The sequence below is a fragment of the Dendropsophus ebraccatus genome, chromosome 7 (genome assembly GCF_027789765.1).
Source record: "Dendropsophus ebraccatus isolate aDenEbr1 chromosome 7, aDenEbr1.pat, whole genome shotgun sequence".
In the NCBI taxonomy this organism is placed as follows: domain Eukaryota; kingdom Metazoa; phylum Chordata; class Amphibia; order Anura; family Hylidae; genus Dendropsophus; species Dendropsophus ebraccatus.
This window is the reverse complement of record NC_091460.1, coordinates 16,556,554-16,678,449: the sequence shown is the minus strand read 5'-3', so window position 1 is coordinate 16,678,449 and position 121,896 is coordinate 16,556,554. Positions and strand designations below refer to the sequence as shown.

At 43.4% G+C, this 121,896-nt stretch overlaps 1 protein-coding gene and 1 long non-coding RNA gene across 3 annotated transcripts; both read right to left on the bottom strand.

Moving 5' to 3' along the window:
* Positions 1–2,370: 2,370 nt before the first annotated feature.
* On the bottom strand, positions 2,371–47,673 carry LOC138797258 (uncharacterized). 2 transcript variants are annotated; one of them, XR_011363910.1, is made up of 4 exons: positions 47,489–47,673; positions 46,192–46,352; positions 2,767–2,838; positions 2,371–2,607 (listed from the first exon to the last, which is right to left on the bottom strand). It is a non-coding gene; the product is annotated as an uncharacterized lncRNA (long non-coding RNA). The 2 variants fall into 2 exon arrangements; XR_011363909.1 differs by having other exon boundaries at positions 2,371–2,838; positions 47,489–47,669.
* On the bottom strand, positions 28,691–45,918 carry LOC138797109 (vomeronasal type-2 receptor 26-like). Its single transcript, XM_069976911.1, has 8 exons — positions 45,835–45,918; positions 45,700–45,779; positions 44,545–44,821; positions 36,326–37,123; positions 35,468–35,701; positions 34,441–34,564; positions 30,435–31,238; positions 28,691–28,836 (listed from the first exon to the last, which is right to left on the bottom strand). Exons 1-8 carry the CDS (start codon positions 45,916–45,918, stop codon positions 28,691–28,693), a joined length of 2,547 nt encoding a protein of 848 aa, XP_069833012.1.
* Positions 47,674–121,896: the final 74,223 nt, after the last annotated feature.

Below are 121,896 nucleotides of genomic sequence, written 5' to 3'. Positions count from 1 at the left end.
ATAACCCCTTTAACCCTTAGGTGACCCTGGACGTACCCGTACGTCCAGGGCCGCCTCCCCGCGTTCAGAGCAGGGCTGCGCGGCAGCCACACTCTGAACCGCCGCGGTCCCAGGTGCCGCTCGTAGCCCGAGACCGTGGGTATTAGCGGGCATGGTCTGATCGCCGTGACCGCTAATACAGGAATTGGATGCAGCTTTCAAAGTTGACAGCTGCATCCGATTACCGAATGCCCCTCCCCCAATAAAAGCTTAAATCACCCCCCTTTCCCATTAAATAAAACATATAAAAAGAAATAAATAAACATATATATACCGTTGTGTGCATTATTATCCGATCTATTAAAATATAACAAGCGTCATCACTAACGGCGAACGGCATAAATGAAAAGAGGGAAAAAAGTGCACAGATTACCGATTTCTTGTAATATTATAAATAAAAAAATAAAAAGTGATTGAAAAGTCCGATCTTCACAAATATGGTATTAATAAAAACTAGAGATCATGGCGGAAAAAATGACACCCCATACAGCCCCGTAGGTGAAAAAATAAAACCGTTATAAGCGTCACAATAGGCCCATTTTATTAATAATTAATTGCAAAAAAAAAAAGGATTTCATAAAAATAAAAAAAAACCTATAACATTAGAAAATCTGTGTAACCTGCATATGGTTGTGTCCGGACTGACCTATAGAGTAATAGTATCATGTCGCTTTTACCGTATAGTGCATTATGTAGACACAGGAACCCCCCAAAAGTTACCATATTGCATTCTTTTTTACGAGTTCACCTATTTATATCTTCATAAATGATATTTTGGGATTCCGTCATACATGTTATGGTAAAATGAAAGACGCCATTACACAGTACAACTATTCCTGTAACAAACAAGCCCCCACATGGCCTGTAGATAGAAAACTGAAAGTGCTAGAGCTCTTAGAAGGGGAGGAGGGAAAAACGAAAACGCAAAAATGAACGGTCCAGTGGGTCATTTTGGGCCTGGTCCTCAAAGGGTTAATGTACATTAGGAATTTGTATAACTTTCCATAAGTAATAATATATTAAAAACTACTTTTGGCCTGACGTCTCCTTTAAGTAGTGGATGAAGTATTGTTTCTCCACTAGGTGCCAGTGTATCCTTCTATGTATAAAACAGCTGAAGTAAATCATGGGTTAATGTTTTATATTGTACCATGTGTTCTGTGCTGACCAATAGGAGGTGCTCTTTCTCTCTCAACCTATCCTCTTTAGTCTTTCTCCTGCGTACACTCATCCCCACCACTCACAGGCAGGCATACAGCAGGCCTCTGTAGGAGGAGTTTTACTGGTGGAGGAAGTACAGTCAGTCTTATCCAGATTCTCTGTGAGAGAGGACACAAAAGACAACCGTTCCTGCAGAAGTTAGGCCAGGGCCTGACTGATGCCAGGACCCCTGTCAGGGACACAGTTCAGTTAAGTCTAGCCACGAGTGTGAACAGATGCAGCTAGAGACCAAAAGCTCTTTCAGTCAAACCACTATATCTACTATACAGTGCTAAGCACAAAACAGGAAGAGTCGTCACCAAGGAACACCCTGACCCATGCCAGGAACATGTCTAAACAGAGCAGGGCAGTATCCTGAACAAGATAGGAACTAGCCGCAGTAGGACAAAGCAAGCAGTATACAAGGTCTACGTATCATACTGCGCACTGCAGGTAATTGGGAAAGCTTGGACACCTAGCTACACCCAGATAACCATGGTTGGGGCTCGTACTACCCTACTGGGGCGGGTTCTAAGCTGCCAGAGGGCAAAAGGCAGTCAGACAGTGTCTAAACGTGAGTATGAGTATCACGTCACTCAAGATATCTATTAAAAGTTACGGCAGAGTACAAAGTTACACTGGGTTAGGGCTCCTCTGGCAAACTCCTCTGCTCTACTCTTCACTCTACAAGCACCACTACAACTATCTCTCTTACATCTCTCAAGCACTAAGGTCAAGCACTAAAGTCTGTGTCAAGATTTATTACTGTGTACTGTAGCCTACAAAGTTTTACAGTAAAGCTGTTATATTTTTATAGGACTCTGGGACTCTCTGGGACCGTAGACCTTAGGTTATTTTTCCCCTTTCTGTGGGTGGTGGTACTGACAGTCCGGGTGGGTCAGTTGCCACTCAGGATTGCGGTGACAAGAGCCCAAGGGACCTACAACAACCCGCAGGTTACCAACCATTTAGGGAACACAGCCAGCCATACAAACAAGCAGGTATCAACATGATACTTGTGTGCTGGACAAGCACAACACTAACATCACTGGCTGAGCTCACAACCAGGATAACCACCACCATCTTCCACCTGGTAGCAACCACCAGAAGTAGTGATAACTTTGTTAGACATTGCAATTTCGTTTTTTCTTTATTCAATATAAATAAATCGTACAAGTAAATGTTAAGTTCTCTCAATAACCATCCTTATAATAAATGGAGAGCCATACGGCTTAGAATCCCCGAATGATGAGACTTTGCTTCATCTGAGATGTAAATTTACTCTGAGTTCATAGATATAAACCCTGGATCCTGAGCCCCGGATCATTGCCGGCTGCGAGGACAGAGGAGGACGCAGGATCTGTGCATCTGGAAATGACATGGACAATTCGCATTTCTCAATTCTCAATACATCTCATTTCTATCCATATATTCATGGTGGTCTGTGCCACATCCCCCGCACTACAGAAATCATCATCCCAGTGTAGCCAGGACTATCTGATCACCGGACCGGAATATATGTTTTACCAGAGAGGAGACTTCATCATAGGAGGACTGTTCTCTGTCAACAGCGGCGTTCCAGTTAAGGCTTTTACTTTTCTGGAAAGTATCGTAAGGATTTTATGCTTATTGTAAGTTTCCTGCTATCTATCCCGTATGTATTACAGCTCATATATTACATTACAATATATACATTACACATCATTTATCTGCTATATAGTGGAATCAGGTTCTGTTTGGTTATTTATTTACAATAAAAAGATACAGAGATACATATAGGGTTACCTTAGTCCCCCCCCCAAAAAAGGTAACAGGTCATAAAAGAAAGACCGAGATTTCTCCTCTTCTCAAATCCATTCCTGGCTTTGGCTTAAATAATCTGTCAGATAAATCCCTCTGTGTAAACGCACTGTTAGGGTCCCATCGATGCCTTATTTTAAGCTATCCTGTAAATCCTTCACTATGCCTTATTTTCGGAAGATGTCTTATTTTCGGGGAAACAGGGTATTGGACAAAGTGTTTTTTTTTGTTTCCACTGATTAATGATAACCGATTGCAAACGACCTGAAATCATTCACCATAATACACAGAACGATAGTTGTTAGTTACGATGGTTTGTACACTTTAGTATATGAACAATCAGAATTACGACCAAACAAGACATACCGACGAGTTTTTCTTAGTTGTTTGATCGTTACCTGCGGAAAGATGGTCACTTAAATTCAAACAATATAACAACTTTTCGCAAACAATATATTAACTTTCCTTGTAATTGGAACTGACATGGGAAGACCATCGGCCGAAAAATCGTTCGAAGTGATAATCTTTTTGTGTGTATGCAGGCAACGGATATTCATTTGTATGTCGTTGGTCGCATCTTTTGAGCTGACCATAAAATGATTGTTAATCGCTCGCAAATCTATCAGTGTATGTATACATCGCTCGTTCATTATTACGATTGTTCCTATACTATAGAATAAGAACTATTGCAATCACAATAGTAACTAACGGCTATTGTTCCGTGTATTATGGTGAACAATATGGTGAAAAGCACAAAAACAAAAAATTGCAATAAAAAAAAAAAAAGAAAAATCACTTTGCCTAATAGGACACTAAGGCTTTGTTCACAAACCTGCAGTTTTATTGATACTGTTGTGATACTGTAGAATTTTCACTGAAATAACATACAGCAGTACTGCAAGGAAATTGCATTGTGTGTTCACTAGAGATGAGCGAACCGGGTTCGAGTCGATCCAAACCTGAACTTTCGGCATTTGATTAGTGGCGGCTGCTGAACTTGGATAAAGCCCTAAGGCTATGTGGAAAACATGGATATAGTCATTGGCTGTATCCATGTTTTCCAGACAACCTTAGAGCTTTATCCAAGTTCAGCAGCCCCAGCTAATCAAATGCCCGAACCCGGTTCGCTCATCCCTAGTGTTCACCATTGACCGTTTTGCTATTGAGTGGTACAGTAAAGCTAGTTTGTTCCAGAGAGGTAAAAATGTAACATTGTTGGGGCCAGTAGGTCCGGCCATATAATATAAATTCTATTTTATGGAAGTTTTACACGCAATAACATAAAAAATAAGGTACAAAAAAATGTGGTGGCATATGCTACTATTACTGGTTATTAACAGGTGTAGAAACAGATATAAAATGCTGACTATATCTGTACTGTGCAAACTTGGCCAATCACAGACTATATAGGTGTAAGGTTAGACAGTTTTTGTGCCTTATTCTAATTTTGCTCAAATACTTGTGACTTTTCTGTGATTAAGACCCTTATCCAACTCCTCCAGCTTATGGCCTGGCTTCAGTATAAAAGGGGGATGGTTTTCAGATAGTAAGTTTTATTATATATTTTATACGTTACTACTGCCAATGTCCGATAACACTGGTCAACAGCCGAAAATGTTCCGACATGAAAACAGTTGAACTTAACTAATTTTGGGGTGCTGAGTTCGAAAATGATGTTCAAATTTTGAAATTGGCTCTAATCTTCCAGATATAGACGTACTTTCTATATTTTTCACAGCCTGTGATACAATATCGGGAAAAGTTTGCATCATCAGTATTGCATCATCATCTTAGAATGACCAATATGGAAAAAAGGTATCAGGGTAAGGCTAGGTTCACACTGCATTTTTGCAATCCGTTTTTCTCATTGTTTTTTTGCAAAAAACGGATGCCTTTGTGTGCATCCGTTTTAATCCATTTTTCAAATGACTTCCATTATTAAAAAAAAAAACGGATAAAAACGGATCCATTTTTTTTTACGGACACAAAAATGAGGTTGACCACGTTTTTGTATCCGTAAAAAAAAACGGATCAGTTTTGATGCATTTTTTTATAATGGAAGTGAATGGAAAAACGGATGCACACATTTGCATCCGTTTTTTTCAGCCGTTTTTCATCTGTTTTTTTTTTTTTGCAAAAAAACGGATTGCAAAAACACAGTTTGACAGTTATCAGAGACAATCCCATGTATGAATACAAAAGACATGTAAATGCACCGAGAAGCCATTGAATAAGGACCTACATTCCAGAGTTCAATAAACATAATTAATTTGTAAAAATTCTTGGATCTGCCTGTAAATTGTAGTTGATTTCAGATAGAACTAAGTTTCCTATGAATATATTTCAAAAGTTTATGAACAGTAAACCTGCTTCCTTATGATTGCAGAAGTGAAAATTATTATGTTAATTTGTTTTCCCTAAGACCCATTGGCATCACAACATATGGGGTATTATCGCCCCTGCGAGCCCCTGGGACGAAGGAATATTTAATGAAGTAATCAAATATACAAATATTTTATTCCCCTCCTCCAGGAAGTATAAATAGGCCCTGCCTCCCTGGATCATCAGTCAATTATAAAGAGTATCAACAATAGGGAGGGAGTCTTGTGATGCCAATGGGTCTTAGGGAAAACAAATTAACATAATAATTTTCACTTCCCTTGCGTCCCATTGGCATCACAACATATGGGGAACTAGCAAGTACTGTCCCCATCGGGTGGGTTACTGATCACAGCAACATTAAGCACCGACTTGGCAAACCTTGTTCTTGTAGAACAAATGGACTCCACTCTATAATGTTTAACGAATGTAGAGAGAGAGGACCAGGTGGCAGCCTGACAAATATCTTCAAGAGGTACAGACGATCTTTCAGCCCAGCTGGAAGCCACGGCCCTGGTAGAATGTGCTTTGGTGAATTCTGGTGGAGTTAGATTAGCGGTAGAGTAACATAGGGAGATGGCATCGCAGATCCATCTGGATAGAGAAGGCTTAGACGCCTTCTTCCCTTTATTGTTCCCGGCAAACAGGACAAAAAAATTCTCTTCTTTCCGGAATGCAACTACCCTATCTAGATATATCCTGATAGATCTTACAACATCAAGCAGCGAGAGGTCCAACTGTTCTTCAGAAGATGCTGCGGGAGAAAATACCGGTAAGACTACTGACTGGTTTATATTAGCATAGGAAGCCACTTTAGGTAGGAACCCTGGAAGGAATCTCAATATGACCCTATCCTGAGAAAACGTCACATATGGTGGAGAAGATCCAAGGGCTTGGAGTTCTCCTACTCTTTTGGCGGAAGTAACAGCCAACAGAAAGGCAACCTTAAGAGTAAGACTCTTGAGATCCGTATCTTCCAGCGGTTCGAAAGGCGGAAGACATAATTGTCTTAACACAAGGGATAAATCCCAAGTGTCCACAGTCCTCACCAGGTTAGGTCTTAACCTGGTTACAGCCTTGACAAAGGTTTTAATTTCCATAAATTGAAACAGACGCAAGTTTAAGTTAGCAGAAAGGGCAGATATCTGTACTTTAATGGAATTAGGTTTTAACCCCTTGTCAAAACCCTCCTGAAGAAATTCCAAAATTTGTGGAGTGGACGGTTTAGCCGGGTTAATATTTTTAGATAAACACCAATTCTGAAAAATCTTCCATATACGAGTATATGATCTATTAGTGGCCTCACTACGGGCATGAGAAAGAGTATGTAAAACCTTCTCAGAATACTCCGTATTTAGAATGGGCCCTTCAGCCTCCAAGCCGTTAGGCTGAGACTGGCTAGATCCCTGCACAAATGATGTCCCTGGGATATCAGATCCGGATCTAGAGGAAGTTTCCAGAAGTCTCCCCTGCTCATGTTCATGAGCAGGGAAAACCAAGACCTCTTCGGCCAGAAAGGTGTCACCATGATCACTGATGCTTGATCCAGTCTGATCTTTACCAACACTCTGGGGATCATAGCTATCGGTGGAAAGATGTATGCCAGATGGAATGTCCAAGGAATGGTCATTGCATCTACTATCATCGGATTGTCTGAGGTGTAAAGGGAACAAAACTGGCTCAGTTTGGCATTGCTTGCTGATGCCATTAGATCTATTTGGGGCATTCCCCACCTGCGGGTTAGTTGAATGAAGACTCTCCTGGAAAGAGACCATTCCCCCGGCACTGTGAGACCCCGGCTCAAGCGATCCGCCAGAGTATTGTGGATACCTCTGATGTGAATGGCAGATAACCTGGATACCCTGGTCTCTGCCCATGTAAAAATCTTCTCTACTTCCTTGAGAAGTAGAGGGGATCTGGTACCTCCCTGTTTGTTTAGATATGCTACGCAGGCTATGTTGTCTGTTCTGATCTTCACTGCTTTGTGTAGAATGACTGGAGAGAAATGAAGTAGAGCAAGATATATTGCTCTGAGTTCTCTTACGTTCGAAGGTAGGCTGGATTCTAATGGACTCCATTTCCCCGAGACTGTGAGATCTAGATGGTGAGCTCCCCATCCTGACCCTGAAGCATCCGTCGTGATTATTGACCAATGTGGTTCTGAAATCGAAACTCCATGATTCAGTTGTCTCCACCAGATTAGGGACTGCCTTGACTGTGTGGACAGGGCGTGCATCGCATCCAAATCCTCGAATTTCCGGTTCCAAACGGATAGGATCTCTGTCTGGAGATACCTCATGTGCCATAGCGCCCAAGGTACAGCATCCGCTGCTGATGCGAGGAGCCCCAGAAATCTCATCAGAGTTCTTATTGAAACCTGTCGGGGAGGAATAAGGAATTGCGCACCTGTCTGAATCCGATCCACTCTGGGTGCTGAAAGAAACAACTTCATCTGGAGGGAGTCTACCAGAAATCCTAAGAATATCTTTGTCTTGGATGGTACCAGATCTGATTTTTCGTGGTTGATTAGCCAACCTAGTTGCTGAAGAATGTCCTGGACATAATTCAACTGTAGGCTCAGAAGATTCTGAGTCTGAGCCATAATCAACCAATCGTCTAGGTATGGTATGATCCTTATTCCCTGTAACCGGAATAGGACCATCATGGAAGACACTACCTTCGTGAATACGAAGGGGGCGGAGGTTATCCCGAATGGAAGAACCTTGAACTGCAAATGCCTTATGTTCCCTTGTACCTGAACAGCAATCCTCAGGTACTTCCTGTGGGCCGTCATTATTGGAATGTGGAGATAGGCATCCTGTAGATCTATTGTTATCATAAAGTCTCCCTCCTGGAGAAGAGGCTTTACAGATTTTATGTTTTCCATGCGGAACCTTCTTTTCAATATGAATTTGTTTAGATACCTTAGATCTATAATAGTTCTCCACCTTCCTGACGGCTTCGGCACGAGAAATATCGGAGAGTACACGCCTTGACCAACTTCCGACTGAGGAACGTCTTCTAGAGCTTCTATGGATAGGAGGTGAAGAACTTCGTTCTCTAGAGCTATCTGTTTCTCTGGCCTTAGTCTGCGGGATACAAGAAACCTTGGAGGAGGAGGAAGAGAAAAATGAAGGACATATCCATTCCGAATAATGTTTATCACCCAGGTATCTTTTATTAGAGTTTCCCAGGCTGGGAGAAATAGACAGAGACGCCCCCCCACCGGGACACTTCTGGCGTCAAAAATCTGGTTTTTTTGTGGAATCCTTATTCTGTTTTCCGGCGTTTCTCTTGGAATTATATCTTCCTCTTCCTCTGAGTTGATATCTTCCTCTCCCACGCTGAGGCGATCTTTGTCTACGAAAGGAATCACGTGACTTATATGACAATGGAAGAGATTTCCCTTTCTTATCAGACATCTCCTCCATTAGTTTATCCAGTTCAGTGCCGAATAATCTACCAGGTTGGAATTCCATGTTGCAAAGCTGGAATTTCGAATTTGCATCTCCAAACCATGGTTTTAACCATAACGCTCTCCTCCCTGCGGTGGAGAGTGCCATAGATTTAGAAGCCAACCTCGTTCCTTGTGATGCTGCATCACATAGGAAATCTATGGCCATATTAACTTTCTTGAAGGAGCGAAGGACCTTGTCCCTGCTCACTCCAGACTCCAGGTTTTCTTGGACCTTGGCTAGCCATCTTCTAAGGCTCCTAGAGACCTCGAAGGAAGATATCGACACCGCCCCTTGGGCAGCAGCTGTCGTATAGGATCTTTTGAGGGCTACCTCTACCCTTCGATCCATAGGGTCCTTCATATTGGACCCATCCTCTGCTGGTAACACAGTGCGTTTGGATAATTTTGCTATAGCCGTATCCACTTTAGGAGGTTCCATCCATTCTTTGCAATGTTCCTCCTTGAGGACATACAAAGTTTTAAACCTCTTACTCAATACTGGAGCCTTCTCAGGTTTTTTCCATTCGGTTTCTAACATGGACCTTGACGTCTCACCCACATGAAAAGCCCTCGGCTTTTTTGCGGAGGACGAACCTTCTCCTACTTCTTCTGGATGTATCTCAGCTTGAACAGCCTTACGTAATTTGAAAATTCTATCCGTGGTAAAATATCCTTTAAATAATTCTTTTTCATCCTCAGAGGTGGAAGAAGAAGAATCAGAGTCGGATGATGATCGTATTTCATCAACAGTTTTCCGTTCAGACCCCTAGGGTAGAAACAATATAACTATGTGTGTGACTAATCTTAATCCTCTATTTCAGCCGGAAGAAATATACTCACAGGCTGAGAAGTGGAAGGAGAGATACTCCTCTTACTCTTTTTCTTAGGACAGGAATGACGACAATCCTTAGATACAGCTAATGTTTTTTGCACATAATCCTTCACCCAGACCACCACATCTTGCACATCTGGTTCCTCATTATTAGGCGGAAGAGCTTTTGGTCTGCAGGATTCACAACGCACTAGAAACATATAGGTACTATAAGTTTCTTATGAAAAAACATAATAAAAATCTTATCTGATCAGATGTTCTTCATACGGTATTCATAGCCGTCTGGTAGAGGAGTCTCACAATCCGCACAATGAAAGTGCTTTCTTTTCCCAGGCCTTTTGTTAGATGGGCTGGTATCCATTTCAGACATCTATAAACATAAATGCATATTAACACCCTGTATTAGACCTAGTCTTATCAGGGAGATGCACTACCAAATTACGCCACTAGATGGCACAGAGTACAGAACAGCATACCTGTAGTGGATGTAATAATCCCACAATGATAAGGTAAAAACGGACTTCAGCAAGGAAGTTTAGCCACAACACAGCTTCCCTCTCTTGCTCCTGGTAAGTCAGACAAGTCAGACAGACCTCAGATCAGCAAAGGAAGTTACCTTATAAGAGCTCCGGACTGGAGGAGGTGATCCACGCTCCCCGCCGCACCGGAAATGACGTCAGACGCCGCGCCGCAGTGTGGAACGCATGTGTGCCTATGCGTTCCATAGACCGGAAGTGACGTACCGGAAGTACGTCATTTGGAACGCATTTTGCGTTCCACTTCGGCCTGAACGCTGTAACCAGCAGCTACTGCCTAAGCAGAAGCTTCAGAAAGGAGAAAAAGTCCTTATACACAGCCTGCCCCAGGATCCTGCGCAGGCTGTCCAACTGCAAACCTACAGGTACCTACAAAGAGCAAAACACAAGGTTTAAGGAGGAGGGACAAAGTCCCCTAGGGCTAACAGACAGACGAAGAAAAAAAGACTGATGATCCAGGGAGGCGGGGCCTATTTATACTTCCTGGAGGAGGGGAATAAAATATTTGTATATTTGATTACTTCATTAAATATTCCTTCGTCCCAGGGGCTCGCAGGGGCGATAATACCCCATATGTTGTGATGCCAATGGGACGCAAGGGAAGTAATAAATATGTCGGCTATTATACTGTATTCTATACAACTCACAAAACAGTAACATGAGAACTCTTCCATATCATGGAAACTAGAGACAATTCACATTTTTCCTTGTGATATTTGAATTTAGCACATAAAAATCATTAAGAAATGGCTAATTTTATTTCTGAACCAAACAACGTTTGAAAATTTGTTGGCCAGTGTTTTACAAAAAAAAAATTGTAAAAAATCTAACAAACATATTTGGCATCGTAGCATGTGGAATTGTCCGATCTAGTAAAATATAATATTGTTCCTGCACAGTGGAGTATAGGTAATGGGAAGAAATACAACGTGTTTTAGGAACTGTATCATTCCCTTCCTCAGGAACTACAGTTCCCCAAACGTGTTGCATCTGTTTCCAACAATAGAATCCTTGTGACGATCGTGCTAAGTGTCTTTTCCTAATCCTTTGAGGTTCATGCATGGGTATGGTCTGGCCTGGTTTTGAGGGAATTTTGCCCGAAACAGCCACTATTCTTCCCATATCCTACATGTGTAATGATTAGAGATGAGCGAACCTGGAGCATGCTCGAGTCGATCCGAACCCGAACTTTCGGCATTTGATTAGCGGTGGCTGCTGAAGTTGGATAAAGCCCTAAGGCTATGTGGAAAACATGGCTAGAGTCATTGGCTGCATCCATGTTTTCCAGATTTTTCCAAGTTCAACAGCCACCACTAATCAAATGCCGAACGTTCGGGTTTGGATCGACTCGAACCCGAATCCGGTTCGCTCATCTCTAGTAATGATGTAAGTCTCTATAGGTTACATGGCAATTTGCAACTTTGAACTGATAACTGAAATTGCAGGAGGCCATTAAAACCCAGAGATGGGGCATGCTCACCGGAAGTGTCCGCCTTCTGCAAGACAATGCCCAGTTCTCACTCATATAACCCAAGTGGGAGAAGACTTCTTTGGCTTCTGAGCAGAATTCTACTGCATCCCTCTTATTCACCCTAACCCCTCACCATTGGACTTCCACCTCTTTCCAGCAAGGAAGTCGGGGACCATTCACATGTCCACAATATATGGTCCGTACTGCGGACTGGACCTCGGAGCTCCCAACATTCATTATTATTCTCTGAGCTCCACAACTATTGAAATCTTTCTGCTACTGTTCTGATACAGCATGTCAGTACAGTAGCGAGAATGATATTTCAAGGTGACCATCTATATGTTAAAAAATTGTAGACAGTCTATAAGCAATAGTAACATGAAAAATGGGTTCAGAAAGAAGACTAACAAATTAATATGTTCTTTGATATAATAACATTCCCACAGCCCAAATGGGAAACTCTACACAGAACTGCTGACTTTTATTTTTGCTATTGATGAGGTGAACAAGGACCCGGAGCTCCTCCCTAATATCACTCTGGGTTATCACATATATGATACTTGTGAAGACAAGATCACCTATATCCACAAAATGTTTAATATTTTATCAAGGAGAAGAAAGGGCGTCCCCAACTACTCCTGCAGCCACCGTGGCGAAGTCATCGGTTTTGTCAGTGAAAAGTTTGAAGCAGCAAATATTTGGAATTTATATAATCATCCAAAAGTAAGAGTCCTATACAAGTTCTAGAATATATACTACTCACAAAAAGTTAGGGATATTTGGCTTGCAGGTAATATTTAGGCATCACTTGACTTCTCAGCCCTTATTGGTTGACCAAGCTGGAAGTCAGATAGCTACTAAATATAAATTAAAAAGTTATATAATTTTATAATTTGTGTTAATTAAGGGGGAAAAAAACAACGGAGTTGTCTTTTAAAACAGTAACACCAAAACTAAAGTAGAATATCAAAACTTGAAATAGACCACAGCTAAGAAGGAATGTGAATTCATATGGAAGAATTCCTTAATGGTCATGTCTATAGAGTTGACCGTATCTACAGGTTGCAGCCAGAATGGGTGCAATGGCTTTGCACCCATTCTGGCTGCAACCTGTAGATATGGTCAACTCTATAGACATGACCATTAAGCAATTCTTCCATATGAATTCAGGCTCCGCCACAATACTTTGAGTATGGGAAACTATGAAGGCATATATAAGGGGTATATACATTCAGAAAGTGCCTACAAACCCAAATCAAGGGAATTTACTATTGTTCTCCAGAATATAGTCAGAGACACTGAGAATTCCATGATAACAGACCCTTCACCTACTGCCAGGGCTAACTGGGAGGAAGCGCATAAATCTTATAGTGACCATTTATTAAAAATTGCGGAAGATAAGAGGTTCTTTCAAAAACAAAGCTATTTTCAGGAGGGGGAGAGTGCTGGACACCTTCTAGCCCCAATAGTGAAATCTCAGTCCGGTCCACCTCATATTATGGAATTGGTTAATTAAGATGGGCGCTTGGTCCGTACTGATGAGGAAATTCTGGGGACGTTATATGATTACTATTCAGAAATATACAGTATCAGTCAACCTTAACAGTTTCAAAAGAAAGCATAGAACACTATTTGCAGTCTCTCTCTCTCCCTAGATTGACTAATGCCCAGAAAGAACTGCTTGATGGGCCTTTGCAGTTGGAGGAGTTGGAGGAAGCCCTCCAGTCTCTCTCTAATAAGAAAGCCCCTGGTTGCGATGGCTGTCCGGACGAATTCTATAAAAAAACACCAAGAATTACTTCTCCCACAACTGCTAAAGGTTTACTGTGCGGCACTGGAAGTTGGGCTTTTGCCGGCATCCATGCGAGAAGCCACCATTGTCGTCTTACCCAAGCCAGGCAAAGATTTAACAGACCCAGGGTCCTTTTGGCCCATCTCTCTTCTGAACATTGATGTTAAGCTTCTTGCACAGGCGCTAGCAAACCATCTGACACGAGTCATTACATCCCTCATTCATCCAGACCAGTTTGGCTTTATGCCAGACAATCTACGCAAGCTATATATGAACATCCAATTAGGGGCGGGGGAGGGTGGGTGCCTGGCGGTGGTCTCACTCGATGCTGCCAAAGCGTTTGACAGCGTCGAGTGGGCCTACCTATGGGCGGTTATGCGACGGATAGCGTTTGGCCATGGATTCATTAGTTAAGTACAGCACCTTTATACCCAGCCGCAGGCGAACGGAGGGATATCCAGGGGATTTGCACTGAGGAGGGGCACCAGGCAGGGCTGTCCCCTGTTGCCTCTCCTCTTTGCTCTCACCATTGAACTGCTGGCCTGCTTATTGCGGACATTCACGTCATTTAGGGGTTTTCAGAGAGATACTTGGAAACAGAGCGTATCTTTATATGCCGATGATTTATTACTCTATGTTTATGATATTACTGCCTCTCTGCCGTCAATCATCTCACTCATTGAGGGATTTGGTCACAGATTGGGCCTCTCGATAAACTGGTCCAAGTCAGTGGTCATGATGTAAACTCCCACTCTCAGTGGTAGGCCGTGGTAACTTACTGAAAATGATACTGATGCCGCATTTACTGTATATAATATACAACTCCCCAATATGGAAACCGCAATGGATCTTTCATAAAACCCAGTGCCTCTTTAGAGAATTAGTCTGGTGCAAAAGGGCTGATAGAATTAAACTAGAAAACACTACAAAGGGGTAAGGATGCAGGAGGACTGGCTCTACCCAACCCCTATATTTTTTTTTGTAGCTGCCCAACTACAACAGATAAGGGGATGGGGGCTTACATTGCACATGGGACAAACAGGGTGCCTAGTGACTTGGGCTGGTGGCCATAGTTTACCTTTTAATTCACTTATCAGCAGACAGTGGCAGCAGGAGTTGCTGATCAGCGACGCACTTATGGGTGATGCTGATCAGCACTCAGTGGTGGTAAGACGCGTTAAAAAAAAAAAATGGAGAAAAAAACCCTCACTCTTTTTACCCCAAGGCTACTATATACACTGATCAGCCGCTAGGGGGTAGTAGAGTGAAGCTGCCGAAGATAGACGACGGGGGAACCCCAAGATCTTCACTCCTGACACCTGGATCAGGTGAGTATGGTGCAGAACCAGGTAAAACTTTATTTTAACACATTTATTGCCGTGATCGGCCGGCCGGTACTGGCACGCCTATCATGGCGATCGTGGGGGTGGCACCGTCACCGATGACCCAGAAAGCTGTTTTTAGCTGCTATTGGCTAATCAGTACGACATGGAGAGAAAGGAGCTGTTGCACATCACACCTATGGCTGAAACTAATGCCTCTCGGCTATATTTAAAAACCAATGCCAGGATGTTGGTATATAATTTGATCAAACCATATTGCCCCATGTACCATGTGCCGGTCTCCTGGGTCCCTACACTATCTCCACACTGTGTTCGGTCAGCGACCGCCAACCCCGCAAAGCAAGCACAAGCAGGGAAGGGAGGCCATAGAATGGCTCTGCAACCCCAATGTCACAGGACCAAACCCAAAGGGCCCCCTCAGGCACCACCGGCGGAGAAAGCTGCCGCCAAACAACACAAGTGTGAATATGACCTTGTACTCACCATAGCTCCTGCAGGTAGAATGGGAAAGATAGGAGGTACCCGACGTGTGCATAGGTGCCTCCTGATAATTTGGGTCATGTGGGTCTGGGTCTTACAAACAGGAGTGCCAACTGCTCAGAAAAGGGAGAAAAGTAAAACACGACATGGAGAGAAAGGAGCTGTGGCACATCACACCTATGGCTGACACTAATGCCTCTCGGCTAGCGGACCGCTGACACTAATGCCCCAACTGGCGGACCGCGGTCCGAACCCGGACCGCGGAGGCCAGCTGTCCGGACCCCTGGTCAGACCTCCTAACCGCCCCGGATCCGGTCCGTCCCGGGGCGGTTAGGAGGTCCCGCTCCCCACCGCACTGCCTCCCGCCCCATAGGCGTACTGTCCTTAGATGTCAGTACCCCTGTGGGGCTGGGGGCGGTGTCGGTCCGGCCCCCGGCTGATACGCGCTCTGTAGGGATGTCCTGGGGATTCCCCAGCAGAGCGCGCACCACAGACCTCAGTGTACGCTGCCGGCCTCTCCTTCCCGGAAGTGCAGGCCGGCGGCATACGCTGAGATCACTGATGCGCGCTCTGCTGGGGAATCCCCGGGACATCCCTACAGAGCGCGTATCAGCCGGGGGCCGGACCGACGGGAAGAGACGAAGACAGCCGCAGCGGGGAACGAGGTGCTAGGTGAGTTGTTTTTGTTATTTTTTTTTTCTGTCTGGGGGGCATCTACAAGGGGAGAGCGCACAGGTGGACTATATACTACAGGGGGGACCTCACAGGGGGCTATATACTACTGAGGGGGCTATATACTACTGGGGGGAGCGCACAGGGGGCTATATACTACAGGGGGGACCTCACAGGGGGCTATATACTACTGAGGGGGCTATATACTACTGGGGGGAGCGCACAGGGGGTTATATACTACAGGGGGGACCTCACACGGGCTATATACAACAGGGGGAAAGCACAAGGGGGGCTATATACTACTGGGGGGGACCTCACAGGGGGCTATATACTACTGGGGGGAGAGCACAGGGGCGCTATATACTACTGGGGGGAGCTCACAGGGGGCTATATACTACAGGGGACAGCGCACGGGGGGCTATATACTACAGGGGGAGCTCACAGGGGGCTATATACTACAGGGGGGAGCTCACAGGGGGGCTATATACTACTTGGGGGGAGCTCACGGGGGCTATATACTACTGGGGGGAGCTCACAGGGGGCTATATACTACAGGGGGACAGCACAGGGGGGGCTATATACTACTGGGGGGAGCTCACAGGGGGCTAAATACTACTGGGGGACAGCGCACAGGGGGCTATATACTACAGGGGGGGAGCGCATAGGGGGGCTATATACTACTGGGGGAGCGCACAGGGGGGCTATATACTACTGGGGGGAGCTCACAGGGGGCTATATACTACAGGGGGAGAGCGCACAGGGGGGCTATATACTACTGGGGGAGCAACAGGGGGCTTTATACTACTGAGGGAGAGCGCACAGGGGGGGCTATACACTATTGGGGGAGCAACAGGGGGGCTATATACTACCAGGGCAGTCACCCCCTTTGTACCTAATATCAAAGGCCTGGTGAGAGAGAAAAAAATGCCAGTTTTCCCGCTAATAAGCAGCAATTCTGTATATAAATAGTTGAACGTTTGTGACAAAGTAACAAAACACGTTTCCTACTGATGTTCAGCTCGGACCCTCACCTGACAATAGACCCCGGTAAGTGGACCTTCACTAAAAGTTGTTGAGTACCCCTGCTCTATACTGATCAGCCAATAGCAGCGCTCGTTTGCACGTAAATCACCCCCCGTGCAGATGAGCAGGGCATCGATCGATCGGGTAAACCGCGGGCGTAACTGAACGCCCGTTTGCGTTAAGGCACGAGCTGCGGGGGCGTACATTTAGGCCGCAGTCGTTAAGGGGTTAAAAGTTGTTTTTTAGGACAATAACTGCATCACCTGCCGGACCGACCCCAGGACAGATCTTAAGTTAAGAATCAGCTATCTGACAGTACAAGTGTTTTTTTTTTTTTGGGGGGGGGGGGGGGGGCAGATTTGCGAGTACAGAGTTGCTTTCATTTTCTGTATTTTTTCTTAAAGGAAGTGCTGCCATTATATACTACTTCATAGAATTCCCTCTAATTCTCTAGATCAGCTATGGAACAACCGAGTCAATGAAAAAGGACGATAATTTTTTGGAAACTTATTTTAAAATTGATCAGAATGAGAAGTTTTGGTGTATGGCGGCTGTATCTCTCCTCAAACACTTTGGATGGAACTTGGTCGGTATCATTTTATCGGATGAAGGTGACGGAGAATCAGAATTGTTGTATCTAACTAAGGAATTGGCCATATGCGGAATCTGCATTGAATTTGTCATTAGATTTTACAAACGTATCTTCACCAAACAGGAGAATATCATCAGACAGTCAAAATCTAAAGTCATCATAATTTGTGGTCAATTTTTTACTGTTTTTCTCACGTTGTTGGATATAGACGTCATCCACCGGGATAGAACTCTGGTCCTCAGTGACTCTTGGTTCACCCACTTTCAAATGATTTGTTTATATCCCCAATTGCTGAACTGTAGTTTGATTTTTGTACTGTATGACAAACCTGTCCCGGGTCTGAGGACGTTTCTGAGGAATATAACTCTGATTAATCGTCCGAATGATCTCATCCTAGAAGATCTCTATTACTATCATTGTGGATGTTGTTTTCCAAATGTTTCAAGGCTTCACATATTACAGCATTTTTTAAAAAATACTCTTAAAAACTGCACCGATGAAGATTATATTGACCTTAAATTTTTTTATTCAGGTCATAGATCGTACTACTCTGTGTATACTGCGGTATATATCCTGGCTCACGCTATTCATGACATGAACGACTATCTGACAATGAACTATAAAGGATCTACAGACCAGATGGTAATGTATACCGTGCAGACTGTTGTTGTAACCATATTAATCATGTAGGCAAGAGATCATCATTAGTGTTGATCGAACTGTTTGAATGGAGCATGCGCCTTACATATTCAGCGCTCGCACTCCACTCCTACTGTGTTATACAAGGTTTCATTAGATTGGATGAATGACTGGCCGATTGAATCTTTCTTAAAATTTTGATTTTCAAATTTTTGACACTTTTACAAAAAAATTTGTTAAGAAATTTGTCCTTCTGTAATAGTCCCAGTACTGTAGCAACTATAGTTTGGCTGTTTTATTGAAAGTTAAGGTTTGATTCCCAAATATTAATGAGTCTGACCCAAAATTTGCGGAGCTCACAAAACGTATTTCCAACTCTCTAATTATTATTGTAGATTATAGATGTGTAGACATGTGTAGGACTGCTAGTAGTGGCAGCAGTGAAGTATAGGACATGAGATATATATGCGGCTGAGTAGTAATTGCTACTATTTTGGGAGATTCATCTGGAATCTGTGAATTCCATTCATTCTCTCTCTTTTACAGATAAAGCATTTTGTTAAAAGAATCAATTACTTGGATTTCAACACGGAAAAGATTTCCTTCACTGAGGAAAGACACCTGAACTCTCACCTAACATTTCAGATAGATAACTTAGTGTTTGAAGGTGAATATTTTCGATTTTTGAATACAGGAGGCTATTTCACTACAGGAGACCGACACTTCTCTATACCCACCGAAAACATTCTTTGGAAAAATGGCAAAGTGAGTGTTTTCTGTGTAATCCAAGATTATGAGTCTCTGAGCATTTATAACACTACTTATAATCTACAGTATTTGTGATGTGAGGTGCTAGAAGGATGAAAATGCGTTAAATACCTATATATTGGATATTGATTAAAGGGGCCACATAATATGGTGGTGTTGGTGATCTCCATACAGCAGCCACCCCTTTGCTAGGTCCTTCCCTGGAGGGATATCTGCCTAGTCCCATCTTTTGAGACTCGTAACTGAGGTTCCACTGACCTTTTTGCGTATTGATGTTTCCCAAGAAGCAATGCACCTAGGATTTCACTATATTGAGTGCTTTAACCAGCAGCCAACAGTGTCTTTGGCTGGTCTCCCTGAGATCAGTGATCAGTTTCCTGTATTGGTCTATTAGGCATTGCTCCCACCTAACCAGAATCTTACTCCACACTGATGAGAGGAAACACACTGAAACAGCTGTCTGCGGATGGATACCTGACTTTGGTCTCCCAGAGATCAGTGATCTGTTTGCCAAATACCTATATGTGTCAATGATTACCCACATAATTCAGGGGTTAGGACAATGGCCTCATACACCATAATTTCAACTCTTACTAGAGCCTGCAGGAGAAATTATTATTAATTAAAAGGAGAAGTCCAGGAAAAAAAAAATAACTACAGTGCTGGCAGGGGGTGCGGGGAACATAATAAAGAATGTATACTTACCCATCCCAGTGCCCCCAGCAGCACAGCGTCACCAGCTGTCTAAGTGCCCAGTGAGTGAATAATATGGACTGTGTCTTCTCTGGTCCCAGTGAATTCCTATAGGCACCCAGTTACTTAATAAACTGTATAATCACCCAGAATCAGCCCTCCTTTCCTCTCCTCTTCTCCCTGTCCCTATACCGCTCTGTTAGTCTCTCCCTGCTCTGCTGTAACTTACTGCTGCCATCCTGCTCTCCCCTCCACACACAGCCGACTGGCCGACTGAACCCCCTTATATAGAGGGGGAGGCGCTGACATCACAGAGGGGCCTGCAACTGATTGGATGGACACAAGGGATTATGGTCAATACCTTTCCTCCACCCATTGAAGCTCCAGACAGCTAACATTTGCGGCTGCCATGTTTTGCCATGTTCCCTTAACGAATCCGCGTAAATTTGCTTCGCAGAAAGAAGTTAATTGCTTCGCTCATCCCTATTTGTTACACCAACTTTACTAAACTTGTTCCACTGATTATATTTTACATAATATTCCAGATGCCACAGGCTCGGTGTAATGATCAATGTTCTCCAGGATCCAGAAAAGCTCCTAATGGAGGATATCACGTCTGCTGCTATAACTGTGTGCCATGTTCTGAGGGGGAAGTGTCCAGTATAACAGGTGAGTAGATATTATAGGACAGATAATCGTGCACATGTTCAGAGATGATAAAAAACTTATTGACAATGTATATTTTTCTTCTAAGAAAACGATTTCCACTGTTTGTAGAGCCACAATAAGCTGTGGATGTCATCATCTCTCTATAAAATACAATATCTCTTCACATACGAAAAGGTTAAACTTAGTAATTACCAAAACAATTGAAACATAAGATCAGCTCTGTCTCTAGCCTCCATGTTGTTACTGAATAAGTAGGTGCGGGGTTCAGCCAGAAAGAAGTGACCACTGTGTATGGCTCTTGAGTCCCACAATGGAACAAAAACTTGGGATCCCTGTCCTCTATTCTCAGGGCAGTAACCACAACTAGGTACTGACCCCCAGTAGGACAAATAGCTGAAGCTGACATATCCTACTGACTAACACAGCTCTTCTGGGAAACCTCGGAAAATCTGCCTCACCCAGTTGTAAAGGCCTGGGTCTCGTACTACCCAGCTTGGCACTTGCTGAACTAGTTGGGCATTCAGTCAGATAGTACATTATCTAAACGTGAGTATGGGTATTCTTCTCTTCTATACTACTACAAGCTCATCTCGGCAGATTACAGTACTACTTTGATAAGACTGTCCCCATACTTATTCCTCAAGCTACCTTAAACTCTACTCTATCCTTTCTCGGTCACCTGCACCTGCTCCTCAAGTTGTTTTCAATATTATATAGTACTGCACTAAGGATCTACAGTAAACTGTTATCCTGGTTAAGCCTTGAACTCGTAGGGACGTCGCATCCACACCTTTCACTTGGTTTAACTGCTCTACCTCAAGTGCAGTTCCCGTTTGCCCTGGGATGCGTTCCAACACCACCCCTAGCCAACAAGTGCCCAAGTGAGCCACCACCCACCTTACATGGGTACCCCTGCATATGGCAGGCGTTCTTGGCGTCAAACAGTAGGAAGATGTTGTGCAGGACTTGCATCGGCTGGAGAAGTAAAAGGTGGAATTTTGTGGCGCACGCTTATAACAGGAGTTGGAGCGCGTAACAGGGCGATTTAGTGATAAAATAAAGGACAACACATTTCAAGGGTGAATTCCGTCTTCTTCAGGTCCAAATACATTATACAGATGTAGCCTGTGTTAACTTGATCACAATGACACATTTAGCTTGACATTCTAATTGACCTAACACATTGAAGCTTCCTGACACAATTGTTGTGTCAGGGGTCATGGTAACCCTGGCTACATCTGTGTATACAGTAGTATAGAGATCTGGGAAAGAGGGGGTTCACCCTTGTAACACGGTTTTCTTTATTTTACCAATAAATTGCCGTCCAACTCCCATACTCCCGCCTTTTTCTTCTCCAGCAAAAGCAAGTCCTGCATGGTGTCTTCATACATTATACAATGTTTATGACAATAAGAAAAACTACTAAAACAAAGGGAAGGACAACCAAATAACATTGACGGGAGATTTATCTGGCCACCAGTTTCCTGTTTTGCTTTGACTTCTCTTCATGATAAAAGTGTAATGGCATTTGGCCCAGGGCTTTATCATAAACAAGTATTTATTAAACAATTATTAATTTTGGTAACTCTTCCTTGTTACTGCTTGTGCTCTCCAGAATATATATGGATGTTTCTAATCTGACTATTGTCCTATGTCCCACAGACAGTGAGATCTGCCATAGATGTCCTGATGATGGATGGCCGGATGAGAGGAAAGTAACTTGTGTCGATAAAACATATACGTTTCTATCCTATGAGGAGGACATTGTCATCATTTTTATATTCACCTCTTTATTCTTATCTTCTGTAACCATTACTATACTGGGAATCTTCATCTATCACTGGGACTCTCCCATTGTGAGGGCCAATAACCGCACTGTGAGCTTCATCCTCCTGGTCTCCATCTTGCTGAGCTTCCTCTGTATCTTCTTGTTCCTCGGCCGTCCTGTGGATATAACCTGCATGCTGAGACAGACTATATTTGGGATATTCTTCTCTATCTCTGTATCTTCTGTTCTGGCAAAGACGCTCACAGTCTGCATTGCCTTCAAAGCCACCAAACCTGGAAGCACCTGGAGGAAGCTGATAGGTGTGAAGACATCTACTTATATGCTGGGGATTTGCTCCTCACTCCAAGTTCTCATCTGTGTTTCTTGGATGTCCGTTTCTCCTCCATATCAGGAGTTTGACATGACGTCCTATATGGATCAGATCCTCATTCAGTGTAATGAAGGGTCAGATATCTGGTTCTACTCCATGTTGGGGTATCTGGGGTTCCTGGCAGCGGTGAGCTTTGTTCTGGCTTTCATGGTGAGGACATTACCGGACAGTTATAATGAGGCCAAGTACATCACCTTCAGCATGCTGGTGTTCTGCAGTGTCTGGATCGCCATGATCCCGGCCTATCTGAGCACCAGGGGAAAATATATGGTGGCTATGGAGATATTTGCTATACTAGGTTCTACTGCTGGGTTATTAGGCTGTATATTTCTACCTAAAGCTTTCATAATAATGATGAAGCCTGATAGAAATATTAGAAAAATGTTTTAAATATAAAAAATAGGAAAAATGTAAATTTCATTTATAAATTTTAATATATTGAAACTGTACATTAATGGTGTGGAAAAATTTTGATATTGAATGACAACTTGTAATCGAGTGCTTGATTAGAGTAATAAACCCCACTGAAATCAATGGGAGACTTGAGCATTTAACCAAGTGCCTGGTTCACCTGAAAATTAGAGTCTGAACCCCAGGGCGTGCTATGCATCTTCACTTAACTCCCTGGCAGCAAGACTTTGCTCTGTTTAAGGGGTTAATACTTACCATCCTGTGCTCTTGTGTTGCGTCTGCTAACTTCACCAGGTCTGCTCCTTTATCTGCAATCAGTGGCTGAGAAAGACACCAATGCAGCTGCTTAATGGCTGAATGGAAACTGCTTCTCTACTCAGCCAGCCAATCAGAAGCTGCAGCGGTGTCCTTCATCAGTCGCTGAGTGCATATAAAAGTAGCCCATGTCAGGGCATGTAACCTATTTCTGCCCCCTCCCCAACATAGCATAGTCTGGCCCCCAAGGGGTTAAATAGGGGCACTTAAAGGAGTTTTCCTATATAGCTGGAGGTCATAGAGAAAATAATAAACATCTTATACTTACCTGCAATCAGTGGAAGACACCGCTAGCAGGACAAGGGGGAGCACAGACAGGTAGCTAAAGACAGAAGATCTGAGCCCTCTTACGATTCTTGGTTTAGGTCTTGTGTGCAGTACATATACAAAAGGCTGTAAAAATGCTTTATGCCACAACCATAAAACTTGTTGAAAGGCACCATCAAAAATCAATAATGCACCACATTATATAGTTCTATAGATACTAGACTCAAAGAGAGACCCATGTCGCAAGTTCACATGTTGTGTGATACCATTTTCTGTACTCCATACTTTTTGCTTGTCTTAAGAAAGGTCCCCTATCGTCCCATTGGCATCACAACGTATGGGGTATATTTGCCCCTGCGAGCCCCTGGGACGAAGGAATATTTTAATGAATAATAAAGTAACTCTTTCATTCCCCTCCCCCAGGAAGTATAAGTAAGTCCCACCGCCCCACACACCTCATTCTTTTTTTTCTTCGTTTTTGTAGCCCTATGGGACCTAGTCCCTCCCCTCTTATTTCAGGTAACCTGTGAGACTGCCGATGCAGGAGCGTGCAGGCAGGTATTTCCTTCACCCAAGTGGCGCTGTGCTGTTGCTGCACCCTTCCAGATGCTCACATGAAGTTGTATCTCTTAACCCCCAGGGTGGAACGTATTCAAGCAGGAGCTCAATTTCTCAATCCTCCACGACAGGTGTCCATAAGAACGTTGATGAAATTCCTAGGACTTCTTACCTCAGCAGCAGAAGCCGTCCCTTGGGCACTCTGGCACATGAGACTCCTCCAGTCAGAAGTTTTAGCAGTCTGGAATCGAAGACTGGAGGATCTAGATGCTCTACACGTCCTGTCTACACAAACAAGACAGTCCCTAATATGGAGGAGACAGGTAAAAAACATGGAGCCTTGATTTCAGAGCCAGTATGGATAACCATTACGACGGATGCTTCAGGCACGGGCTGGGGAGCCCACCTTTTTCAGAACATGGTCTCGGGAATTTGGAACCCACAGGAGTCTATCCTTCCCTCCAATGTACGGGAACTCAGAGCAATCTACCTTGCTCTTCTTCACTTCACTCCTGTTATTGTACACAGAGCGGTGAGAATCAGGACAGACAACATAGCATGTGTAGCTTATCTGAACAAACAGGGAGGTACCAGATCTCCTTTACTTCTCAGAGAAGTAGAGAAGATATTCAAATGAGCAGAAACCAGGGTGTCCAGGTTATCCGCAATTCATATCAGAGGCATATATGCCAAGCAGCGACCTGGTCTTCATTAACAACCTTTGTTAAACACTACAGGTTGGATTCGATTGTCTCAAGAACAACCTTTGCAAAATCAGTTTTGTCTGCAGCGATAATTAATAACCCACCTGATGAGGAACATTCTTGCTAATTCCCCATACGTTGTGATGCCAATGGGACGATAGGGAAGCGAAAATTATTATGTTAATTTGTTTTCCCTGAGACCCATTGGCATCACAAGACACCCTCCCTTCTATATATATTCGTTATAATTAACTGAGGTGTGTGGGGAGGTGGGACTTACTTATACTTCCTGGGGGAGGGGAATAAAAGATTTACTTTATTATTCATTAAAATATTCCTTCGTCCCAGGGGCTCGCAGGGGCGAATATACTCCATACGTTGTGATGCCAATGGGTCTCAGGGAAAACAAATTAACATAATAATTTTCGCTTATCCAGCGCTACAAAAACATGGCCACTTTTGCACCACTCTTGTCTCCAATTCAGGTGTGGTTTGCAGTTAAGCTCTATTTACTTCAATGGAACTGAATTTCAAACCCCACCCAGTCTGGAGACAAGAGCGGTGCAAAAGTCGCCATGTTTTTGTAGCACTGGATAAACCTTTTAAGCTTTTGTATGTTAACACTTTATGGGGAAAAAAATAAGTTAATAAAAATAAATAAATAAAAAGAAACCCATATCAATCAAGTTCAACCAAGGGAGGGTGTGGATTAGGGGAAGGGGAGTGGAAGGATGGATAAATTCTATGTTTCTACATATGCATTAATGTCATTTTGTTGTAAAATCTTTTCTCAGGCTGTTGTGAAGCCTCCACTATTTTTGCTCTTCTAAAATTTCACAGTCCTCATGGTAGAGAAATCTTGGTGCTGTGGCACTGATATGTCCCTATGGCGCTCGGGGCTCTGAGTATGAGGGTCATTTTCTTACCTTGATCCTCAGCGCCGTTTTGGTGATATAAGTAGTTCATTCCATATGCTAGTTAAGCATGTTGGTGCACTAAGGCCAGTCCCTCAGCAAAAGAGAATTATTAACTACTGTTAGCCCTAGTATGCATGATGTAAGAAATCAATACATTTACATAATGAGGCCCGTATGCAAATCCTATGCAAAAACTTAAAAAGGGAGAAGTTTATTTTCCAATTGCCAAGCCAGATAAGAAAAACACAAAATTGTAATTATAATTTTTGGCAGAAAACACCAAAAAAGTAATTACAAAGGCCCGATAGGCTGGTGTTATGGTCCTCATATCTATTGGCTATGTTCAAACATTGTCAAAAATAAAGAAAAGGCGGACGATTTTCATATTTTAAAAAAAACCAGTTTTTTGCCGAGATTTAAATGACTGCAATGGCAATGCATTAAAGTCAATGGGAAGACGGACGTCCAATGTACACCATGTATTGAATAACGGACGTTTTTACCGTGGACGTCAAAATAATGATCATTATTTTCGTCTTTTGCAAACAGCGGACTTTTTTTTTATTAGTAATTCACACAGTTTTTCTCACCGATCTTTCTCCGTTTCTATTAAAATCAATGGACTTTTCAATTAAGCCACAGCCAAAGTCCAATTAATAATCCCAAACTAGAAGAATGTACAAACACCAGTCATTGCACTAATGGGAGGCCAGACAGCTAAACGACGTCCGTTATTTTAGACTCAAAATAATAGACGTTATGTTAAACGGAACTGAAAAAACGTTGTGTGAACATAGCCTTTCACTGACATTGTGGCTTTGGAATAGGGATCAGAATGTGGGTCCAGAAATAATGATTTCTGCCCAGTATAAGCAGAAGGTTGCTCTTATGAGATATTTCTCCATGTTTTGTTCTTCCCTAAGCAATGCGTCGGCCTTATAAGCTTGGCCATACAAGCCCCCTCTGCAATATCATTAGGGAAAAAAAATACAGAAACCATCTTTAGTGGACAAACATTGGGGACTTCCTACAGATGTAATGGGGTACATCCAGGTACTGAAGGAGCACTTTCCCACAATACATTAGTTTTGTACATTCTCTTTATCAATTCTACTGGATGTCAGTAACTAAAAGGAAAAAATAATGATTACAGCAAGTGTTGTCCACTCTTTCCTGGTGTGTGTCTGCCCCTCCCCCTCCTTCTCTCACCCTCAGCAGCACTCACCTTTTAGACTTTCTTATGGCTGTGTTCACACAATGGGGAAGATTTATTAAACCCGTCTAAAGTAGAATTGTCTTAGTTGCCCCTAGCAACCAATCAGATTCCACTTTTCATTCCTCACAGATTCTTTGAAAAATGAAAGGTGGAATCTGATTGGTTGCTAGGGGTAACTGGGCCAATTTTACTTAACATCAGTTTCATAAATCTCCCCCAGGACCATTGGTTTGAAAGTAATGGCCGTTGTTTTACAATCACGGCAGTGAATAATGTTCACAATCACGGCTGTCATTTTGCATATAGGAGACTTTGGGGGAGATTTATCAAACATGGTGTAAAGTGAAACTGGCTCAGTCGCCCCTAGCAACCAATCAGATTCCACCTTTCATTCCTCACAGACTTTTTGGAAAATGAAAGGTGGAATCTGATTGGTTGCTAGGGGCCACTGAGATTGTTTTATTTTATGCAATGCTTGATAAATCTGCCCCATTGTGTGAACATAGCCTCTATGTAATGTACAATACTCTGCAGTTTTGCACACATTGGGGGAGATTTATCAACATGGTGTAAAGTAAAACTGGCCCAGTTGCCCCTAGCAACCAATCAGATTCCACCTTTCATTTTCCAACTAGTCTGTGAGGAATGAAAGGTGGAATCTGATTGGTTGCTAGGGGCAACTAAGCCAGTTTCACTCTACACTGACAGGTCATAATAGAAAAATTTGCAGTTTTGTTCAACCCACTCCTGGTTTTAGTTGAAAAAAAGACTGACAGAAATACCACATAGCCAAACACTGCGATATTCTTCTAGATAAAAAGCATGATCCACCCATCTCTCCAGTTACCCTGTTTACATAACACTATAATCAATTGTAATTGATTATCAATATATTGCACGTGCACTTTACTTACACAGGGTGGTTGATACACCTAGACTGGGGTGTCATTGTGGGTGGTACTATACCGGGTACCCCCTTGTGTGCTATACATTTTAATTGTTTTTAAGTTTGTGGGATTATTGATATCTGATATTGTACCTGTTATAATAAAGTACTTTTATTTATTACATTACTTGGTGTGCTATGGTTTATGAATTTGGCATAGCTGTTTCTTTGGTATAGTTATATTGGTTTATATGCTTACCATTTAGCACCCACCATTTACATTGAGTTGTGCATGTCCAACTCTTTTGTTTGTTTCCTGTTTACATAACACAATAAATTTGTGACACAAACTGATATATAGTATATGAGAAACATAATACAGGCCTGAAAGGCTCGCGATATGTAAATATGGGGGACTTCCCAAAAAAAGCATTGTTTTACCAAAATGCCTATCGCATAAAATTATATAAACAACTGCAAATTACTAACCACTACATACTTGAGGAATCCCTGGAGCTCAAAAATTCTAACTAAAGTAATCTTAGAGAAAATGACAAAATTAAGCACCCGGGCCTAAAAGGCCCGCGTTATGCATTCTAGGGTTAACAAGGGTCCAGGGAAAATAAATAAATAACTATAAGTAGCCCGGGATCGAGGCAGTTAGCTGGCGTGGTCCGTTCGCCGCACCTGCTAATGAGCCATTTAAATGCAGCTGTCAAAAGCTGACTAGACTACCCTCTGTGGTAGTCTAGTACATGGATGCAGACCAGAGTAATAGAGCACTGATCTAATGGATCAGTGCTCTATTATATATACAGCATTGGTCTCAATGAGAGATCAGTGCTGTGTCTAAGTCCCCCTACAAGCACCATTCATTTCCCTCTGGTGCTCAGATAGGCCGGGATCATGGCGATCCAGACACTGCAGAACACCAGCATGCTGAAGGTGATGTACTTGGCCTCAATATAACTGTCCGGTAATGTCCTCACCATAACAGCCAGATCAAAGATCACCACCACTTCCCGAGATCAAATACAAAGTCCTAAAGAGGAGACACCAACAACCATGTAAAGACAAATCAGGACTTTGACTGAGGAGCATATGACAACAATATACAAAGCACATTTGGCTTCCATCCCCTTCTAACAGATACTTCCGGGTTGTGTGACTCTGAAGACAATGCAGACCATGATATTCTTGGCCAAAACAGAAGAGACAGAAGCAGAAAAGAAGAATCCAAATAATGTTTGTCTTAGTAAGCAGGTCATCCTGTAGTTTCCAAAGTCATGAAAATAGCACTCTTTAACTCTATATTAAGTCCTCTATATAAGATAGGGTGGTCCTGCCCAAAATGCGTTGGAGCTTCGTATGACTTTTTGCTCTATGTCAATGTGCTTTTACTGATCTCCAATAAAGTTTTGCATATTTTTAAAGAAGTTAGCTTTCCCCCGTTACTACCCATAAAGATGGCGAACATGTAAGTGATGCTGACGCAATTATAATTTCTCCTAACCCTGCTCCTCCAAGGCATTATACTGTACTTCTACTACAGAGGAACCTAGTCTCTATTCGTTCTTTATAGAAATAAAGTGCTTGGCTATCCCCAGAGGTTCCCATAGAGATTGCCCCTCCATTCTGATGAAAGACTCTGGTCCCTTCCCTTCAGATCATGGAGGGGCTCAGAAGTCAGTCCTCCACAATCAGACACATATTCCATATTCTGAGATAAAGTTATTGTGGGACACCCTGTTTTATCTAAGTACATTACAGCAATGTAAGGTCTTATACTGTATCGTGGAGCCCAACAAGGTCAAGACAAGACTATCTTAATAAATGTCTTTATAAATGACCAGAAAACATGAAATTGCCAGTTTTCTCTATGTACTTGTGTAGTCACGATAATAGGGTACTCATATTACATGAGCTAAATGTGCTGGACCTGACTGACTTTATCAGGATGGGAGTGGTTGTATGCAAGATGCCCATTATCCTTTTGATGAGAGGACTAGGGATAATCGAACATCGGAAAATCTTTGGTTCTATAGATTTTGAACCTTGTCGAACCTTCCGCATTTGATTCCCAATGCCTTCCCGGTCCATGAAGAATTACTATTACCTACAGTAGGCTGAATCCCGGAATTCCAGGCGGTACCCGGGCTGTCTCCTCCTTCCCCACAGACCAGGAAGGCATCGGGAATCAAATGCGGAAGGTTCGCCAAGGTTCGAGTTCTATGGAACCTAGGATTTTCTGATGTTTGATCATCTGTAGAAAGGACACTGGCGTTCTTTTTTGGGTCATACTGTACTATTGACCATCTAGATAACCCTTCCATTCATTTGCAGCAAATGCCATAAAATGAAGTTCAGTATAAACACCATTTACTGTATGTCAAAGTTCACTCTTTATTCTATAACATATTGTTAGAATAGACATATCGGTAGAATAGACATAAAGGACCACAATGGTCACTATGTATTGTGTGGGATGTAATGGGTTCTTTATTACATTTCCCTATCGATTTACTTTCTCTACTACCTGTTTTCTGCAGTTCAGCTCAGGTTTTAATATTAGAATATAACATTTAGGGACAAATATACAGCCTAATATTGCAGCACATGAGGTCAGTATGGCAAATATCTCCACAGTCACCATATATTTCCCTCTGGTGCTCAGATAGGCCGGGATCATGGCGATCCAGACACTGCAGAACACCAGCATGCTGAAGGTGATGTACTTGGCCTCATTGAAAGTGTCCGGTAATGTCCTCACCATGAAAGCCAGAACAAAGCTCACCGCTGCCAGGGACCCCAGATACCCCAACATAGAGTAGAACCAGATATCTGACCCTTCATTACACTGGATGATGATCTTCCCAGGATAAGACTGATGGTCAAATTCTACATAAGGAGGAGACACCAACAACCATGTAAGACAGATCAGGATTTGGACAGAGGAGCATGTAACAACAATGTACAATGCACATTTAGCTTCCATCCACTTCTTCCAGATACTTCCTGGTTTTGTGGCTCTGAAGACAATGCAGACCATGATAGTCTTGGCCAAAACAGAAGAGAGAGAAACAGAAAAGAAGAATCCAAATAATGTTTGTCTCAGTAAGCAGGTTATATCTACAGGACGACCAAGGAAGAAGAAGACACTAAGGAAGCTCAGCAAGATGGAGACCAGGAGGATGAAGCTCACAGTACGGTTATTGGCCTTCACCAGAGGAGTGTCCCAGAAGAAAACGAAAAGTCTTAGAATATTCAGAGTTATAGTAGAAAATAGTAATGAGATGGAGGAAACCACCGAGGTCAGAACATCTGCTGTATACGAGAGGAACTCAACTGCTTTAGGAATGCATTCCTCTCTCTTCTCATCTGGCCATTCATCATCCGGACACCTGTAGCAATCTTTACTGTCTATACATAAAAAATAAGGTTACCAGGGTGCAGAAACAGGGTACAGAGATACATGGCTTGGTCATGAACCAAAATAAAATCATGAAAAGTTACATTACGAAAGCATAGAGCTAAACAAAGCTTTACATTCTCTCTGAATTGAAGGAGGAAGAAGTCATTGGGGGAGATTTATCAAAGGGTGTAAAATTTAGACTGGTGTAAAATTTAGACTGGTGCAAACTGCCCACAGCAACCAATCACAGCTCAGCTTTAGGCAGTGCTGAAAGGAAAGCTGAGCTGTGATTGGTTGCTGTGGGCAGTTTGCACCAGTCTAAATTTTACACCCTTTGATAAATCTCCCCCATTGACTCTAAAACGACTGGACCATACACTGGGTAAACTACAAGACAAATTCTGGTTTATGGGGATGTATAAAGATGGACAGTCTATAAATATAAAGGAAGAATGTGAAAGTCATGAAGGAGAAAGAAGTCTACTAGCCAATGGGGCTACTTTGAACAAAATCCATTCAACTGGTGATTACCATCAATATACTTAGTTTGTTGTATATTAATTTGCGATGCCTTTTACAGTATATTCCTATACTGTATCCATGCCTGAGGCCAGTGAATAAGCTCTGATATCTATGTGAGACATGATGCCTTTAGATCTCATCATGGCTAGGTTTCTCTAGTGATTCAGAGGTCAGTAGGCTATGTCTAGTGACAAACCAGATGATGCCTCAAGGGGTTTTATATAGTGGCTACATAAGGGATCTATTGCTACTTTAACCTGTGTTCCATTCCCCTGATGGCACTGCAGACAATGAAAAACATGTTGGTAGGGACGCTAGAGAGCTTTTTATTTATTAAGTGTCAGCATAAATAATTAAGACTTCTATATGCATGCTGGTTTCCATAGAACGGCTACATGGCTACTTTGTGAAGTGAATGGAGCTTAAAGGGGCAATCCAGCATTAGAAAAACATGTCTATTTTCTTTCTGAGACAGCACAACTCTTGTCTCCAGTCTGGGTTGGTTTTTGCAACTCAGTTCCATTAAAGTGATTGGTGTTTATTGCAAATCACACCTAAACTGAAGACAAGAGTCGAGTCGTCTCTAGAAGAAAGTGGCCATGTTATTCTAATGCTGAATAACCCTTTTAAGCTAAAAGTCAGCTCTCTTTTCAGTTACCCAGTCCTGCCCAGTGTGGCTACTGTTCCTGTTATTAGTCCTGGTCCGTCCACAGTGATCCAAGGCACCATGTAGGAATTTGGTGGCTCCCATTCCAGTCCACACCAGGGGCAATGTGCCCCTACACATAGATGGGCATCTCTTTGTTCTACTAGCCAAAGTGAGTAATGCTGCTCGGAGCTCTTTGCCTGCTCCACACCTTTAATGGTCCCAATTAGAGATTTTACAGAATACAGTAGAAAGAAAGCGAATCCCTTCATTAGCTCGGCAATCTGCTTATCAGCCTGCTGCTTTTGAAGTCCATGCTGCTCGGTGCCGCTCCACCTCAGGTGCCTGGAAAAGCTGGATCCAAGTCCTGGGAGAAGTTTCTGAGGAATGTATCCTGCTTTTCCAAGCAAACGGGTGGAGCAGCACAGAGCGGCATGGACTTCAAAAGCAGCAGGCTGATAAGTAAATTGCTGAGCTAAATAAGGGATTTACTTTGTAGTGTGCCATTTGTCCTGTAAATTCGCTCATATCTAGTCCCAAAGTTATGAGCAACCTGCTGACTTCAGAGTCTGTGGTACGTTCTGCAATAGGTTACTGTAATAGCGTCAAGCCAGTGATTAATCTTCTACATCTTACAGCAAGCTAAGTGTTATCTAACTGGACTGTGTGACGTTAAATCACCTGTATCCCATAACAATGGTGAACTAAACAGTAGAGATGAGCGAATAGTGAAATAGTCGATAATTCAAAATTTGATTAGAATAGCTCCCGATATCTGTTTATTCGAATAAATATCGAATCCAATTATAGTCTATGGGAGAAAAATTCTTGGGACCTGGAAATCTATATTCAACCACCAGGAGGTCACCAAGTGGACAATGAAACCTCAGGAAATGATGCCAACACCTCTGAAATGCATATGGGACAGCAGGGCGAAGCATCTAACACTAAGCAAACATCCCAACTTTCAGTTCAGATCCTGAACACAAACAAACAAAAAAAATTATTGTGATCGGTTCGTGTTCACCGAACATTCACAAACAAATTACAATCGTAAAATAGAAGCGTACCTTTCGGTCTAGCGGTATACACTTGCGTATGCATCAGGTCAGGTGCAGTGTAAAATATGTAATAACGAAAATTAACGATAACTACAAATCAGTAGTAGCAGGATAACAGGTATTATCCAACAATCACAGTATACAGCTGTATACCGGATATATAATTGTTTTTTACAATAATAAAATTGAAAAGAGCTGTTCAACTCCTTCACAGGACACAGGCTGTGCAAATCAGTAGTAGCAAGATAACAGCTATTATCCCACACACAGTATAAGGCTGTATACACTCAGTAGATGTCTGAACACACTGCCTGTCTCACAACAGCTTCTAAATCTATGTTTTTTATACTTTTAGCCCCAACAAGGGCTTTTGGGGGTCCCTTCCTACTTAACTTCACCTAAAAGCTCTCTCTCCCTGGTATACAGTCTGTCCCTCTCTAGCTCCAACCAGCAAGTGGCACAAATCTGAAATCACTATTCTTATACTCAGGAGCTGACGTAGTTTAGCCAGCCAATCACAGTAATAGTCCTGCCTATTCCTAGTGCCTGTCCCTCTCCCCTGCATGTTTATTTGCTGGAAAAAAGCGTCAGGGGATGTGGGAGGGCAAATCTAATTTTTACTGCGTAATCGTTTGAATATTCGAATGCAATCGAATAGCGTGAATAGCGTACTATTCGATCAATCCTGTAAATTCTGCTCAAGAAGTTGAACCAAGTTTGTTCTAGTTGTTTCCCGGAATCTGTCAGAAGTTATTTGCCTGCTCATTCCATGGATAAAGAAGGTGTGGGACACCAGGCATATTGACTAGTACACCATTCTGGCATGTAACAATGTAATGTTCACTTTAATGGTAGCTGAGCTACACTAGACCAGCAGGGACAATACACAGAGCCATCCCAGAACCAACAGAGCTTTTAGTGAAATCGGTTCTTCAATATATGTCTATAGTTCTTGTCTGTTCTGTGCCATCACTGACCTACCTGTAACATTAGATATCTCCCCTGCTGAACACAGGACGCAGTTATAGCAGCAGACATGGAAGTATGTAGAGTGAGCTTTCCTGTACCCGGGAGAACACATCTCAGAACATCGAGACTGTGGGACCTTAATAGAAAACATCACTTAGAAGGTTTCCGCTTAAAAACTAGCAAGAGATTGCCTTGGGGGGGGGGGGAGAAGGAGGTCGGACCCCAAGCAATCTCCAGTTTGACTCCCGACTCCTTTGTTTAGAATACAGCCTCGGGTATGGCACGTGACCTGCAGCTCTATTCATTGTCTATGGAACCGAGTGCTGCTGTACCTGTCTCTCTCCAGCAGCTTCATTCATTCTCTAGGGAGCTGTGGGCAGTGTTGAACTGGAGTATCTGGGGCCTACCAAAGGAAAGGATCCTGGGGGCCCACCAATGAAGAACCAGGGAGAAAAGACATGTCAGTCAGTGTTGGTGAAGGTTTTAAAGCTTGGGGCCCACCGGAGACTGACACTGGCCACAGGAGAGTACAGCATTCAGCTTTTTCCAGCGGCTACATAGAGAATTAATAGAGCCACAGGTCACATGCTGTACCCCAAAACAAAGGAGCCAGGGGCCGATCTAGAGATTGCCGGGGCAGGGTTTACAGAGGTCATCCTTGTTCCGTATCCTACACTGTACTAGTCCCAGATCTGTAAGTCCCTCTTGTTGATTTTTCATCAGCCGTGGACCATCTTTTGTATTATGTTTTCATCAATAGCATGTGTGTAATTTGTTAGTGGGGTGGTATTTTTCTGGTTGGTGGTATAGTTCTAGCACCATGACCCATTTTGGCTACTATGCCAGTAATATTGACTTCCGCCAGTGTATGAATGCTATCTACCTGTTAGGAGGTCCTCTGCACACTACATATTGGTTTCTATATGCTTTTTAGAAATTAAATAATTTATTAAAATGTAATTAGAGAAAGATTTGAGTTGATGTCATCATTCTATACAATAGATTCAGCTTTCACTGTGACCAGTATTAAAGTACTTACGCTACTTGTCTTCCATGTTATTTTCCCATCATGAACATAGGGGGTGTATTCTCCTTGTGTGTCAGAGTGTTCAATGTAGCCGAACATTTGAGACAAGAATCCATGGCCAGGCTCCTTATTACTGAATATCCAGTTGTAGAAATACATTGGAAAAAACAATTCTCTATCCTTATTAAATCTGACATGGTGTCCTGTGTGATCAATATAATGAACTCTCCTTATAAACCTATGTAACTGCAAAAACAGAGAAGATCCCATATGTGAAGATACCTTTAAGGGTTTTCTACAATAATGAGTGACCATTGGTCTACAGCAGGGATGAGGAAAGGGTATCCATCTGTTTCTCTTATGGCTCTACTAGGTATTGCTCCCACCTAGCCAGAATCCAGATCCACACTGATGGAGGGGCAACACCCCGAAACAGCAGTCTGTGGATGGATACCTAGGCTTTTCCATTGTCATTACATTGACTTATAGGGCCACTTAATATGGTGGTTTTGGTGGTTTCCCTACAGGAGCTGACCCTCGGCTGGGTCCTTCCCTGAAGGGATATCTGGCTAGTCCTGTGTTTTGAGACTCTTAAATGAGGCTACACAGGCTTTTTTTTGCATATTTGTGTTTCCAAGGGAGCAATGCACCAAGGACTTCAGTGTATTGAGCGCTTTAACCGTCAGCCGGCAGTGTTATCTTTGGCTGGTCTCCCTAAGATCAGTGATCTGTTTCTCTTTTGTCAATACTTCTGGCTGATACTCAAGGTATGTCGAATTAAAAAAAAAAAAAAAAAAAATTACATTACAAAATGTAAAAAAAATTTCACTCTTAATTTTGGGGGAAATTATTTTTATTATTAATACTTACCTTTTCTCTAAATCTATTCATTCTAGAGTCATCCCAATTCCCTTTTACACTGACAATCATTTCCCGAACAGAATAAGCCAATATATATACTGCTGTGTATATAAAGTAGAAGCTCGGACTCTTAACAACAATCTGTGATGTAATATGATGCGTCCGCCCGGTACAGTTACTGAGATCGACTTCATAAAGAATTTGAAATGTAAAGAGTTTTTCTTTGTTTGGAATCAGACAAGCAAAGTAAAAATACCAAATATCTTCCAGTATTGGATCATCGGGGCGATTATCTATGTTCAGAGAATGAAGAAATGTCTCCAGACCAGGGATAATAAATATCGGTGGGGAAAAGACCAAGCTGCAGTTTATTGCTTGTAAAAACTGGTCTCCCAAATGAAAGCCGTAAGACCAGGACTCTTCTAGGATGAAGGTTATATTTTCTCTGACAAGGTCTGAATCTTTCAAAAAATCATAATGTAGAAAGAATTTACCGCAGATTATGACGATCCGGGCTTTAGATTTCTTAATTGTGTTGAGTTTTTGTAAATTACTGGATTTTCCCCTGGACAATTTTATGATATATGCAACGCAGACTCCATGGGAATCCAGTTCTTTACTCAATGCTCTTGCTGCTTCTTCTCCACTCTCATCAAATGGGGTTAGAATTCCAACCCAGTTCCATCCAAAAGAACGTGCAATATTTGAAATGGTTGTATATCTAATGTTTTCATATGGATTTGTTGTGAAAAAGGTACGGTAAAGATGGTTATTCTTTGGTAATGCACCAGGCATGTCGTATCTAATCTATATAGATAAATAGAATCCATTTTAAATTTGTTTATATTTAAATCTAAGAAATTTCCAATAAAATGAAGAAAAACAAACAAAAAAAAAAACTGCATACATACTGGGAGCATCTCTCATTACTACAATATAGTATTACTTGTCCTCGAATATTTAGCGAATGACAAACGACAATTTGAGAACATGTTGAAAGATCAAAATTTGAGCGATAATCGTTCCGTGTAAACACAGCATAATTTTGGGACATATTCTAATTTCTAAGCGTCTAATAGGCATCTACATATGCTAGCTATGAGAGAATTCCTTGCCCCTTGATAGCTATATTTAGTTAGCATCTGTAATGATATCACTGATGGTGATAGGAGTTCCTTCAAAAGGGTTTAAACAGTCAAGATAAAAATTCTCAAGTATTGCTGCTACAGACAGCCTGTCATTTGCACCTTTCACCCTATGAGAAATAGTGTGGTCACAGCTTTTATGATCATGCTACTGCTGTGGTTTGTGGTGCTGATTCTTAAAGTGGAACTCCAAATATAGATTTAACCCTGTTCAACCCCCCCCCCCCCCCCCCCCCGCAATAATCTTGTGCATAATAAGCTTTTATTACATGAATTAGGCAGTTTGTCTGCAGCACATCTACACTAAGGCTACATTCACACATCCCATGTGGAACATGGACGTGGAATGCTTGTAATGGAGCGCCCCCCCCCCCCCACGGGCAGCATCTCTGATATGACGGTGGGAGTGGCGGAACTGTATGAATATGCGCTATGCTGTATTGAAGCAGCTGCGTGACATCATATTTATTTTCCCATCTGGATGCCATGATGGAAAATTGGGAAAATTTGTAAAGTTTAAATCTGGAGCTAGGAGCAGTGTAGACATGTGGGAAAGGTGTCAAACTAGTGGGGGATCGGTGAGTGCACCTATAGGTTTATTGTGCATTTTATTTTACGGAATTGTTGGTGTTCCGCTTCCAGCTGAAAATATGCACTATAGCACATAACAGTAGAATTGTTGGTGGTCCCATCCTTTTGGGTAAATTGAATTATAGAGCTGACAGAATTATAGAGTCCTCCAGGTCTTGTATAGGAAAAGTGGAAGGGCACGATAAAAAATATCGCCAAGAGCATCACAAGGAACAAGGTAATGGGGGGAAATCCCAGTTCATCATCTAGTAAGCCACTCTGGGGTCAATATTGGGGTGATTTTTATTGCTTATAACTCTCTGGATGCCAAAGAACCAAAAACTACATTGATAGAAGGCAATGGCGAGAACAGGTCCACCAATAACACTATCTTGGGTGTTAAACTGCTGGAATAATGGTGCGTTTACACTGATCGATAATTCGCCCAATCGATCATTTGACGATTTTGAAACAACAATTTGGTTTTTTATAACTATCAGCATTCAGGCGAATAAATCGGAAGAAAAATTGTTATTGCGATCGTTTTTAAGATCGCTTAAGCGCATCTTTCACATAGGGTGAATCTTTGAAAGACTGTTTACATGAAGGATCTGCACATTTTTTAGCGAACGAAAAATGACAATTTGAGAACATGTTGAAAGATCAAAATGAACGATTTCTCGCTTGTCGCTTTATTGTTTGCTGTGTTTACAAAGTACAATTATCGATCAAATGCGATTTTTTTTTAACGATAATTGTTCCGTGTAAACGCAGCATTAGTTTCCTCCATTTATAGCAGTTACAATAGGATCAGATGTGTGTTATTCAGCCCAACTCCTACCACTCATTTTACAGGTGCATTTGTAGAGTTCCACAGGATCCATTACTAAGGTTACTGGTTAGGAGTTTCGTATTTCTTAGTTACTGACAATATTTTACAATGTTTTATGCTACAAAAATGTTTTATGCGCTGTGGTTTTGACTCTGTTAACAAACTGAAGGGGCACTATGAAGAAAAAAATGGTATCAGAAAGTTATATAGATTTGTGAATTTCTTCTATTAAAAAATCTGAAGTCTTCCAGTACTTATCAGCTGCTGTAAGTCCTGCAGGAAGTCCTGCTGCCACCTCTGTCCATGTCAGGAACTGTCAACAGCAGGAAGGGTTTTCTATGGGGATTTGCTGCTGCATTGGACAGTTCCTGACATGGACAGAGGTGGCAGCAGAGGGAACTGTTAGAATGGAAAGAATACACCACTTCCTGCAGGACATACAGCAGCTGATAAGTACTAGAAGACTTCAGAGCTGTAGTTTACAAATCTGTAGCCAGTTGATTAAAAAACACAATTAAATCCTTTAATCCTTTAAGCCCGTGAAGAGAAGTTGTACAAGTACTTCCCAATTAAAAGCTAGGATCCTAAGGCCTAATGCTGTTACATGTTCATCAAAGATGAAGTGTGAATTGCAAAAAATTTTTTGAAAAAGCTAGAGAAAAAACTTTTCCCATTACAAAGAGAAACTAAAGAAAGGAAGCGTGAAAAATATCTACGCGATAAAAACGATTATGAAACTCAAAGAATTTTCTCATGGTCTAATAAAATAATTAAAAGACGCTTCCCAAAGAAAAATAAAAGGTCCCAATATTCAGATATGGGAACCAGCGAATCGGATTCCAGCTCTGCAGATACAGACACGGATAAGAAGAAAAAACTAAGTAAAAAACCTGAAAGTAAAAAACCAGGTACTAAAAAACCGGATTCAAAAAGTATACAACCTAATACAAGTACTAGTACAGATATCCCTTTAGGAAATCCACCCGTAGAGGACGAAGAAAAGGAAGAAGCAGAGGGGAAGAGAATAAAGAAACGCAAAGTTGTGACGTGGAGACGTCACTAAATACCTCCAATGTTCTAAATCTATCGGGGGAACCTTTAAGTGACCATTGCCTTATACTGTTATCTAAGGGGTTAAACTATGGTATTGCAGAAAATTTTGATTTAGCTTCTTTTGAGCAAAGTTAGGCTGGGTTCACACTATGTATATTTGAGGCTGTATTTGGTCCTCATGTCAGGTCCTCATAGCAACCAAAACCAGGAGTGGATTGAAAACACAGAAAGGATCTGTTCACACAATGTTGAAATTGAGTGGATGGCCGCCATATAACAGTAAATAACGGCCATTATTTCAATACCACAGCCGTTGTTTTAAAATAACAGCAAATATTTGCCATTAAATGATGGCCATCCACTCAATTACAACATTATGTGAACAGAGCCTTTCTGTGTTTTCAATCCACTCCTGGTTTTGGTTGCTATACAGCCTCACAAATACAGCCTCAAATATACATAGTGTGAACCCAGCCTAAATCTGCATAAGTTTTTTTCCACTCTTCAGAAAAATCCCACAGGTGGTCCTCCAGGTGTATATGAGGGTGAAATCCCTACTAAGATCGACCCTTTAGGCTTTACTCCTGTTGATAATATCACACAAAGAGAGGCTGATTGCATGAGAATGCTTAGAGAATTAGGCCCCGTTCCCACTGAGGAAAGGTAGCGGAATTCTGCGACGGAATTGTCCGCCGCGGAATGCCGTTAGCCTCCCGCTCATAATGGGAGTCTATGGGAGGCGCGCGCTCCTGCTCTGTCCGCGCTGAAGAATGAACATGTTCATTCTTCAGCGCGGACAGGGCAGGAGCACGCGCCTCCCATAGACTCCCATTATGAGCGGGAGGCTAATGGCATTCCGCGGCGGACAATTCCGTCGCGGAATTCCGCTACCTTTCCTCAGTGGGAATGAGTCTGCAGGTATATCCGCAACTATACACTCAAAGTGTGAACAGGAGTACTTTGGTGGGGGGAATCGCTCTACATTTAACCCGCCAATAGAACCAGGTGGTTCAATAGATTTGTTTTCTAAGACAGTTATGAAAGATCTGAAATGCTTAATATATCCAAAAGCACAATGCAATCTTTCTGAGAAAGAATCTAGAGCCCTTACATGGTTGAAAAGTAGACTGGATCTAGTCATAAAAAGGGCGGACAAAGGAGGCAGTACGGTCATCCTGTCTAAAGCCCAGTATGAAAAAGAAGCATACCGCCAATTAAATAATGTAAATGTCTACAAAAAATTAAAAAGTGATCCAACTACAAAAACCATGGAGGGCTTAAGATCTCTACTCCGCTCTACAGTAGATCAAGGGTTAATATCAGAAAAAACTGCTGAAAAATTGTTGCCAATAAATCCAAAAAAAGTGGCATTGTTTAGCTAAAGTGCATAAGTCACTGACCGATCCCCCAGGCCGCCCTATAGTGGCGGGGATAGGTTCGGTGACTGAAGCACTATCTAAGTATATAGATTGGCTATTACGCCCTCTCCTCCCTCACATACCAGCATACCTTAAAGATACAAATGAATTCTTGCAGTCCCTTGAACACGTAGATTGGAAGGATACATACAATTTAGTCTCTCTTGACGTCGAGAGCCTGTACACCCGCATCCCACATGATGCGGGTGTACAGGCGATCGACGAATTTCTAAAAAGCACTGATAAATCTGAAGATTTCAGAAAGTTTATTTGCGACTCCCTATTTTTCATACTGTCCAACAATAATTTCAGGTTTAAACATGAATGGTTTAATCAACAGACCGGTACAGCGATGGGCACGCCAGTCGCGTGCTCATACGCTAATTTATTTTTAGCGATTTTTTAAAAACGTTATATTTTTTCCTGTAATAATCCATTTATACAAAAAATTAAATTTTACGCACGTTTCATGGACGACGTATGTATAATATGGGAAGGTAACAAAAAAGAATTTAACGAATTCATAGGTCATCTTAATAACGTGAACCAAATGAACATGTTTTTTTACAGGACAATATGGAGGAGATCGTCTAGAATTTTTGGACGTAACAGTCGGGATAGACAATAACAGTATAAAAACAGAAGGTTATAGGAAACCCACGTCACGTAATGTATTGCTCCACTATAAAAGTTCACATCCTGTAAGCGTAAACTTAAAGCGGGACTTAATGATAGAAATGAACTGAATGTTTTCATATGAATTGTTTTTAAATGATTTTATTGCATTGTATCTATGCTAATGAATAGCGGTCTTTTGCTATTTAAATACGTAGATTACGTAAGCCGTGACGAAGTGCCGAAGGGCATGAAACAGCTGTAGCTGTGAGCGCTATAGGCGTCCTCTCGTAGACCTGTTTTTATCTGTTTGTATATTTGAATAAAGAAACAAGAAGACTTCAGATGGGTGAGTGCCATGTCTTTATCTCTTCTATGTAACATTGCAATGATGGACTAATATACATAGAGCACCACCCGAGAAGCCGATTTTTTGCCTTCATAAACACAGTGCATTTACCACTCCATTAGATGCACCTGTAGTGCCGTACTCTCAGCCTCTTCCTACGTTTTTCTATGCACATGTTCATCTCAATAAATTAGAATATCATCAAAAAAAGTTAATTTTTTTTCCGTAATTCAATTTAAAAATTGAAACCCCAATATTATAGAGTCATTAGACACATTCTATATTATATAGACTCATTGCACACAGTGAATTTTTTCTAGCTTATTTCTGTTAATGTAAATGATTATGGTTTTCAGCCGAGGAAAACCCCGAAAATGTATTCTCAGAAAATTAGAATACTATATAAGACCAACTGTAATAAAAAAAATAAATAAATTAAAAACAAATGTCGACCAAATGAAAAGTCTGTACAGTAAATGCCTCCATTACTTGGTCGGGGCACCTTTTGCATGAATGACGGCATCAATGCGGCAACGTGGCATGGAGGTGATCAGCTGATGACACTGCAGAGGGGTTATTGAAGCCCAGGTTACTTTGTTAGTGGCCTTCAGCTCGTCTGCATTGTTGGGTCTGGTGTCTTTCATCTTCCTCTTGACAATCCCCCATAAATTCTCTATGGGGTTAAGGTCTGGCCAGTTTGCTGGCCAATCAAGCACAGTGATCCTGTGGTTAGTAAACCAGGGATTGGTACTTTTGGCCGTGTGGACAGGTGCCAAATCCTGCTGGAGGGTATAAACCCACACACCGTATAAGCAGCGTATTTACTGCTGCGATACGCAGCAAACACGCAGCAAACACGCAGCAAATACGCAGCAGATTAGATCTAAATAACTGAACACAGCATCAAATCTGCACCAACAAATCTGCTGCGTGTTTGCTGCTTATTTGTTGCGTATCTGCTGGGTATACGGTGTGTGGGTTTGTACCCGGAAGATGAAAATTTCATCTCCAAAAATCTTTTCAGCAGAGGGAAGCAAGAAGTGCTCTAAAATGTCCTGGTAGACGGCAGCGGTGACTTTGGTGTTGATGAAACCCAGTGAAGCTCCACCAGCAGATGACATGGCTCCCCAAACCATCACTGATTGTGGAAACTTCACACAAGACCTCAAGCAGTTTGGATTGTGCCTCTCCACTCTTCCTCCAGACTCTGGGAGCGAGATTTCCAAATGAAATGTAAAATTTACTTTCATCTGAAGAGACCACCTGTGACCACTGAGCAGCAGTCCGGTTCTTTTTCTCCCTGGCCCAGATAAGACGCTTCTGGCTTTGACTATTGTTCATAAGTGGCCTTTTAGAGATGGATTTTTAATTTTCCAGCAGGACCTGGCACCTGTCCACACGGCCAAAAGTACCAATACCTGGTTTACTAACCACAGTATCACTGAGCTTGATTGGTCAGCAAACTCCCCAGACCTAACCCCATAGAGAATAAATTATGCAAGATGAGAGACACCAGACCCAACAATCTAGATAAGCTGAAGGCGGCTATCAAAGCAACCTGGGCTTCCATACCACCTCTGCAGTGCCCTAGGCTGATCGCCTCCATGCCAGGTCGCATTGAAGCAGTCATTCATGCAAAAGGAACCCCAACCAAGTATTAAGTGCATTTACTGTACATACTGTTAAGGCTGCGTTCACACTACACATATTTCAGTCAGTATTGCAACCAAAACCAGGAGTGGATTAAAAACACAGAAAGGATTTGTTCACACAATGTTGAAATTAATGTGCCTTAATGTGTAAAAAAAAAAATTCACAGTTGGTCTTATATATTAAAATTTTCTGAGAATGAATTTTGGGTTTTCCTTGGCTGTAACCATAATCAACAACATCAACATAAACATAAACATCAACAGACAGAAACACTAGAAGAAGTTCCCTCTGTAATGACTCTATATAATATATAAATGTGTGTAATGACTACATAATATATAAGGAGTGTAATAACTATAATATAAAGGTATCACTTTTTCAATTTAAATTACTGAAAAAAAAAATTGACATTCCAATTTATTGAGATGCACTCGTACATACTGTATATCTTTACGGTTGGCACTCTGCAGATAGAAATAGTTGCAGAAAACTTTGCACTTAAAAAGCAGTATGTAATGTCAAAATGTGTTAAATCCAATAAATGTTTTATTATCTTCTATTATACTTGTGTGTAAAACAGTTTTGTAACTTACTTTTGAGTATCCGTACATACCCAGCAATTGTGCCATCGGAACAGAATCCCCAACAAAGCCAATGACTTTTTCACGTTTGCTGCAGGAATAGTTAGGAACCTCCCATCGGTCTCCGGATAAAATGTTAAAGACGTTCTGTATAGAGTTTATCAAATCTCCACAAGTATCAGCCAGATGATAGCCCAGGGTAACATTGGGCAGAAGTCTTGTCTCTTTGTTAATTTCATCAACAGCAAAGACAAAAGTCATCAGGTCGGCATAGTTCTTCACATTTGGTCTGTGAGATATTCCCAGATTGTTACACTGTTTGCATTTTCAAAGAGGAGTATACAGTTACCGGCACTGCTGCTGGTTACGGCTTAGGAGCTTTTATTTGTCTCTAGGAGTTGCTAGACTTAGTAATAGTATTTTTGTTCGGGGATCACTGGTTGGTGCTCACTCAGAAAGGTATACGAACATGCGATTCCACTTTACAAGAAAAAAGGTTGAGGGCACTCACCAGATTCGTGATCTCTTCTTTATTTAAACGTGCATAAAAAACTTTACGGACATCTAAGGCCACATGGTAGACGCCAAGCACTGCTTCGTCAGTGCTTGGCGTCTACCATGTGGCCTTAGATGTCCGTAAAGTTTTTTAGGGTACAAACCCACTTGACGTATTTGCTGCGTGAATCAGTCTTAAAAATAAGCAGGCAAAACGCAGGTTGGCTTTATACAATTGTTCTGTGTTAAAATACGCAATTGCGTATTTTTGAAGCATGAAGCTTGTTGTTAGCAAAGCATCAGTTGTTAACAACCTGTGTGAAAAACGCATGTAGCTTCATGCTTCAAAAATACGCAATTGCGTATTTTAACACAGAACAATTGTATAAAGCCAACCTGCGTTTTGCCTGCTTATTTTTAAGACTGATTCACGCAGCAAATACGTCAAGTGGGTTTGTACCCTAATGCACGTTTAAATAAAGAAGAGATCACGAATCTGGTGAGTGCCCTCAACCTTTTTTCTTGTAAAGTGGAATCGACTGTTTGCATTTTATTTTCCATTCTACAGAACCCATCTAACTATAGTTTTATGAATTCTCAAAGCATTAGGAATGTTATAAGTAATGCAGTTTCCTAATAACATTACATATTGAAGGCAACATACATCCTCACGCATTCAGTAGACCAAGCCACCTTCTTCTACTGCTCCGTGCTCCAGTCCCGATGCCCATCTGTCCATTGTAGGCACTTTCCTTAGAGGACGGTAGAGATGAGCGAACTTATAGTAAGGTCTAGGTTTGCACAAACCTGAACACTCAACATCTGAGGCTCAGTGGCTGGAGAAGATGGAAGCATTCCCAGTGAGTCCAGGAAAACCTGAACTTCGCTCATTCTTAGTTGACTGGGGTCAGCATGGTCACATTCACTACACAACAAGTCGTCCACTCTAGACCTTAAAATTTGGCCAACATAGTCACTTAGATTCTTATTCTCACCCAACACATTAACTTAGAGAACTGTTCACTTGCTGCCTAAAACATCCCACCGGCTTTACGGAAGCCAATCAATGTTATTCACTTCACCTGAATTTTACGGAGCATCAGTGTATACTAGCCTTGATATTATGTAACATATATGAAAATCCATGGAGGTATGTTTACTTACACTGCACACAGCGGTGGCTGGATGGTCCTAAAAGACTGAATTTCAGCAGTGAACCAATTCACAGCAAAGATTCCTCCGATGATGACGTCTCCTTCCTGGTAATACTTATACTGGAACATCGGCTTGTTGGAGACTAGTTCACATGGGGATGGACTTGATGTCTTTTTTCCACAGGATACAGCACACAGGATGAGCAGGTAAAATATAATAGAAAACACACAATGAATGACAGTCAAAGCCATGATCCCTACAGGAGCCTTATGTCCCAGACAGCCGCACAGCCGTCCAGCCCGGTGGCACTAACCAGCTGCCGGCTGCAGTTATATACTTTCTCTGAGCAATTCCCAGCTACAACATCACAAAAGGTAAATTTAGGATTTCCAGAAATTTCTGCAAGTATTTCTATAAGAAGCGGTGTGTTTCATCATTCTGTATCTGTGGGATATTTCTTCTTACTCTCAGTTTACAAGTTGAAAACAGAAGAATTTGAAGTAAACAAAGAAGTTTTGTAAAGTTCAAAGAAACCTACTTCATCCATTAATATCCCCAGCACCTAGGTCAGTGATGACATTATGCCTGAGCAACCAAAGATATGGCTTTGGCTGCACAGGCATGATGGGAATTGTAGTTTTGCCACAGCTGGAGTGTTAAGGTTAGCCATCACTGACCTAGGTGCAGCCCCCTCCTCTCCTTTCATCCTCTGTGGCAGGTCTCCTCAGAGTTCTTTCTACCCTGGGGGTAGTATGGGGTGTCTCGTTCATTGAGCAGTTGAACAAAGTTAATCTGCAGCCAATGAAATGGGCAGAATGGCTTAGGCTGGGTTTCTAATGGAGTCTAGTAGTATTGTTATTCTTTACAAGAATTTTAATGGTCATACTCCCTACCTCTGGTTTGATTTTATACATCTTAGTCCCTGGTACATTAAGGGGGGGTATTTATCAAGACCGGCATAGACTGGTCTTAAATTAGGCCACGCCCCCTTTTCACCGGCCTCTTCGTGAATCCAGCTGGCTGGGCCCCCAATCAATTCTGTGCCCGACATACCAAATCTACACCTGCTTCCAGCAGATTTGGATGATTATTTATTCCTGCGACAAATGCAGTGCGGGAGGAGGCCATACCGCCAGCTAAGAGATACGCTATACAGTGAGATTTTGGCTTTAATGGATGTCTAGGCCGGGCCTGAAGCCAATATGAAGGAATCCTAGAAGAGACTCAGGGTACCTCGATGAATTTCCCCTGAATAGTGATATGGTTGCTTAGGTGAGGACGCCTTCAATCCCTTTTGTTTACCAACCTCAAGTCTGGGCTTTCAGCCATATCTTTCCTTCAATATTCCTGTCAGTAAAAGGCCCAATGTTCCTACTTACTAACTGCACAAGCTTCACGGCCTCCTCATGCAACTACCACCCTCCTTTCCTGTCACAGCCCGGTTTCCATGGAGAGCTTGTTAACATAGCTCCACCCCTTCCTGGAACCCTCCACTCAGCTAGAGGCAGTTCCTTTAGGAGACAGATGGTGGCGCTGCTGCCTAACAGCTTGGTGTGTGTGTGTGTGTGTGTGTGTGTGTGTGTGGACATGACACTAACTCGCCTTCAGCTTGTCAGCTATACTGTTACAAGTAAACACATTTCAAAGTGAAGATTCACTCATCGGAGGCAGGATGTGTGAAGTACTCAGACGGCTTGTTCACAGGGTTCAAGATGAAGCATAGGAGTTGTAGTACAAGATTCTCCCACTTCTTTATTGTAATGACGTAAAAAACAATAATACGTTTCGAGGTGCAACCATCTTCATCAGATAATTAAAAACATGCATACATGCCCTACATCCATAGTAGTCCAAACAGGAAGTTCATAAATTGTCTGGTAATCCAACCAACACATACAATAAAGAACTACAACAATTACTGTCCGAGGGTCTAGCATTAGGTGTATTAACAGAGAGAGAGAAGTAGAGTTCCTGTGTCCAAAAAATTCTATACCCCTGTATTATATGGTCTGCCAAAAACACACCTCCCCCAATGCACCCTATAGTTCCTGGATGCCAATCATTGTGTGAAAGACTGCAGAGGTGGTATTATATACATGTATACCTCACACGCTGGCTATGCAAGCGTTGGAATTCGACTGACTCCCATGCTGTGTTTACACGGAACGATTATTGTGCGAATTTGCGCGATAATCGAATTTGAACGATAATCGTTTGTGTAAATGCATCGATCAAACGACGAGCAAGAAATCGTTCATTTTGATCTTTGAACATGTTCTCAAAAAATTTGCAGATCGCTCCGTGTGAACAGTCGTTCGCCGATATAACCAATGTGTGAGAGGCTTAAGCGATTGCAAAATGAATTTTCCGTACGATATATCGTACCGTCTAAACGCTGATCGTTATGAAAAAAAACCTGTTAGTCCGACATGGTTAATCGTACGATCGGGCCAATTATCGCTCCGTGTAAACGCAGCATCAGTTGCTATGATCAGGATTTCATCACCTTCATCAAAATAACCATATGTTTCTTTTCTGTTTGAACACTTACTGCTTACAAATAAGTGGTGTTTCAATGGGCGCTAAATATTCTCCAGCCCTTGCTTACTTGACCATGTCTTTTTAAGAGAATCAATACATTTACATGGTTTCCTATCCCTCTCTCCACTCCATACAATGGTATGAGAGGTACATTGATGACCCCCTCATTGTATGCAGCGGAGAGATGACCGAGTATGTTTACTCCAATATTTGGAATCTAAAATTTACAGCTAACAGACACTCTAATTATTATGTTTTTTTTTGGATCTATGGCTCCGTTCACACAGAGCAAAAGTGGCGGAATTCCCCTAGCCTCCCTGTCATAACGACCCGCGAGCCTCCTCTCCCCACACTGAAGAATGAACATGTTTATTATTCAGCGCGGAGAGAGGAGGCACACGAGCCTCCCATAGACTCCCATTATGACATGGAGCCAAATGCTGCGTTTACACGGAACGATTATCGTTCGAATTTGCACAATAACGATCGAATTCGAACGATAATCGGACATGTAAACGCAGCGAACGATCAAACGACGAGCGAGAAATCGTTCATTTTGATCTTTGAACATGTTCTTAAATCGTTGTTTGTAAAAAAAAAAAAAAAAATCGCATATCGTTCCGTGTAAACAGTCGTTCACCGATTTTACCTATGTGCGAGATAGGCTTAAACGATCACAAAACTAATTTTTCCGTACGATATATCGTTCCGTCTAAATGCTGATCGTTATAAAAAAAAAATTACTTCGAAATTGTTAATCGTACGATCGGGCGAATTATTGTACCGTGTAAACGCAGCATTATGGTGCCTTTACACAGAAAGATTTATCTGACAGATTTTTGAAGCCAAAGCCAGGAATGGATTTGAAAAGAGGAGAAATCTCAGTCTTTCCTTTATGACCTGTTCTCTGTTTATAGTCTGTTCCTGGCTTTGACTTCCAAGATCTGCCAGATAAATCTTTCTGTGTAAACGCACCATTAGGGTCCTATTACACGGAGCGATAATCGGCCAAATTGCTCTGATTCGGCCGATTATCGCTCCGTGTAATAACGACAACGATCAGCCGATGATCGTTGTCATCGGCTGCTCGTTGATATAGGTTAAAACCTATTATTGTCGGGCGCCGACCGCGCACCACTACGTGTAATATTGGTGCATGGCCGGCGACTGCAGATATACATTACCTATCCACGCTCTGGGGCTGCTCCTGCGGTCCGCTTCTCCCCGGGTCCTGCGCGCTCTAGCTTCAGAGCGCCCTGTCAGCTGACAGGTCGCTCAGCCAATCACAGGCCAGGACCTGGATAGGTAAAGTATATAGTTAAACCAAGGGCTGCAAGGACATCGGTAACAATGTCCTTGCAATCCTTGTTAAACGATCGGGCCGTAAAATAGGCCCATTAAAGGAGCGCCAATCTAGCAGATCGGCGCTCGTTTACAGGTATTATCGGGCCCCCATCGTGTAATACCACCCTTACATTGAAGGGTAAAGCTTGTTGCAGATTGCAGCTATCTGGAGTTGAAGCATCAGCACACAGACATTTGTGGAAGTATATTAGTTGTGTTCTTTACTGGAGATACACAGCAACTATTACATGCTTAAAGCATAACTGTAATTTCAGGGTCATTTTTCTGAAAAAATTAAATATCAACAGTACAAGCGATTTTAAGAAACCCTGTAATAGGTTTTATGTACTAAAAGAGTTTCCTTCTGTACTGAAAAAGCAATCTCCCAGCCTCCCCCCTCACATCAGAAGAAGCAGGATTTCTGTCTCCATTATGTGGCTATGGAGAGGGGAGGGGCTGTTAGGAGTGACTGAGCACGGAGCAGTCCTGCACAGCACAACACCCTGCAATCTTCTCTCAGTAAGTTCATAGATAAGCACGGACCTTTCTGACCCCAGAATCCTGAGGTTTAGGTGCCCAGAGAGTCTACAAACAGCTGACCTTCATGTCAACTCTTCCTCCTACCTCATCTCCCTCAGCCCCTCCCCCCTTCATAGGCTTACAATGGAGAGAGCAGAGCCCGTCTTCACTGGCTTCTCTGTAATGAAGACGGATTTGCCTGATAATGCACAGATAAGAAGTCAGGGGGGGGGCTGGGAGATTGCTTCTTGGGTACAGAAAGAGGCTTTTTTGGCTGATGAAACCTATTACAGAGTTTCTTAAAATGCTTAGACTACTGATTTCTGCAATAAAAAAAACATGACAGTTACGCTTTAACATGTGTTCTCACAACATGGAGGATACAAGAAAGGTAACAGAGAGAACATGAAGAGCAATGCATATTAAAGACACTTAAGACAGCGCCACCTGCTGTCTGTATAACATAAGTCCTCCAACATAAGCTGAAGCTGTTGCATATTCTTCAACAAAGCTGAGGAATTATAGGAAACTTATCTCTGGGAACACCACATTACATTGCAGCAGTCATCACCCTTCACACACTATAAAATCAATACCGGTAGGAGAACTTTTAGGTTTGAAAAGGAATTGTGATCAGGAACAGTATTATTCACAAGAGAAAAGATTTAGGCTATGTTCACACAATGTTAAAAATAGAGAAAAGGCAGCCGATTTTCATATTTAAAATAACGGCCGTTTTTGCCGCAATTGGATTGCAATGGCAATGCATTGAGGTCAATGGGAAGACTGACGTCTGATGCACACAGTGTATTGAATAACGGACGTTTTTGCCGGGGACGTCAAAATAATGAACATGATCATTATTTTCGGACGTCTTTTGCAAAGAGCGGAAGTTTTTTTGTAGTTTACACACAGTTTTCCTTTTTCCACCGTCCTTTCTCCGTTTTTACTATTAATTCAATGAACTTTTCAATTAAGACACACCCAAAGTTCAATTAGTAACCAAACTAGAATAATGTACAACCACCAGTCACTAAGGGGAGGCCAGGCTGCTAAATAACGTCCGTTATTTTAGACTCAAAATAACGGACGTCATTTTAAATTGGAGCTGAAAAAATGTTGTGTCAACATAGCCAAAGGCTGACAGAGAGGCTACAAAAATGGATGCTAGATCGAGTTTATAAGAAGGTAGATAGAAGAGACAGGCAAATGTTGTTAATGAGACATGACAAGGAAAGAGCGAAAACTGAAAACCTGTATTTGTAGCCAGATTTAGTCCACAATGTGTCCATATAAAAAAGATTAACCAGTAATTGCCCATGTTAAAGGAGGATCCTGTATTAGGGTAGCTTCACACGTACCATATCGCTGCGTTTTTAACGGTGCGTCTTTAACGCTACGTTTTTGGTGCGATTTTTACATGAGTTTTGATTTTCACATGAAAATCATGTGAAAATCAAAACGCGCATGTAAAAAACGCAGCGTTAAAGACGCACCGTTAAAAACGCAGCGATACGGTACGTGTGAAGCTACCCTTAAACAATATATTGTCCCAGGGTATTGATGTGGTGTCCAGGAGAGCCAAAATAAGAGATATACTTTCTCCTTCTATGCCCAAAAAACAGAGCAGGCGGTCAAAATGTTTAACATGGTTGAATGTAAATGGTTTCCACAAATGTGGATACCATCCATGTGAGACTTGTTCCTATGCTAAAAGTTGCAAGGAGTTTACTGACTCGATGGGCGTTAGGGCGTATCAAATTAAGCCATTCCTAAATTGTAGCAATTACAACATGGTATACATTGTTGTGTGTGTCTGCTACAAAGTCATGTACGTTGGTTGTACCATACGCAAGCTAAAAACACGAACACCTGCATGACAGAGCAACCAGGAGGAGCAACTCTTTCAGGAGCATTGCGCCACTTTGTTTAACCGCACCAGGGATCTACAAAATTCTGTATGTTTGTAAGTGAAAAATTATTGAGTGTACGCCATGCACTGAGGGCCTGTTGCTATAAAATGGGATCCCACCAGATGGAGTATAGCCATGACTAAGGTTGCAGGTGACAACTGAAACGTGTTGGCGTCTTTTGGGGGGTATTGCCGGAAAGTGTGCACGGTGATAGGTATCTAAATAAAGCACTATTTATTACACTTGCCCGGGAGCTGGACTCAATCCTTTATGTTGGAATTTGCATGGACACACTAGTTGGAGTGAGAGGCCGAGTTGTGAAGCCAAGGAGGAGGCGGTAAGCCTGCTATTTTTTTTCTTTTTGTACCTGGGTGAATGTGTGTACTGGGAGCAACAGTCACGCCGCCAGTGCAGCAAAATGCCTAATTAGCATTAGCATTATTATCAAGTGCAACAAAAACATGGCCACTTTTCCACCTCTCCAGATTGGGTGGGGTTTGAAACTCCATTCCATTGACGTAAACGGAGCTTAATTGCAAACTAAACCTAAACTGGAGACAAGAGAGGGGGGAAAGTGGCCATGTTTTTGGAGCACTGGATAACCCCTTTTAATAGTGCCGAAATAGGCCTTTGGATGAATATAAGAAACTTACCTTCATCCTCAGAACCCCGTACACAATAGGGACATTTCAACAGGTTAGATTCTTCTGACCTCCTGATAGTTGTTTTCATTTAAAGGACAAGTCCGGCACTAAAAAAAATTTGTGCTGATAGAAGCACATTGCAAAGTTATATAGGCTTGTATTTTATTAGTTTTTTTTTATGTCTTCCATACTTTTCTCCTCCTCGACAATTGTACACTTGATTGCAGTGTAACACATTTAAGGAGTGGATTCTGCACTGTGTAGTCACGCTTGAAAAAGTCTGAGAACCAACCGACAGTGTCCATATTAGGACATACAGTAGTCAGAAGTCAGTGTGAAGAACTTTTACAAAAGTCTGACACCTGACCCCTGATTAGGACATAGAAGTCAAAGTCAAGAATCATTTTGACACAAGTGTGACACCTGACTCTCATACCTGATTACTGACTTCTGATAAAATATTGTGTTTTATCTGATCTCTGAATTGCCAGCAGTTAAGTATTAAAAGTTGCTATTCAGTTTGAGTTAAGCTTTCACTTCAAGCTTGCAGTATTCAGGTAACAAAATGAAGTGATATCTGATCTCTGACTCGTCAGAAGTGAGAAGTCAAAAGTGAGAATTCAAAAGTAAGAAGTCAAAAGTGAGAAGTCAAAAGTGAGAAGTCAAAAGTGAGAAGTCAAAAGTGAGAAGTCCTGTCTCACTTGTTCATTGCAAACAGAGCTGAGTTTTCAGTGAGCAACTATAATGGCAAGAGCCCGAACATTATGGAGGGCTCTACATGGGATTTGGGGACATCTGTAACGCTGGGGCTGAGGGCGGGAAACCTGTGTGGTAAACTTACAGCTGTGATGTTTGTACACAGCTGTGTGGCGGCAGATTCTCATAGGTCAGTCTCCTGGCCTATGGGAAGTCATCGTTGGGGTGTCAGAACAAGTCAGAGCCCCAGTGACAGGAGGATCATTGGTCAATTCTTTCCCATGATCCTCCTGGTCTTAAGTTATTTAACATCTGGAATCCAGATGTGTGGTACATTCTTACCTCAGCATCTGGAGCTCACATACCTGTGCTGTTGGGCAGTCGCTTCTCTTCTGAACCTGATTCTTCTCCTTGGGACTTTGCCATGTCTTCTGCTGCATTGGATGGGCTGGTGGCTGAGCTGAGACGTCGGGCTGCTCCTGGTTCTGCTTCTGGCTGGCTTGAGGATTGCCTGCGGGACCTGGGCATGGCTGCCGTGGATGTGGAGGAGACTGTTCTGGATTCCGTTTCTGGTCGGGAGCCGGCTGAAGAGTTGGTGGACTTTCCGGATGCCCCCCCCCCCTTTGAAGATCCCCCGGCGCAGTCTGCGGTCCGGTCGGAGAGACGGGCGTCTGAGCAGAACTGGCATTCCCGGCAGCGTTATAGCCCCTCATCTGACTCCGCCCCTTCCAGCCATCGCAATGGCGTCACTTCCGGCGCCCAGGCTGGGACTTCCGGGTGCAGCAGGCCTTCACTTCCGGCCGCGCCTGCGGCTGTGTTGGACGCTCCGGGACCGGAAAGGAGGACTCGTCGCCGTTCAAGATCTGCGGCCGGCCTTCCGCCTCCTAGGCGATCTGCGCCTCCTCGTCACCCCTTGCCTAGCTCGGAGCTTTGCTGGGTTCCGGGCGTGGGCCATCCTTCTGCTGGGACTTCAGGATCGCAGGTATCCCGGACATTGGGGCCCTCTTGGGACCGGATTTCTTCCTCTGCCGGCAGGTCTTTTGAGAGTCCTTTGCAGGGTGAGTCGGTCTCCCGTCTGGCACCTGTATTGTCATCCCTGTCCAATGTTCTCTCCTCCTTGCAGTCTGTTTTGACCCCCCCCCCCTGCTTATTCCCCACTGCCTCCCCCCCGCCCCCCTCCCCCTGCTCAGCCTGTGTGTCAGCCTCCTGAGGCTGTTGCTGCTGCATGGCATTTTCAACCTGATGATTTTAGTGATGTTGATGATGTTGCTGTGCAGCATGTGCCTGAGAGGGTGAGTGGAGTGCCTGAGGTCTGTATGAGAGAATCCCTCCCTTGTGAGGTTTCACCCTTAGGTTTTCACCTGGCGCCTGCTGTTAAAGAAAAAATTTGGCGCAATGAATATGTTGACTTGTTGAGTCTGCTTCCTACTGCAAAAGAGTTTATCAAGTCCGAGAAACGGGATGACAAACCCGAGGAACTTCGGCGTCGCCCCTTTTCTCGTACTTTTAACAACTGGCTTCAAGCCTTCTGTATTTACAGTAGTGTGAGGGGTGAGCGTTATCCACAGAAGTGCTCGGGTCTTTTCCAGCATGTGGATATCGTTCTAGAAGCTTATAAAAATTTTGGAGGTATTGGTTGGTTTTTGTATGATGAGAATTTTAGACAAAAGTCAGTTTTTCCTTCTTTGCGTTGGGGCAGTAAGGATGTGGGCTTATGGTTGAATCTTTTGCTGCCGCAGCGCCCCCCTTTACATAATTCTGCTTCTGCGCAGCCTCGCCCTCAGTCTCCTTTGGCCCCGATGTTAAAGAAGGGAACTTGCTTTGCTTTTAATGAGTCACAATGCAAGGGGCCAGCGTCTTGTAAATATCGTCATGAATGCTCATTGTGTTCTGGTTCTCATCCTTTGTCACAGTGTTTTAAAAGGGCTAACCTGCCTGGCCAGCCGTCTTCGGCTGACTTTCTTTCAAAAAGCGTGGACGCCAGTAAATCTGGAAGCAATGCTGCCCTGGCTAGGCAGGTTCCCCAATCAGTGCCTAGCGGATCTCCTCACTAGTGGTTTCAGGGATGGTTTTCCTCTGCCTGTGTTCAAAGGTTCTGGGTGTGTCATGGTTAAGAATTTGGTTTCAGTTTGCAGTTTTCCGATGTTGTGTTTGACAAGTTGGTTAAAGAATTGTCTTTAGGTCGTATCTCGGGCCCTTTCCCTTCCCCTCCTTTTCCAGATTTTCGTTTGTCCCCCTTGGGTGTGGTCCCCAAAAAGGAGCCTAACTCCTTATCGTTTGATTCATCATCTGTCTTATCCGGTTGGTTCCTCGTTGAATGATGAGATTGATAGGTCCCTGTGTTCGGTTTCTTATTCTTCTTTCGATGATGCTGTGTGTCTGCTTCGTCGCTTTGGTTACGGTTGTCTTATGTCTAAAGCTGATGTTCAGTCTGCCTTTCGTCTCTTGCCTATCCACCCCTCTGCTTTTTCTTCTCTTGGTTTTCATTTTGACGGTTCCTTTTTCTTTGATCGCTGTCTCCCTATGGGTTGTTCTCTCTCCTGTTTTTATTTTGAAGCCTTTTCATCCTTTTTGCATTGGGTTGTAGAGTCTAATTGTATGCGTGGCGGAGTCATCCACTACCTTGATGATTTTATGTTTTTCGGTCCGGCTGGTTCTTCTGTGTGCAGTGATCTGTTTGATATGTTTATGTCTGTCTGTGCTGCATTTGGGGTGCCTGTTGCTGCCGAGAAGTCAGTTCTCCCTACGTCTTGTCTGGAATTTTTGGGTGTCGTCATAGACACTGTGGTTGGTGAGTGTCGGCTTTCGCAGGAAAAGGTTTTGGCACTGGATGATTGTATTGTTTCTGTTTTGAATCAGCAAAAAGTTACCGTTAAGGAGATTCAATCTCTGTTAGGCAAGTTGGCTTTTGCCTCGCGCATTTTGCCTATGGGCAGGGTGTTTTGCCTCCAGCTGTCTCAGAGGATAGCGGGCTTACGTAATCCTGCTTTGCATGTTCGTTTGGGTGAAGATGTTAGGGAAGACTTATTGATGTGGTCCACCTTCTTGCGGGAATTTAATGGTCGCGCTATTTGGCAGGCGGACTTTGTTGAACTGGATAGCTTGTGTTTGTTCACTGATGCAGCGGGTTCGTCCGGCTTTGGGGCGTATTTTGATGGCAATTGGTGTGCTGAGCGTTGGCATGACTCTTGGCTAGCTGGCAAGGTCACTTCCAATATTGTGCTTCTGGAACTCTTCCCTGTAGTGGTTTCCTTGTCTTTGTGGGGTCAGCAGTTTGCGAATAGACGTTTGTTACTGCGTTTGGATAACTTAGGTGTGATTTATGCGGTGAACTGCTTGTCATCAAAAAATGTGTTTGTTGTCCGCCTCTTGCATCATCTGGTGCTGTTGTGTTTGAGGTTAAATATTTGGATTAAAGCTAAGCATATTGCGAGAGTTTCGAATGGCATTGCTGACTCCTTGTCCCGTTTTCATTTCCAGCGGTTTCGGGACCTAGCGCCTGGCGCGGATCCGGTGGGATTGGATTGTCCTCCTCATCTCTGGCAAGTGATTTGGACTTAGGTCTGCAATTGGTCCAGCGGTCTGTCGCTGTTTCTACCTGGTCGGGCTATGTGTCCTCCTGGTCCCGCTGGTATTCCTTTGCTAGGGCACGGGGTTGGTCTCCTTTCACTAGTGAGGAGTTTCACGCTGTGGCTTTCTGTACGTCCTTGTTCTCTGAGCGCCTGGCGTACGCCTCTGTGTTGAGGATTCTCGCAGGTGTTTCTTTCTTTTTTAAATTATTACATTACCCCTCCTTTTCTTCTTTTTTCTTTATTAAGCAAATGTTAAAGGGTTACAAGAGGGGTAACCATTTACCTGATGGGCGTTGCCCTATCTCCCCTGCTCTGTTATGTTTGTTATGTGAAGCTGCTCGGTCCATATGTATGTCTGGTTATGAAGCGCTGTTGTTTTCAACGGCCTTCAGCTGTATGTTTTTTGGTGCCTTTCATATTGGCGAGGTTTTCCCTAGGAGTAGAAATTTGTGTGCTGGTATGTTCTTGTCTCATGTGCGTCTATGTGAGTCTTTTGTCTTGTTTTATGTTCCTTTCTCAAAGACTGATCAGGCGGGGGTGGGGGCCTGGCTGGACGTGCTTCTCGACGGATCCGGACGTGATCGTGCTCCACTGTGGGGGTAATGATGTGGGTAAGCTGGGCACGATTGAGCTCATTTTCAGCATGAGGAAGACTGTGGTGAGGCTTCGCCGTCTGTTTTTTTCGGAGATGGTCCCTCGTTTGATTTGGCTGTCTTCTCGCCATCTTAAATTTATGGACCGGATCCGTATTCGGGTCAACAGGGTTTTGGCTAAGTTTTTGCCTCAGGTGGGGGGGTTTCTTTTCGGCACCATGACTTGGAGGGGGGGCTGCCTGGCCTTTATTTTTCTGATTGGGTTCATTTATCTGAGGTGGGTTTGGATATTTTCAATCTTAATCTCCAAGCAATGGTAGAGCTAGCTCTGGGTGGGGTGGGGCCCATGCCACCTGTTTAGTGGCATGTGCCGTGTGGGGTAATGTTGCTCGCCTCTGGCGGGTGAATAATTCTGATTTATGGTTTAAAGGTTCAGTTTATTTATTGAGGTCTTTACAGTATTTGGTAAGTGTTGGTTTTGATGAGTTAAAATTAAATTAAAGTACAAAGTTTATTTATTTAATATTATCTTTAATAAATGGCCGCGGACTCATTTTTCTCCAATAAGTATGGTGTCGGTCTCTTATTTTAAAGGTAACCTAGTATGTCTGTAAAATCCCATGGCAAGAGCCCGGACATTATGGAGGGCTCTACATGGGATTTGGGGACATCGTAACGCTGGGGCTGAGGGCGGGAAACCTGTGTGGTAAACTTACAGCTGTGGTGTTTGTACACAGCTGTGTGGCGGCGGATTCTCATAGGTCAGTCTCCTGGCCTATGGGAAGTCGTCGTTGGGGTGTCAGAACAAGTCAGAGCCCCAGTGACAGGAGGATCATTGGTCAATTCTTTCCCATGATCCTCCTGGTCTTAAGTTATTTAACATCTGTAATCCAGATGTGTGGTACATTCTTACCTCAGCATCTGGAGCTCACATACCTGTGCTGTTGGGCAGTCGCCCGCCCGCCCTCCCCTAATTTTGTCTTATTTTCTCTATCTGTTCCCATTTCTTGTCGCGGTCATTTATTAGAAGGAGGGGTAATGTTGCTCGCCTCTGGCGGGTAAATAATTCTGATTTATGGTTTAAAGGTTCAGTTTATTTATTGAGGTCTTTACAGTATTTGGTAAGTGTTGGTTTTGATGAGTTAAAATTAAATTAAAGTACAAAGTTTATTTAATATTATCTTTAATAAATGGCCGCGGCCTCATTTTTCTCCAATAAGTATGGTGTCGGTCTCTTATTTTAAAGGTAACCTAGTATGTCCGTAAAATCCCATGTTTCTTCTCCAGGTCAGCAATAGGTCAGCTATTTGCAAAACTGAAAAAACACAATAGGGAGATTTATCAAACATGGTGTAAAGTGAAACTGGCTCAGTTGCCCCTAGCAACCAATCAGATTCCACCTTTCATTTTCCCAAAAAAATCTGTGACAAATGAAGAGTGGAATCTGATTGGTTGCTAGGGGCAACTGAGCCAGTTTCACTTTACACCATGTTTGATAAATCTCCGATAGTGATAAATCTTCCGCTATTGAATTAGAAATTCCGATTATTGCTCCTACAGAGCATGATACATCTACTTCCACATATATAGACCTTGAAGACACAATGTTTAATCTAAGTGACTGTGAGGAAGATCCAGAAGGATGAGACCACAGTCGAATTGTCTAGATTTTGAACAATTATGTCAGGGATCGCAAGTTTCTGGTCTTTGAGTCATGTTTAAAAACTTGATTCAATGCCCCTTCAAAAAAATGCAAGTCATCTTTAGTAAAACATAAAAAAGAAATTCAAGGAAGTAACTTGTCGATTAGGGTATTGTGTGCACAGGGTCATGAGCGTCTTTCATGGGACACGCAAACAAAAATGAATAACCAGCCTGCAGGAAACATTTTGATTGCTTCTGTCACTGTTTTAAGTGGGAGTAGTTTTTTTTTTTAAATCAGAATTTTATAAAACTTTAAAAAATGCGGAGTATCTCAAAATCAACTTTTTTTCAAAAACCAGAAGGATTCAATTTTTCTGGCTGTTGACAAAGAATGGCAAAAGGAGAAAACACAAGTTTTACAAGAATTACGTAATTCACCTGCCTACTTAACTGGAGACAGCCAGTGTGATTCCCCGGGTTATAGTGCAAAATATTGCATTTACACCCTAATGGGTGTAAATGCAGAAAGCAAAATAAGTAGAGTAAATCGATTCCATCGACATCTGTTGCACTTGAAGAAAAGGCCTTCCAAAACAGGCTCCAAGAAATTTTGGATAATGAAGTCAGAACTGCAGTTCTTGCAACAGGCAGTCACATTTGCATCGGAAAACTTAAAAGTCCAATATCCTGACATTGAGCACCAGTTTAATGTCTGGCATCTTTCAAAAGCCAGCTGGAAATAAAATATACAAAGCTTCTAAAAGTAAACATGCAGACATACTAAACCATTGGGTCCAGCCTATAAAGAATCACCTGTGGTGGTGTTCTCGTCACTGTGACAAAAAAAAGTGGGTCTGCTACTATATAATACCCTCCCTTTCCTATTACTGCTGTTTAGATGCCATACTGTGCTGCTTTATGACTTCCAGGGAAGATAAAAATTAGTGCTACCTGTAATATTCATTTCCTGGAGTCTGTAGGCAGCACAGGGGTTACTCAGTGTCAGTGTGTTCCTGGATATCCTTTATTGGATATGGTACTAGTTAACTCATTACTGTTGTTCAATGTCTCTTCTGCTTTATTGTTGGGGTTGGAACTTTAACACATACTGTGCTGCCTATGGACTCCAGGAAACCCACATGGACACACTATCTATCTATATATATATATTTTATTATAGATTTTTATTATTAAGGTACTCCGATTAGATGCAAAAAAAAAGTTGCGTTCTTTATTCCATATCTCAAAGAGCATACAAACCAGGAAGCTCTGTCGGACCTCGCAAGAGTGATAATCCCCTCTAGAAGATGGCGCAGGTGATGGATACCTCAAAACAGGCATATATAGAAGATTGTTTAGACGCCCAAAAAATGATACTACACCCAGAAGCGCCTTCTGCTTTCTTTTTTCCTAATATCTCAAAGTGCAGCACAGCAAACAAAAAGAGTGTAGGCAACGTTTCTGTAGCCTCTCGCCACCATTTTCAAGCCAAACTAATGGTGCGTTTACACAGACAGATTTATCTGACAGATCTTTGAAGCCAAAACCAGAAACAGACTGTAAACAGGGATCCGGTCATAAAGGAAAGACTGGGATCTATCCTCTTTTTAAATCCATTCCTGGCTTTCAAAATCTGTCAGATAAATCTTTCTGTGTAAACGCACCCTTAGTGAACAATTCACTCATCTTTACAGGTGTTGAAGGCAAAACACTTAGGTGCATACAAGTGTCAGTCAAATTCATCACTCATTATCACGCAGGTGTATAAGGTTACATTGCAGCACTTTTAGACTATAGTATAATCATATATGTGCAAAGTCCAGAGTGAAACAATATAAAAAGTCCACTTCATTATCAAAAGTCAATTACAGTTCAAATAAACTGCTTGAAAGGAGCGTATCACTGAATACCGCGTATAGCGTGTATCAATCACGGGATCCACATCGGAACAGCCTGGCCGTTAGAGCAAGTGAGTGTGTGAGTTAGCGTCCTGATTTCCATGGAGGCACTCGTAGTGTAAAAAGTGTCTTCCTCCAGCTGGGCACTAATTGGAAGTGTATCACTCAGGGAATCTCGGCATTAGCTGGTACGGCAACCAGCAAATTCAGAAGAGGACCGCATTGGAGCGTATTCACACCAGGGTGGATCACCAACTTATATGTAATTAATACCTTGCGGCGAGGTCGCACTACAGACTTTGCCGCATCCCAGAGGAAAACGCTCAGTGTAAAACACTTCCCGGCCACTTCCCAGGTAGGTTGTTCAACTTGCTCAAAAAACTGTACCGGACAGTTTATTGTTCCATCCGTGTTCCATGTTCATAATCTAAAGATAATAACCATGAAGACTATGAATATCTGTCAAAGAGGAAAGTTAACCGTCAGTTGCATATTGGTACCTTGAGTGAATATCATAAACACCAGCGCAACCCCCGTGGTATGCGAACACGGCTTAAACCAAATATGTTCTTTGAAGATGAGGAGTCACGCTGGCGGTTTATTACAGGTTCCAATAAGTATGCACTTGTTGATTCTGATACAAATGAGTAGCATGCAAAGACAACTGAAGGAGGTCAACCGCAATCTGGATAAAGCCAAAGAACTTTTACAAGCCACTGCACGAGTGGATGAATGGGAAAAATTTATTGCCAGACAAAAAATTTTTTGGACAAATATAAAAGGGACTTGCAGGAACAAAAAGAGCACAAGTGGTTCTGGGATGCCCAAGATTACTACAGTGTAAAGGTTTACACATGGACTTTCCCAGATGAAACGCCCTACAGTATACGGAGGAACAAAAGAAAGGAGATGAATAAGCGATCCAGCCAATCCGTTGAAAATGAAGGGGTTTTTTAGAGCCAGCAGCTACGGACGCAGACAAACCCGTAGAGGTGGAAAAAAGAGACACAGACACTGGAAGAGGGAAATCGCAGAGGGGCAGCAAATCCACACCGAGGACGCCAACACGAAAAAAAGCAACGTGGTAAATATCTCTTCCATTAATCTACAAACCAATCATGTAAATGTCTTGAGTAAAGGTTTAAATTTCTGTCCCAGTCAACCAGTTAATTGGTTTCAACTTGATTTGGATTTGTTGCAGTTTGTCAGGAGACTTAATTTGCGGGTATGGTTTGATGGTAAAACGATGGAAGCTGAAACCATTAAAAATGCCAGATTTAATTCTCATGATCTGAATATTAAGACGGACAGTAATTGTACGCTACAAATGTCTCTTCTGCCATAGATACCTTTGTCCAACTTGTGGGAGAAGAATTTAAGCGGTTACAAACACAATTTGAAACTGGTCAGGTTATATACCCAAATCTTACCACTGCTGATATGTCTGCCCTAAGGGAACTTACTGATAACCATAATGTTGGGATAAAGCCCGCCGATAAAGGCGGGGCAATCCTTGTCCTGGCTAGGGAGGCATATACAGACACACAGAAAGTTGGAAGATAGGGATGCGTATACACCTTTGTCTAGTGATCCTAAGTTTCAAATAAATAAATGCATTGAGAATGTGGTGCAGGAGGGTCTGAATCAGGGCGTGATTGACAAAAAATTGAGTGAATTCCTCAATCAGTCCGAAAAATTGGGAAAACTTTGAAAGTGTCACCAAGTGCAGATGCAGTGTCACGGCCGCGGCGGCGTCCCATGCTCCGGGCCGCCGCCGCGACTCCCCACTGCCCCATGCAGCAGCCGGTGTCCGTAGGCAGGGACCCGGCGCTGCTGTCACTTCGGCCCCGGGGGGCGCCTTACCTCTCCACGCTCCTGTCCGTCGCTGTGCCGGCCGGCGCGCGCGTCCCCGCCTCCTAGGGCGCGCGCGCCGGCTATCTCAGACTTAAAGGGGCAGTGCTCTCCTAATTGGTCCATGTGCACAATCACTCCCTATAAATTCCAGCCCTGCCCCACTACAGGTGTTGGAGCCTCTACATGCTTCCCATAGCGTTTGGCCCAGCTCCCTGTTGTTCCTCATTCCTGTCCACTACCTGGTCCCTAGTCCTTGTTCCTGCTTCCCCGTTACTCTATTGCTCCTGTCTTCAGCCTGTCTCCTCCGGTCACGACTACAGACCTCTGCCACTACCATCTCCTGCCTACTGCTCCTGCCACGCCTTGCCTGCCATCACCAGCAACCAAGCTAGGGGGTCGCCTGCCGCAGCAAGTCCATCCCGCCTTGCGGCGGGCTCTGGTGAAAACCAGCGGCCCCTTAGACTCCGCTCCCTGGTGAGGTTAGTGCCATCGCTGGTGACGGTCCAGTGGATCCACTACTCCAGGCGTAACAGTAGGCTCCAACCATGGATCCCGGCGAGGTGCCTGATCTCCGTGATGTCGCCAGAGTGGTCGCGCAACAGGCTCAACAAATCCAGCAACAGTCGCAGCAAATCCAGCAATTGACTGCCGCCCTACAGCAGCATGCTACAGCCCAGCGCTCACCACCACCAGCAGCCACCTCGAGTCTTCCACTGGCCCTCCCGACTAAATATGGAGGCGATCCCTGGCTCAGTGCACCATGCATATTGAACTTTTAAGTAGTCAGTTTCCCACCGAGCGCTCTAAAGTGGCTTTCATCATCAGCCTATTGGAGGGTAGAGCTCTGGCCTGGGCCACGCCGCTGTGGGACCGAGATGACCCTGTTGCTGCCAATCTCCGAACCTTCCTGGCCGAGTTTCGCTCCGTCTTTGAGGAACCTGCCCGTGCTACTTCAGCTGAGACAGCTCTCCTCAACCTCTCTCAAGGGAGCTCCTCTGTTGGTGACTATGCCATCCAGTTCCGCACCCTGGCAGCTGAATTGGACTGGAACGAGGCTGCCCTATTAGCCACCTTCAAGAAGGGCCTTTCCACTCGAGTGAAAGATGTGCTCGCTGCCCGAGACCTTCCTACCTCCTTGAACAAACTCATTCTACTGGCTACCAGAGTCGACACCAGGTTTTCCGAGAGAGAGGAGGAGGTCCGACAAGAACTGCGTCTGAGTCTGCCCCGTCGCCATCCTCGGTTGGCACCGGTATTCCAAAATCCCGTTGCTCCTATGCCCCAGTCGTCTCCAGAAGTTCCTATGCAGGTGGATCGAGCTCGCTTGACGACTGAAGAAAGGGCCCGTCGACTAGAGCTGAATCTCTGCCTATACTGCGGTGGCGCTGATCACTTTCGGCAGAGATGTCCCCAACGTCCTCAGCGTCCGGGAAACGCTCGCACCTAGGTCCAGTGGGAGAGGTCTCCCTAGGTGTGAATGCCACCTCTCCAAGATTGACTATGCCAGTCTCCATCCAGACACCCTCAGGGCAAGTTCTCCAGACTACTGCCCTCATCGACTCTGGCGCTGCTGGCAGTTTCATTTCTGCTTCGTTGGTCCAAAGATGGCGGCTACCCGTGATACAGCTAGCTCAACCCCGGTCTATCTCTTCGATCACGGGCGAGATTCTTACCGAAGCTGTGCACTGCCAGACTGAACCCCTAGTCCTCCAGGTGGGCGCCTTACATCAGGAGAGGATCTCCTTCTACGTCTTGCGCCATTCCTCTTCCGCCATCTTGCTGGGTCTTCCTTGGCTGCAATTACATACCCCTAAGCTAGACTGGAGAACTGGGGAGGTTCTCAGCTGGGGCCAGGACTGTCCAAATAGGTGTCTGAGACCTCCTCAACCCAGGTGCTCTACGAGGTCACCTGCTAATGCCAAGCCTTTGTCTGGTCTACCGCACGAATACCAAGACTTTATTGATGTCTTCTCGGCCAAGGAGGCAGACTCTCTACCACCTCATCGGTCCTATGATTGCCCTATAGACCTTCTTCCTGGAACTTCTCCCCCACGTGGTCGAGTATACCCTCTCTCTGTGCCCGAGACGGAAGCCATGTCCTCCTACATCCGGGAGAACTTACAGAAGGTCTTCATCCGTAAATCCACGTCTCCCGCTGGCGCTGGATTTTTCTTTGTGCAGAAGAAGGACGGTTCCCTCCGCCCATGCATAGACTACCGGGGCTTAAATAAGGTGACTGTCAAGAACCGCTATCCTCTTCCGCTAATCCCAGAACTATTCGACCGTCTCCGTGGAGCTAGGATCTTCTCCAAGTTGGATCTCAGGGGAGCGTATAACCTGATCCGTATTCGTGAAGGAGACGAATGGAAGACCGCTTTCAACACCAGAGATGGGCACTACGAATATCTGGTCATGCCATTCGGCCTATGCAACGCCCCAGTGGTCTTCCAGGAATTCGTGAATGATTTATTCCGCGATCTCCTCTATGTCTGCGTCATTGTCTATCTTGACGACATCCTGGTCTTCTCCCACGACCAGCAGACCCACGTGTCCCATGTACGACAGGTTCTACGGAGACTACGGGCCAACCGTTTGTATGCCAAGCTGGAGAAGTGCGTTTTCCATCAGCGCAGCCTGCCGTTTCTTAGATACATTGTCTCCGACCAGGGCCTATAGATGGATCCTGCCAAGCTCTCAGCTGTTCTCCAGTGGCCTCGTCCTGAGGGACTTAGAGCTATCCAACGATTCCTTGGATTTGCCAACTACTATCGGCAATTCATCCCTCACTTCTCTACCCTGGTTGCACCCATAGTGGCTCTCACAAAGAAGAAGGCGGATCCTAGACGCTGGCCTCCCGAGGCCGAACATGCCTTCAATAGCCTAAAGTCTGCCTTTGCCTCCACTCCTGCTCTAGTTCGCCCGGATATCTCCAAGCCGTTTTCTCTTGAAGTTGATGCTTCCTCTGTGGGTGCCGGAGCAGTCCTCTCGCAAAGGGACACATCAGGCAAGACCAGAACCTGCGGGTTCTTTTCTAAGACTTTTTCCCCTGCCGAGAGGAACTATACTATAGGAGATCGGGAACTCCTGGCTATTAAGCTGGCACTGGAGGAGTGGCGTCATCTCCTAGAGGGGGCTAAACATCCCGTTAACATCTACACGGACCACAAGAACCTCCTCTACCTCCAATCGGCTCAACGCCTCAATCCCCGGCAGGCCAGGTGGTCCCTCTTCTTCTCTCGGTTCAACTTCACCATTCATTTCCGTCCAGCCGAGAAGAATATCAAGGCCGATGCGTTATCCCGAGCATCCGATGTTATGGGGCAAGAGGAATCTCCTCGACACATAATACCTCCCGATCGCCTAGTACCAGTTGCCACTTCTACTCTGCAGCAGTTGCCTCCTGGTAAGACTTATGTGCGCCCCGCACTCCGTAAACGCATCTTGAAATGGGGTCATTCCTCTATGGTGGCCGGGCATCCGGGAGTTCTAAAGACCGGGCAACTGATTTCCCGCCACTACTGGTGGCCTAGCCTACTCCAGGATGTCAAAGACTTTGTGGCGTCCTGTACCATCTGTGCCAGAAACAAGTCCTCTCATCAAAGACCTGACGGCCTACTTCAGCCCTTGCCAGTTCCAGACCGCCCCTGGTGTCATATAGGCATGGACTTTGTCACAGACTTACCTCCATCTGCGGGTAACACAGTCATCTGGGTTGTCACGGACCGCTTCTCCAAGATGTCCCACTTCGTGGCTCTTCCTGGATTACCATCAGCCCCTCGCCTGGCCCAGCTGTTCTTTCAGCATATCTTCCGCCTCCATGGTCTTCCTCTTCATATAGTCTCTGACAGAGGCTCACAATTTGTCTCCAGATTCTGGCGTGCTCTCTGCTCTCAACTCCAAGTGAAGCTGGACTTCTCTTCGGCCTATCATCCCCAGACCAATGGGCAAGTGGAGAGGGTCAATCAGGTCCTTGGCAATTATCTTCGACATTTCGTCTCCGCTCGCCAGGACAACTGGTCCAGTCTGCTTCCTTGGGCAGAGTTTTCCTACAATCATCTGGACTCGAGCTCCACAGGCAAGTCACCCTTCTATGTGGTCTATGGACGTCACCCTCGTCCTCCTCTGCCTCTCTCTCCATCCTCTGAGGTCCCAGCCGTGGAGGAGTTGTTATCTGACCTGCAGTCAATCTGGGAACAGACTCGACAATCTCTGCTCAAGGCATCTGTCCGCATGAAGGACCAGGCGGATAAGAGAAGACCCACCATGAATTTTCTCCCTGGTGACAAAGTCTGGCTCTCGGCCAAATATGTCCGACTCAAAATTCCCAGCTACAAGTTGGGTCCTCGTTTCCTCGGTCCTTTCTCGGTGCTAAAACGCCTCAACCCTGTCACCTACAAACTCCGCCTACCCCCTACAATGCGGATTCCAAACGCCTTCCATGTCTCCCTCTTAAAGCCAGTGGTCCTCAACCGGTTCTCCGATAAGGCTTCGCTCTCTGCTCCACAAGCCGTCTCTGATGACGTTTACATTGTCAAAGACATTCTGGCTATGAAAACTGTCAGAGGGAGACGATCCTTCCTAGTGGACTGGAAAGGATTTGGTCCTGAGGAGAGGTCCTGGGAACCCGAGGCTAACATCCTGGACCAAGACCTCATCAAGACCCCATGCGCATCGCAGGAAAGACAGCGGGAGCTTAGGGAGTTAAATGCATGGCTCAAGTCATGGTGTAGAGGAGAAGGGTTTGGGTTTTTAGAGCACTGGGCTGACTTTTCATTGGGGTACAATCTGTTTTCCGCAGATAATTTGCACCTTAATGGAAGGGGGTCCGCTGTGCTGGGGGAGAGAATCCTAGAAGGGGTGGAGGGGTTTTTAAACTAGGGATGTGGAGGGAGGACAATGTAGTATGTAATGTAGTGGCAGATAGGTTAGAGAGGGGACAGAACAATGAGGAGGGAGGAGAAGGGTCCTGTGGGGGGAGGATAAGAGCAGTGCATAGGGAGATCCATATGTTGCAGATGAGCAGTGGGGATGATTGTAGCCACAGCACAGTAATAAATCCCATTTCTTATAATGAAGCGGTTAAACTCGATGGTAATATAAAGTGTATGGTTACTAATGCCAGAAGTCTAGCCAGCAAGGTGGGGGAGCTAGAGGCCTTGGTTCTGGAGGAGTCCATTGATGTGGTTGGTGTGACTGAGACATGGCTGGACTCCTCACATGACTGGGCTGTCAATATTCAGGGATTTACGTTGTTCAGAAGGGACCGGGTGGGCAGAAGGGGAGGAGGAGTATGTCTGTATGTCAGAAATGATATTAAAGTGAGTGTAAAAGATGCAATAGTGGGCGATGACTGTGATGATGTGGAAGCATTATGGGTAGAACTACAGAAGGAGGTAAAGAGTGAAAAAATTATTCTTGGTGTAATCTATAGACCCCCCAACATTACTGAGGAGGTAGATGGCCAGTTGAATAGACAAATAGAGCGGGCTGCCCGGGAGGGAACAGTAGTGATAATGGGGGACCTCAACTACCCAGATATAGATTGGGGTCACGGTTCAGCTAAAACCACAAAGGGGAGGGAATTTCTTAACCTCCTGCAGGATAATTTTCTGGGCCAGTTTGTGGAGGAGCCGACTAGAAGTGATGCCTTGTTGGATCTGGTTATTTCTAACAACGCTGAGCTGGTTGGGGATGTAACTGTCCGTGAACACCTGGGTAATAGTGACCACAATATAGTGACTTTTAGCTTAAAGTGTAGAAAAGAAAAACATGTTGGGAGGGCAAAAACTCTTAATTTTAAAAGGGCCAATTTTCCTGGGTTAAGGGCAGAACTTCAGGGCATAGACTAGGAGCGGCTGCTGTCACATACTGATACAGCTAATAAATGGGAAATCTTCAAATCCACATTAAATAACTGTACTGCCAAATATATTCCTATGGGTAACAAATATAAACGGTTAAAATCCAATCCCACATGGCTTACAACCGAGGTTAGAGGGGCTATAAATGAGAAAAAAGGGGCATTCAAAAAATATAAATCAGAGGGGTCAGCTGTAGCATTTAAACATTACAAAGAAGTCAACAAAACCTGTAAAAATGTAATAAAAGCAGCAAAAATTCACAATGAAAGGCAGGTAGCTATAGAAAGCAAAAGAAACCCCAAAAAATTCTTCAAATATATTAATGCAAAAAAACCAAGGTCAGAGCATGTAGGACCCCTAAATAATGGCGACGGGGAATTAATAACTGGGGATCAGGAGAAAGCTGAGTTACTTAATGGGTTCTTCAGTTCTGTATATACAAAAGAGGATGGAGCTGAGGTGGGTGGGGCCAGTGCTGCTAACACATGTAATGTACTGAACTGGTTTACTATAGATATGGTCCAAGATAAATTAAACAAACTCAATGTAACCAAAGCTCCAGGGCCTGATGGATTGCACCCCAGAGTTCTTAGGGAACTCAGTTCTGTAATTTCACTACCCTTGTATGAAATATTCCGTGATTCTTTGCTTACTGGTATTGTGCCGAGGGACTGGCGTAAGGCAAATGTAGTGCCGATCTTCAAAAAGGGCTCTCGAACTTCCCCAGGTAACTATAGACCCGTAAGCTTAACGTCCATTGTGGGGAAACTATTTGAGGGGCTTATAAGGGACTACATCCAGGAATATGTAGTGGCTAATAGTATTATAAGTGATAACCAGCATGGTTTTACTAAGGACAGAAGCTGTCAAACCAACCTAATATGTTTCTATGAAGAGGTAAGTAGAAGCCTGGATGGCGGCGCGGCTGTGGATATCGTGTACCTGGATTTTGCAAAAGCGTTTGACACAGTTCCTCATGGACGTCTGATGGGTAAGATAAAGTCTATCGGTTTGGAAAATTTAATGTGTAACTGGATTGAAAACTGGCTTAATAATCGTACCCAGAGAGTGGTGGTCAATGATTCCTACTCCGAATGGTCCCCAGTAATAAGTGGTGTGCCCCAAGGGTCAGTACTGGGCCCTCTTCTGTTTAACTTGTTTATTAATGATATTGAGAATGGAATTAACAGCAATGTTTCTATCTTTGCAGATGACACCAAGCTTTGTAGTACAGTACAGTCTATGGAGGATGTGCAGATGTTACAGGATGACTTAGACACACTGAGTGTTTGGGCGTCCACTTGGCAAATGAGGTTCAATGTGGATAAATGTAAAGTTATGCACCTCGGTACTAATAACCCGCATGCATCATATGTCCTGGGGGGAGTTACTCTGGGAGAGTCACTGATAGTGAAGGATCTGGGTGTACTTGTAGATAATAGACTACAGAACAGCACACAATGTCAGTCAGTGGCTTCTAAGGCCAGCAGGATATTGTCATGCATTAAAACAGGCATGGACTCTCGGGACAGGGATATAATATTACCGCTTTATAAAGCTTTGGTGCGGCCTCATCTGGAGTATGCTGTCCAGTTTTGGAACCCGATTCATAAAAAGGATGTTCTAGAGCTGGAGAGGGTACAAAGACGGGCAACTAAACTAATAAGGGGAATGGAGCATCTTAGTTATGAGGAGAGATTAAAAGAATTACATTTGTTTAGTCTGGAGAAGAGACGTTTAAGGGGAGATATGATTAACTTATTTAAATATATAAATGGCCCCTACAAGAGATATGGGGAAAAGATGTTCCAGGTAAAACCCCCTCAAAGGACAAGAGGGCATTGCCTCCGCCTGGAGAAAAAAAGGTTCAATCTCCGGAGGCGACAAGCCTTCTTTACCATGAGAACTGTGAATCTGTGGAACAGTCTACCACAGGATCTGGTCACAGCAAAAACAGTAGAGGGCTTCAAAACAGGGCTAGACAAGTTCTTAGACCAAAATAATATAGATGCATATGTATAGAACCTATCACCCCTCCCCCTTCCCTGTATCCATCCCCTCCTTGGTTTAACTTGATGGACATGTGTCTTTTTTTAACCGTATTAACTATGTAAGAGGTTCCTACAGGCCAGAAAGAGGGGGAGGCCAAAGGGGGGGGGTACTGTCACGGCCGCGGCGGCGTCCCGTGCTCGGGCCGCCGCCGCGACTCCCCACTGCCCCATGCAGCAGCCGGTGTCCGTAGGCAGGGACCCGGCGCTGCTGTCACTTCGGCCCCTGTCCACTCCACGCTCCTGTCCGTCGCTGTGCCGGCCGGCGCGCGCGTCCCCGCCTCCTAGGGCGCGCGCGCGCCGGCTGTCTCAGATTTAAAGGGGCAGTGCTCTCCTAATTGGTCCATGTGCACAATCACTCCCTATAAATTCCAGCCCTGCCCCACTACAGGTGTTGGAGCCTCTACATGCTTCCCATAGCGTTTGGCCCAGCTCCCTGTTGTTCCTCATTCCTGTCCACTACCTGGTCCCTAGTCCTTGTTCCTGCTTCCCCGTTACTCTATTGCTCCTGTCTTCAGCCTGTCTTCTCCGGTCACGACTACAGACCTCTGCCACTACCATCTCCTGCCTACTGCTCCTGCCACGCCTCGCCTGCCATCACCAGCAACCAAGCTAGGGGTAGCGACCTGGGGGTCGCCTGCCGCAGCAAGTCCATCCCGCCTTGCGGCGGGCTCTGGTGAAAACCAGCGGCCCCTTAGACTCCGCTCCCTGGTGAGGTTAGTGCCATCGCTGGTGACGGTCCAGTGGATCCACTACTCCAGGCGTAACATGCAGAAACCATCAAGCGGCACAAAGAGTCACCTCTGCTGCGGAGGAGAAGTTCCTCCGAGTCACCAGCCTCAGAAATGGCAGGTTACCAGCAGCTCAGATTAGGGACCAGGTCAATGGCGGCACACAGAGGTCTATCAGCAGACACATCTCTACAACAACTGGTAAGAGGAGACTGTATGCAGCAGCCTTCATGGTAAAATAGCTGCTAGAAAACCACTGCTAAGGACAGGAAACAGGCAGAAGAGACTTGTTTGGGCTAAAGAACACAAGGAATGGACATTAGACCAGTGGAAATCTGCGCTTTGGTCTGATGAGTCCAAATTTGAGATCTTTGGTTTTAACCACCGCAGAAAAGGTGGACGGACGGACTCTACATGCCTGGTTGCCATTGTGAAGCATAGAGGAGGAGGTGTGATGGTGTGGGGGTGCTTTGCTGGTGACACTGTTGGGCATTTATTCAAAATTGAAGGCATACTGAACCAGCATGGCTACCACAGCATCTTGCAGCAGCTGCTATTCCATCCGGTTTGGGTTTAATTGGACCATTATTTATTTTTCTACAGGACAATGACCCCAAACACACCTCCAGGCTGTGCTAGGGCTTTGTGACCAAGAAAGAGTGATGGGGTGCTACGAGATGGTTTGGGGTGAGCTGGGCCTCAGAGTGAAGGCAAAAGGGCCAACAAGTGCTAAGCATCTCTGGGAACTCCTTCAAGACTGTTGGAAAACCATTTCAGGTGACTAATGCTTGAAGCTCATCAAGAGAATGCCGAGAGTGCAAAGCAGTAATCACAGCAAAAGGCGGCTACTGTGAATAACTTAGAATATAAGACAGATTTTAAGTTGTTTCACACTTTTTTTGTTAAGTATCTAATTCCATTTGTGTAATTCATAGTTTTGATGCCTTCAGTGTGAATCTACAATTTTCATAGTCATTAAAATACAAAAAACTCTTTGAATGAGAAGGTGTGTCCAAACTTTTGGTCTGTACTGTATATATATGTATGTGCATATATATATATATATATATATATATATATATATATATATATATATCTGTGTCTGTATAATGTATAAAAATGACACATTATGTATATGTGCGTTTTGCTGTATAAAAGGCCATAGCACTTGCATTTTTCCACCTAGAAACCCACATGAGCCCTTATTTTTTGCGTCACTAATTGTACTTTGCAATGACAGGCTGAATTTTTGCATAAAGTACACTGTGAAACCAGAAAAAAAATAAATGTGTGGTGAAATTGGAAAAACAAACGCATTTTGTTTATTTGGGGGGGGGGGGGGGGGTATTTGTTTTTACGCCATTCGCCCTGGGGTAAAACTGACTTGGTACATATGTTCCTCAAGTCGTTACGATTACAACGATATATAACATGTATAACTTTTCTTTTATCTGATGACCTGTAAAAAATTCAAACCATTGTTATCAAATATATGTTTCTTACAATCACTCTATTCCCAGGCTTATAGCGCTTTTATCCTTTGGTCTATGTGGCTGTGTGAGGTGTCATTTTTTGCGCCATGATGTGTTCTTTCTATCGGTACCTTGATTGCGCATATGCGACTTTTTGATCTCTTTATATTAAAATTTTTCTGGATTTGTGCGACCAAAAATGCGCAATTTTGCACTTACGCCTTTTACCGTGTGAGATCAGGAATGTGATTAATAGTTCGGACGATTACGCGCGCGGCGATACCAAATATGTTTTATATTTTTATTTATAACCTGGGAAAAGGGGGGTGGTTCAAACTTGTATTAGGGGAGGGGGATTTTTATTGACAATAATTTTTTTTTTTTACACATATACTAGAAGCCCCCGTGTGTATTTTTTTTTTTTAATTTGCATATATTATTTTTACATTTTTCCCAGATTGTGTGAAATTACAAATTATCATTGCAATTTTAACATGTTTTAACTTTACAAAATATAGAATAATATACACTGCATACTCTTTTATTACCATCTCTTTTTTTATTAACTATTCTTTCTTCCTTCAAAAAGAATCAAATGGATCGCGTTGGGGAAGATTTCATGCGTGACTTTATAGAGTTGCACAGGTCTTACCCCTGTCTATGGAAAATAAAAAGCGCGGACTATTACAACCGATTGAAAAAAAGTGCGGCCATTGAGGCTTTAATTTTTGCCGAAAGACCTACCCGCACGCTGACCAAAAATTTCTAAATGTCTAAAATTCAAAATATGAGAACGGTCTACAAAAAAGAACTGAATAAACTTCAAACTTCAAAGAGGTCAGGAACAGGGACCGATGACATTTACGTACCTCGCTTATGGTACTTTGATCTCCTTTCTTTCACCAGGGACCAGGAAACTCCAAGGGCATCCAGTAACAATGCTGGTGAAGATTACGGAAGTTTGCTGACAGACCAAGACCAAAATGACTTCAGCAACACAGAGAGCCCTGTACGTGTTAATTTTAAATTGTCGATATGTACTTTGTCTAACAATTTGATTGCATACTTGGCTGATTATCAGTCATGCTGTCATTTAATTTAACACAATTTTACCTGTCTTATTTTTGATTTTCCATTCTGCAAAGTCTTATTATCTAAAGTATTCATTCAGATCTTCTGACACTAATAAATATTCTTCTATAGAGATGAGCGAACCTGGAGCATGCTCGAGTCGATTCGAACCAGAACGTTCGGCATTTGATTAGCGAGGGCTGCTGAACTTGGATAAAGCTCTAAGGTTGTCTGGAAAACATGGATGCAGCCAATGACTATATCCATGTTTTCCACATAACCTTAGGGCTTTATCCAACTTCAGCAGCCCCCGCTAATCAGATGCCGAACGTTCGGGTTCGGATCGACTCGAGCATGCTCCAGGTTCGCTCATCTCTATTCTTCTACTTTATAGCCTCTGACAGAGACTATGGAAGACAATGAAGCTCTGGCATCACAAGCTAAAAGAATACCAGTCACGCTTGCAAATGAGAGAGAACAACCACTTCCAAACCCCCAAAGAAAACGCAAAAACCCACAGCAGATTTCAAAAAATGAGGCAACTAAATTGATATCCACAGCAAATTCCCTATTGGAAAAAAAAATGATGAATTTGATGCTGTGGGCATGAACCTGGCAGCCAAAATGAGACGAATGAACCCTCGACAACAGTTAATGTGTGAGTTTTGACTGATCTTATCATAAAGGTTGTACAGGGTAAACTGGATGAGGACACAATACTCTGCAGTCGTCGCCAACATCAACACAACCCACCGAACAATAAAGACTATAGATACCCCCCAATATCATTCCACGCCTGTCCACAATTGATACTATCAGCCCTCTATGCAAGCAAATCCTGTAGACATTACGTACACAAATTTATATTGATTTTCTTTTGTTGGACCAAAGTTTGAAAAAGACATTTGCTTGCTATTTTAATGTTCACTTTTGAAATGTTTGTACCTTATTGCTGCTAACATGTTGTAAAGAGTTTGACCTAATATCCATAAATTAATCGACAAATATTTAACAGTACTTCGAATGTAAAGCACTAAATCGCATTCTAGCACTTCTATCGCATTTTACTATAAAATATTTTTTATAATTTATAACTGGTGTTGTTCTTCCTGCATAATTCACAGTCAAGCCGATCAATGGATGCAATTACACATACATATAATCTTGAAGCTTGATGCAAAACAGAAAACAAAACTTTTGTTAATTAATAGACAAAGGGAAATATACATTTTCTCTCCATTTACTACAGCATGGCGTGTTCCGGTCGCTGTAAAGTTGGTGAAATCAATGGACGCGTAACGATGTAAACGAGCGTCGATCTGCTAGATTGGCGCTCGTTTACTGGGCCTATTCCACGGCCCCGATGATCGTGAAACAAGGGTTGCAGGGACATCGTTACCGATGTCCTTGCAGCCCTTGTTTACCCAGTCGCCCTATGACAGCACCCCTGGAGAGGACCTCCCACCGCAGGACAGGAAACCTGTGAAGATAAAAGCCTGACACACCTCTCCACACCTCAGTTCAGGTTTCCTGTCCGGCGGATGGGAGGCCTCTGAAGAGTCCCTTCCTGGGATGAAAATCTACCTTCTCCACGCCGGCTGCAGGCCCCCCGCTTGGCGGTTGCAACAGAGGGGGTTTTCCTGGAGGCAGAAGCCTGTCCCTAGACAGCAGCCTCAAGCCTGGTAAGAGCTCCGGACGGAGCAGGTGCCTCCCCAATAGCTTCTGGAGCCGTGCGGTTTAGTGCGGGTCCGGGGGCTAGGGCAGAGCGGGCCGTGCCTGTCTCTCCGGCCGAGCGGCGTGCGTCCCGGGCGTGCGCTCTGGCGTGCGTTCCACGTGCGTGCGGACGCACGTACGCTGATGCGTACGCATTGACGTCAGACGCCGCTAGCGGAAGCGGTGTCGCGAGGGAATGACGTCAGATGCCGGGGCCGCCGCATCCGACGCTGTGGAGCTCGGTGGCCCGGCAGGTTCATAAGGCCTGGGGACGCACTCACCTCTAGTCCATAACTCCGACGCGTCCAGGAGTGGAGGACTCTACCAGCCAGCCACACCTGTCTGGTGAAATATACTTCCAGCCTCAGCATGTCTGAATCCTCGGGCAGGAAGGATAAGGGACGCCACGATCGCTCCTCGAGGTCTGATAGATCGGAGAAATCTGAAAAACATCAGAGACCTGAGAAGCCTGACAAACCACCTAAGAGTCCGGTACCGTGCAGACCAGAGGGACATATTGGTGAGAGTTTTTATCTTTCTCTGAATTGAAAAAGTTTATGCTAATGTTTTTCAGGTGTCTGATAAACCACCTAGAAAATCTGCTGCCAAACAACATCATAAAAAGTGTGCAGAATGTAGAACCCCGGTACCTGATGATTATACCAGGTCGATATGCCAGATATGCATTGATAAATTAGTCTCTCAGGAGTCATCTTCCCTAGCTGACACCCTTAAACAAATCGTGAGGGATGAGGTCCAGGCTTCCCTAAGGGGGTTAGGAGTACTGGCGAATACTTCCTCTGCAGCCCCTAGTGAACCAGTAACCCCAGTAGTTATGGAGGAAGAAGTCATATCCGAATCTCCTATGGGGGACCGGAGTCTAGAGGAAGGTGAAATAGAAGGCATACATTCATCTGATGAGGAACAAGACAGTGGACCATCCGGTAGAAATCTCTTTCCCACAGATGACACCGACCAGCTAATTAAGGCTATCAGGGCTTCAATTAACATTGAAGATAAGAAAATCCAATTATCTGTGGAAGATGCTATGTATGAGGGCTTAACCCCCAAAAAACCCCGTACATTCTCTCTGCACAAATATGTAAAGGCCCTGATTGATAAAGAGTGGGATAACCCGGACAGAAAATTCTTTATCCCAAGACACTTCAAAAGGAAATATCCGTTTGAAGAGGAGGAAACTAGTGCCTGGGACAAAGTTCCGGCGATAGACGCCCCAGTGGCCAAAATTGCAAAGAAAAACTCTCTCCCATTTGAGGACATAGCTACTTTGTCTGATCCAATGGACAGAAAGTCCGACTATTATAACAAACGAACATGGGAGGCGGCCACAGGGGTTATCAGGACAAGCGTAGCCACCACTTGTGTAGCTAGGTCGCTAAGGGTTTGGATTGCTAAACTTAAATCCCAGTTATCCAGTGAACCATCTGGTGAAAAACTCCTGGCAGATATACCAGTATTAGCCAAGGCGGCAGATTTTCTTTCCGACGCCTCAGCAGATTCCATCAGGATGGCAGCTAAAGCAGCCGCACTCTCCAACTCTGCTAGAAGGGCATTATGGGTCAAGTCATGGAAAGGAGATATGACCGCCAAGGCTAAATTGTGTGGGATTCCATGTAACGGTAAACTCCTGTTTGGGCCCTTTTTAGACTCACTATTAGAAAAAGCTGCGGATAAAAAGAAAGGGTTCCCGTCCCAACCTAAACAGCAGGAGACCTTTAAACAGAGGAAACAATTTAAGAGACCCTTTCGTGACTCTCAGGGAAACAAAAAATTTAGAGTCCCAGGAAAAGGTAAAGGCTTTATCTTTAATTCCAGAGACGACAAGCCTAAGCCTTCCCAGCAATGACGGTTTCCCGGTGGGGGGTCGTCTGTCTCTTTTTTCCCAGGCTTGGGAGGATATCTCCCCCAGTCCTTGGGTTCTCAACTCAATTTCATCGGGACTTCTGGAATTCAGAAGTCTTCCCAGAGACAGATTTCTCCCCACCAGGAAATTATCAGACGAAAAGAAACAGCTGGTCATAGAAACAGAAGTTATGTCCCTAATTCAGAAAAATGTCCTAGTGCCAGTCCCTCCACAAGAACAACAGAAAGGATACTATTCACCTCTATTTCTGGTAAGAAAGCCAAATGGCTCCTTCAGGGTGATAATAAATCTCAAAGGCCTAAACAAATTCCTGCAATACAAAAAATTCCGGATGGAGACCCTAAAGTCAACCTTAAATCTTCTCTTCCCAGACTGTGTGATGGCATCAATAGATCTAGAAGATGCATACTACCATGTACCCATACATTTGTCACACCAGAGGTATCTTCGGGTAGCAGTCTGGCTGAAAGACAAGTGGACTCACCTGCAGTACAGGGCTCTTCCATTTGGGGTCTCACAAGCACCCAGGGCATTCACGAAAATTATAGCGGACATGGCTTCCTATATAAGGAAACGGAACATAATTTTCATCCCTTACCTAGACGACTTTCTCATAGTAGCAAATACAATTCCTTTGCTTCAGCAACATCTAGAGATAGTATCTCAGATAATACAAACGTTAGGGTGGAACATAAACTTGAAAAAATCAAATTTCTCGCCCTCAAGACAATGTGTGTTTCTTGGAACACTACTAGACTCTTCCCTCCAGATTTCTCTGCTTCCCTCCCCAAAACAGGAGGCAATCAGACAAAGGACACTGGACCTATTTCTCAATCACAAGCCTACGCTAAGAGAAGCAATGTCACTTCTAGGCCTGTTCACTTCATGCATGCAGTCGGTTCGCTGGGCCCAGATAAGGTCAAGACCTCTACAGATGGACATTTTAGGGAACTGGAATGGAACCCAAGCAACTCTAGATCAGAGGTTTGTACTGAGCTCGGCAGCAAGACTAAGCCTGCAGTGGTGGTTAGATCCGGAGAATCTAAAAAAGGGGATAAGTTGGAATCCCTCTCAGATAATCAGAATAACAACAGATGCCAGTCCCTGGGGGTGGGGGGCCCATACCAACCAGACCTTTCTGCCGGGGAGGTGGCCTCCTCATCTAAACAACCAGACTTCAAACTACAAAGAACTCTATGCGGTTTTTCAAGCCTTACAAGGACTTGCACATCAAGTATCCTTAAAAAATGTGCAGATATACTCAGACAACACCACGGCAGTCGCATATATCAACAAGCAGGGGGGCACCCGCTCTCAGTCCCTACTTCAGCTGTCATACAAAATTTTTCAATTTGCGGAACACAACCTACTATCCCTATCAGCAGTGCATCTGAAAGGGGAGCTCAACACACAAGCAGATTTTCTCAGCAGGACCAGGATCAGTCAAGCAGAATGGTCGTGGAACCAAGACATCTTTCTCAAAATAACAAGACGGTTCGGTTCTCCAACGATGGACTGGTTTGCCTCCAGAGACAACAGGAAGCTGAGGAGATTCTGCTCCCTAAATCCAAAAGATGCCCCAACAGCGTTAGACGCATTGGCACAGGACTGGAGCAAGGAGTTGGGCTATGCATTTCCCCCTCTCAATCTAATCCCCAGAGTCCTAAAAAAGATAGCCCAGGACAAAGCCAAAATGATCCTGATAGCTCCCTTTTGGCCCAGACGCCCATGGTTTACGCTACTGAGAACACTCTCAATAGACCAGCCATGGATACTACCAGAAGTCCACAACTTACTGACTCAAGGTCCGATAGTACACCCGATCTCGCCTCACCTACACTTGACGGCATGGATGCTGAGAGGCTGATCCTGAGAGGTAGGGCACTGTCAGATACCGTGATTAACACTATGCTTGCTTCTAGGAAAGAAATTACCTCTTCCATCTACTTAAAGACTTGGAGAGTCTTTCTGAGGTTTTCGCAAGGGAAACAAGATCCTTTGGGCGAACCTAATATCCCCTTAATACTGAGCTTTCTGCAGGCGGGTCTAGATAAAGGTTTAAAACCTAGTACTCTTAAAGTACAGATCTCAGCACTCAGTGCCTTCTTAAATGCCAAGATTGCAGAAAACCTCTTAGTTAAAAGATTTATTGCGGGAGCTGTGAGACTACACCCTCCATCCAGAATTACGATTCCTCCCTGGGATCTCAATTTAGTCTTAGACGCACTTACTAAGCAACCATTTGAACCTCTTGACATCTTACCTATAAATATTCTTTCTCTAAAACTCACCTTTCTCTTAGCTATCACGACAGCCAGAAGGGTAGGTGAGATTCAGGCCATGTCAGCATTTCCTCCTCATACACAAATCTTAGAGGACAGAGTGGTTATGAGGACCTTGCCATATTTTCTCCCTAAAGTTATATCTGAGTTCCACAGAAATCAAGAAATCATTCTCCCTACCTTCTGTAATAATCCATCTAATGAAAAGGAAACAATTTTCCATAATCTAGATGTTAAGAGATGCCTTTCCAGATACCTTGAGGTTACTAAAGATTTCAGACGCTCAGAGAATTTGTTGATTCAGTTTTCTGGAGTTAACAAAGGGAAGTTAGCCTCAAAACCTACTATTAGCCGCTGGATTAGACAAGCCATAACACTTGCTTACACATCACAAAACAGGGATCCCCCACCCTATTTCTCAGCTCACTCCACTAGAGCCATGGCAGCATCATGGGCAGAAAAAGCAGATGCTTCTCTAGACCAGATTTGTAGAGCAGCAACCTGGTCTTCACCACATACCTTCCTACGCCACTATAGACTTCAGCTAAATCCTCTGTCTGATCTTTCTTTTGGCAGGAAAGTTTTATCCACGGTGGTCCCTCCCTAATTTAATTTCTAGTTTAATCCTCCAGGGGTGCTGTCATAGGGCGACTGGGTAAAACCAGAATTACTTACGGTAATGATGTTTCCGTAAGCCCATGACAGCACCCCTCTGGTATACCCCCCCTTATTACTAATTAATGTTTTTGCTTCTTCTCCGCTGGAGTACTTTTATAGAACTGAGGTGTGGAGAGGTGTGTCAGGCTTTTATCTTCACAGGTTTTCTGTCCTGCGGTGGGAGGTCCTCTCCAGGGGTGCTGTCATGGGCTTACGGAAACATCATTACCGTAAGTAATTCTGGTTTTCATACATTACCTGTCCGGGCGCAGGTCCTTTTCTCCCTGTCCCGTGCAGCAGCATCGGCTTCGTAGAGGGACTGTCTGAACTGACAAACTGCTCAGTCAATCACTGGCCGCGGCGGTTCCAGCCAGTGATTTGTTTAGCGGTCTGTCAGTTCAGACAGGCCTGCTACGAAGCCGATGCTGCCGCACGGGACCCGTATAAGGAGAAGACCTACACTAGAGTCAAGGTGATTCGGTGCAACAGAAAGAAAAAGGTTGAATCATGGGTTTTACAGGGCGGACTGACATACTTTGCCTCATTTTTTTTTTAGATAGATCAGCAGTCATCCTGTGTGAAGCCACCCCTAAAACTTGTGTCTAGTTTTTATGCCTATTCTGCTATGTCAACATAGCCTATACATACCCCATGTTGGTGTATATCTTTGATTATGTGAGAAAAAGGTGTGTTGACAAAGCATGTTACATCTCATAGATGTAGAAAGACAACCATTAAGGGTTTATTGTTTTACATATGTTATGCCAATGTTGGCATTTTGTGGGTTATTAAAAAATATATTTTGCATTATTTTATATTGTTTATGTATTTTTCAGGAGGGGGGGGGGGTGGGGGTTCCTTGTGGTAGGTCCCTATAACACGGAGCAGTACCCGGTGTGTTGGCCAATCTATTGAATCCTGCCTGACTGAGGGAAAGTGATACACATTGTATTGACAGGGTGGAATGGGGCCATGGGATGGTGTAAAAAGACCATGGCCAGGGTGTTTGTGTGCAAAATTCTGAGCCCTTAGAAGCTAAGAAAAGTGAAAATTTAAATAAGAATGCACTTCCAACAAAACACGTACTTTTAACAACCTTTTAGTGGTGCAATAAAATTTTTTTAAAAAATGCAATATTTATAACATCAACACACAATGTTAACAAGGAACGTTTTCCAAAAAACATTTTCAACACCACTGTTAGACACAGACACTTTGAATAATTTCAATAAGCGACACCCTCTAAAATTTTATTGGAATTTTTTGATCATAAAATAAACTGTAAATACATTTCCAAAAATTGCATTTTCAAAAAGCAAGCATAAGAGTTTTTGTAACATAGTACCACAATAAATGTTGAACAACAATAACACAAGTACAATACAATAAAACACAATAGTTCTACAGATAAAAAATGTGTCCAAAATCAATTATTCTAATGTATTCTGCCAAGAGACAGCGCCGGCATTATTAAAATATTGTAGATAACGCTCCCTACATTCGATTGCAGAATCACTCGGACGGCCTGATAAGCGGGGTTACAGAGGAGCCAGCGCTGTAGAGTCCTGTTGCCATTCAGCACTGCTGGAACTATCATTGTCAATCATATTTGGAGGGCTATAATGAGCAGTGTCATTTCTCCTTTAAAAATTGTGCAACACACAGCGTGCAAGGACCACCTCGTCAATACTGTCAGGTTTGAGGTTGATGGCTGTATGAAAAATTCTGAAACGGTTGGCGATAATGCCAAAAGCATTTTCCACTACTCGCCGAGCCCTTGATAGGCGATGGTTATTGATGCGCCGCTGCTCATTAAGGGTCTTTTGTGGGAATGGTTTCAGCAAATGTGGATGAAGTGGGAAAGCCTCATCACCAATAAAAACAAAATTTAAATTTTCTTTATTTTCATCATTGCTGGGTAATCCAAGTCTCCCCTCGCGTAGCATTTGATAAAATGTGGTCAATTCAAGAACTCCACAGTCCGACACTCGTCCATTTTTGCCAACATCGACCATCAAAAATTCATAACTGGCATTAACTACCGCCATTAAAATAATTGAAAAAAAAAACAACCTTTGTAATTGTAAAAAAAAATCCAGAATTTGGAAGCTTAGAAATCCTTATGTGTTTACCATCTATTGATCCATCGCAATTAGGGAACTGCCACAGTTCTTCAAATCTTTGAGCTATATTCTTCCATTCTTGCGGCGTCTCTGGAAACTGAGTAGAAAGTTAAAAATAAATAATGGTATAATGTTATTTTAATTAGTCTTATACTTTATTTATACTACAAAGTGCTTAGCATTGTTACCTATCTTACCTTTAAGTACTCATCCTTGAGGGCCTAAACAATCGCTCTGCAAGTCTCCGGGATTATCCTCAATAACATAGGCTGTGAGATGGCGGTGGTGAAACGAAGGTCTTGCAGTGATCTATCGGTTGCCAAAAAGCGTAGTGTTGCTGTAAGGCGCTGTTCTGCTGGGATTGCCTGGCGCATTATAGTGTCCTTTTTCTCTATCAATGGCTTAACCATTGAAAGAAGCCTTAAAAAAAGATTCCTCAGACATGTGCAAATAATTCCTGTAGTCCTCGGGGTGTGTGTCCCTGATTTCCTCTAACAGAGGCATGTGTGAAAAGGTTTGGCGCTGCTGGAGCCACTGCTTGGACCACATCCTTCTCTGACGCTTCTGTGGTCTCTCCATGCCTTCCTGCTCAAGCTGTACTGCCAACTGGATCATATGAGCTGCAAGTTCCCTTTTATCTTCGGTAGACATGCCGACGGTGTATAGGCTGCAAAGATAAGCATAAGAATCAAGGTGAACAACACATAAATCAAAGACAACCAAAAAAAATAGAATAGAAATGAGGGGTACAGGTCCAAAGTATGTTTACTGTTGTAATAAAATATTCTGATAAAGATTAATAATGAATGAATTTCTAAAATGAAATAAAAACACGCCAACTAGCGGACATACAGATCTCCATTGTGATCTACATATAAAAAACACTCCATAGGACAGTCCCTAGCAATTACAACAGATTAGCTCGCTAGAGACATTACGTTCGTAGCAAAGACTTATTTCGACCGCATTGTCACAAACCAGAAGTGTAGGCCGCCACAGTGAGCGCGACGTGCCAGCGAACGGTCTTTTTTCCGTACACAACTTTTATAAATCCCTTTTTCTGTCCTCCATACGCAATGTTTTAAGCGACTACCATGCTCTATTATAACCCGCTCAACGCTCACTAGTATGTGGCTAGCTTAATGGTGGAGTGGAGACTTCTGGTAGCTGACCATTTGGCCTTTCCTCTGTACGCATTGTCTCAAGCAGACCGCTCGCTCGCAGCAACGAGCGCCACGTGCCAGCGAGCGGTGTGCAGTAAGCCCTTTCCTGCCGTATAAGTATAAATCTACGCTCATATATGCAGATACCAAACACGTTGTTACACTACTCATATTACGCTAATTTTACAATTCAATATCAGATATATTTCAAGTATTAATAAGAAATAATAAAAGATATTAAAAAGGTGATAGAAGATAAATATTACAAATATTTAAAAGAAATGGAAAAAAAAGGAAAAAGCGCACATATATCTATAACTTACCGTGAATAAAGAGTCAGTGTTCCGTGTGAACTGCAGTCGTAACAGCGAATGTTTTCGTGGCGTAGGTCCACTCAACGTGTTCGTAGAAGCGTGCTCTTCCTTCGTTCTGATGAAATGAATAGATACTGGCTGTGTGGCTGCCTATTTATGTGATACAAGAGGCTCCATTGTTCAATGGCCGTAGAGTAGATTATCCAACAGCCAATGTACTTCGTATTTTGCAATCTGGGGCGAAGCTCCAGCAGAATCTACCACGTGTACGAACGCTTGAACATAAAAATGTAAAGTTATATTGCGGTCTAAATATTTCAGAAAGTTTAATAGTTTGGAATATATTTAAACATTATATAAATTTTGTACGAGGGAAAGGACAAATACGATCGCGTGGTCACCGACCGGCACAGGTCACCGCTGCGAGCGCCACGTGGCAGCGATCGTGATCGCCACGTGACAGCGAGTGGTTTGAGGGGTTTTATACAGCATGATATACGAAGTGTTTTCGGCCCGGGTTTGGGCCCCTGAAAGTCGTCATTCTGATTTTCTTTACCCTAGGCCCGCGTGTTCACTAACCGGAAGTGAAAGCCGACGGCACGTGGCAGCGAGCGGTTTGCGGTTTTTTTAGAGCATAAATACGGAGTGTTTTGGTGGGGTGGTTCCCAGAATTTTTTAATCGTCATTTATTTTGCCCTTGGCCAAATAATTTGCGTTCGGAAGACAGGGCCTTTTCATCCGCGTGTTCAGTAAACGGAAGTGAAGGCCAACGTACCCAACGCCACGTGGCAGCGAGCGGTTTGCGATTTTTATTGAGGATAATATACGCGGTGTCTATATATGTGGGGTTGCCTTGCAGGAATGTTTTGGTGTTTTTCGCACGGACTTCGGTACATACGAGGTGTGTGTGTGTGTGTGTGTGTGTGGGGGGGGGGGGGGGTTCTCCGAAAAGGCAATAGGAACAAGTTAGTTTCCTGAGTATATAAAAAAACGGGCGACAATATTTCCACCTTTGACCCTTAGTCTGACGGTGGAAATATTTGTAAGATTGGTTTGTCAGGAACTTCAAAAGATTCCCAACACACGCAGCCATGACAATGACTATGGGACAAAGGAAGGCATTGACAGAGTTAAAACAGATGAAAACAGTAGTGTTTAAGCCTGCTGACAAAGGGGGTAACGTGGTGGTGTGGCCGGTTGAAAAGTATGAGGGAAGCCTTCAAACAACTCAGTGATAAACAGTGTTATAGAAAATTATCTGAGAATCCAACAATCATGTTCTCTAAACAATTAGAACAGATTTTGGAATTAGCACGCATTGAGGGGACCATTAACAACAAGATCTATAATGGATTGAAAACAGCTTTCCCGATAGTACCAACATTATACTTTCTACCGAAAGTGCATAAGAACAGAGACAATCCCCCTGGGAGACCCATTGTTTTCGGGAGGGGAGGAATAAACAAACCTATTTGTCGATTTTTGAATTATCTGAACCCCTTGGCAAAAAACCTTCCATCATATGTTAGGGACTCCACAGAGGTCCTACAGAGATTAGAAGGGATCCACCGGGACCAGAACATGTTTTTAGTAAGCTGTGATGTAGAATCATTGTATACCCGTATTGGACATACACAGGGCCCATCAGCATGTCGTTTTTTTTCTACAGGAACAGGGTATGGATCGGGATTTGCTTGAGTTTCTGATGATACTTCTTGAATATGCGCTTACACACAATTATTTTACATTTAAAGACCAATTCTACGTACAGGTGCGCGGAGTGGCAATGGGGGCGACTTGTGCGCCCTCATATGCCAATCTCTTTTTGGGGCACTGGGAACGCCAGATATTTTCATCAATGAACATTCAGACTGACTGTGGAGTGATAATGTGGCTCCGTTTCATTGATGACATTCTCTATTTGGCAGGGGAGCCGACAAGATCTGGATAGATTTTTGAATGACCTGAACACCAATGATCGTAATATCAAATTGACACATGAGATAACCCGAGAGAGCATTAGCTTCCTGGATCTCAAGATGAAAGTGGATGATAGAGGATACCTACATACCACGGTGCATCGAAAGGAGACAAGTGTAAACGCCCTATTGCATGCATCCTCCACCCGAAGAATACAATCAGTGCCATACCTACTGGGCAGTTTCTTAGAGCGAGACGTATCTGCGATACAGAAGAGGATTACGAGATACAATCACTGGATCTGAGACAGAGATTCCAGAAACGTGGATACAGAAGCCAAGACAAAAGGGCTATCAGAGAGCAAAAAATACAGCCAGACAAGAACTGCTACAGCCAAAAAGGTACGTAGACGGGAGGAACAGTCTTGTGTACGTCTCATTACTAATTACCATACACAGTGGGGTGAAATGGGTGGGGTTATAAGGCAATTCTGGCTTATCCTGAAACAGGATAAAGATCTTAATATACATATTACATCAGCCCCTCAAATTACAGCAAAGCGAAGCAAAACACTCTCCGATATTTCGGTGAAAAGCCATTATGTATCTCCCCACCCCAGATACATTTTTGGATCTAGAGGACCTGAATGGGGGTGTCATAAATGTGGAAGATGTTCCGCTTGTAGATATTTTAATGTTGCTAAAGATTTCTTTGATTCTACAGGACAGAAAAAGGTACAAAATTGTACACCATCTAAACTGTGATAGTGAACAGGTCATCTATCAAGCAACATGTCCCTGTGGTCTTAAATATATTGGCATGACATCAAGTTGAAGATAATGACTCTTGAACATGTCCGGGACATCAGAAGAGCTGTAGATGGACTAGAAGATTTGGGGTTTGACAGACTAAAACCCATTCCCAGACATTTCCTGAAATATCATAGGGACAACCCGACAGGACTTAGGGTCATTGGTATTGATCATGTGAATTTGGGGATAAGAGGTGGAGGAGATATAAAACGAAGATTGCTTCAGATTGAAACTAAGTGGATCATTACTTTGAACACAATGACACCTAATGGTCTGAACGAACATCTGGGCTTCGGCTCCTACTTATGAAGGCCCACATGGTGCATGGGTAATAGTGAATTGATCCAGCTGTAGACCTACATACTTCCTCGTTGTCATAAATTATTATTTCCTATAATTTTTAGTTGGGTCCAATATGAACCACAAAATAATTCCCAAAAATTATAGGAATGGTAATTATTCCCTTGTCTGACATTTTATAACTCTTGTATTGATTCTGGGAGACTCCCCGGGAGACAACTTTGCCCCTTGGGACTCATTTAGACATAGATGATGGGCATGGCGGCAGCCAAATATGTTGTACATATGGAACAGCTCACAACATAAGATGATTGGAGCATTCCGTGTTCCCCTCTTCTGGTTGTTGTCAAGCTCATTACAGGTCCCCACTCCGCTTATGGACATGTTGGGTACAATTCTGGGTCCTGGGTGTGGGGTGTTCGCAGCATTGTTGGCTATCATACTGGACATCCCTTGTGGGGATGGTTAGGTGTGCTGCCCTGGTGGCACTGTCTCTTTGGGCTGTGGTAAAGCAATAACAATTATGTATTCTTGGGACGTATTCTTGACTAATCTTGGATTTGAGTAGATATGTCCATGCTTCATACAACGGCAGGACATTGGGTATCATTGATTTAATCTGGTCTGAGTATGAAGACACGGACAATAGTGATTTGTGGTGTGGAAAATGTGGTTTGGGGATATTTGATGGCTATAATGTTTTTGATCTGAAGAATCAAATGGTGGCATGTATTTGCCTAGGGGCAGGCTGTACCTGGGATGTCGGGGTGTGGGGCGTTTGTCTCTTCTGTCCCTTTCCATTGTTTGGTGGTCTCTGTCATTTCGGAAGAATTTATGGGACGCTCTCCCCAATTGTCCCCAATGCTATATTGCCCCTATTTGTCATCTACTTCATTAGCCACAATACTTAACCACTAATTTTCGCTGATGATCTAAGATATCTTCTATCCTATTCCATTTACTTGGTTTCTGTTTTTCCATACCTTACTTTTGCATAATTCATTTGTTTGGTCAACTTGTGTCTCTTTCTTTTTCTTGTCTTCATAATGCCTATACACAATAGATTCTATTAGAATTTATCATTTCCATTATATACGTACATTCTATTGGTATATCAAGGCTAAGCAATTTTTGGTTGATGGATAGTGTTAGGAGCTATCTGCATGGTAGATTCTGTATATGTATGCCTCATAATATTATAATATTTCTCCACTGCATTTATCCTTCTTTTTGGACAATGAATAGGCCATCTATGGTATTTTAATTGTAGACACCTTTATGTTCCTTTCTGCTATGCCAGGCCCCTTCCATCTCAGTGGCACAGTGAAAGTTTTTTCCCCTTCCCCCTCTCTTCCTCTTTCTTTAATCCTTTCGATCATGTATTATTCTGTTCTGGACAACAAGATTATGGCTTTTTCCCTCCTCCTCTTTCTTTAATTGTTTCGATCATGTAACATTCGGTCATGTAACATTCGGTCATGGACAACCAGACAATGGTTGTCCATTAACCCCTTAGCGACCCATGACTTATCTAATACGTCATGGCGCCGCGGGGGGTGTTCAGAGCGGGGTCCCGCCGGGACCCCGCTCTGAACGGCGCTGATCCCGGCTGACACGTGCAGCCGGGCAGTGCCTCTGTTAGCCGGCGCGGGTCCCGTTGCCGCGCCGGCTAATTAAGCACGTCAATGCAGCTGTCAAACCTGACAGCTGCATTGAAGGGCTTCAGACATCACATCCCTGGTGTCTAGTGGGTCGGATCTCCCCCCCGCGATGCGATCACGGGGGGGGAGATCCGTTCTTCTGCCCGTGCCGGGCCTCAGCGTCGGAATGACACTGATCCCGGCTCGGCAGTAGATTGCTATGGCCTGCAGCAGGCCATAGCAATCTATGACCGATCTCATGGATCTTTGCTGTGTATATACACAGCAATGATCTCTATGAGAGATCAGTGCTGTGTATATACAAGCCCCCCAGGGGGGCTTCTAGTCCATGTAAAAAAAAAAGTAAAAAAGTGTTTTTATTAATAAAAAATCCCCTCCCCTAATAAAAGTCCAAATCACCCCCCTTTTCCCATTTTATAAATATAAATTAATAAATAAATAAACATATTTAGTATCGCCGCGCGCGTAATCGCCCGAACTATTAATTAATCACATTCCTGATCTCGCACGGTAAACGGCGTCAGCGCAAAAAAATCCCAAAGTGCAAAATTGCGCATTTTTGGTCGCATCAAATCCAGAAAAAATGTAATAAAAAGCGATCAAAGTCGTATATGCGCAATCAAGGTACCGGTAGAAAGAACGCATCATGGCGCAAAAACTGACACCTCACACAGCCCCATAGACCAAAGAATAAAAGCGCTATAAGCCTGGGAATGGAGCGATTTTAAGTGACATATATTTGTTAACAATGGTTTGAATTTTTTACAGGCCATCAGATACAATATAAGTTATACATGTTATATATCATAGTAATCGTAACGACTTGAGGAACATGCATAACAAGTCAGTTTTACCATAGGGCGAACGGCGTAAATGCAAAACTCCCCGAAATCAAAACAAATTCGTTTTTTTTTCAATTTGACAGCGCAAATGATTTTTTTTTCCGGTTTCACAACATATTTTATGGAAAAATTATGCCTGTAATTGCAAAGTACAATTGGTTTCGCAAAAAATAAGCGCTCATATACGTCTCTAGGTGAAAAAATGCAAGCGCTATGGACTTTTAAACATAAAATGGAAAAAGCAAAAGCGCAAAAACGAAAATTGGCTTGGACCTTAAGGGGTTAATAATCTGTGTTTGGCAAAGGCTACACCTTGTAGTGTGGTTTTTTTAGCACATGGCAATATTGTTATTTAAACATTTTTTATAATTTTTTTGATATTTTGTCACACAGTTCACTGTTACAATTTTATATGATTAATTACAATTAAAGGGGTTGTCCGGCGATAAAAAATTATTCACAGAACAACACACATTACAAAGTTATACAACTTTGTAATGTATGTTATGTCTGTGAATGGCCCCCTTCCCCGTGTCCCACCACCCGTGTACCCGGAAGTGTGGTGCGCTATACATTACCTGTCACGTGCCGACCACGGTCTCCGATCCTCAGCAGTGACGTCTTCTTCGGGAGGCCGGCGGATCTTCCCGAGTGCCGGCCGCCCTCTGCAGCGTCATCCGAAGCTCAGCCGCGATTGGCTGAGCATAACTGTGCTCAGCCAATCGCGGCTGAGCGGCTGATGACGCGGCCACGTCATCAGCTGCTCAGCCGCGATTGGCTGAGCACAGTTATGCTCAGCCAATCGCGGCTGAGCTTCGGATGACGCTGCAGAGGGCGGCCGGCACTCGGGAAGATCCGCCGGCCTCCCGAAGAAGACGTCACTGCTGAGGATCGGAGACCGTGGACGACACGAGATGCGGTGAGTATAATGCACCACACTTCCGGGTCTAGCGTGGGTGGGGGGAAACACGGGGAAGGGGGCCATTCACAGACATAACATACATTACAAAGTTGTATAACTTTGTAATGTGTGTTATTCTGTGAATAAATTTTTAATCGCCGGACAACCCCTTTAATATCTGCACTAATATTTTATCACACACAAGCACACATTATTTTAGCACCTTAGTCTACATGCAGTTATTGGGTGAATGTTGCTGTTCACACTACAATTAACTTTAACCCTTAGGGGACACAGCCAGTTTTCATTTTTGCGTTTTCGTTTTTCCCTCCTCGTGTATATAAGGCCATAGCGCCTGCATTTTTCCACCTAGAGACCCAAATGAGCCCTTATTTTTTGCGCAACTAATTGTACTTTGCTAAGGCAGATGTAATTTTTGCCTAAAATGTGCCGGGAAACCAGAAAAAAATTATATGTGTGGTGAAATTGAAAAAAAAAACGCATTTCTTTTATTTGGGGGAAATGTGTTTTTACGCCATTCGCCCTGGGGTAAAACTGACTTGTTATGCATGTTCCTCAAGTCGTTACGATTAAAACGATATGTAACATGTATAACTTATATTGTATCTGATGGCCTGTATAAAATTCAAACCGTTGTTAACCAATATACGTTCCTTAAAATCGCTCCATTCCCCGGCTTATAGCGCTTTTATCCTTTGGTCTATGGGTCTGTGTGAGGTGTCATTTTTTGCGCCATGATGTGATCTTTCTATCGGTACCTTGATTGCGCATATATGACTTTTTGATCGCTTTTTATTACAATTATTCTGGATTTGATGCGACCAAAAATGCGCAATTTTGCACTTTGGGATTTTTTTGTGCTGACGCCGTTTACCGTGTGAGATCAGGAATGTGATTAATTAATAGTTCGGGCGATTACGCACGCGGCGATAGCAAACATGTTTGTTTATTAATTTATTTATTTATTTTTATTTATAAAATGGGGAAAGGGGGGTGATTCAGACTTTTATTAGGGGAGGGGGTTTTGTGTTATTAAAAATACTTTTTTCTTTTACTTTAGACATATACTAGAAGCCCCCCTGGGGGGCTTCTAGTATATGCACTCTGATCTCTCATAGAGATCCATGCAGTATAGTTATACTGCATGAATCCATGAGATCGGTGTTCTATTACTTTTGGCTGCTGCAGCCAAAAGCAATAGAATGCCGAGCCGGGATCAGCGCCATTACGGAGCAGACCCCGGCCCGGTATGGATGCAGGGATCGCCCCCCCCGCAATCGCGCCGCAGGGGATCGATCCCCCCACTAGACCACCAGGGATGTGTAACCGCAAGTATTTAGAAGCAGCTGTCAACTTTGACAGCTGCTTCTAAGTACTTAATTAGCGGGCACGGCGATCGGACCGTGCCCGCTAATAGCCGCGAGCCCGGGCTACTCGCGGCACCCGGGATCGCGGCAGTTCAGAGGGTGGTCGCCGCGCGACCCCCCTCTGAACTCCCATAGCGGCACGAGGACGTTAAATAACGTCCTGGTGCAGCTATGGGTTAATACTGGGGCTTGCTAGTAATACACTGAATTTCCATTGTCATTCATGACATAACTTTAAATATGCTAATGTTTGTCTTTTATTATGTGCAATAATATGGTATATGTTTGTGCATGATAAATATATTTTTTGTATATATACATTAATAATTTTCACTAGTCACGTTTCACTTGAGCACCAGCACTTTATTGAATTTGTTTAGATCACTCACATGGCACATTATGATATGTGTTTAAATATATGTATTTGTCTTTGTGTATGGTACCTTGTCTGAGTTTTGGGACATTCATGTATATGGGATCTATAGCCTGTGGTTTTTATTGGTGAATATATATAATTTCATTGGTTGCGCTATACCAGGAGCGGCAATAGACCGGGTGCAGGTGCGCAAGCGCTAACTCGTATATATGTGATCTATTAAAGGCCTTGGGAGACTGCAACCTTGATAGGAGGTGTTTGTTTGATGGTTTGGAGTGGATGGCGGTGCCAAGCATGGGGCTAGATATAATCTGACAGCCTTGAAATCAGTGTTGTATAATGGTTTGCAGGGACCCTATACAAACATGGCGACGGTAGCATCACAATACATGATGCGCATGCGTCCCGGGGGTACTCTTAAGGGACTGGATGTGGAAAGAACGCTGGTGTCATGACGTGCACACTAGCGCGTGGTCATGTGGAAAGGACGCCAGCGTCATGCCGTGCGCATCAGTATGCGGTCATGAGATCACAGGGTCATGGCGAGCATCCAGGATATGGAGACCGGCTGCAGACAATCAACAGGTAGTTTTGATTGGAGGGACTTGACATAAAAGGGCAATAGGAACAAGTTTAGGTAGCCTCTTGATAAAGCAAACAGAGCGAAACATTATGCTATTATGGAACGCCATTCTTACAGACTGGCTATCACTTGCAGTACCCCTATCGGAATTTCAGACATCTATACATAGAGACTTGCAAAGTGAGTACCCTTGCCGATTGTTCTTGTGAGTTGTGGACATTCCTGCATATAGGAACTCTTTATTGAAGCTGGAACTTGTGGTTCCACAATATTACAAATCAGGGGTTAACCATAGGGTCCCTATGGTACCGTCTTTTGGTTCTTATGTTTCATGTTTTACATGCGTTGGTCTAATTGTGCTACATCGATGTCTTCCCAGATTGGACTAGGGGAAGTTTTTATTACTTGCTTTCGTAGACTATTTAAAACCCTGTTAAAAACACCATCAAATTTACAGCGATCTATGCAGAGAATAAGATTATTAAGATGTACTTTGTACCTGCTCTAACTGGCGAGTTCTACGAAAATATCTAAACACTATTAAAAAAGTGTTTACTATATATCTAAAAGGATATATTGACATGTTGAAAAATGCATATATACCCATCCCAGAGATTCAAAAACTAACTTTAATCGCTTATAAGAGAGGGAGAAACCTGAAAGATAGGGTGGTGTCAGGAACTCACCCACCTGCCATGGCTCCAGCGGGTGGCGCAAGGATATAGCGCCCCCCTACCTGCCGGAGCCGAGTGGCTATGCTTGCCTCGTGCCCGGCAACAGGGACCGCCATGTACCGCAACAAGGTGCCGGGTGCCGTCCCCCACCTTCCCCCGGGCATGGGCGGTATGGTATAGCTCCGCAGTGGGCTTTACCTCCATAAATCCGTCAATCCTAGCGCAAAAGCTCCATGCTGCTTAGGGGGGTCGCCGTCCGCTTCGCTCACGCCCTAGGCTCTCCATTAATCGGCGTAGCTGAGAAGCTTGCCGACGCCTCTTACGGTTCTCCCGTGTGGTGGCGGAAACGAGGTCTCGCGACCAGTGTCACTACCCCGCTGGGGTAAGTGAAAAAAACAATAAGAGTAGTGGTATTTTACCGGCGGCATCCCCTTTCGCCAGACCCTAGTAACCAGCGATGTCGCGGCTCCGCGTTACTGCCTGAGGCCTCCCAGCCTGTGCAGCTGAACTGCATTACAACTGATTTGCTGATGGGCAGATCACTCTGCTATTCAGTCTGCAGTGTTTCAGCTGCTGTGTAGCTGGATTCAGGAGGCCAGACCAATAGTAAGATGGTCCTTCCTCCTGATCCTGTATAAAGTGTAGGTGTTGCCAGCTCTCATTGCTGGCTATTGAGTTTTGCTCTTGCTACGCGTTTTACCCTTTGCCTTGTATCTTATCTTGACCCTTGCCTGTATACCAGTCTCTGTTGTCTGCTGCCTGCCCTGACCTTTGTGCCTGCCCCCGACTTCTCTTCTGTCTCTCGATTTTGTACTACTGCTGCCTGCTGTTACCGACCCGGATAATTGACTTTGGCTCATAGTGTTTGTTTGTCTGTCCGTTTAATGTTTGCAATGGTAGCAGCGTAGGGATCGTCACCGTGGTTGCCCACAATCAGTTAGGACTGTCTTGAGGCAAATAGGTAGGGACAGTGGGTGGTACCAGTAGGGGCCCACTGTCTGTTTTGTGCCTTACCCGTTAGTTGTCGTAACAATAGGTTAGTGAAAACTGATGTATGTATAGATAAATCTTTGAGCCTATCAGTAATCCGAACAATATAAGATCAAGCACCTCTTGACTTGCTTTTCCGACTGGATTGTGTATGCCTTGTGGTGTCCATGTAAAAATGTGTTTGTTGGTGAGAACGATGGCACCGCATGATTACCGGCTTTAGGTGCTGCTTCATTTCCTTTTACTACTACCACACAAAGACATCTTAAATCAATTTTACAAGAGGAAGTTGCGTTAGGTATCAGTGAACAGGCAGGAGCTTTATTACCAACTTTATGAGCTACCTAAAATTCATAAAGGGGTTACTCCTCCCCCCTACATCCCATTTTATCTGAGCTAAATGGTAGACTGTGAATGGGTGGACCACCTACTACAACCGCTAGTCCAAGATACCTAAAGAACAGTGGAACAGTCTTAAATAATTTCAGTGACTCCTGGCTAAGCTGTGATGTAACCTCTTTATACTCTTCAATTCCACATAACTTGGCCTTTACAGGTCTTACTCATTATGTATATAAATTTAGCACCGTTATGAACTTAGCGAATACATAATCTAAATGACCTATATTTTATTCCAACATAATTTTTGTTTAATCAGGAATTTTATTTACAGGTACAAAGAGAAGAGCGCCCATCGGGCCCATTTCTCACCCACTCTAGTGGGCCTATACATGGCATGGTGGGAGGAAAAATTTGCCTTCTCCCATGCCAATCCTTTTGCCTAGTCCACATGATGGTATGGTCGCTTTGATAACATACTCATTGCATGGACTGGGCAACAAAATGTGTGAAATTTTATCACTAAATGGCAATAACTTACGGGTTACATATGATTTACAATCTTGGAATATTTTCTTGTTCAGTCTTATAGTGTCTCCACTTCATTATACTGCAAGCTGGTGACAGGGAATAGCAAAAGTGAACATCCTGCTCACACAGTGAAGTCAATCACAGTTGAGAAATTTACTCGTATTAGATGGACTAAAGCATGTCACGCTTGAGAAAGAGGGCGTGAACCTCGAAACCTCGCAGACATGTGGACGTTGTCCAACTCCAGCCTATCCGTGATGTGCAGCTGGTGTCTTCCTACGTGGAATTGAATCCATTAGCCCTATGCGGGCAAAGCTTATATCTGCCTCTCTCACGCTGAACATATTCCATGCACTGTGGTGATGTATATGCAATTTGCAAAATAGATTTGTGTAAATACACTTTATATTGCGATAAAGTAACAGCAAGTATTTATGGTGTTGTGTTATTATTGACGAGATACCAGGATTGGACTGACAGGCCCCAATACACACACCGCAGTGAGTTGTTTGCAGCATGACTGAATAGCCATATTGTGTTGAATATTGACAATATATTCTTGATTTGGAAGGACTGGACAGACCAACTACTTGACTTCCAACATACATCCAGATTTAAAGTTGACCTTGATACATTTCCATAGAGGTGTACAGTTCCTGGACACCTTAGTGTACAAGGATGGGGCAAGCCCACATATAGGAACAATTTACTAAGAGTTACCATCCAAGGAACATGGTCAACTCAATACCAATGAGCCAACTTCCAGTGTCAAGAGGATAGTGCGTGATCCTGAAATAAAAGACTCCTGCCCTGATGCACTAGGTTCTTACAGAGGGGATACCCAGAGACTAATCAGGGAACATAGGGCACATACTGACAACACAACAAGGACAGAGACCTTCAGAAAACACCCAACAGACTCCCTAGCGTCTCTACATGTGTACCACAAAGTAAACAATTTAAATCCATATTACTCAAAATTAGCAAAATTCTCTAACAAGGGTGCCCTACAATTGGTGGATTCCAACAACCCCCTCCTATAAAAAGGACACAAACTTAAGGGACATTCTGTGCGGAGACTAGTGAACGAACCAGTAAGGACAAAAGCAAAAAGTTATTCAACCCTCTCAGGAATAAAAACTTCACTTGTCACGGGTGTGCTGTGCGCAACAACCTGATCAGCAGAGACACTTTCCACCAACCACACGCAGGAAGAGTATAAAACTACACACAGATATACTTGTGCCTCTATGTGGTATGATTGTTCGCCCATGTGGACTAATGTACGGGGAAACCTCTATGGAGGTAAGTATGAGAATCAGCAAATAAAAGCACAATTAAGAAGTCTTATTGTGCAAATTTGCACTATAACGATCAAATTCGAACCATAATCGTACGTGTAAACGCAGCGAACGATCAAGCGACGAGCAAGAAATCGTTCATTTTGATCTTTGAACATGTTCTTAAATTGTCGTTAGCAAAAATTTGCAGATCGTTTACCGATGTGCGAGATAGGCTTAAGCGATCGCAAAACGAATTTTCCGTACAATATATTGTTCCGTCTAAACGCTGATCGTTATTTTAAAAAATCATTACTTCGAAATAGTGAATCGTACGATCGGGCTAATTATCGTTCCATGTAAACGCAGCAAAAGCTGGACCTGCACATTCCAAGATACTTCAAAGACTTGAGTCATGGCATTAGCTAATTACGCTTCAGAGTATTTGACCATGTCCCTCCCCTAGCAGACAAGACAAAGCCTTCTCAAAAATAAGAAATCCGAGTGAGAAGCAACATTTCTGGCATCAGAGCTTTGAAAGCAAACATTTGTTAAGTGGAAAATATCCTAAAACCACTTGTCAGAGACACTTCCTTAGGCCCACTAACTCATAGTGGCATTTTGGCCCCCATGGATGTGGAGTCCTTGTATACGAACATTTCCCACAAGGATGGAGTTTCACCATGTCAAATACACCTAAAGAAACATGACCTCCCAACAAAACCAATTCATACAAGTATTACTAACCCTAAGTAACCCTTCCTTTTTTTTTTTTTTTAAAGGACCTATACCTCCAGCGCCACAGTATGCAAATTTTTATGGAAGAACTGGAAGAAGCATTCCTATCAACATGCACCAAAGCTGACTTTCCTTCACAATATTAATGATATGCTGGAAATTTGGACTGCAGGTGAGGAAGCCCTACTGAAATTTCAAGTTGACAACTTTAACCCCACCAACCTCAAACTGGGCTATTTGGATAATGAATGGACACCACCATATGCATTTAAGTCCACTGAATAAACCATAAACCGATAGACAGAGCTGCTTACCTGAGAAATAACATCTTTCACCTCAAACATACAAAACTATATTACGGCCAGTCTATAAGGTACAATCTTATCTGCTGAGAAAAAGCAGACCGGGACCAGCACCTCCTTAATCTTAGGACTGAATTCCTAGACTGGGCTATAAACAAAATGTGACAGACAACCTAATCCAACTGGAAGCTGATATGTTGATGGTAACGTGATATTGACTCACTATACACAAGTATCAGACCTGAAGATGGGTTGGCGACAGTTGACTCTCTCGGGCAGCAGCCTTCTGGATAAGTTAATGAATTGGTAAGTAATCTACTCAAATTCACTCTTCCACACAATTTTTTAAAAACATTTATGGGGTCCCTCTACCTGCAGCTCCAGGGCAATGCTATGGGGGTGTCTTGTGCGCCCTCGTATGTGAATCTGTTCCTGGGGCTGTGGGAGAGGGATTCCTGTCAGAGCATTGACCGGCGTTGATGGACCATGTCCTGTTCTAGCCGCGTTACATTGACGACATGAAATGATCTGGCAGGGACGAGTACTTCACTTAAAGAATTTACTCAGGTACTAAACAATTCAAAATCACATACACAGTTATGAACAAGTTAACTTTTCAGATCTTACCCTTTGTATCAACCCTGCGGATTTCCTACGGTCAGATGTGTACAGAAAGGAAACTGACGCCAACACCTATTTACATGCCGCATCGGCACATCATACTATAAAAGCAATACCAACTGGTCAATATCTTCACATAAAATAGACATTTCTATTCCTCTACAGAGGATTTTTAAAAACAAGCAAAAATACCACAGTAACTTTTTGAACCATGGTTATAGTTGTAAATCCATGAAACGGGCATATAAAATGTACAAAATCCGTTACTAGACAAGAGCTGCTACCCTCTACAAAATCTAGGGAATCTAATAATAAAGGTCAGATTCTTGACGAACTACCATTGCCAATGGAATTGTAGGCGAGATTGTATAGTTAAACACTGGCCCATTCTACTTTCAGACCCGATCCTACAATCATACTTACCTGCACAACCTACTATCACAGCTCAAAGAGCGAAGAACTTGCGAGACATTCTGGTGAAAACGTGATCAGTCTGAGACTTCAGGAAAATTTTTGGGATCAAAAGGCCCAAAATGGGGTGGTTACTCATGTGGGGTGTGCATAGCCACTGAGTTCTTTGACAGTGCGGGACAATGTAAATTACACAGCATATCACCTGTTCTTCAAAAATGGTTGTATTCCACCCAACGTGCCCCTGTGGCAAGATCTACAGTACATTGGACTCACTATGAGGGGGCATGTGAAAGATATAACTAAGGATTGTTTAAAGCCCTGATGGACTAAAACCTGTTGCTAGACATTTTAGGAAGTTCCATAACTGTGATTCCTCAGGACTTAGGGCAAAAAGTAATCAATAGAGTTGAGAAGAGGAAACCTGGCTAAACGCTTGGCTCAGTGCGAGAGCCGTTGGATCTGGACTCTTAATACGTTCCAACCAAAAGGCAATGAGACATTGAGCGTTGCGCCATTCCTCTGATCTCTATTAATTTTCTGTAATTTTAACCATATTTTGTTTATATTTTTATTTCCATGTCTGATGCATGACTCTGCCTTCTTTGTTTCTTCCTCTTGGGATGTCCATATGGAATACAATGCAATGCTTTATGGCCTAATACACACTGTGGCAATATTACTTAGTACTTAATGAATGTTTATTTTTTCATAGTTTATGTTTAGACTTTTTGGCCTGTATCCACTGACATTCTTACCTGTGGTAATTTTTATCACATATATAATATATTATGTATATATTTGGTAGTATGGACTTTAAGTCACACTGTTTTGTATTCATATATTTATTCTGTACATGCATTATATTTATAAATTAGGTGAGTATTTTACTTTGTTTTTAATGTTCTGTCAGTTGTGGAAATCTTGCAAATATTCATTTCCTGTATTGTCTTATCAATAAAATCTTTGCATTTTTCGGTAATTTGAGTGGTTCAGGGTTTTTTGTATCAATAAGCAAATCAGCATAGCAGCAGCCATCAACAGGGACACTCTACTCACATACAATGAGGACCATGATGACCATGATGGGGGGTCTGCAGTGCTCTGCAGACCCCAATAGAATATGGCATGTCACTCTACCTGCAAGACAGATGCAAGACCTGCACACACATCCATACCTCTGACAGTGTACAAGTCCCACAGCCACAGGAGGTACACAGAATCAAGGGAACATTTTCATGCAGATCCTCCAATGTGGTGTATCTGATCATGTGTGTGTGATGTCCAACAACAGGACAGAGACTCAGTCAACAAACAAACTCGCACTGATTTAATATTAATAGCAGGACAGATCTCCCCATGGCCGCACATTTCTCCAGAGAGTTGAAGACCTGCGATTTACGGTCTTGATGGGACGTTTCAAGATACAGAAGGTAAAGGAAGGAATGGGAATATAAACTAACCCAAAAATGTAAAACTTTGCAACATGGGCTCAATATTCCTGCCAGCTTCATGTCGTCCTACGTGTGACCTGATCTGGCCACGACGACCACTATTTACCATTTGATAGCAGCAAGAGCTTAGCTTCCTCTTATCTTTTGAATTTCTGCCCCCCCCCCCCCCCCCTGTACATTTCTTTGGGGCATCATGTACATTTTATCCTTTAAAACTTAAGGAGCTCACCATTAAACCGTCAGATAAAGGAGTTATAATCGTTATAAACACATCAGCTTATATCCGGGAAGGAGATGTTATAAGCCACTGCAGGAAGACCTTACTGGAACTATACACCAAGGAACTTCACTGCAGGGAGACCAATCATTTAACAGAGGCCATTTCTGACTGGGTTGAAAACTTTTTTTAACCCCTTAGTGACCGCCGATACGGCTTTCTACGGCGGTCACTAATGGTCCTTATTCTGCTGCCATCAGCTTTTTACGGCGATGGCAGAGAATAAGGCTGCGGGGCCGGGACAGCCCCCACGCCATCCCCCCGGCTACCGGAGGTAGCTGAGGGGTTGGGGCAGTGTGTGGAGTCCGTCCCGGCCCCCCCCTTACCGACGATCGCCGCTATTAACGTTATAGCGGCGACCGTCGGTAAAGGAGATTACCGGTGCCGCCGCCACCTTTCATCTCCCCCCGCCGTGAATCTACGGCGGGGGGAGATGAAATAAGTGTATATCAGACCCCAGATCAGACCCCCCTAGTGCCCCGATAACTAACCCCCCTCCCCCGGCGGCCATCATTTCCAAGATGGCCGCCGCCATCGCTGTGAACCGACTAACGTCGGTTCACAGCGATTAAAAAGTTAAAATGAATGAAAGCCCCATGCTCTCCGCCACCGGAGGTAGCGGAGAGCATGGGGCAGTCATCGGGGACCCCCCTGTGGGGTCCCGATACAAGCGATCAGCGGTATATACTATATACCGCTGATCGCTTGTACCATGTGCTCCCGGCACTTTTTATCCCCTGTCACCATAAATGATTGGTGACAGGGGATAAAAAGTGATGTCCCCCCACCCCCCAAGTCGCCCCCCACCCCCCCCTGTCCCCCCCGTCCCCCAGTCACCCCCCCCCTTCCCCATATACGTTACCTGCTCCTGGAGCTCCTTCCTCCTCGACGTCCTGGCTGGTTATGAAGTGCGCATGCGCTTCACAACCAGCCAAGCTCTGAAAATTTAAAGTGACAGAGACCAATTTGGTTTCTGTCACTGAACTATGATTACTGAGATAGAAAATATCACAGTAATCATAGTAATACAGTGAAAATGAATGTATAAAGTACAAAAAGTGACAAACATACAAAAAAATAAAACACACACTTTTTATTATAGTAATAATTGCAGTTTACTCCCAAATTACCCCTAACCCCTCCCCAGATTACCCGTAACCACCGCACGTTGCCCGTAACCACCGCACGTTGCCCGTAACCACCGCACGTTGCCCGTAACCACCGCACGTTGCCCGTAACTACCCCAAATTACATGTACCCACCCCAGATTACCTATAAGCACTTCAGTTTATCAGTAACAATCCCAGATTGTCTGTAACCCTTCCAGGTTGCACATAACCCCCCCAGGTTCCCCGTAATCATGCCAGATTGCACGTAACCACCGCGCGTTGCCTCTGACCACGCCACGATGCCTCTGACCACGCCACGATGCCTCTGACCACGCCACGATGCCTCTGACCACCGCACGTCGCCTCTGACCACCACACGTCGCCTCTGACCACCACACGTCGCCTCTAACCACCACACGTCGCCTCTGACCACCCCAAATTGCCAATGACCCCCTCCAGATTGCGGTGCCCATGTCAGATTACAGGTACCCACCCCAGATTGCCTATAAGAACTTCAGTTTATCCATAACCACCCCACATTGCCCGTAACCACCCCACGTTGCCCGTAACCACCCCAGATTGTCTGTAAGCACAGCAGGTTGCCCGTAACCAGCCCACGTTGCCTGTAACCACCCCAGATTGTCTGTAAGCACTGCAGGTTGCCCGTAACCACCCCACGTTGCCCGTATCCACCCCAGATTGTCTGTAAGCACTGCAGGTTGCCCGTAACCACCCCACGTTTCCCGTAACCATCCCAGATTGTCTGTAAGCACAGCAGGTTGCCCGTAACCAGCCCACGTTGCCCGTTACCAGCCCACGTTGCCCGTAACCAGCCCACGTTGCCTGTAACCAGCCCACGTTGCCTGTAACCAGCCCACGTTGCCTGTAACCAGCCCACGTTGTCTGTAACCAGCCCACGTTACCTGTAACCAGCCCACGTTGCCTGTAACCACCCCACGTTGCCGTAACCACAGCAGGTTGCCCGTGACCACAGGTTGCCCGTGACCACCACACGTTGCCCATAACCACCACACGTTGCCCGTAACCACCCCGCGTTGCCTGTAACCACCCCACGTTGCCTGTAACCACAGCAGGTTGCCCGTGACCACCCCATGTTGTCCGTAACCACCCCAGATTACCTGTAACCACCTCAGGTTGCCCATAACCACCCCTGGTTGCCCGTAACCACCCCACATTACCTGTAATCTCATTTTTTTTATTTTATTTTAGTAACTGCGCTATTCTAATAACCATTACTAGCTGCGGTTTTGCTCCTGTAAATTGGCGCTCCTTCCCTTCTGAGCCCTGCTGTGTGCCCATACAGTGGTTTATGCCCACATATGAGGTACCGTTTTACTCAGGAGAACCTGCGTTACAGATTTTGGGGTGAATTTTCTCTCCTGTTCCTCGTCAAATTGAGAAATTTCAAACTAAACCAACATATTATTGGAAAAATTCGAGTTTTTCATTTTTACTGGCCAATTTTGAATACTTTCCTCTAATACCTGTGGGGTAAAAATGGTCACCACACACCAAGATGAATTCTTTGAGGGGTGCTCTTTCCAAAATGTGGTGACTTTTGGGGGGAATCTATTCTGCTGACACTACAGGGGCTCTGCAAACGCACCTGGCACTCAGAAACTTCTTCAGAAAAATCTGCACTGAAAATGCTAATTGGCGCTCCTTCCCTTCTGAGCCCGGCTGTGTGCCCATGCAGTGGTTTATGCCCACATATGGGGTACCGTTCTACGCAGGAGAACCTGCTTTACATATATTGGGGTGACATTTCTCTCCTGTTCCTCGTGAAATTGAGAAATTTCAAACTAAAGGAACATATTATTGGAAAAATTCGAGTTTTTCATTTTTAATGTCTACTTTTGAATACTTTTCTCAAATACCTGTGGGGTCAAAATGCTCACCACACCCCAAAATATATTCTATGAGGGGTGCACTTTCCAAAATGGAGTGACTTATTGGGAGATTTTACTCTGCGGACACTACAGGGGCTCTGCAAACGCACCTGGCACTCGGAAACTTCTTCAGCAAAATCTGCATTGAAAAAGCTAATTGGCGCTCCTTCCCTTTTGAGCCCTCCTGTGTGCCCATACAGTGGTTTACGCCCACATATGGGGTACCACTGTACTCAGGAGAACCTGCGTTACAAATTTTGTGGTACTTTTTTCCTCTTGTTCCTCGTGAAATTGAGAAATTTCAAACTAAAAGAACATAATATTGGAAAAATTTGAGTTTTTCATTTTTACTGTCTACTTTTGAATACTTTCCTCTAATACCTGTGGGGTCAAAATGGTCACCACACACCAAGATGAATACTTTGAGGGGTGCACTTTCCAAAATGGAGTGACTTATGGCGAGATTTTACTCCGCTGGCACTACAGGGGCACTGCAAACGCACCTGGCGCTCGGAAACTTCTGCAGCAAAATCTGCATTGAAAAAGCTAATTGGCGCTCCTTCCCTTCTGAGCCCTCCTGTGTGCCCATGCAGTGGTTTATGCCCACATATGGGGTACCTTTGTACTCAGGAGAACCTGCGTTACAAATTTTGGGGTACTTTTTTCCTCTTGTTCCTCGTGAAATTGAGAAATTTCAAACTAAACGAACATATTATTGGAAGAATTCGAGTTTTTCATTTTTACTGTCTTCTTTTGAATACTTTCCTGTAATACCTGTGGGGTCAAAATGGTCACCACACACCAAGATGAATTCTTTGAGGGGTGTACTTTCCAAAATGGGGTGACTTATGGGGGGTTTTCTCTCTGCTGACACTACAGGGGCACTACAAACGCACCTGGCGCTCAGAAACTTCTTCAGCATTGGAAAAGCTAATTGGCGCTCCCTTCCTTCTGAGCCCTGCTGTGTGCCCATACAGTGGTTTACGCCCACATATGGGGTACCGTTGTACTCAAGAGAACCTGCATTACAAATTTTGGGGTGCTTTTTGTCTCATATTCCTTTTGAAAATGAGAAACTTTAATCTAAACGTATATATTATTGGAAAATTTAAATTTTCAATTTTTTTACTGCCTAATTGTGAATACTTTCCTCCAGCCCCTGTAGGGTTAAAATGCTCATTATACCCCTAGATTAATTCTTTAAGGTGTGTAGTTTCCAAAATGGGGTCACTTATGGGGGTTTTCAGGATACCAGACTTCTAAATCCATTTAAAAAAAGAACTGGTCCCTAAAAAAATCAGTTTCACGAAAATGTGATAATTTGCTGATAAATTTCTAAGCCCCATAACACCCTAAAAAAGTAAAATATGTTTACCAAATTATGCCAGAATAAAGAAGACATATTGGTAATGTGACTTAGTAACTAATTTATGTGCTACGACTTTCTTTTTTTAGAAGCAGAGAATTTCAAAGTTCATAAAATGCAATTTTTTTTAATTTTTCATGATATTTTGATGTTTTTCACAAAAAACACACAAAGTAGTGACCAAATTTTGCCACTAACATAAAGTGCCATATGTCACGAAAAAACAATCTCAGAATCGCTAGAATACGTTAAAGCATCACTGAGCTATAAGAGCATAAAGTGAGACAGGTCAGATTTTGAAAAATTAGCCTGGTCATTAAGGCCCAAACTAGCTGCAGCACGAAGGGGTTAAACCCTTAAATGAAGCAAACAAACATCCTGGACAACACAGACTGACATTTTCTACAAACTGTCAGCCTTGGGCCCATTACCACAGGAGATAATATTGGTGACCATCTCTCTACTCTAACATCCCCATGAGTATGGCATTGCTGCCTGCCAAACACAACATAGCCATGGAACCAACAACACGAGCAATCAAGTTTCTGCTCAACCACAACTATTTCTTTTGGGCAAGACCTACTGTATATCTGCAATGTATGGGGAGGGCTATGGGAAGCACAATGTCTTCTGAATATGCTAATCTCTTCATGGCCAAACTGGAGGAGGAGTTTCTAATGACTTGTACAACCAAACCTATGGCATATTTCCGGAACATGACAGGATATGAAGATGATCTGCTTACTTTCCATAGAAACTTCAATTCCATCCTACCATTAAACTCACGCCAAGCTACTCAACAGCCCAAGTAAATTTCCTGGGCACAACCATATCAATGACCACCACCATACAAAACATCAGTCTACCAAAAACTGCAGGCCATCCAACATACCTAAAATAGAACAGCTTTCTCGCAAATGACATGAAGTCCATCTATAGCCATTTGTTCTAATGAAGATAGAGAATATCAACCTTGAGAGAGACATTCTTACAAGCAGGCTACCATCCATTAGTTATAGATGAACAGATCCGCAGAGCCATCAGAATTCCAAGACAATGCCTCCTGGAATATAAGCCAAAGGAGGAGAACAGCTGGAAACATTTAGCCGTCACCTATAACCCTCACGTGAACATTCTAAACAAGATTGCTCCCAAGTTACAGCCAATATTCAAGAGAGACAAGAGGGTGAAGGAAATTTTCCGAGAGTTACCTATTCTTTCATACAAACAACTCCCAAATTTGAGAACTCTTCTAGTATAAAAGTGCCCTGACAGAGACTTTCACAATATTCCAATATAGAAACCTTTGTACATTTGGTATGTAATGATCTGGGTGAAAAATCCAGGTTCTTCTGCACTCGTTAACTCACCATACAGTAAACGTAAGGCTTAAAAGGAACTGGTTGACCATCCAAAAATCATTATTAAACCCTCGGACAAAGGGGAAAATGTAGTAATAATAAATAAGGCAGATTAGAAAAGAATGGTTACCCGTTTACTGATTGACAAACAGTGTAAATTGGACAGCAACCCTACCACAAAATGTGTTTGATTTGAAAAAAAAATTAAAATACAGGCAAAGGAAAATCTAATATCCAGTGGTGAGTTCAAAAACTTCAACAGTTTCCACTTTATGCTTTACCTAAGATTCACAAAGTCGCCCTGTCCCTGGCCGCCCTTGGGCAATGATAACCTGACAAGCCTGTACGGGGATTTTATTTTATTTTATCACCTATCGTTACTGCTCTAATTTTCTTATATTAAAAATACCAAAGATGCCGTCACCAGGAATCGAGAGATCTCCCTCCCCCCACATACAATGATCTTAAGTCTTGATGTAGAGGTCCTTTATACCAACAATTTATTTGATCAATATTATTATTTGCAGATAAATGGCACAGCAATGGGGACGGCTTGTGTACCAAATTTTGTTTTGGTGACGTTTTATTGATGACTAATCCTACTTCTCACAAGTAGGATTAGCTGTCTTTTTGGATCTCCCAAGTAGGATTAGCTGTCTTTTTGGATCTCAAGTAGGATTAGCTGTCTTTTTGGATCTCCCAAGTAGGATTAGCTGTCTTTTTGGATCTCTCAAGTAGGATTAGCTGTCTTTTTGGATCTCTCAAGTAGGATTAGCTGTCTTTTTGGATCTCTCAAGTAGGATTAGCTGTCTATTTGAATCTCTTTTATACAAGTTGAGTTTTCCTAGAAATAATTATTGTTGCATTGATTGTGACTAATGTCATGTAAGAGCTGTGCTATGTGCTTTAAATCGTGGTAAAGAAACAGTATATTGTTGTGGGCATGAAGGCAAGGGAGGCAGCTTGTAACAGCCAACTGGCTAATGTTTTTAGTTTGACAGCTGAAATAAGTGGCAACCATGATTTCAATCAGCTTTGTAAGGAGAAAATGGAGACACAAACAGATTACATGTCTTTGGTGGAATATTAGAAGTCTGGAGGAATTTCTCAAATGTAAAATTTCCCCTAGAGAGTTGAGTGTACAAATATTCCCAGCTTGGGAGGTAACACCGGTTACTAAGGATGGGAAACTGGACTAGCAGAGTGTTCAAAGATCATAAATATGATAGAACGTTGCTAGAGGAGACCAAGGACAGGTTAGAAGGACCTTGAGGAAAAGTTAAATGTTTTTGATCAGGATGGGCTGGTGAAGCCATTTCAGGAAAGACTTAAAACGACCATAGATAAGTTTAAGATTATTATTGAAGGAAAAAATGGAGACTTAACAGACAGACAAGGCAATGAGAAAATGACTGCATATAGATAAAAACACCATGACAATAGGAGGTCGACTAAGGCTAGGTTCACACTGCGTTTTCAGCATCCGTTTAATGGATCCGATTTTTTTTAACGGTCAAAAAAGTAGTGTCAACAGTACTTTATTGTGCATTATAATGGAAGTCAATGGAAAAACGGATGCACACAAATGAATCCGTTTTTTGCAAAAAAACGGATCCGTTAAACGGATGCTGAAAACGCAGTGTGAACCTAGCCTAAGAAGGAGGCAGGTGCTATGAGGAAGGTTCAAGGGAACAAAAATAAACATGCTAGTATTAGTGATATTTCTGTCCTCCAGAACAAGCGATGCAGATGGGGGCACAGAGGGGGAAGAAAAGAGGTCCATATCATCAGGGTCCAACCCCTCTGGGGCGACCCAAGAAATGGTAAAAATGAGGGATTCTAATGAATTACAAATTGTCTCCAATGGCCTGCCTAGCCCCTCCAGTTTAAAAGAACAAACCAGTGGCGATCTACAGATAATAAACTTATCCTTGTATGTATTAACAGATTGTAAAAGGAACTTGTTGAGACGTGGATTATCATTTTATCCGATGCAGACTTTAAATTTGATGTGATTAAGGATTTATTTTGTTTGCAGGAAATTTTTCATAAAGTACACTGCGAAACCAGAAAAAATACTAAATGTGTGGTGTAATAAAAAAAAAAAAAAAAAAAAAAAAAAAAAGCATTTTGTTTATTTGGGGGGTATTTGTTTTTACGCCATTCGCCCTGGGGTAAAACTAACTTGTTATATATGTTCAAGTTGTTACGATTAAAACGATATGTAAAATGTATAAAACTTTTCTTGTATCTGATGGCCTGTAAAAAATTTAAACCATTGTTAAATATATGTTCCTTAAAATCGCTCTATTCCCAGGCTTATAATGTTTTATCCTTTGGTCTATCGGGCTGTGTGAGGTGTCAATTTTTGCGCCATGATGTGTTCTTTCTATCGGTACCTTGATTGCGCATATACGACTTTTTGATCGCTTTTTATTACGATTTTTCTGGATATGATGCGACCAAAAATGCGCAATTTTGCACTTGGGATTTTTTTTGTGGTTACGCCGTTTACCTTGCGAGATCAGGAATGTGATTAATTATTAGTTCGGGCGATTACGCACGCGCCGATACCAAACTTGTTTATTTATTTTTAAATTTTATTTATAACCTGGGAAAAGGGGGGTGATTCAGACTTTTATTAGGGGAGGGGATTTTTTATTGACAACAACACTTTTTTTTTACACATATACTAGAAGCCACCCTGGGGTGAAGATTATTCCCCCTGGGGTTAGGGTTATTCCCCCTGGGGGACTTCTAGTATATACACTCTGATCTCTCATTGAGATCTTTGCTGTATAGATATACAGCAAAGATCAATGAGATCGGCACTCGTTTGCTTCCGGCTGCTGCAGCCGAAAACAAACTAGTGCCGAGTCGGGGACGGCGCCATCTTGGAGAGGTCCCCGGCCGGCATCAGGTACAGAGATCGTTCCTTCGGGACAACGTCCCACCCACTAGACACCAGGGAAGTGCTGCAGCCGGTAATCGGAGGCAGCTGTCAACTTTGACAGCTGCCTCTGATTACCTGATTAGCGGGCACGGCAATCGGACCGCGCTCGTTAATAGCCGCGGTCCCAGGCTACATGTGGCACCCGGGATCGCGGCGGTTCAGAGCGGGGTCGCCGTGCGGCCCCGTTCTGAAGTCGCTTACCGGCAAAGGGCGTAAATATACACCCTTTGTCGTTAAGGGGTTAATACGGGTATTCATATATCACTTGCTCAACATGTTAGAGAACACAACAATAACACTAATGTCCTGTTACTCTTGGGGCATCTGCAGACCTAATGGTCCTTTTACACGGGACGATTGATCGTTCGTTTTTGCACTAAAACGGTCAAATTCAAACGATAATCGTACGTGTAAACGCAGCGAACGATCAACCGACGAGCAAAAAATCGTTCATTTTGATTTTTCAACATGTTCTCAAATCATCGTTGATCATTCGCAAAAAATTCGCAGATCGTTCCGTGTAAACAGTCTTTCAGCGATTTCACCTAGATAGGCTTAAACGATCGCAAATAGATCTCATAGCGAATTTTCCGTACAATGTATCGTTCTGTCTAAACGCTGATCGTCCCCGTCCGGCCAACGGCCAATCAGTGGCTGCGGCTGGGCAACACACTAATTGGCCGGACGGGAGAGCAGGACGCCGGACCCGTGCAGCAAGGACAGGTAAAGTATGCTTACAGCGCGGGAGCAGAAGGGGTTAAGGGCGGCAGAATTACATACTCGCTGCGGTCGTTTAGACCGCAACAAGTATGTAGTGTATGGGAACTGCCAGGACCTGCCGGGCTCGCAGCGAGAATCTCGCTGCGAGCCCGTTCGTGTGAATATACCCTAAACCCCAGATGACTGACCAGACCAACACACACTTATATGGGGAAGGTTCCTCTTACGTTCCCTCCTCTGGGCAACTTTTCTCAGGACGAGTAAGAGGAAAGCATGGTTGCTGCCGTGAGGGGTGACGAAAGCATGGTTGCTGCCGTGAGGGGTGACGAAAGCATGGTTGCTGCCGTGAGGGGTGACGAAAGCATGGTTGCTGCCATGAGGGGTGACCATGCCAGACAGCCCAACAGGTCCTGAATCTCTAGGGGATTGCCCTTTCTGAGGCACAAATACAGGTCCTACAGAGAGGTCTTTCCTTCGTCCCAACCCTAGGCTATGACGCATTCTGTTGGACTTAAGACCTCCATTTACTCCTCCGGAAAGTAAAGTGGTACAAACTCTTTAAAACGAGATAGAAAAGAGTACCAAGAACTGGGAATTAACCTTGAAGACCTACCTGCGGCCAGAGACTTGGTAACCCTCCTGGAGAGTAATATCACGGACATGGGGGGTGGGACCCTTTGGTGCTTTTTAATTTTCAGCCAGTAAATTTCCCCCCAATGGGGAGATGCGTGGATGTAGTTTTGGATCTAGTTAGTAAAGACCTACAGAGACTGATGCCAGGTCCCCCACAGCATAATCTCAGTTTCGGTTAAAGGAGAGCCCTAAAGGAACTTCAAAGACATCCAAACTGACGAAGGGGGCAACACAGTCATTTTTAATAGGGACGATTATGTCGATATGTGCCGGCTACTATTGAATGACTAATACTTACGAAAGACTGCCTAATAACCCCCAACACAACATTTTATGCATTGCCCAAGGTACACAAGGGGACAAGCCCTCTTAAGGCAAGGCCCATCGTGTCCGGTATTTCCAGTATCTCCCACAACCAGGGAATTTATGTGGACAAGGTACTACAGAGTTTTGTCCTGTCCCTGCCTTCATACATGAGAGACACGATGGACCTCCAATGTAAGATTGAACAACTTACTATTGAACCCAGACCTTGTTGCCAAGCAGAGATGTGGAAGCCCTCTACTACTCTATACCTCACACATGCATACTCAGTACAGTTACTTTTAAAATATTGTTTTGCTATGCTTTAATTAAGAATTATATGGACAGTACAAGTACTGGATTTTCCTTGTTAGTCAATTACTATCTGTCGACAAGAGGGACACCGACAAATGCACAACTTGCTTGTTTTGGTACTATTGGAATTCATCCTCACAAAAAAAACGTTCCTGTTTAACAGCTACTACTACCACCAGCTCAGGGGCACGACCATGTGCAGTCCATGTGCGCCCACTTATGCCAATCTGTTCCTGGGCTGGTGGGAGGCCACTATCACCTTAAGCGACGAACGGGCATTCTTCAGTGACTGGGTACTTACCTGGTCGAGATTTATAGATGATTATCTCTTTATCCTCGGGTTTGGTTCCCATGGGGACTTTACACAATACATGACAGCCCTCAACAACTGTATTTGACTGACATTCACTGACTGACAATAGTCTCCTCTGGTGGGAAAGCTGCCCCCCCACTCCCCTCAAAAGGAGTATCGTCAAGGGGCAGTATCTCTCTGCCTTAGGAGGATTTGCACGAGGTCGGAAGATTCCCACAAGGAGGCAGCTGACCTGAGAGATTCGAACGCGTATATCATGACTACACCCTTTGGAATGCCTACCATACCGCTAGAGAAATATTACTGACAACCAAACGTAAGGAGGACAGAGTTGAACCTATGCGCATCATAGGAACCTTTGATAAAGAAGCTGCACGAGTAAGAAATATTTGCACTCAGACTAGATGAAGACATGAGAGGTAGTGGGTAACTATCCCCTGATTACTTATTGGAAGAGTTCAAGAATAGGGGACAAGGTTACATCTAGTCACCCACCCTGAGGACTTGGCTGCTAAAGCCTCAGTCATGGGGTGTTTCAAGTGTGGACTCTGTAAAGCCTGTTCCTACGTGGAAAAAACAAACCACAATCAAAAGCACTAACACCAACAAAGCATACAAAATCCAATCATCATTAACTGCAGCAGAAGGTGGGAAAGACTTTCAGAGAGTGGCACAAGAGGATACTGTAACACATGGGTGATATCAGAAACAAGAGGGATACACCGCTGGCACACCACATCAATGGCCAACACAGAGGTAACCTTTCCGGCATCAAATTCCTGGCCATCGAATCCCTCAAACCCTCAATTAGGGATGGGGATTTACCACATCGGAGAGCCCCAAACACAAATGACTTTGTCACCCACTATAACCATAGCAGATAAAAAGAAAAGTGAAAAGTGAAACCCCAAAAGCAGCAACTACAAATAAAGGAACAGAGTTTATGATTTCTACTTAAAACAGATATGAGGTATTGACAAAAAAACACCCCAACATTAACGGTATTTAGAAGATGATCATTGGCACATGTAAAATCAGGTTTAGAAAAACCTGAGGACATACAACCACAAAAAAAGCCCCCCAAATCCCATACAAGCACAAAGTAAAACCATGACGAAAAGAACAACTCAGAAATCAGCAAATAAAAAAAGATTTTCTTCAATTAGGAAAAAGTACCCGTGTGGAAAACTCACCAAAAGAAGAAAAGAATAGAGAGGAAAAATGGGGCAGAAAATATATAATCTACGCAGTTATATTCTAGATAAAGGGGAAGAATGCTCCTACGAAAACCCATAGAAAATAAACTACTTCTACTTCTGTCCACAAAATGAGGGGTCGCAAGCTTTAACTTTTTTTTTTTTTTTTTAAAAAGGTTGCTAAGTAAATTTGGAAGATACTGAATAATAAACATTTAAGAAATCATCTAACCAAACAAGATTAGAAAGCTGTAAGAAAACTACAAACTGCAACATTATTATTAGACCAGCTGATAAGGGGGGCAGCATAGTCATCATGGATAGGTATAAATATCATGCCGAATACATGAGACTATTGGGAGATACACAAACTTATGAAAAATGAAGAGTGGAACCCTACAGCCCTATATAAAAAGGAGCTTTCAAACTTGATCCATATGGGCTTTGAAGGTATCCTACCCACATTGGAATTTTTTTTTAAATCTTAAACCAGGACCCTATTATACCAGCTTTTTACCACATTCCAAAGAAATCCCAAGAACCCCCACCGGAGACCAATTGTATCTGGCATAAATAGCCTAACCGCAAATCAGGTTATGTAGATACTTTACAAAGATGTGCTCAAAATTTGCCTGCTTACCTTAGGGATACGAAACACATCCTTCAAAATCTTAAACATAGAAGGTGAGGAACATTATATACTATGCACTTTAGATGTCTCATCTCTTTACACCATCATCCAACACGATAAAAGGGAGGGAGGCGGCACAATATTTTAAGAAAAAAATGGCAATTTTATGGAAGTGATGTTTTTGGGGGATTGCATTTCTTTTATACTCCCACATAATTTTATTTATGAGGGGACATCTTCAGGCAAAAGTGGGGTACAGCAATGGGGACGAAGTTCGCGCCCAGTTATTCTAATCTCTAGGTGGGCCAGTGGGAGCATTCCACTATCTATCATGATGGAAAGCTGGGTGCGGACTTTGCCCTATGGCAAGGTTTTAGCAACGATATTGTTTTTATATGGAAGGAGGTTATGGACAAAACGAAAAAAATTTTTAAATGAGATTAATAAAAATCATCTTCAATTCACACCTCAGTCGTAAGAAATACTTTTCACAATTGATGGACAGCAATGGTTTTAACAAGGATAGTTGTCACAAATTGGTTGACAAATATCCCTAAGGGACAGGTTCAGACTCTTAAGATTATGAGAAGGAGGCAATCCTCCTACAAGACAAATTTGCTGCTAAAGGCTACTGTGTGGATAACGTGTCGAAAACGTGGAAGGAGATAGGGGAATGTGAAAGACTTAAAGGTTTAACATTAGACCTCAAAAATTATAGCCCAAGAACGTATTAATATTCCAATAGTAACTACATATACAAAACAGAGCTACCTACTGAAACATTAAAAGAGGATAACATCATTGGAGATAATATTACGGCTCATCTATCTCATATTTAAGGCGGCACAAAATTTAGGTAACTTGGTTGCACCAACAGTGAGGGAGACAGACTATCACTAGCGACAAAACAGGGGGAGAAGTTAAGGGAGAAAATAAACAATGATTAAACATATGACCGGTAAATCAAAAGGGGTAATTTTTTGATTGAATAAAACTTTATTACAGTCATCATCATCAAGCATACATAAACTGCGATGAAGGGGTAATATATTGTATAAAATGCCCCTGTTTAAAACTATACATTGGCATAACAAAAAAGCAGCTGAATATATGCATAGAAGAACATGTATACAACATACTGAGAAAATTCACAGGACATTCACTTTCATGCTGACAAACATGCTGGTTCTATCAAAAATACACAATTTATGGGCACTGGAAAATTGCCCCCATACTGGAGAGGGGGAAGCTTTATTGAACAACTGTCCAAAGCAGAAACTAAGTGGATTTTCACATTAAACACCTTGATGCCAATTGTCTAAATGCAGATCTGGAATTATTTGCAAATTTAATTTAGGTGCAATTGTAATAAAACAGCAGGTGTAACAACGTCAAGGGTGGAATTGTAGTTATGCTCCAATAAGCAGTCAGTAGAAACAACAATGGAAAAGACTAATGGTGCGTTTACACAGACAGATTTATCTGACAGATCTTTGAAGCCAAAACCAGGAACAGACTATAAACAGGGAACAGGTCATAAAGGAAAGACTGTGATCCATCCTCTTTTCAAATCCATTCCTGGCTTTGGCTTCCAAAATCTGTTAGATAAATCTGTCTGTGTAAACGCAGCATTAGAAATAGGTAGAACTGGAGGCTATAGATTGTACAACAATATATCCATAATATATATGAACTGAACCAGGAAGGTGGATGAGTGCGGAGGGATTTAAGGAAGACTCAGAATTGGGACACTTTCCTGATGGTGATCGTAATCGCTGAAACGCGTTGGATCTTTGTGTCCTACACGAGCACACGTACAAAGGAGTGCTGTCACTTGATGTTTGAACTGACAACATGCAAGAACGCTAATAGCTGGTTGTAGCGGTTCCGCAGGCTGGGACCCGCTCCTGTCTTTCTTCCTGACTATCAGAATCGGGATTTAGAGATACGGCCAAAGTACAGGAACTACACCAACTTCTACCTTACATGCATCACAATCTCACCAGTTCTCTGTCCTACAGTCCGGTTAGGGGCAGGTAGATCCTTACCCCCTTCTGGCACTAGTGACCCACGGTGGACTAAGAGAATCGGCAGAACACCATTAGCATATTCGGCATTCACCCCTCTGGAGAACGAGATACAACTATATTATCAGTTCTGTTAACAACTGTTACATTATCTACAGTAGCTATAACACTTAGTCACATTATAGTCAAATCCATAGTGGTCCTAACGCACAATCCATTATTACTAGAGGCACGGGGCCTCAGTTATTAAGCTGCTTAGACATATCTGCAGTACAGCACCGTGTTATCTCTAGGAGTCTGAAGACAGTTGATACTCTCTTGGAACATATTGGAGCTTGGTTGGATTCCATGTTTCACCCGTTGGTGACCCACATGACGGGTTACATCCGGGACAGCAAGAGTCTATTAGCCCAAATTCACATGTCTGTTTCTCCATCTAGCTTTTGGTTGTCCTGTGATGTGTCCGCCCTCTATACTTGCATTTCCCACAATAAGCCATTAGTTATCACCTTAGGAAAGACGCCCATTATAGTGACACTAACTGGATATATAATTATGGTCCCCAACTTTCTATTATCTCATTACTTCTTTAAATTTGGGGAGATTTTTTATATCCAACGGATGGGCTGTTGTATGGGGGGGGGGGGATTTTCCCCATCATTTGCAAACCTATATATGGCACACTGGGAGGAGATCTTCCTGTATAGTACCAATAATCCTTATACCTCCTGTATATGGCAGTACGGTAGATATATGGACGATCTCCTAGTATGGGAGGGGGGACATACATCAGGTGGAATCCTTTGTGCAGTTTATAAATTCTAACTTGTTGAATTTAAAGTTCACCTATGAGTATTAGGTTAGCAGTATTGCCTTTCTGGACGTCATGCTTACTCTTCACATAGGAAATTGTTTTGGCAATGGAATACTGCATGCTACGAGCAGTTATCCTTCTCATGTAATTAGCACCTGCCCATAGGTGAATTAGGGCAGAACGGGCCTGTTCAGACACAGCGTCATACATTAGTATTTGCACAGATTTGAAAAATAGAGGTTATCGATCACATACTATAGAACGGGCCAAAATTATAGGGGAGAGTCACAATAGGAATCATCACCTTCAGGACAATACAATTTGTGACCAATGTCAGAATAACGCTACTAATACCTCTTCTATTGATTGCCCGTTAATGCTTCCCACCCCTATAGTCCTCCGTTCCAAAACATTAGAAAAATTATCTACAAATATGTCCCATTGCTGTTGCATGACGCAGCATGTGAACGAGTCCTTAGACCGGGAGTCAGGGACACAACTGACTGACTAAAATCATGGACATACAACTACCACACAATTGCATTATTGCCTCCCTTGACATCACCTAATTTACACTTCCATCAGCCAGACAAAAGGGATACAGGCTATTACTGAGATATTACATAGGACTCAATTGACTGCTGCCTGTCAAGACTGGATTATACAACTGTTACATTTGATTCTTACATGTAACTACTTCACTTTTGACAAACAATTCTTCCTACAACAACAACAGGGGACCCCGATGGGTAGCGACATAGCGTCCAGTTATGCTAATGTGTCAAAATGCAAGACGACGTCATTTATTGAAGCCACCATGCCCAGCACCTTGTTGGCTAATGGCGGTACATAGATGACGTCTTACTCATATGGCGTGGCACAGAAGAACAATTACTTAACTTCTGCCAGTTTCTCAATTCCATTGACAAGGACATTCAATTTACCTTGACCCATTTCTTCACAGAAGTGTGTAATTTGTTGACACTTTGGTATACATTGATCAGGGACGACTTTGCTGTACACTAAGCCAATGGACAAAAATATGGTACTCAGATATAAATCCAACCATCCAGGACAGATGAAAAGTTCCTTATCTAAGAGTCAACTCATGTGTGCCAAAAGGATTATTGATGACATGTTAATTGAAGAGTCTTTTGCACAATTGTTCACCAACTTATTCAACAGATGGATGGATACAGTAGATAACATACCTCCTGAGATCTAAATCTTCTAGACCCAAATCTAGTCAAGTACTTTTAACTCCATGAGTACTGATATAGCTAGAATCATTACCAAACATTGGTGTATTCTCTCTAGAAGTCATCCATATATACTAGAGTTCTCCTACAGGAGCACCAGAAACTTGAGGGATCACCTCATCTAACAACCAGACGTGACCACCATTAAACCTGATTTTTCCACTTTTCTTGCTCCAAAAATTGGCTGTTTTCCATGTTTGGGTTGTATGAACTGTTGTTTCATAGTGAAGGGCTCTCACACACACACCTCACGACTGGCAGAACATATAAAATTTGTGAAAAACCTCACATCCAACATAGATATACCATACTTAAGCAAAAAACAGACTTATCGGTCCCTAAACACTTCATTGGAGCTGGTCATCAGGAGAAAGATCTCAAATTTATGCTCATTGACGCTCCCTGGAGGGGACATGCAAAACTAAAATGCAAAGAACTAGAATGGATCTTTAAAATTTAAGCTGTGGCTGACATCACCTATCATAAAACGGTTATCTACTTCATGTCTTTATGCCAGGATGATGATGAGGAGGTGGTCTCATGGTTTGGTGGTTGGGTTTACTGTGGGCAGTCAATGCATAAGATAAACTAAACTGATATGTGTGTTTTAGGTTGAAAACATTGAACTTTTTCATCTTTGTAAACCCACGATGAGGTCTCAGTGGGATTTGCCCGAGACATGGTCAAGAATAGGGAATTCTTCCGCATCCTCTCTGGCTTACAGACAGCTCCAGGCACGATCATAAACATGAGTGTACTACTATACTCCGGGTACAAAGAAAGTATTAAGTCTTTTTGGGAAACCAAATCACTAGAAAACTATTAACCACAAGATAGTTTCAATGGGTCTAAGAATTATCAGTTCCAGCAGACCATTGCAAATTGACTGATAAATAAATAGGAACAGGAGGCTACTAGTTCATCTCTCAACTTTATGCACCTCCTAGAAGAGGGGGTGCGATGCCCTGGCCCCTGGGGGCCACTTCCGCAGTGCTGGTGTTATGAGCGGGCAATGACCGGGGCAGCTGCAGGGGTTATACTTGTCACGGTATAGGCCTGAGGGCGGCACAGCTGTAGGGCCGGTCTGTGGAATCTGCGGGTGATGATGGGCATGCGATTCTTCGCTGCACTTAGTCAGGGCACCAGTTAGTGGACACCAATGCCAGGGTTCAGTAACAGCGGTTTTATTATAGATGAGGTAACTAGTAGCAACAGTTCTGTCCGGATGCAACCGGGTATATAGCAGGCTTTGACAAATAAAGCAGGAGTGGTGCTGCATAGGCTGTGAGAATACGTGCCGGATGATGGGAGTAGGAGTATGAGAGAAATAGCGTTGCTGAGTGGATTAGCTTGAGAAGAATACTTGCTGTGAATCCTTGCAGCGATGAGGAGAGATAACGGAATGACACCCAGAGGAGAGAGAAGACTCCGGACACTTGAGCAGGCAGGTACAGCCGAAGACTTGAACACAGCAGAGCACTCGATCCACACTTCTAGTGGTGAAGTGGGAGCTGCAAAGAAGAAGTCCAACTCCTCTGAGGTAGGAGAGGGACGACACACACCCTCCTTGCTTGGAAGCAGGGGGAAGACTAACTTGTTAGGAGGAAGTGGGAGGTCACATGGTTGCTCCTGGCCAGAGCTAGTCAGCCATTGGAGGAACCATGGTTACAGGGCACTGGCACGGTCACGTGATCAACAGCCTTGCATACCACTGTACAATGTAATACACAGGACTACATGAGAATACACATGAGAATGCACATTACCAGAGAATACTAGGGGAAAACCAGCAGCAGTTGCAGTGCAAACACTTACCAGAACAGGCATGGACACAGCAATAGAAATGGCCATAATAGGAGTAGTAGTCTGCATGGTCTGGGACACTGCAGGGGGGTGGGGGGTTAGGGGGAATCACCTTCATAGAAACTACCAAGAAATCATAGCAAAAGCATTGACATTAAAAGAAAATCCTGATTTTACAGAAAGGAAAGTAGAGAAATACAATCTACAGATTAAGAAAACATAAGCAGTTTGTGAGGGATCTCACTGAATTTAAGACGATAGGGCTTACACCAACATAACTAATGTACACAGACGTACCCAGGGACAGAGACAGATTTCCTCGGAGAAATGAATCTGGTCCGATCAAACCAAAAAAACTTAGCTTGCCATATCCAACTGGGGGGTGGGGGGTGGCAGCCGCCAAGGGGACAAAACCCAAGGGGGGGGGGGGGGGTAAGAAAATCCAGATGAGGTGGAACAAAACCACCAACCACACAAGACTAAGCTACACAATCCACTGCATTTTCAGGGAATAACCTGCCCTTAGCCAAGACACACTGGACCAGCTTCAATACACATTCTTACAGGATACAGCCCCCTGAAATGTCACCCAATTTAGGAATCTAGGTTAAGTTCTACACCCCTCCTAACAGGTTTACTATCTTAGCTTAGAGACACCATAGACCTGTTACTACAGCTAGAAGATAACACGATAGCAGAGAGCGCCTTTCTCTGTAGCATTGATGTTGAATCATTGTAAAGTTCCATACGACATCAACATGGACTGCAAGCAATCAAACACTTCCTGGAGTCAAGAATTATCCATCACAGGAGTCACAATGGATTCATCCTATGGGCAGTAGAGTATGTACTCTCAACTTTCTTATTTAATGGCAAAATCAACCACCAGCTCAGGGGCATGGCAATGGGGATCCCTGTGGCTCCCATGAATAATAATATTAGAATAGCACTAAGATTATTCCGCAGTGCTTTTTTTTTTGTTGTTTTTGTTTTTTACACAGGTTACATATGCCAACCTGTTCCTGGGCTGGTGGGAGGACACACTGGTCTTTGGCGAGCCATTTGTCCCTTTCCATGAACATACCATACTGGTGGAGATATATCGACGATGTGTTGATTATCTGGACAGGATCAAACCACCTTTTTTGTTGAATTGTTCGAACTCCATAGGCCTCAAATTCACCTCGGAGCGCCAAAGGAACAAACTCTGCTTCCTTGACTTCACAATCAAAGGAGGGAACGATGAATCTGCACCGAAGCACACTGCAAACCCACGGGAGGAAACAGCCAGTTGAGGTGGAAGAGTCATCAACCTTCAGCCCTACGCAGTGGCGTCCCCAAAAGGCAACACCTTCGGATCTGGAGAAATTGCTCCACCAAAGAAGCCTACCAAAAAGCAGCTAATCTATTGCAGCAATGCTTCAAGAGGACAGACTACCCGATGGGAATCCTGAAAGAGGCATACCATCATGCACTACACCAGGACCGTAGGAACCTACTGGTTCCCAGAACAAAAGACAACAAGGCACAAAGTAGAATCATAGCATCTTATGGCAATGCTGCTCCACAAGTTTGAAAGATCTTGGAAAAATATTGGCCAGTCCTGAGGATGGACACTAACACCTGACTAACTACAAAACCCCAAATCACCTTCAGGCGAGGAAGAAACTTTGATGTAAGACCATCATTAAAGTTTCTTTCTCGCCGTCATAACTACAAGAACATGGCTGTAACAAAGCAGAGTTCTAGGCACCTACAGATGTGGGTACTAAGGTCTGCCCATATATTAAGGTCTCACGGGCCTTCCAGGTGGCTCATATAGCTCAAGTGTACAAGAAAACAAACTTTTGCCAATTGTAAATCATCAGGGGTAATCTACATGGCAATGTTCCCTTGTCCCCTCTGTTACATAGGGACGACAGTCCAGGAACTGAAACAGTTCTTGAACATTTTGGGGACATCTGACCCAAACCGTAGGCAGCACATGAGACAAAAGCCATCAAGACAATCCATTCAATATCTCATTTCAAGTAAGAGAGACTATAAAGTCGGATGCTAGGTAA

Coding starts and splice junctions, on each gene's coding strand:
- LOC138797109 (XM_069976911.1), bottom strand. CDS start 45,918: ATGAGCGAAGTTCAGGTTTTCCTGGACTCACTGGGAATGCTTCCATCT. Junction 44,822..45,699: donor TGGCTTGGTCTACTGAATGC/GTGAGGATGTAT, acceptor AATATCTCACAG/ACCAAATGTGAAGAACTATG. Junction 37,124..44,544: donor GTATGTACGGATACTCAAAA/GTAAGTTACAAA, acceptor TTATCTATATAG/ATTAGATACGACATGCCTGG.